We start from the raw sequence: 144,179 nt of genomic DNA on the forward strand, positions 1-144,179 counted from the left end.
GGTCATAGGAACCCAGGGAGGTGGGCTGGGTAAGGCTGATGTTCCTTATTTGTCAGATGAGGAACCTGAAGTCAGTGGAGGGGAAGTTGCTTAGCTGAGGACCCAGAGACCCAGGGTGATGGAGGCTTCACCTTGACATATACTTTTTAGTCACTGACTAAAGGAAGGAATGTGGTCAATCATGCCTGGGTTCTTACAGCCTCCAACCAGAACTGATGTCACTTCCTTTCCCATCTCTTTGGCCAAAGCTAGAAAGATATCCACACCTAATTTCAATTGGGGTAGAGAGCATATCCTAACCATTGTCTGAAAGGTGGAGAGTTAGGTGTTGATTAAACAGCTCTAGTGACTACCATAAATTAGCAACTTGGAAACAGGGCCTTCCAAATCTCCATTGCAATATAACTAAGAGACCCTTTGATATCTACGTGATATGAGGTGGGTCAGGGACAGTTTAAAGGAGATCTTGCTTTCTAGAATGAAACAATTAAGTCAAACACTGTGGCACACACCTATAGTTCCAGCTACTCAGAAGGTCAGGAATTTAAGGCCAGAGTGGACAATTTAGGAAGACTACTGTCTCAAAAGAAAGGAGAGAGAGGGAGGAGAGGAGGGGAGGGGAGGAGGTAAGGTAAGAGGGGAAGAAAGAAAAGAATAGTTAGACTTACAGGCATAAGTCTACACCTCTTACAAAACTGCCTGGGTCAAAACTTTAAAATTGTACTTTTTTTTCACCCTCATGGGGTTGCAAAGCCCATAGGGGTGAGAGGTTCTGCAAGAAGATCCTGTCTTCAGCACAGGGAGGTCCCCCTGAGATGGGGATGGAAATGACAGAAGATCTAATTCTTTGCACCTTCTCTGTCCTCTTAATTGTGTCCTGATGTTTGTAGACCTGCATCCTGCCTTTTGTTCTTGCCTTAAAAATATCTTCCTCTTCATTATACTCTAGATTTGGGTTTGCTAAACCATTTAATATCTGGCCTCAGGAAAGTCATTTCAGTCTCCTAATCCTCAATTTCTTCATTTATAAAATGATCATCAAGCCCGGCTTGGTGGTGCGTGCCTATAATCCCAGCAGCTCGGCAGGCTGAGGCAGGAGGATCACGTGTTCAAAGCCAGCCTCAGTGACCGTGAGGCTGCTAAGCAACTCAGTGAGACCCTGTCTGTAAATAAAATACAAAATAGGGCTGGGGATGTGGCTCAGTGGTTGAGTGTCCCTGAGTTCAATTCCTGGTGTCTGCCCCCGCCGCCAAAAAAAAAAGATCAAATTTTTCTGTTAGGATTGCTTGTGATGATTGAATAAAATAACGAACAGAAGATACCTGCAACATTAAGGGCTGATTACTTTCCCTTCCCCTGCCCTGGCCCCAATATGTAACCAAAGAGAACCCTCTGGGTCTTTGTTTCCCTTTTGAAACACCATGGTCAATGATGACCTCCAATCATTCTGGGTCAGAGGACTATTGGAAAGATGTCAGTTTTAGTCATCTAGTGATGTTCCTGTTAATTTCAATCTTGGAGTGTAATTTTTCAGGCTGGTCCACAGATTCTCTCAGGGCATCCTACTGCTGACTCTTCCCCTACTCCCACCCATTGCCTGTAGGTTCTTAAGAATCCTGAGTTCAAAATACTGGGCTACCTAGGGAGGGAAGTCCAGGGACTAGTTGAAAGCCACCTAGCTGTGAATAGTGAAGCCAACCTGGTTCTGGGCTAAGAGCTCAAGTGCAGTGCTCTCTCCAACAAGGAGCATGCAGACCCTAGGGTCCTGCCCTGAATGTGCCACGGTGGGCAGTAAGTAGGCCACTCAGGAGACATGCAGGAACGGTCTACACATCCGAAGAGGAGAATGTCACCGTATCCACCTCTTACTCCAGCAACTGTAACAGTGATTAGTTCTCCAGTTTCTCCAGAGGAAAATCTGTTCATTGTTAATGACCTTAAGCGGTCAACGGATTTTTCTTCCAAACCGCCCTTGGGAGCTGAGCCCAAACCAGGCGAAGAGGTGCCAATAAAAGAGACTTGTCTTTCCGAGGCTTTGCAGCAGAGGCGGTTTGAGGGAACCTCAGACAGGCGGTCGCAAGCTCATAAAGCATCCGCACACCTTACAGGAGGGATTGGGGCGACGCGTCCAGGCGCCTTCCCAGGCTTGGCGCTTCACCCTGCGGGCGGGCAGGGAGGAGCCCTTTCCTTCCCCGCACCTGGGCCCCTATTCCCGGCAACTGTGGCTGGCTGAGCCCGGAGCAGGGCTCTTATTGTGAAAGGAGCTTCCCCCTCCCTCACTTCAGGGGGGAATGGGGGTGCTGGGCCAGGACTTGCAGCGGTGACTTTGCAAACTCCGCAAGCGTCCCCAGCAGATCTAGGAGGCTCCAGGGTGCGGGAGGGCTCGGGCAGAACTGCAGAGATTGGCATCTGCACAAATCCCGCGTTAGCACCTGGCTCTTCACCCGTTGAACATCCCAGGACTCATTGCACGCCCGGGAGTTGGCGCCGGGCCACCTGGCCGCCAGAGAGGTGTGGACCTTCAGTACGCGAAACCCAAGCCGAGCGCAGCAGCCGCGTGTCCTGGGACGCCTGGAGAGCCACGGCGCCGGGGCCGCCCGGAGGTGGCGGGATGAGTTTGCAAGGCGGCTGATCGCGAAGGAACTGGCCCAGTCACCGCAGTGACATGGTAGGATGGCCCAAGGGGGTGCGCGCAGCGGGTAGGGCGGGCACCTGGACAGGTGGTTTCTAGGGCGCACACTGTCTCTGCGGCTAGCCCGCGCTGTCTTCTGGGGCCTGTTATTCCCCGAAAGTTGCAAGGGCCGCCGGCGGTTTTCTTTTCTGCCCAGAACTGGGAGAGGTCAGAGTTGCTGGTTCCCTTGCCGGGAGCACCTTGGTGGCTTTCATTGTTTTTGGACTCACACTTGTTGGTTGAACCATAACCCACACGAAGTGCTACTCAAATTGCATCCAATCCACAGAGAAGGGAAATGGAAATATTCTGTATGGCATCCGAGGCTTCTGACGATGGGCAAGAAGCCTTTGAAGTCACAACGGTTTCTCTGGAAAATGCATGTGAATTCTAAATATGGAATTATATTTCTACAGTTTAGCTGTGTGTCCATATTTAAAAAACAATGCCTTATTGTTTTTTTTTTCTTTTTTCCTTTTTTTACCACGTAGTTAAAGTTGCTCTACTAAGGTTCCTCGCCTGGCTCCCAGTGCCCCCACCTCCCTCTACCTGCTGGTCAGAGGACTGTTTAGGGCAGAGGTGGGAGACTGGTCAGTCTGAGATGTCACTGATGAAGCTGGATCTGTGGACTGATAAACCTCAGAGATACCAACAAAAGGAAAGATTAAAAACCCTTTGAGAATTTGGCCAGGCAGTTTAGCTAAAACACTTAGGTAAACCCAAGGAAGAGACTCCCCCTAGGACTGGCTCAGATTTGATCTACTTCCAGAAACCATTTGAGAATTTGGCCAGGCAGAAAACCAGTGGTTCCCACCTGGTTTTCTGAGTGCACTGAGCTCCCCTGTTTCTGTGTCCTCCCTCCTCCCTTCCCTTCCCCTTCAGGCTCACCGAGGACACATTAGAGCTCCACAGAGATGCTGTGGGCCTGGAATTTAGAAGGATATCTCAATACTGGATCTGAGATGCTTTATCCAGTAATTCCTTTATGCCGTCATATTACTGATCCAAGGTATACAAGGTGGGAAATGTGGGTTAGAAATATAAAGCTGAAAGTTTGGAAACCTTCAGTGTCTTTTAGAAAATGAACCTGAATTGCAAGACCTGTGGGGCATTTTTGATCATCTGGAGGTGGGTGTGGGTTTCTGCCAGGGCTGGGTGTGTATATTTCAAAAGCTAAGATTCAGACAGTTGCCATTTTCTTTCTTTGCACCAGTAGTGGGAGATTTGATGTATGCCAAGGGCTCTGAACTTGGATAAAAAAGACTGATAGAAATTAAGCTATTACTACTAGGGCTGGGGATGTGACTCGTGATAGAGCACTTTCCTATTATACATGAAGCCCCTAGGTTCAATCCCGAGCACCAGGAAAAAAAGAAATGTTTTCCTTCTGTATCTTTGAAAAAATATACAATATATACAACTTCTGCCGGTACCATGATTATCACTGGGCATATTTCCTACTTTTCTTTTTTTTTTTTTGGATTGGGTATTGAACTCAGAGGTGTTTAACCACTGAACTACATACATCCCCAGGCCTTTTTATTTTTTTATTTTGAGACAGTGTCTCGCTAAGTTGCTTAGGGCCTCATTAAGTAGCTGAGGCTGGCTTCCAGAACCTGCAATCCTCCTGCCTCAGTCTCCCATGCTGCTAGGATTACAGGTGTGTGCCACTGCTCTGGCTTTCTTACTCTTTTTGAATATTATTTTAAAGAGATGAGATTTTATCAAATGTGCAGTTTTGCATCTGCTTGGTATTTATTCATAGTAAAGCATGTTTCCATGTCTGGAAGATCTCTAAAGAAATCTTTATAACCCCACCTTTAATGTTTAGCATCATGATTTTGGTCACTAGCTCCTTGTTTGGGGGAAATATGAGTGGTTTCCAGTTTGGGATTGTTTTCAGTAGTGTGTGGCCAGCGTCCTGATTGTGGAAATGGGGATCTGAGTATCCAGCAAAGTGGAACTCAGGTGAATTCCATTGTAACCACCTTCCAGGACCCAGAGAGTGTGTTGTGGAAGTTTGTATGGCATTTTACTCTGTCATGTGGGCATGTGATCAGGTGGGCAGTCACAAGGATGGGATCCCAGGGGAGCCCATACATGGGCCAGTCTTTTTGAGAAGAGCCAAAGCCAAAAATCCCTGGAGATTAAGATTCAGAGGGGAAGGAGCTGAGCCCCCATCCCGTCTTAATCTCTTTGGGGTCACTCAGAGTTGGTGAGGACCCAGTCTCCTCCTCTACTCCTTTGAAGGCTCCGCAGACATCCCAGACTGCTTATATTAGTTGTGGGATTGGTGTAGTAAACAGTAGAGGAAAGGCCCAGGGTTTGTGCCAAGCAGGTCATAGCCTAGTTCTGGCAAAGCAGTCCATTATTCTGAACCTCAGTACTCATCTGTAAAATGGATTGTTATGGGGAGCAAATAGAATCATAGAAGCAAAAACACTTAGTGCCCCATAGATGATATGTGTTGGAGTCTTGTGGGACACATGCATTTTTTTTTGTCTGAACCTAAAAGAAGTAAAAAAAAAAAAAAAAAAAATGCCTTTTTCATTCAATGCCAGTCCATGCTTCTGGATGCTTCTCCAGGGTGGATCAAGTAGAACAGATTTAATCCCCCAATAGTTGTCTGGCTCCTTTCAGCCTCTCTTCTCGGTAGGCAGGAGAAACCCAGTCTACAGAGATGCTTGTCCTGCTGTGTCCCTGGGCCTCCTTGCTGAATGCTGCTTCCTGGGAGTGGACAGCCCACAGACCCAGCAGGCCCTGGGTCTGTCTGGGTGCCCCAGCAGTTGCCCGAGCTGAATAAGTCCTAGATGTTCTCAGAATCAACAGGAGAAGAGGTTAAATCAGTTTTGGAATCAAGAGTTGAGAACCTTGAAATCCAGCTGCTGAGCTTAGAGAATTTGATTCTCTCCCTCTCCCTCTCCCTCTCCCTCTCCCTCTCCCTCTCCCTCTCCCTCTCCCTCTCCCTCTCCTTTGAGCACTTCTTGCTGCATGCACTCAGCTCTGTGTAGGGCTGGGCTGGAGCAGAGGCTCTTTAACAATCTCCCACCCCCTAAGCAGACCACCAAACTGAGCAGGGGTTGGTCCACAAATCGGTGGCTGGGCAAGAGGGGTGGAAATAGGCCACACAAAGAAATTAGTTCCTTACTTATATCAGGAACCAGTGAGAGAAACATACTGTAATTAGGTCTCAAAGAAGATGATGAACCCTCAGGATAGGCCTGGAAGACCCAGTCCAACTCCCCACTGAACTACAAGTAGACACAGAGCATCAGTTTTCTTCAGGGCTTGAGTGCTGAGAGTGACAGGGGGCTATCTTTACTTGGGTCATTTTTTGAGTGACTGCTAAAATGTTCCCACCAGGAAAGTTTGGGATGCAATTCCTACGTTGTCCCTGCACGTGCACAGGCCTGCATGCAAAGGACCAGCTGGCCTGAAGTAAAGATGGAAACCTTGATTTGTGGATAATCCCCAGATGCCTTTCTGAGTGTGGAATCCATCCCCCAGCCATACACACCTACTCTTGGGGTCTGGCCTTATTTCCCAGGACTCTGCCTGGTGGCTCAGAGTTGCTTGCTGAGCAAAAGAAGAAATGGGCTTTAAGACAGCAGCTGTCGGGTCCTGGGGTTAAAAGTGGTAGGTAGGGAGGAGGGGGATGTGGAGATGTGGAAACACTGAAGGCCTCAGGCTGGTCCCAGGCCTCCACTGGATTTGAAGGAACAGGGGCTCCCTTGGGCAGGGGCTGGGTCTTACCCCCAAAAGGCTTTGGAATTCTTGCATGATGTGTTAAGAAGGCCACAAAAGGGGATTTATAATCCATGTGTAAATATACGTTAATGCTCCCTTCATTCCCAGCTGCCTTGCCATTCACTTACTCACTCACTCACTCATTCATGAAATGCCTACCTTGAACCTGATGTGGTGCTGGGGCAGAAAATAAAAAAATAAAAACACATGCCTTGCTCCCAGGGACTGCAGAATCTAATGAGGCTGCCTATGGGTACCTGTGGGTGCCTGGGGGTGTGGATGGGGATCAGGAGCTGGTGGTTGGTTTAGAGGAAAGGGAAGCACAAAATGTTTCAGTCCTGTGAACTAAATGTTCTGATGAGGACATAGAGGAAGGGTGGACCCAGACTGAGAGGAGTGGGGACACAGGGAGACCCCAGGACAGGGAGTATTTGAGGATGACCTGGATCTTTTCAAATGAAGAAAGGAAAAACCATTATACATCTATTATAATACGTAAAAAGCAAAACAAAACATCCTGGCAGTATCAAGAGCTGGTCAGGATGTGGAGCAACTGGAACTCTGTACACTAAGAATTGTTTCCTGGTGTGGCAATGATACGGCCACATGAGAAAACAGTTTGCCAGTTTTTTTTTTTTTTTTTTCTTTTTTCTTTCTGGTGCTGGTGATTGAACCCAGGGCCTTGTGCATGCTAACTACTCCAGAGTAGTTGGGATTATAGGCAGGCACCACTGCTATGCCCAGCCAACTCACTACCTCCCCCCCACACACCCATGACTGAGAATTAAACCACAGACTAGCACATGCAAAGTACTGCTGAGCTATAGTTTATTATAAAGTTTATTATGAAGTTAAGCATGCACTTATCAGATAACCCAGCAATCTTGTTCCTAGGCATTTATGCAAGAGGAATGAAAATATATGTCTACACAAAACCCTGGATGCAAATAGTTATCATGGCTTTACTCATAATTGCCCCAAATTAGAAACAACCCAAATCCCATATGCTCCTCTACTGTGGACTGGATAAATAAACGGTGGTAAACTTAAAAGCTTTTTCTGTGTGTTTCCATGTATACAGCATTGTAGACGAGGCAAAACTATAGAGATGCAGAACAGATTAGTGGTTGCAGGGGTTAGGGATGGGGAGGCTGTGATTGCAAAGGGCCAGTACAAAGATTTTTGGAGGGATGGAAATGTTGGGTTCTGATTGTGGTGGCGGATGCATGAATCAGTCTGTATATCGAAACTCAAAGAACCATACACACAGAAGTTTAGCCTTACTATATGTAGATTAAAAGACAATATAATCAAAAGAGGAGTGGAAAGCCCTCTAGCAGATGAAACAGCATATTCATTTTGCCCCGGAGAAAAAAAGTGAACTGTTAAAAGCTCGTCTGAAAGGGTGTACAACCAGAGATATGAAAAATTGTGCTCTCTGTGTAATATGAATTGTAATGCATTCTGCTGTCATATATAGCAAATTAAAAAAAAAAAAAAAAGTTGTCTGGAAGGGACTAGGGAAGACCACAAGGGAACCTCTGGGAGATGGGACTGTGGACAGAGCCTAGTTCTTGGATGTGGGAGGAGGTCTCTCCACTGAGTTAGGTATTTGTGTTATTGTCCTGAAGACAGAGCAGGCAGTGGAAAGGTTTTTGAGCTTGGAGAAATAAGACTGTGTTTGCATTTTGGAGAGTAGTTTTAGGACTGGGAGGAAGGATTACTGAAAGGAGTGGGGTGTCTGGGGAGTGACTCAGGTGGCCCATAGGCAAAAGGTAAGAGGGATATTTGGGCAGGAGAAGCTGCAGCCTTTGGTAATCTCAGCTTCTGAGTATGTGGCTTTCTGCCATCTTTCACCATCTTCATTTTTATTTATCTTTTGTTTTCTCTTAACTATCATACTTAGAAGTAATTATGATATAGCCAGGCACAGTGGCACACACCTGTAATCCCAGCAACCAGGAGGCTGAGGCAGGAGGATAGAAGTTTAAGGACAGCCTCAAGAACTTAGCATGATCTTGCCTCACAATTAAAGAGAAGTGCTGGGGATATAGCTCAGTGATAAAGTCCCCTCTCCTGCCCCGGGGTTCAATCCTCAGAACCACCCCCCAAAAATAATTATGATATAATATAGAAGTAGCTTCTTTTAAAAATAACTTATCATTTGAATTCTATGAAGTAGATTATTAGGTTATTCTTTTTTTTTTTTCAGTACTGGGATTTGAATCCAGGGGAGCTCTGCACCCCTCAGCTTTTTAAAAGCTTTTTTTTTTAAAAAATATTTTGAGACAGGATCTTGCTAAGTTACCAAGGCTGACCTTGAACTAGTGATCCTCCTGTTTCAGCCTCCCAAAACACTGTACCATTGCATCTGGCTATTATGTTATTCTTAAAAGGAAGTGGTATCTCTTCCTCAGTCCTCTGAATTGACTTTGTTCATATTGTCTTTATAATCAGAAGAGTAGGATGGAGACAATTCTAATAATAAGTGAGTACAGGGTTGCATATGTCACCTGCGTGGCCTTGCCTGTGATGTCTGATGCCTCCACTGGACCATACATCCAGCTGGTTCCCTACCTCCTGGCCTCCAGACCCTGCCAACCAGCCCTGCTAGAGGCCAGGCAGGGGCAGTGGCTGCTACTCCTCTTCTAACCCAACTTCTCTGATGCTTGGGTTTCTGCTAAGTGGCCGTGGGAAAGGACTGTGTCACATGCTATTTACTTGTGGGCACTTTTTGTTTGGCTTTGGAGGGTGTTTGCTTGCAATGAGCAAACAGCCTCTTCCAGAACCATCTGGAGAATTCAAATACTCCTATCTTGGCTGGGGCAGTAGGTTCGTGGTTCTGTGTTTAGGAGCCAAGTCGGGTAGCAATTTTTCTAGAAATGCCATCAGCCAAAGACTGGTCAAATACAGCAGAATGGCTAGGGCTAGATGACAGAGAGTGGTAAACAAAGAGAGGAGTCCCAGATGATGGATGTGTGATGAAAAGAGGGAGGCCCAGGACGAGACTGGCTCTGTGAAGGGCCTTTCACCTGGGGGCACCGTGGAAGCAGCAGGTGGCCTTTGCAGCCTGTGCGTGGGCCATGTGGCAGGGGCTCTGGGCTGTGCTGGGTATAGTGATCTGAGCTGGAGTTCGTCAGTGGTGTCAGCCTTTGGTGGAGCAGTGGTGTTTCTGCAGGTCTGGCTGGTGAGGGCTGCCTGTGCCGCCTCTCTTGTGCCCAGGAAGAGCCCTGTAGGCCTGCTGGGGAGGCATGATCAGCAGACAGTTCTGGCTCCTTCCAGTGGTGGTCTTGGCTCTGCCAGGCTGGTTTTGCTCCAATGCTGTGAGGTGACTTCTAATGCACTGGGCACTAGGAAATTCTCAAGTTATATGTGTAAGGATTTAAAAAGTTGCCTTAGTACCTATAAAAGCTCTTGATGCCTTTGAGGTGGAAAGGGAAGACTTAGATATATACAGTCAAATCGGCAACATCAGAGTCATAATTTCAAGAAGTGCAGAATCTATAATTGCCTTTGTCTTTTTCCCCAAAGGAGATGAATGAACACCAGGCCCAGGGCTCATGTGAGAACCTGTCACTGCCAGGTGGGGAGGGGGAGCACCTTGTGGAGGGAGCAAGGAATGTTTTGTGTAAAACTCAGAGGAGGTGTGTCCTGGGGAGGGGCCGGTCCTCCCACTTGCTGTGCTCTGGTCTGGGCCATCTTGTCCCTCTAGGCCTCCATTCTGTCTGTCCGGATTTCTCTTTCAGGGTTCATGTTGATACATTTGTGTGTGTGTGTGTGTGTGTGTGTGTGTGTGTGAGAGAATGTGTGTGAATATAGAGTTGTAGAATTTTAAAAACTTGTTTTTTGAATGTTACTGCTTCTCTAATTATAGAGGAACCCGTTTGAAACTTTTATTTATTTATTTACTCATTTTGGTACAGGGGATTGAACTCAGGGGTGCTTTTCCGCTGAGCTCCATCCGCAGCCCTTTTTATTTTGTCTTTTGAGCCAGGGCCTCATTAAGTTGCTGAGGCTGGCTTTGAACTCGCAATTCTCTTGCCTCAGGCTCCCAAGTCACTGGGATTACAGGCATGTACCAATGCACATGGCCATTTTTGAGACTTTTGAGACCTGATAGTATTTTGAAAATCTCTTGTTTTATCTTCTTTGCTGCTTTTTTTTTTTTTTTTTTTTTTTTTTTTTTTAGTGATAAGAGCAATCTCTGCTTGTTGTGGAAAGTCCCACCTGCTTTTGGGTCTCTTTGGAGGAGTCTCTGAGCGGTGTGTCCACAGTAGAGCCTGCTGGTGGGTCCCATGTGCTCTTGGAGGGAGCTCCCCACCAGCTTCTGAGAGTGCTGCTCTCTGGCTGCTCCTGGGTCAGTGGTTGCAGTTGTTTATAGTGGAGGGAGGGGGTATAAAGAGAATCCAAATTAACTAAGTTTACTTATGGGAGAGGCATATGCCTGCAAGTGCCCAGGTCATGTAAGAGCATTGAAAAGGGAATGAGGAGCCCCAGGTCTGGGTAGGGAAGGGACCAGGCATAGTCAGTGCCCTGACTGGGCCTCAGATGTGATGTTCTGTGTCTACCAGTGTTGCTCTGTGGTCCAGGCCCATTGTTCTGTGGGTCAGGGTCTTGTTCTGTTGACATGATTCTGCCTTTTTTGGGGGGTAGGGAATACCAGGGATTGAACTCAAGGGCACTTGATCACTGAGCCACATCCCCAGCCCTGCTTTGTATTTTATTTAGACAGGGTCTCACTGAGTTGCTTAGCGTCTCGCTTTTGCCGATGCTGGCTTTGAACTTGTGAGGGTGTCATGTGGGGTCTGGGGGCTTCTCTACCACCCATATATTTTTCTTGCTTGTATCTCAGCTTATTCACAGCCTCTACAGAGGCCTGCTCTCTCACACACTCACTCCACACCGTCACATACAACCACATGCTCACACTGACACACATACCCTCACACATACACTCACATAGCGGCTGCAGAGGTGCTGTGTGGGATCACAGTGGCCTGCTGTAAGGTGAGCTGTTCAGAAGGTTGGGAGGGTGGGACCCAGGCTCATGCTGTGCCTGGGCTGTGGTGGGGACTGTGGATCATACCACCTGGCTGCCTGGGACCAGAGGAGGTAGAGACTGCAGGCAATTGAGGGCTTGAGGCTGGGGTGGCCAGTGAATGGACCATTGGTTGTCTGTCCCTGTGCTGGGTGGAAGGTGGGCAGGACATGCACATCTCTTCCTCCAGGACAGAGCTGCTCTGTCATCTGTCCACACAGAGCTCAGTGTGTGCTCCTGGGGGCTTGGACCCCACTCAGGGACTGGCTACCAGCAGGACTCTCTCCTGGATGGCACAGTGCTCCCTCCAACCCCCACCTCCACATCCGGCCACTGGCTGCTGGCTTTGGTCCAAGTTGGCTGTAAGGTTAGCCATGACACTCACACCCCCGCAACCCCCACTTCTCCTGGTGGCCCATATCCTATTGCATCTACAAAGGTGCTGTTGTGTTCCTTTCTTTCAGAGCATTCTCCCTTGAAACTCTAGTTAGAATCTTCCCTCTCCTTGCAGAGAGAGTGCTGATGTCTGGCTGGGCAGCAACACCCTGTCTAGTCACTTCCTTGTGACTAGAGGCTTCTGGCTTCTCATTAACACATTGTTTCCCCCCAGGCAGTGGCCCAATATGACTAGGTTTAGACTAATTGTCACAGTACCTTAGTAGAGCGTGAAGGGCTCAGAAGGTGGGTTATAATCAGAACTGAATTCAAACCCTGCTTCCCACCTGGGGCAGGTCAGTGAATCTTTTGCCTCTCAGCCTCGGTTTCCTTTGCAGAACACTGCCTCCTTGTGGAGCCTTATGCTCCATGCCATCTGAGCGTGAAGGGCCTTGCACAGTATTTTGCAGCCTGGAGCACTGAGCTGTGGACATTGACCTTAGATGACAGACAGGGCTGGAGACACAGCAAGACCTGGGCCTCCAGGACTGCCCTTGGGTCCTTCAGTGCACCAGGGGGAGCAGGAGTGGGGAAGCCTGGGACTTTAGCTCCCACACAGAAGGCGTTTTGGTGGGGAGTATCTGCTATCAAGATCAGCACTGTGAACTAGAGAAAGATGGAATTGGAGCAAGGGGGAGAGCTCCAGGGCCTAGTACAATGGTTCATGACCTGGGGGTCCATGAATACTACTCAGGGGAACCCTAAACTTGATTGAAGAACAATTAACATCTTTATTCTCTCTATATACTAGATACTGAATTTCTCTAACTGAAATTCAGTATTTCTTCAATAATGAATGTGGGAACCTGTTTTGGTCATTGTATCATTATGGTGGAAATACAGACATTTTGAAATACAGTCTTCACACATCACTACCTTGAAAGTACATTTGTTACGAGATGTGCTGATCGACTGTGTTATTTAATGTTTTGGTAGAGGAGCACATATATGATCAGATCACAGATTTGTACTTTAGAAGATTTTAGTTGTCATATTTCAGTGTCAGTGATTACCTTTGTTATCCTGTCATTCATTTTATACATTTTAACATAGCATCCTGAGACGGGTCCACGGCTTTACCAAATGGTCAGAAGCATCTTTGGTATTAAAATCTAGAAGTCCTGCTTTTGTATGGTACCTATCAGTGTGATCCAGTTGTTGGGGATACCCAAAGTCCATTTTGCCTAAAAGTCTTTCCCCAGCCTCCACTCCAGGGTCATTAAAAATAATCTCCAGCAAAATTCTAGCATGTGTTGCTTATTAGAAGAGAATTTCCCCTCGATAGTGAGAACGACATACTGTGTATATAACTTGTATTATTCTAACAACATCAAAACAACCATATCATAAGCCCTGGGCTTTCTTGCTTTCTCTCTCACAATCCCATTGAATCCCCTCAAATATTCAGACTGGTAACATTAGAAATCAATAAATATAGGCCCAGTGAGGTTGAGTAATGGCCAAGTCATGCAGTCCACAAGTCTGAAGCCCTTCAACCACAAATGTGATGCTCTTCCCAATCAGTTCACCTCCAAATCCTCCCACTTGGATGGAGCCTTTTCATTAGAGATTATCTGTTAAATGTAAATATCTTTGGAATCAGTTTGTTGAGTAGAGGGTCTCCCAGAGGGTCTGGGTCCCAGGAGCATCTTGGGTAGATAGACAGGGAAGGGTAAGGCTGGAGCAGGGGGACCTGGAGTAGGGGCCTTATTCGGATATGGGGAAGCCTGGGAAGAGGACATTCCCACAGAGGAGGTTGGGGATGGGGAAGCCAGCGTTGGAAGGAGGCATTCCTAAGAAGGAGGAGCTCTGAAGCCGGACTTGACCCTGTGCACTGGCACATGTGGGGCTGAGCCCCTGTCATCTAAACACCTTCAGCCAGGTGCCGAGGGAGCTCCCATTTCTGGAGGCCTGACATAGTTTCTGTCTGGGACTGGGCCGTGAGGGCAGTGGCGGTAGAGAAACCGCGTTTTCTTTGTGTTATGGACACAGAAGCCTGCTTTTCTTCCCTGCCTTCAAGAGGGTCCACGTGATGCCCACAGGACACTTTCCAGAGCCTCTCGTCTTTAGTTATGGCTCTCTCCTTAATTCGGGAGTTCCTGGGAGGCAGCAGCCCCAGTGCATATCACTTCCCCCCACAGTGCCCAGCATAGTGTAGAAGGCCAAGGATGTGTGCAACCATTGTTCCGATTGCTTGGTAGCCTTCCATGTCTCACATTTAAATCTCTCCAGAGTTGACTGATATAACTTTCTCAGCTGATGAAATATTCTATCCTATGAGGTCAACAGAGTAGCTATGACTCACAGGTGGCCCTTGAGCTCTTGAAATGTGACTGGTGGGGCCAGATATGGAAGTGTTTAATTTCAAGGCATTCCTATGTAAATTGTGCCCTGTGGCTAGTGGCTCTCATGTTGGACGGGTGCAGCCCTGGAATAAGAGATGGAAATTGAGGTGCTAACGGAGCTCGGGCTGCTGGCAGAGGTGAATGAAGTAGACTGACCACAGTTTAAAACAATCCAAGTTTAACCGAACAGTGATCAGAGAAGTTTTCATCTTCTGTAAGAACAATAAAGCAAATGAGATGCCAAGGCACCTCGGTGCTGGGGGACAATATGGAGGGGTGGGGCCTGGGGTGAACTGCAGTGTTGTGTCATTGAGAGAGGAAGCCATGTTCTACTCCAGCCATGCAGGAAGCCATGCTCAAAACGTGGCTGAAGTTCCCCCTTTCCGAGGAAAGCTGGAAATCTGAATTTTTATGTAAAATATCCTAGATTTTATACATTAGCTCAAATATATTTACAACACTTTAGGTCAAATAAAACATACCTACAGGCCACATTTGGCCCATGGATCTGATTTACAAAGTCTCCTCTAGGTCTATAGCAGTCCATACACTTGTTGGAGACTGAGATAGACTTAAGGCAAAGAGAGAGGTGCATTCTGACCTGAGGCCTCTCTGATCGACTCTGCCTCCTCCCTTGTCATCAATTTGTTCAGAGGGGAGGGCGGATGAAAGATATAGAGCCCCCTCCTCCACTCGTCTCTGTATCTTGGCCTCAGAGCAGCCAGAGAGTAGAATCTCTGGAAGGTTGGAAAAGAGCAACCCAGAGAAAAACCTGTTTTATTTTTTTTTAGCCACAATCCCTATCCCCTCTGGCCTCAGTTCCACTTTCCGGCCTGAAAGCAAAATGTGTAGCTCTTAATACGAAGGCAGCCAGAGAAAATTTCCAACAAATGACAGGGTCTCCCAAATTCCATCTGGCCTGCATGTTCCCACACTGGTGCTCTTGTGAACTGGAACAAAATGCTAATTCAACTATGGATTGAGCCTCAAAGCCCCAACCTATAATCAACGTAGAGGCTGGAGCAGAGCAAGCAGCAATCAAGGCCCAGGAGATGAGGGACACTCCTCTAACTCCTCATCTCAGGAGCGGCAGAGGGTTAACATTCGCACCTATAGGGCATTGGTTCTCAGCCCAGGATCTCTGCCCCAGAGCCAATCCCATGGCATTGCTAGAAAATCCCCGTTATAGTAATGGTAACGAGGTTAGCAACAGCTAACATTGATGAAACTTAACCATGTAGCAGGCTCTCTTGTGAAGGCTTCATCTACAATAGCTCATATAACTCTCATGTACTTAGTTGAGTGACTTTATTTTTATGAGTGACAAATAACATTGTTATCCCATCAGAATTGCGCCACCATAAGGGGAGGACTTTGGTCTGTTTTGTTTGTAGTGCATCTCTCCTTCCTGGGAACAATATTTATCTCAGGGAACATCTGCTCAATGAATGGTCAAATAGACCCCCCTACAAGGTACTGTTATCATCCCCAGTGTACAGATGAAGACACCAAGACCCAAGGTCACACAGCAAGGGCGCAGGGGAGTTGGGATTGGTGCCCAGGCAGGCTGGCTCTCGTGTTATTAACAACTACATTCACTGTGAGCAGATCAGGGTTTCAGTGGGGCTCTCTGGGACATTTTAGATTCAGGGTTCTCATTTCCTGGCTCAGCCTGTACCCTGTGGGCCTTGGGCTGTCCATGCTGAGCCTGAGGACTTGTGGCCTCCCTGGAAAATGTGTACAAACCCTGAGAGACTGTTTGTCTTTCTGATGACAAGTAGGTCCCTCTGTTCCAGGAGCAGAGATCTGGCAGCATGTGTGAAGGGCCAGCGCAGCACATTCCATGTCCCCTCCCAGCTGAGCAGGCGGGCAGGACTGAGCTCAGGTTGGAATAATGTCCCTCTGTGTGGGGGCCCAGGGGCAATCCCATAGCTGGGGCTCCCTGGATTGGGTGGGAGATGGGGAGTTTTCCTTTCCTGCCCACCTCACCCTTCACCTTCTGCAACCCAGACTTGGGTAACATCTGCAAGTTCCTTTCAGAAACTCACAGAGAAATCATTTAGTGTGTGATGTGTCTGGGGATTGGCGAGGGGGGCCTGGGATCAAGTTGCCAGATCTGGGAGTGAGAAGGCCCTCAGCCAGTCTTGCTGGGCCCACCTCTGGCCTCTGCTCCCTGCTCTGTGGGGCTCCCTTTTGGCTTGAATTTGCAAGTGAGCGTCATTATGTGTACAAGCTTCTATGGCGGGGGTGGGGTGGGAGCAGGTGGGGTGGAGAGAAAGAAGGATAGATGTGGGATCCACAGAATTGGTGAGATTCTTCAGATTGCAAAACAATACATTCTTTTCCAGAATTGTACCTCCCAAGGGCCTTTTACCAAGGGCTGCTGTGACTCAGTGGACAGACTCTTCCCCACCTATGCCTCACATGACAGCTGCCCAGGGGAGGAATCCTCCTCTTCTTTCTGCTCTTTGTTGACATTTATTGAACATCTACTATGAGTGGAGAATTTTTAAGTGTTTGACAGTTATAATTCAATTAGCATCATTGCCATAAAGTTGTGTCCTCTTCTAAGGGCTTCCTCAGGGGGAGACCTTGAGACCACTATTTCAGTGTGAGTAGGTCTGTGGGAGACATCAGGAGGGAGGAAGTGAGACAGGAGAGGTAGCTGGGGCAGGCATGTGGGTGAGCAGGTGGTTGCTATGGACAGCTGGGGCAGGGTCTTGTGGAGACTTCTGGGAGACCATGTAGAATATGCCCCAGGTCGGAGTCATGCTCCACCAGGGGCCTACCAATTCCTGTCTGTCAGGGGCAGAGGGCTGCTCCTGGGGGTATTTACTTCCCAGCAAGCATACTGCTGCTAACTACTTCTGAAGAACGGGGAGGGTGCAGGAGAAGGGGTGGAGGAGGGAAGGGTCAAGGCCAGCAAAGGAGACCTGTCTCCAGTAAAGCTCAGTCCTGGTGCGCACGCGCGTGTGTGTGTTTGTGTGTGTGTGTGTGTATGTGTGTGTGTGCGCGTGCATGCGCCTAGTTTGCTCTTTGTCCTAGTTCATTCTCAGTGGCATGATGTTAATAATGGTAGCTGTCATATTTTGAATGGTTACAATGGTCCTGTGACTCTTACAGAGTTTTTACACATTAACTTATTATCATTTGGATATGAAGTATCCCTCCACCCAAAGCTCATGTGTTAGTCAATGTTCAGGAGTGAATGATTAGATTATGAGAGCTGTACCCTAATCAGTGGATTAATCAATTTGATGGATTAATAATTTGAAAGGACTGTCTGGTTGGAAACTATATATGCAGCTAGGCTGTGGTGTGAAGAAGTAGGTCACTAGGGGCATAACCTTGGACTCTATTTTGTCTCTAGTTTCTCTCTCTCTCTCTCTCTCTCTCTCTCTCTCTCTCTCTCTCTCTCTGTCTTTTCCTCTTTCTCTCTCTGCTTCCTGGCTGCCATGAGCTGACCAATTTTCCTCCCATGCCCTTATCCCATGATGTTCTGCGTCACCTCAAGCCCAGAGCAATGGAATCAGCTGACCATGCACTGAACCTGTGAAAACGTGAGCCCCAAACCAACCTTTCCTCTTCTAAGATATTCTTGTAGGGATATTGGTCACAGTGACAAAAAGCTGACTAACATGCTCATTAATCATTTGCATCAACCATAGGAGGTGGGTGCAATTATTTCCATCATTTTAGAAATAAATGAAGAGTTATAGCACCCATCTTGGGTGTCCTCCTTAGAAACAATGTGAGGGACAGTCTCTTCCTTCTGTCTTCTGGTATGATGGGCACAGTCTTGTGTGGGTGGCCCTCTTCCTGGTGGGTCTTCCTCCCCACTGCTCACCCCTCTTCCCTGTGACCTTGGTGCTAACCTGGGGTTTACCGGGGTGAGTTCACCTGATATCACCCCTGTCATCATAGCTGGTGCTGAGGTGGTCTCTATGCTCAGACTTGGGTGTGGGGACTTTCCATTCAGTGTCAGCTTTCTTAGAATACACAGGCTGGGCAAAACCTGTTTCTTGACTGTCACAACTGTGTCATTTCACCCATTAGCTTTGGCATTTTTTTTCTACTAATGTGCATAGAATGCATTTTACATTGTGACCTAGTGTGTGCATGAACACACTCACACACACACATGCTTGTGCATGTGCATAGATAAATGAAAGTAAAATTTCATGAAATAATGCTCCATGACATTTTTTCCCTCTTTTTCTTTCTTCCTTTTCCTACACTTAAAAAAAATTCAGGTAATGACCCAGACACCACTAATAAATCCTAACCACAATGTGACAACTTGTTTGAACTCTTCTCTCATTTTAATGTCTCCCTTCTGGAACTTGGCTCAGGTCCCATAATGAAGCAAGTTTAGAAGGCAAATGCATGCGTTTGCATTGTCAAGTCACCATGCCTCCCTGCCAATGTACAGTCCCTCTTTGGGACCCAGCTAGTGCACATGGTGCTTCCTCTCCAAGATGAGTGAGTACCCCAGAGTGAAGGTGCTCAGATGCCAGTCCTGGGCCCAGCTGTCAGCACCAACCCTGCTCTCCTCCCCACTCTTCCTTCTGGGCAGGTTTAGAGGGAGGGGGTGTCTATCGGTGTTCCAGTGGCTGCTTCCCAACTGCCCACACTAATGCAAAACTCAGGTTCCAAAAGTGGGGTGTGCCAGTTATGGACCTTATGGAACCCTGTGGCTTAAGAACTCCTGCAGTGGACAGATATCTTAAAGAAAGCCAGGTGGTTAGTCCACAGCAGCCAGGGTAGGAGGTTGTATTAGTATCCTATTGCTGCTGTAACAAATGAACACACATTTAGTGGCTCAAAACAATGTAAATTTGTTTTCTGATGGTTCTGGCTGGAAGTCCAAAATCAGAGTCACTGGGCTGAAGGTGTGAGAAGGTCTGACTCCTCCTGGTGGCACTAGGGGGTAATTCTTTTCCTTGCCTTTTCCAGCTTCCGGTAGCTGCCTATATGCCCGACTTGTGCCCCCTTCAGAGACCACTATTCTGATCTTGCTTCCATCACTAGATCGCCTTCTCCTCTTCTGTCATCCTTTTCCCTCTTCTAAGGATACTTGTCATTTTCACTTGGAGCCACCAGGTAGTCCAGGATGGTCTCTCCATCTCAAGATCCTTAATCGTATCATAGCTGCAAAATCTCTTTTTTTAGATGGAGTAACATAGGTCCAGGGATAAGGGACTGGATATCTTTTGGAGGCATTGTTCAGTTAATCGTGGGGGTCACCCAGCCTCTGCTTTGAGGATCATGAATTACTTACCCCTTCAACAGCTGGCCTGCCATTGAGATTGGGCTGGCGTCATGTGCTCCTAGGGGGCAGGTGAGACCAATGTGACTTCTTCATTGCTTTCTTACTTGCATCTACCAAAAATAAGGAAAATCACTAGTTATGAGATATTGAAGAAACAACTATGGTGTTCTTCCACTTCCAGGGCTAGATTTTCACTCTTCAGCCAAGTTCTTCTGTGGAAAGACAGGGAGCCCCGTCTTACAAGTGGAAGAAACTTAAAGATTGTGTAAGTCAGAGTCTCAAACTGGTGGCCCTGGGCAAAATAAATGAGATTCTCTAGGCTTGGCCCTTGATGCTGAAGAGAGAGAGATGAAAGAATCTGGAGAATTTTCCCTCAAGACAGCAGCCATGTGCACAAAGCCATGCATTTCCACATAATTCCATGTCACATGCCAGAAGATAAACGTGCTCTTGGCGGAACTCTTAACATGTCTTTGTCACAATCCTCTGTAACACTCCCAGGTGGATGGATAAGGTACTTGGAAGGCAAACAGGACAAGTCCATTAATACTTTGAAAATGCTATCCTTCTTAGATGAGTTGTTTTGGCATGGTGCTCCATGGAATTAACTGTGTAATCATTTAACCAGTGGCTGAGATTATGATCGATTTAATTTTAGGGATTTTTTGGGGTGGGGTAGGATGGGGCATGAAGGACAGTGACAATGAATTTCTCCCACCTGTTAGTTAAGTCTTTTTCCTGACCTTTCCCCCTCAACTAAATTGTACTTTTTTTTTGAGGACAGGGAGAATTTTATGGTTTTGGGGGCCCTCACAGCACTATCATGATCTGGTAGAGGGGCCTATGTACCTGTCATAGGAAGGAAGAGGGAGTTGTGCCCCCATGTGCCTAGGAAGAGTGCTCTTTCCTGGGGTCTTTTTGTCCTCTTCCACCTTTGCCCTGGCCCTGTCCACCAGATACACTGTTACGAGAGGCTCCAGTGCTGGGGATACCCAGGACCAGATCTTCACCTTGTCAGCACTCTGACCAGAGACCTTGTAGTGTGGGCTAGTTAGCCTGCCCAGGCATCGTAACAGGTTCTACTTCATGATGTGAGAAAGGAGCAACAGCCTTCCAGCTCCTGCTTTTCTTGGGAGAACTTTGCCATACGTAGTCCAGGAAGGGGATCATTCCTTCTAATACTGGATGCATTTAACCCAAACAGCATGTGGTTATATCAAGCCTGAAATGGACTTGGCCTCACCAGAACAGAGGAAGAAGAGCCAGATGTTAAGAAATATTGTTCTGTGCTCAGTGGGCTTGCACAGCCTTTAGCAAGTGTGTGGATGAGGTGGGGTACCTGCTTATTTATTTTCAAATACAGAGCTGAAGATAAGGGCTGGTGTTGATTGGCTTTGCCCCTTTCATAAGATAACTGAGCAGGGTGTGGTGGCGCATGCCTGTAATCCCAGGGATTTGGGAGGCTGAGGCAGGAGGATCCCAAGTTCAAAGGTAGCCTCAGCAACTTAGTGAGGCCCTTGTCCCGACCAGCAGGACACATCAACGAGGGCAGCGAACCTAGATGGGGAGGAATGAAGGGACAAGAGACACCAAGGATGACAGCAAAACAGGAATTCTGATCAAGCTGCAAACTTTTATTGTTCACACAGGGGTATTTATATGCTGGGGATGGGGAAGCTCTCTTATCAGCAGTTGCTGGATGTCTGCATAAGATGAGATAACCGCAGGATGTTTCAGGAAGATAGGTGGCCGCAGGATGTCTCAGGGAGATAGATGGCTGCAGGGTGTCTCCCAGGCAGGATGTCTCCCAGGGGGCTGTTTCTTGTAAATGTCAGGCTATTCTTTGAAGGAGAACTTCCTTCTAGCCCCTGACAGGCCCTAAGAAACTTAGTGAGGCCCTAAGAAACTTAGCAAGACTCTGTCTCAAAATAAAAACATAAAAAGGCTGGGGATGTGACTCAGTGGTTAAGTGCCCCTGGAATCAATCCACAGTACCAAAAAAAAAAAAAAAAAAAATACAAAAAACCCAAACAAAACAAAATACAAAAATCCTGAAATTCAAGGAGAGTTGGTAACTTCTAGAGCACTTAATTTCTCTAGGAGCTCAGTGAGAAACTATGGGTGGTGAAGAAGAAAAAGGTGAGGGTCAGAACAGGTGGACTTCTGAGGGCATGATCACAGTGCTGGCATTGGAGGCCTCTGGGGCTAAAGGTACTTTTTCTGTTTCTGTAGCCAATGAGAAGTGGGTCAAGCTTACTTTGGAGAAGGAATTTCTGAGAGCTGGGGAGGCTTCCTGTCATTTGGATCTTTGGTTTGCCCCTTCCTCTTATCCTGCAGATGCCAGGTATCTGGCTGCTGCCTCTCCTCACCTCCCCTCTCTCCCACCTGGGGTTCTGCCTCCCCATGGCTTCTTGGGCACATGAGGCATATTCCTGACCCCCTACCACATTCTACTCCTACCCTCCCTTCCCTTTTAGATGCTTTTTATTGCTAGAAACTACATAACATGGAAAACTTGTTGATTGGAAATCTGGTCAATTATGAATGGAACTAGGTAGATCTGCATTCAAATGTTCTTCTTCCCAGAATCCCTCATTAGATGATGTTGCTTATTTTACAAGACTACAATGTTGGAGACTGAGTCTACCATAAGAATTTTCCAAATCTAGTTTCATTTTGTTGCTATAGAAGATTCAGTATCTGTTCTAAGACTCAGGGGAAAATGGATGGGTTTACCAATCTCTTTTTTTTTTTTTTTTAAAGAGAGAGAGAGAGAGAGAGAGAGAATTCGTAATATTTATTTTTTAGTTTTCGGTGGACACAACAACATCTTCGTTTGTATGTGGTGCTGAGGATCGAACCCGGGCCGCACGCATGCCAGGCGAGCGCACTACCGCTTGAGCTACATCCCCAGCCCCACCAATCTCTTTTTTAAGGGTTATTTTCCAAGAGTAATTTGGCTCTACACTTAATTTTTGCCTAATTTGATATATTTAGAATCTGACTTTCCCAAAAGTTGTACTCAACTGTCATGAGTACCTGCTTGCCTTTTTGTTTGTGTTTATATTCGCACTAGTACAGTTTATCCTTTAAAACAGCATTTCTCCACACCCTCTGGGCTCCAAGGATCTCTGCCTTGGTGTGGAGCTGTGCTGTTCAATATGGTAGCCACCAGCCATATGCTAGTCTGCATTGAGATGTGCTGTATGTGTGAGATTCACACTGGACTTTGTTATGGTGTGAATCTGGAATGTCCCTCCAAAGCTCCTGTTTTGAAAGCATTGTCCCCAATGTAGCAAGATTCAGAGATGGGGCTTTTAGGCAATGGTTAGATCATGAGGGCTCTGATAAAAATCAGTGAATTAATTCACAGATGAATTAATCCATTGATAGCTGGATGGACTACTGAGAAGTGGCATGTAGTTGGAGGAATGCCATGGAAAGGTTTATCTTCTCTCCCTCCCTTTCTATTTCTCTTCACTTCCCTGGCTGCCATGAATTGAACAGCTTTCCTCTGCCACACCCTTCCACCATGAGGTTCTGCCTCATCTCAGACCCAGAGCCATGGGGTCAACTGACCATGCACTGAATCCTCTGAAACCATGAGCCAAAGTAGAATTTTTCTCTTCTGAGTTGTTCTTGTCAAGCATTTTGGTCACCGCATTGAAAAGCTGACTAACACACACTTCAAAGACTTATTATAAGCATTGCAAAATATGTAATTAAGAGGTTTTATGTTGGCAACATGTTGAAATGATAATGTTTTGGATATGTTGAGTTAGATAAAAGTATATATATTTAGATCAATTTCCTATGTTTTTTTTGTAATTTTAAAATGTGGCTACTAGAAAAATTTTAATATCAGATATGGTTTACATTATATTTCTGTTGAATGGGTCAGAGTTAGAGAATACTGGCTCATAGCTGAGCCTCGTTCCCCCAGTATTCTGACTTTCAGTCTCATAGAATAAACCCCCAGTTTTTGACGGGTATTGTCCAACTTGCCAATACAGAACAAGAGATCAGGGTGTCTAGCTTATTAGGTAGACTTCCAACCAATCCGCTGTTCGTTTGTTTTGATTCATCTTCACTACCCTCATCAGAGGCACCTTGATCAGTAGGTGGCTTCTGTGATGTAAGTCGTGGTGTCTTGATCTTCTGTCTTCCAGTTTAGGATTCACTTTTGTGGATCTGCTAAGGTTGTCCCCACTCATTCACCTCTTTCCAGCTTCCTAAATTTTTCTTGTTTGCCTTCTCTCTTTTCTCATTGTCCTTCAGGGTTTGTCACTTAGAATAAAAATGCTTGGGCTAGGTTATAGCTCAGTGGTAGAGTACATGAGGCCCTGGGATCAATTCCCAGCATCACAGGCGGGGAAAAAAAAAAAAAAGAATGCTTTGCTGCCATTTCACAAGACTTCAGGGGCAAGACAAGGAATAGCATGTGCTTAAATCACCAGTTTTGGCTGAACAACAGAATTTTTGTTTTAGCGTTGTGTCACTGTGACCAAAAGACCTGACAAGAACATTTTATAAGAGGAAAATTTTATTTTGGCTCGCGGTTTCGGAGATTCAGACCATGGTTGGCCAATTCCATAGCTCTGGGCCCAAGGTGATAAACAACATCATGGCAGGAGGGCCTGCTACAGGAAAGCGGCTCAGGACATGGAAACCAGGAAGAAAAGAGAGAGCTCCACTCATCAGAGACAAAATATAAACCCCAAAGGCACGTCCCCAGTGACCTACTTCCTCCAGCCACACCCTTACCTTCCTACAATTACCACCTAGTTAATCCATCAGTGGATTAATCCACTGATGAGGTTAAAGCTATCATAACCTAATCATTTCACCTCTTGCATTGTCTCACATGTGAACTTTTTTTGGGGGGGGCCTCATATTTAGACCATAACAACAGCATTGCTTCTCTGAGTCCAGTATCTGCCTCTGAGCCTGTCCTCCTCTACGTGACCCAGGATCAGTTAGATGACCCAGCTCAATTTGTCTCCAGAACTTGTTTGGCTTTTGAAGGCAAAGTCCTCCCCACCCCTTTTTTTTTTCCTCCTGGGACAGGAAGAACTATGTGTCAGCTCTGCAGGTTTGCTTACTCGTTGGGGGGAGAAGGGAGGGAGAGGGGAAACAACTTTTGTTCTTTGAGTCTTTTATAATAGTAGGGACAAAAATCCAGTTAGTATGCAGATGGAAGAAGCCAGATTGGAGCTTGAGTCCAGCTTCTAGACTTAGATATAAGGCCATGAGAAAGTGACTGAAACTGTCTGTGCCTCAGTTTCCTCAGTTGCCAAAGTGAGTGATGACTCTTTCCTCATTAGAAAGCCTTAGCTCATATAATCATGAAGAGACAGATCCAATTATTTCTAGGTCTTCTAACACCTGTGCCAGCAATAGAGGAATTGAGCTTGGCAATGCTAGCTACAGGCAATGTCCTAGAGTCTCCTGAGGGGGGTTACTTTCATGTCTCCAAGATGGTGACATGTGTTCCCAGACATGACTGCTTATACTTCCTCCCTAATCAACTTCAGCCTGAAGCCATCTGTCTGGAATGAGCTCTATATAGTTGTCAGGAAATACCCACAAACCTACTCACTGCAGGGTCCCTTGATCCCACTGAGTCTACGACCACCTATCTGTAGGAAAAGGTAAGGATTTATTTTTTTCATCTCAGGTTCCAAGCACAGTTTATTTAGTCTGAATCTTCCTGAAGGACAGTCTTCCAGGGGTGCCATGGCTCTCCTATGGTGGCCATCCTCCCAGGAGTTCTTTAACCCTCCTCAGGGCTCTGCAAGAGTCCACAGAGCAGCTGGTTGCAGAAGTCTTCCTCATTGGACTACAAAGAAAGGGGGTTCAGAAGCTGCTCTTTTAGTCACCCAAGCAAGTGGTGCTCCCAAGGAGGGATCTCGACATCAGTTCCTAATACTGTTGTCAATCTTTCTTCCCTTTCTTTTTCAACCATGGATTATCAATTCTCAGAATGCAGGGACACTGTTTTCAGCCCATTCATAGATGGAAAGAATGAGGCCCAGAGTAGTATATTAAAACTTATTGACTTCTCACTACAGCACTTTAAGGTAGGAACTGTCATTATAGCCATTTTTCAGATGGGGAAGCTGATGTTAAGTTACTGGTTGTCAGTGGCAGAGCTGAGATCTGGCCCTAGATATACCAGCTTCTACATATCCTTCTCCAAATCCTTCCAGATACTGCCTTTAAAGTGTGTGTAATTGCAGCCAGCCCTCACTGTCTGAAGGTCACATTTCATGGATTTAACCAATATCTGGGTTGAAAATATTCAGAAAAAAATGTGTCTGTACTGAATTTGTGCAGAATTTCCTTCTTGCCATTATCCCCTAAACAATATAGTATGACAACAATTTCCATAGCACTTACATTGTATTGGGTAGTGTAAGTCATTTAGAGATCATTTAGAGATCATTTAAAGTAAAGACTATTTAAAGGAGGTGCCTAGGTTAAATGCAAATACTACATCAGTTTATATAAAAGACTTGAACATCTGTGAAATTTGGTATCCTCAGGTGTCTTAGAACCAATCTTCCTCTAATTCTGAAGAACAACTGTGTTTGTCCATTGTCTCAGTCAGTATCCCTCTAGCTCCGTCTGCTGGGAAGGGCTTGGTTTCTGGAGGCTGAAGACCTCAATGGAAATCCCAGCTCTTCCACTTAGTTGCCATGTCACCTTAAGCAAATTACTAGGTCTTTCTGAGTCTTGAGTTCCTCATCTGTAAAATGGGCATGATGAGAATTCCTTCTTATCATCCAGAGTCATTGTGAGATATACGGAAACAATATCTTTCTACTTATAATAGTGAAAATGCTAAACAAACATTATTATCAGTCAGTGGAGTCCATAGGAGGTGGCACCCAGCTCTGCTCCCTGGTCTTCTATTCTTTGCCAGCTCTGCCCCAAGCTTGAACAGATACATGGCCTGAATGTAGACAAGGCCAGTTTTGTGGAAGAATTTGAGGTTAGGCAACACTGGAGCGGGGGGGGGGGGGGGGGGGGGGGGAATGATTATCATTCACGTTTTTACTATGAGACAGTGAGTTGATTGAGGGCAGGGGCCACACCTTCTTGACACTGGTGTCCCTATTTCCTGGTCTAGTGCTTGGCATTGGGGTGATCAGAATATAAGGATAAAATTTTGATGTAGCAGAATTGTCCCTTTGGAGGCAACTGCTTCATCGTATCTCTGGATACCTAGGATTCCCACACTTGTACCCCAAGGGTCTCAGAAGTGCCTGTTGTCACATGGTTTTCCCAGTGTCCTCTATTCTGTGGCACCACCCAGACATGTGTTGGGTTCAGGCAGTTGTAGATAACAGCTCAGCTACCAATAACAGAAGCCACTCTGGTGAAGGAGGGAGAGTGAAAAGGTGAACCCCCTTCAGGTTACCCTGCAAGAGCCTCCTTCCTGCTAGACAGTGGGATCCTAATGTTTTCAATGGCTGCTTCTTGAGTCTTTCTCAAATCCCCAAATTTGAGAAATACTATTATATTAAATACCATTATAGCGCGTATGTATAAAAATACAATAAAGTGGGCTGAGAGAGTTAAATTTCAATTTTTATTGTTGTTCTTGAAATATGATTTTTATTTTGGCAAAAGATCTACATGAAACAATTTCTTGAATTGCTTTTTCATTTCATGAGGGCATGGAAATTCGTTTGGATTGCAGATTTCTGCCGTCTCTAAATTTGACATTCCTTTCTTTATTATTTTTAAAACTAGTATTTTCTGTGGCTTGTCTCCTTGTTTCTTTTTTTTCCCTCTTGACAGGAAATAGTCACTTTCTAAACTTATTTGGGTCTTCATTTCCATCCCAGCACTAGCTATTGTTATTAGCTCACCAGGGGAGTTTCCATTCCATCACAGGGATACTGTGTCCCTGATGTCATTTGTGGACACTAGCAGCAGAATCTGGTGGAGAGTGTGGGCTCGTTCCACCATGTTTGCTTGGGGAAAATGAGACCAGATCTGAGCTTCAGAGGTATTTCAAATGCCATGGACCTTCACCCCATCCAATCTCCAATAAATCCCCTAAGTTGAGACATCTATAGTCACTTTGCCTGTTCAAAATACTTTTTTTCCCCCCAAATATACCAAGGACATTTACTTGGGAAGATTAAGGAAAAGGATAAGGAGGAGATCAAAAAAGATGTTTGTTTTCAGTAGGAACTTTTTTTCTGTCCTGAAGAATCTACTTTGTGGGCTGCCATCATCGATGAGGCTGGACTGGCTCCTTTGACTCAACACCCACTGAATTACTGCATGTCAGGGACACCTGAAGTCATTGGAAGGGGCTGGAGTTTACCCTCATCATTCTGATGTGAAGTAACAAGTATATGAAGTTTGGGGAACATTTAAGTCCTGCCAGCCACTTGCTAGTTGTGTGACCTTGAGAAAGGTACTTTACTTCTTTAAATTGGAATGTTTGCAATATAGTCACTCCATTAGTGCATGGTGGTAGGGTTTTGAGAGAGCCTTGTGCGTGGTGGGCACCCAGAGTGGTTACTGTTTTTAAGGATTACTATATTTACCCCATAAGTCAGCTGTTTTCAATTTCCTTGCCTGTAGTTGAGAATGCTTGGGCTGGAAGGAACTGGGCCACCACCTGGTTCTGGAACAAGCAAGAGGCCTAGAATCTGCCTGATCGTGAGATCAAGCCTCAGTCTCAATTAGGGGATAACAAGTTATTAGGAAGCTGATTCTGAGGCTGCCTTTCAAATATGCCCAGATTTGAGCGGGTCAAATGGTGGCATTTCTCATTGATATCCTTCTATTTATAGGAGTAAAGTAAGGCAAGAGACACAAATTAATTTTTGTTTTGAATGGAAAACATGAAGCCCACAAACATTTTTAATTTCCCTCAATTAATTTGCCCTGATGCAGAAAGGTGGCCACCTACCTTTGGTCTCATTCAAGTCTTATTTTACAGATGAACAGATCACTCCCAAACAGAGAGGACTCCTTTGAGAGAGGGGCCTCTACAACCAAGCGTGTAGTCTTTTGGAGTTAGGGCTGGAGCAGGGGCTGTGGGTGGCAGCCCCTTCTCAGGGCAGCACAGCAATCAAGCCAGGGGCTCAGGCCAAGCTGCTTGGGTTCACCTCCTAATGCTGCCCTCGCTAGCTGTGAGCCTTGTTTTCCTCACCTATAAAATTGGGATATTTGTATTAGTACCTGCCCCATAACTCCAGTCTGAGGATTAAATGAGGCTTCTTCCCCAGTTTCAGGCACAGTGAACACTGAATAAATGTTAGTTATCATTCCTTTGGTTTTGTTTCTTTTTTCCCCTCTAAATTGGCTGGGTCAGAAATTACAGGGGCAAAAGTCCTTTCTTGCCTTGAAGTAGCTGATGTGGAAGGAAAATCACAGCCCTCTAATGGAGCTAAGCAAGGGAGCCTGGCCCGGAGGTGGCTTTGGAGACAGGCAGCCTGGGATTCTGCCTGCAGTGGAAGGAGTGACTCCAGTACCCCAGCACCCGGAAGATCTGATCAGGAGGGGGCTGCGGGGGTGCTTGGTGGCTCTAAGGGCTGGGCCCATCCCCTTTTTGCCCCTGGGGGCTTATGTCAGTCCAGCTTTCTCTGCCTGGGGCCTAGCTCTGGGAAGCTAAGGGCAGCAGAGTCCCACCAGGGCCTGTAGACTTGCTCCGAGGACTCTGACATGTGGTTTTAATCCAGGCTCTGAAAATCTGCTCATGCATTCTCTCTCACCCCAGGCATAGTTTTGCTGTGACAGTTATTCAGCTAAACTTTAAAAAAAGAAAAAAATGGCACAGAAACTCCGATTTCTCAAGTCACTGCCAGTTTCAGCCAGAGTCTGAATAGTGATAAATCAGTGATCAATTAGTTGATGGGGAGGTGTTGTTTAGAAGAGGGCAAAAGCTGGGGACGATGCAAAGGGCTGCCAGCCCCTTAGTGATGACCCCAGAGTCAGAGTAAAACTCGGCTTCTACTAAACACACACACACACACACACACACACACACATCACTAGGCTTCCCACATCCCTTCTCTTACTCAGAAAGCTCCTAAGAAATGCTTGGTGAGTGCTCTGCAGCGCTATCTGTGGGGTGGGGACAGGAGTGTGTGGTCTCTGCCCTCCACAGATTATGACTTCAACTTGAAAACATATTCTTTTTTTTTTTTTTTTTAATAAGAAGGAGGAACCCAAACAAGCATTTCATGGTCATCCTGCCATCCTACGATCCCACTCTCCATGACAGTTTGGTTGAGGACCAGGTTCCTGCCATCTTTTTCTGGTCTCTAGTAGCTGAGAAGAGATGACTTTGCCTCTGTCTCTGCCAGGTCATCCCTGTGCTGCCAACTGGCTGGAATCATGTTTGTTAAGCTCCGGGGCTGTCGGGGGGTAGAGGCAGTGTCAGCAAGGGAGAGCTGGTGCCAAAATGTGAGCCAAATCCAACTGGGTTTTCCAGCAGTAGAAGAGCTTCCTTTTCCCTGTGACCCTATAGAAATGAGAAAAGTCTTCTGTTGGCATCATAGTAGAAACTATCATGAAGCTCAGCATTCCTGTTTCTCAAACTGTCTGTTCAAAGGTCACTAGCTTGGGTTAGAATTTTTTTTTTTTTTTTAAATCCTTCTTGAGAGCACTCCCTGGTTTCCATTTAACCGGAGGCTCCTTCCAGGTCATCTTCCCATTTCATGGTAAAAAGCAATTTTCCTGTTAGTCCTTCCACACCCTTCTGTGTCTGTGGTCAGGTGAGACCATCAGCCTCATCACAGCCTAAACCCTATCTGTAGTGACAGCACCACACCCTTCTTAGTCCAGGGAGGGTGTTGTGCTTCATTACTAAACTGCCTTGATGTTACCTGACCAAGTGCACACATTGAGCCCAAGAGAGACTTTTGAAGCCAGAAGTCTATAGAGTTGGGTTTTGCTGAGATAATGCTGCCTAGCAAGAGACCCATAATCTCAATGGCTCAGAACAACATATACCTGTATCTTGGCTCCAGGGCTCTGGGTAAACTGAGCCCCAGAGGAGTGGCTGGGTTGACCCCAGGCAGAGGTTGGGATCAGGTCTGCTTCAAATGCCTCCCCTGGAGTTCACTCTTCCCACAGGACAGGTTTGCAAGGAAGTAAGCAAACCATGCAAGCAAGTTTAAAGTCCACTTGTTGGATCCACTCATGTTCTAATGACAACGTTAAGTCACATGGCCAAGGTCAGAGAGAGTAGGCAGGTAAGGATTCTCCATCTGCAGCAAAACCACCACAAGGAGGAGAGGAAGAATTGTGAACAGATACCACCATCAGTGACATTGTCCTTCACTTCCTGTTGAGAGCTGTCTTCCATCCTATGGAGGTTGTGGTGGGGTGTGCTCAGTACAGCCTCAGCTTCCCAGTGGGCTGGGGCCTTTTGATTACCATTCTCCTGGCCTCCCTTTGAATCATCCCTGGGGAGCTTCAACCCCACACCTGTCTGAATGTGTCTTTTCCTGTTAGTCCCTCCACCCACTTCCCTCCTGGCTCCCACTCTGTTAACTGCATCTTTCCATATGCTTCTAAGCCAAGCGCTTCCTCCCCATCACATCCTGGTTGTCTCTGGACAGAGCCTCTGCAGAACATTGAGATCCTCCTTATTGCCAGGTGGCCTCCTACTGGCTTACTCTGTAGGTTTAGGATCAAAGACCTTTTTTTCTCCCTCTTTCTTGGGTTGGGCTCCAAAATGTCCCCATTTTTACCCTGACATTACAATGTGCCAATACCTGGGAAGAGGAGTGGGTATTTTACATACCCCAGAAAAATAATGTCTAAAAAATGGGGAGAGAATAACTCGGACACCACCACTCATGCAAATGGACCAAGGGCCACATCCACCCACAGCCCCTTGATGGGCCCTTTACACATTTTGACTCATTTACATAGTTACATATTTCTTCCTTGGAGGGAGAAATGGTCTCATTTCCCTATTCTATAACTCAGGCCATGGAGCAGAGGCAGTGTGTGATTTGCATATGGTACGCAACTTAGAAGGGCAGGCATAGAACTCGGTGGAGTCTTCCCTAAGCCTGTGCTGTTGGTTCTTCTGGCTGATTCCTTTTCTCACTCCTCCTCCACAGCTGTGGGTGGAAGTGGCCCTTGGGCCAGTGGGCATCTTCTCTGAGGAATTAATGGGGAGTCCTGCCAAAGGGGTAGATGGTAGGGAATTGAGAGGGAAGAAGCAATAGAGCAGCTGTAGGAGAAGACAGAGAAGGACACACCATTTCACTGCAGGGCAGAGGACAGTGGGAGTGTTTGGATGGTGAGAATCGGGGGGAGCAGGAAGCCTCACCCAGCCCGTGTGCAGCCGGGGTCAGCCGGGGTCCCACCAACAAACGTTCCAGCATATTAGGCATCAATCCCTGCTCTTTTCTTTTTTTCTAATGCATTTTTTATTATTCAGCTGAATATTTCTCTACAGAGGATTTTTTTTTTTTCTTTTCAGTTTGATCAAAGCTGCCTTTCATTTCTCAAAGCTTTACTTGGGTGGCCCTACCAGGGACATCTGCTCATGGCGGTTCAGAACCTCTCTCCCTGCAACTGCCAACTTTCCCCAGGTTGTCCGAAGCCAAGTAAGGCCGAGAGCAGGATCAAAACAGCCTGTCTCCTTGGAACATCTTTAGAAGATGATTTATTTCTCCCAGTGGTATCTAGTAGTTCGAGAATACAGATTATGACTTCAACTTGAAAACACATTTTTTTTTTTTAAAGAAGAAGAAGGAACCCAAACAAGCATTCCATGGCCATTTTCCCCTGCAGTATTGATTTAGAATATTGGTATTCCTGCCAACTCTGTGACCCTAGGCAAACATTAGCTCTCTGGACTTTTTTGTTTTCTCAGCTGCAAAATAGGAATTAAATAATTCCAATTTCCATAGGTGGTTGTGCAGATTAAAGGAGATAATAACTGCCATACAGTGGAACGGGACCCAACAACTTCCTTTCTTAGTGTCTCCTCTATGGAAATAATCAGGATTTTCCCTGGAGAGATGTGTAACAGATATTCCATGCAGCATTATTTGTTATGAAAAAAAAAAAAAAAGGGAATTGCCAACACCTTGGTTTTGACTATGAAACTGATGTGAAACTTGGCTTCCAGAACTGTGAGGATATACACTTCTGTTGTCTTAAGTGGTCAGATCTGTATAATTTGTTACAGCAGCTACAGGAAACTGATACACTGTGATGGAGGCCTATATTGTAACGCAGGGAAAAGAAAGGCCTGGAGAGATGTATCCTCAAATGGCTAACTGTGGCTCCTTCTGGGTAGGGGAAGCAGATGTTCACTCTTGGCTCCAATTTCATAGTATTATTTGGATTTGTCATAGGCAATTTTTTCTATATGCATGCTTTACTTGTGTGTGTTTTTAAAATGGTAAGAAAACCAAATTAAAAAGATATCTGACCTGGACAAAACTTTGGACTCTGACTTCAAAATGGTTATCAGATAAAGGCATCTTAGGGATGATATTCATTGCTTGATCAGGTTTGGTTCCACTGAGGACCCGGGGTTATACCATACAGAGTGCCTCTCAGAATTGTCTCTCTGAAGGATGGAGGCCGACTTTTGTCTCCTAGTGACTTAAAGTTTTCACAAAAGGCATTTCTTTCTTTCTTTCTTTTTTTTTTTTTTAAGAGAGAGAGAGAGAGAGAATTTTAATATTTATTTTTTAGTTTTCGGCGGACACAACATCTTTGTTTGTATGTGGTGCTGAGGATCGAACCCGGGCCGCACGCATGCCAGGCGAGCGCGCTACCGCTTGAGCCACATCCCCAGCCCAAAAGGCATTAATTTCTCCTGCAAGAAGGCAGAGAGTGATTCAGGCCTTGAGGTGGCATCTGATGTTGTGCAGGAGGATTGTCTGCTGGGGATGTAACATGAGTATGATAACTTTGATTTCCTCTTTTCTATATTCTTGATGCTCTGCTCTCCAAGGCCTTGCTGCTCAGGAAGGTCCTGTTTTTGTAGTGTTAGGTAATTCCTAGATATAGTAGTATACAGACTTGCCTCTGAGTGTGACTTCATACGTGAACCAACCAATCCTGGGTCCATATCCTCACCTGCTCCTTCTATCAGGCGTCTGCAGTCTGGGACACTATTCCCATCCCTCAACTCCCCCAGGATCAAGGGGAACCACACACCTGTAGCCCAAAGCCAGAGGAAATTAGTCATGCAGCCCTGAACCTGCTCAGCTTCCTTCCTTTCTTTCCCTATTCTTCCAGGGGCCACCCGTCTCTCTCTCTGCCTGTTTTTCTCCCTGTCTGTGCTTCACCTTGTAGCCCTTTGTGGCATGCCATGCCTCCTGTTTCTAGGGGACCTTGAGTTTAATAAAAACTTCTTTCATCCCAATCATTTTTATGTCTGTGTGTCAAACCACATCTGTTTGAAACGAATCTGAGTACCTTAGGATTGGAGGAGTCCCCTTGGCCATCAGGTTAGCCAGGGAACAGTGTTTGCATCTCCCTGATAACCCCTCTTATCTGAAGCTCATTTCATAGAGAGCTTCCTGTGTCCCAGGCACTGTGCCAGTCCTGAGATGCAATGACAAGTGGGTCAGGGTCTTGTCGACCTGAATCAACCCATCCATTGGGAGAGATGACTGTTAAATGATAAAATACCGAACAAAGAGTGAAAAGTGTTGTGCCTGGGAGGAGCAATGAATTACGGGAGCACACAGAGAGGGTGTCCAACCCGTGGAGGGGCCTCCAGGGAAGACTTCCAGGGGACGGGTCTAAGCTGAGACCTGAAGAATAGCAGGCAGGAGAGGAATGTCCTGGATTAAAGGAACAGTAGGTGTGAAGGTGTGGAGACAGGATGCCTCTGTCCAGAATTAGAAGAAGCTCAAGATGGCTGGAGCACTGAGGCATGCACACTTTCTCTAAAGAGCTCTGAGGGTGTAACCCAGCTGCAGAGAGTGGATCACAGAAGAGCGGGAGTTTGGCACAGAGACCAATCAGGGGGCTGTTGGCTGTTGCCAGTGTCCTTGATTCAGTCAAGTCAGCACAGTGAGAAATGGACTGACTGAAGAGATGTGTAGAAGGAAAAAGTGTGCTTGGGTATATGGGGCAGAAGAAGGTGTGGAATGAAGGTCAGGCTTCTGGTTTAGGTATCTGAGTGGACAATGCTACCTTTTAGCCTGGTAAGAAACAGAAGCTATTTTGGTAAAATGTGTGTGTGTGTGTGTGTGTCGGGGGGATGAGTGCACAGCACACAGAGTCCTCTCTTAAACTCCTGCTTCGAGGTCGACCATGATGCAACTCCCTTAGTAAGTTTGAAAACCATTTTTCTAATGCATCTCCAGTAAGAAGGAAAAGATTCTGGTGAAATCCAGGTTTGGGGAGCACAGTTTTTTTAGGACCACACATTTTCAAGGAAAATCTCCAGGCTCCTTCTCCCCTCAAGGTATCCCTCAAGGACCCAAATTGCCTTAGGGGGTGTTGGTGTTGGGGTTCCTCATGTCTAGCTTTGCTCTGCTGTAGATGCTTATCAGGGGTGGGTGGGTCAGGGGAAGGTCCATGAGGGCCCACATGTGGGTCAGTCCACTTCCAGTGTCCACCTGAATTGGAATCACTGGCTATTGTGGGGAAGGAGCCCTTAGGGTCATTCCATCCAAGCTGGCCCTTTGTAGTGAGGGAGGCTGGTCCAGAGAGTGAGGTCAGGCAGCCAACACACACTGCCTCTGCTGACTCCTTTTCTCCCTAACACTATACACTGGCTCCCTGCAGCCAAGGTATCCGGCATGAAGAGGGTCCACAAGACATTAATGCACCAGCCCTGGGGTGGTGAGAGGGAGATGTTGGCCTCATTTCCAAAAGACAGGAAGACCTGGGACAGGGAAGGCATGAGTGTGGAGGAACTGGAGGCAGGAGGGGGCCGTGGGATATTCTGAGGCTTTCCCACTTCCTTTTGCTCATCTTCTGATGTTCAGGGTGCTGAGAAGAGAATGTATTTCGTTCCTGTAGAAACTGCCACTGGCTCAGAAAGAGACTGAAAACAGACAAAAAGGAAAACGCATCCGGGGGCCATTCCTCCAGGTCACATGGTTGAAGGGAAGTGGAGGGCCTAATGGTGACTCAGGGAGGCTGGGGATGCTCTTCATTGCACAGGGAAGGGACCTCTGAGATGATCTTATGAGGCCTTTTTGGTTGCCTGTAGCAGGAGTGCTACAGGTCCATGGCTCCAGTACAGAGAGGATGGGTTACATTGGATTTGCTGAGTCCCATGGAGTCCAGGCAGTAAGTGCAGCTCCCAAGGGCCAGGCTCAGGACTGGGCCTGCAGCTCCAGGAAGCTGGCCAGGCTCCCTTCTGTTTCTGTCACTGGTTGTCTGTAGAAGTCCTCCCTTCTCTCTCCCTGCAGTCTGGCTCTCGACAGAACAGACCAACTGCTGTCATACTTGCTGGGTGGCCACGGGCCCCTACTTTCATTTGATGAGCAGAGCAAGTCAACCTTACCACAATTCCAAGTTCCCAGGGCTGAGGACAGGGGCGAGGATTTGTTGGCCCAGAACTGGTCAGGGTCCAGGACCACCCCATCAGCTTTGGTCCGGGGTCAGGGGGCCTGGACAAATGTTGCTGCTGGGGTGGATTGTGGGGGACAGAACTGGCACTTTTGAGAGAAACTGGGAGTCTATTGATGCTGGACATTCACTGCAGAACTGATCCCGAACAATCCCCTTTTGTCACCCACAAAGGGACTTTTCAGAACAGTGAGCACATACATGAGAAAAATGGAGCAGGGTTTGTTCTGTTGGCCTGGTTTCCTCTTTAAGGGAGATTTTTTTAATAATTTTTTTTAAAGAGAGAGAGAATTTTAATATTTATTTTTTCTAGTTTTCGGCGGGCACAACATTTTTGTTTGTATGTGGTGCTGAGGATTGAACCTGGGCCGCACGCATGCCAGGCGAGCGTGCTACCACTTGAGCCACATCCCCAGCCCTAAGGGAGATTTTTAAATTCTGTCTACTTTGTGCCTAGTTTTCTATGCATTCCAGAAACTTGTCCCATATTTCACGTAGTATCAAAACTCTCTGAGAAGAATCTGGCAAATGCAATAAGTATATTTAATCTGGGGAGAGTTTTTGTGATGTGGGCTACATTTTTTTTTTTTTTTATTCATTCAGTCACCACATAGTCATTGATTCTCACTATATATGAGTGCTCTGCTGGCAGGTGTCATTAAAAGAAATACTCATGGGAATAGAGACCTCACAGTAGATGCCTCAGACAGCTCCTGGCAGCTCTGCTCCTACTTGGCCTTGCAGGAACCCATATTCCTTCCCTTTCCAGTGGCTCTACGCTGCCTTAGAGCTGTGGTGCTCAGACCTGAGCTGGCATCTGTCATAGGGGGAAGTTGGGAAAACCCAGGATGCTGGGCCCACTTCTGGTTCAGTGCTTTTGGAGTAGGGTTGTAATGCCAGATTCGTGGGACCCCAGTAGAACCCCAGGAGCCGAATCCAATGCAATCACACAAGAGTCTTTATTGCAAGCTGGAGCCTGGACTCACAACCGTTTCTGACGCAGCGGTCCCGAGGAGTGAGTCCTGGCCCTTAGTTCAGTGAGGATTTATAGGTTTTTTGGGGATACTCTATGCGTCACAACATCACACAGCAAATCATTTCACACCATGGGGAAATCAAACAACTCTTAACATTGATTAACATATTCACTTGGCGGGAACAAGTTGGGTAGGGGTGATTGGTGATTTCAAGAGGTGGATAAATTTGAACTGATGGGTGTACACGCTAAAATACACGGTTTCCTAATGTGTTATCAATCACCGAAACTACTGGGAGGGTCACCTGGCATTTCAGGTATTTTCCCTGTCTCATGCCGATTGGTGGTTGCTAGGGGGTTGCTATGGGTTCTCACCTAGTCTAACTGAGTCAGGGACACCTGGCTCTGCAGATCTCTCCTGTTATTTACAGACAAACAACTCAGCAGGGTGGGTATGTGCCTAGGGGCAGTCTATGGGTTTTTCTAAGGACAAGGGTCACGCCCTCTCCCTCTGGACAGGCCTTGAGGTAGAAGCTGGTTTCTCAAAAATGGAGTCACCTCAGTTTCTCAGGGCCTGAGAATCCACATTTCTGATCAGTTCCCAGGAGATACTGAGGCTGCTGGTCTAGGAAACATGTGCTGGTCACTGCCCCTGGGTGTGCACTTGCTAAAGTGTACAGAGTTGATACTGCCACATTCAAGTGCCAGTAGGCCAGAAAAGGGACAGAGAAAGGCCACGGCAGCCAACTTCCTTTGAAACAGGTGGCACAGGCAGAGTGGTTGGCGCTCATGCCAAAGGTAAGGACTTTGTCACATGGCCATGGCAACTGGCCACGGAGGTGGGGCAAAGTCATCTTTCACTGGATGGCCATGTGCCCTGGAAAGGAGGATGAGCATACTAGTGGGGGACACTTAGAAGTCTCTCGAGAGGGCCCATGGAATCACATGGAGATGGGAGCAGAGGGGCTCCCAGCACTTAGTGGAGGACACAGATGTGGAAAATTCCCTTGTGGGGCATGATGGCCAGCGTTGTACGGTGGCTAACCCAGAGGGGAGGCTGAGGAGAAGCCCAAGCCTGTGTGCAGGTGTTTTCTGCAAAGGCCTGCGGAAGGTAAGGGCAAGCCAAGCTGCCCGGACTTTGCTCTCTCTCGAGAGCAGCTAGCTGTCCCTCCACCTGGGCTACTATTTCTTCACTCTTCCCTGCACCTAGGATGCTCCTTTGTTCACTGTCGCCGTGGTTTTGTGGGTTGGGGCTGATGTCTTTCCCAGTCTTAAACTATCTTTTCCCACCCCATCCCCCAGGCATCTTGGCTCTGGAGAAGGCTGCGTGGCAAGAGGCGCTCAGCGATGGCATTCTGCCTCTTGATGATCCTGTCTGTGGTGGCTGTTAACCGCTTCCCCCCAGAGCATCTAGCTGCCGGCCCAGACCCTGGTCCTATGGATCCCCAGGGGGAGACTGGCACCCCTGGGCCCCACATTCGCCAAGCTCTGAGCTCCAGCCGGAGACAGCGAGCAAGGAACATGGGATTCTGGAGAGGCCGGGCTTCGCCAAGGAATTCCATCTTGGCCTGTGCTGAGAAGCAAGGCCACAGAGGGCAAATGGACAGAAGGACGCAGTCCCCAGAAGGGGACACCAGGCATTTGGGGAGGGCCAAGAGGGCCATTGCTTTGGCAAGAGATCTGAGAGTCAGTACCCAGCATCTTATGCTTCTGGGGGAGCATGAAGTCAGAGATGTAGGAATCAAAGCCCTGGGACACCCCTGGCACAGCAGCCCCAACAAGGAGACATGGAGAGAGATGGGTTTCCTGGTCAATCCACTCACAGGGAGCAACGGGGCAGCTCTTCCAGCCTGGAGACCTACTGCTGCACTGACCCTCCCATCCGCTCCAGCGGCAGGCAGGGATCAGCTGCTGGGAACTGAAGACAGAATCTCAACTGGTGGGGGACAAACAGAGGACAACACCCCAGGCTTGGGGGCTCATCAGTGGCCTAACTCTGTTGGGGAGCTGCAGATGTCCATATGGTGTGATGCGAAGACTCCTGGGCTCTTGGCCAGCCCAAAGACTGCTGGGCAGGTTCCCCCATGGCTCACAGAACATGATGTGCAGACCCTTCGGATGTTGGCCCAGGGAGAGGTGGTGGGCAAAGCCAGGGTCCCCGCCCATGGGCAGGTGCTGCAGGTTGGCTTCTCTGCCCGGGGTACCCTTCAGGACATGTCTCCTCCCAGCTTCAGCCAACTCTGCTCCCAGGGGCTCTGTGGTCTGATCAAGAGGCCTGGGGACCTGTTCGAAGTCCTTTCCTTCCACGTGGACCGTGTGCTGGGTCTTCGCCGGAGCCTGCCTGCTGTGGCCCGGCGCTTCCACAGTCCCCTGCTGCCCTATCGCTATACGGACGGTGGCACAAGGCCTGTCATTTGGTGGGCACCTGATGTGCAGCACCTGGGTGACCCAGATGAAGACCAGAACTCTCTGGCTTTGGGCTGGCTGCAGTATCAGGCCCTGCTGGCACGTGGCTGCAACTGGCCAGGCCAGGCCTCGTGCCTGGGCATCCACCGTGGGGAGTGGGCACGCCTGGCACTCTTTGACTTCCTTCTGCAGGTAGGTAACTCTTCCCCTGGTCCTGGTTTGTCAGTGTATGAATATGTACACCACAGAAATTAACCAATGCTACAGATCAGACTATCTTTTACTCCTAGAGAATGGGTTGTTAACTGTTTACCAGCATGCCACTGTTTATAACTGCATATCTTTGAATCAACAATGATTCAAGATGGTTTTGTATAGTTTAATAAAAGAAAGAGGAAGAAACAAGAGAGACAGAGGCAAAGAGAATAGGAGGAGAGAGATAAAGGGTAATAGCAGTTCAGTGTGGGCACAAGAGTGCCTGTGGTCCCTGCCATGCCCTGGTGTTGTTGTGTTGAAGGGAAGAATGGGGATCCTAGGGAAGGTTGGGCTCTTAGGGCATGGGATCTAACTGGGGAGTCTGTCTGTCTGTCTATCTATCTATCTATGGTACCAGGGATTGAACCCAGGGGTACTTAACCACTGAGCCACATCCCCAGCCCTTTTTATTTTTTATTTTGAGACAGGGTCTCACTAATTGCTTAGGGCCTCCCTAAGTTGCTGAGGGCTTCAGCTCTTTATTAACTGGCCTGTTACCATTGTGGCTGGTCTCAGTTTTTGTAAGCTGGGAGTCAGTTGTGGACTCACACATGCAGAGACACAGCTGGAAAGAAACATAGACAAAAATCAAATAAAGCTCAGCAAAGGTGGACATGTGCAGTACATGCACACTGGGTCAAGTCCCTATTTCTGTAGAGACCTTTATTGAAGATAAAGGTCAACACTAGCTCTTAGGTTCACCTATGGAGATGAGTAGACTGGCCATAGGACAAGATTCAGGGTCACAGCCAGGTAGCCAGGGACAAATATGCCATATTTGGTTGGTTAGAAAATTCTTAGATGAGGACTGGGGATATATCTCAGTTGGTAGAGTGCTTGCCTCGCATGCACAAGGCCCTGGATTCAATCCCCAGCAACACACAGACACACACACACACACACACACACACACACAAATATTCTTAGATGACACATAATACTTTGGAGATTTCCCATAAAAATCTAGCTTTCTTTAAAATTCAGGGTTGTTTACTTACACTGGGCCTCCATTTCCATAGGTCAGGATCAGCCCGAGCTGAGTAGCTGGAGGCTGCTATACTGTCCTTTTGGCCACGGGCCCCACCTCCTCATGGTCTAACATCCAGCTCCTCCTGCCTCTGTGGCCCCTTGAATATAGCAGACCTGTAGATGCTTCTAGTCACAGATTGGCCAATTCCCTGTAGTCCTTCCTGTTCCTCCAGTCTGTGTTCCACAGCTGTTTTGTGGAGGAGGAGTCATGGAGCCTGACAATCAGGAGCACGGGCTTCAGTATCGCATAGACTTGGGCTAAACCCCTGTGCCCAAGGCCACTTGCCACCATGTGAACTGAGCAGATTACTTCACCTCTCCCAACCTCATTGTTCTCACCTCCACGATGGGATTGGGTATCCCATCCTCATCCTCTCAGGCCTGGCCATTTTAGTACATAGTATCTCCTACATGTCAGCAGTTCTATCTTCTGACTTGCTCTGGGCCCTGCAGCCGGCTCTGGCCAGTGTGTGACACCCTGGAAGTGCTGGGAAATTAGTGCTCTCCAGGGGATGTGACCATCCATCCAGGTTGGGGTGGGTTTCCCGGGTCATAGGACTCTCCATGCTGGAACTGGGACATTCCCAGGTAAATAGGGGAAAAAGCTGGCCATGCCACCTCCTGAGGCAGCCCTCAACCATGACTGATGGGAGTTGGTGTAAATGCCCCATGTGCATGTTCTGCACATCTCAGAGTCTCCAACAGGATTGAAGCCCAATTATCACTAGGGGTAAGGCTGGCTTTCCCTATCTTGTCTTATCTTATCTTGTCTATCTTATCTTGTATAAGTTTTCTACTTATGTGTCTTAGAGTTAGCTCACAAATAAATTGCTTTCAGTTGAATCTTTGTCTCAAGCTCTGTCTCTGGGGGAGCCCAGCCTAAGTCAGATGGTAACACAGACATTATACAGTTTCTGCACGTGAAATCCTTTCTGTAACATACTTTAATGCACTTAATGCAGTACCTGGAGGGTACACACTCAACCATCAGCAGGCAGCGAGCCCAACACTTGTCAGGGATTAAGTCACTTGCAAATGAGATACTACATTTATCTCTATTTTAAAGTTGAGAAATTGAGCCCAGATAGGGTCAGTTACTTGCCTAGGGTCACAGCTGCTGGACTGAGGTGCAGCCTGGATGATGGAACTCAAGAGCTCTCTTCATTGCAGGGTCCCTATTCAGCTGGCCATGCATGAGGGCAGGAAAAGGGGACACTTGCAGGGAGTCCCTGGGGCCTCGGATCTGAGGCACAGCTCCATGCAGAGGCCCAGTCCCAATCATGTGTTTGAGGCTGCTTTCTGCTCCACACAGAGTCCCTCTGTTCATCTCCCAGGTTGCAGCATGAGCGTCTTCCTTGCTGCCAAGCCCTGCTGTGGGGACAGAAGTCTCTGCAGCCAAGGCACACACAGGTTGGTTGTGTGGTCAGACACAACCCAGCTGGGCTTGTGCCACCTCTTCCCGGGTTTGCTGGACAACAGTCAAGTCAAACACCCCTGTCTGGCTGACACCACTTTCCTAGAAGCCACTGGCAGGGCTGCAGATTGTGGGCTTCTCTGCCAGGAACCTGAGATACCTTCTGACCCCGAGCTGGGTATGAACCTACATGCAGCCCACTCTGGGGTGGGTATACATACTCATTGGTTTGGTTTTATTCTATATAATCCTTATTTTTTCTGTTTCTGTGTGTCACAACATACCATTTGCCTGGACATGGAATATACATGCACCACACTCACACATCTCCACATGCCCACGATCCATAACGTATGCTTCACAAATCCCACATAGCACTTTGTAATTATCAGTGACTGCTGAAATAATGCTTGATAACAAAGTTCCCCAAAATCCAAAGGCTTAAAACACCAGCTTCTTTTTTTTTTTTCTTACTCCAGGGTCTGTGGGTCACTTGGGCTCAACTGAGGTTGGCTCCCAGCTGCGGGTTGGTTTGAGGTTTGTTCTTTATTTCTCCATTCTGGGGCCAGGTAGAAGGAATGACACTACCACAAGCAAACTCTTCTCATGAGAACTGAAGTTCAAGAGCTCAACCAGACTGCAAAAGCACTGTCAGTGTCACATCTGTTAATAGACTTTTGGCCAAAGCAAGTGAATGGCCAAGCCCAATATCAGAGAAGAGAAGTACACTCTGCCCAGAACAGAAGGAGGAGTGAATATTTATTGGACAGTCATCAGATCAATCACACACACTCCTCCCCAAAGCGCATATTGTACACTTATGCACAAACTTTATGCGCCCACAGGCACACATATGTGTACACCATTCACCCCCTGCACTCCCTACGGCAGTCAGACATGGCCCCACTGGGGCTCAATCCTCCTGGGTCCTCAGAGGAAGTACGCAGAAGGTGCTTCAGAGTTGTCCCATCAAAGGCCAAGGAATCTGGGCTATTTGTCCTCTAATATTTAACTGTCATTGGTTGAAACCACTCCTGGGGGCATTGACTTCCCAGGACTGGCAGCATGTACAAGCACACACTAAGAGATCATGCTCCTGCAGGCAGAGGATGGTCAAGGCAGAAAACTGCAGGTGTTTATCATAGAAAGCACTGGAGCCTGCCTGGGGAACGGTGAGTGCCCAGGGTGTATGCGTGGGGCACTAATAGCTTCTGCTACTCGTGATGAATAAGTCAAAGATATGTTTCAACTGGCCAACATGACCAGGACTGTGCTCTCAATTAAGCAACTAGTTTCTTTGGGAAAGATAAAGCACTCATAGGGAGTGGAATATCCTCCCACCTTACCCCATGCTATTTCGAAGGAAGAGGTTTGACTAAGAGAAAACCCATTACGTCTAAATGGATCAGCGAGAAATCAGTTGTACTTTAATTGTTAGAAATACCCAGGTGCCGCAAGAAATCAAACACGTGCTCTAAAGTGGATAGGCAAGGCAAGTTTTTGCCCTCTTGCTGGCTATTAAAACCTGGTCAGCAAACGCACCTAACAGGCAGTCCCTAACCCAGCGCTGCCCTTCACCCTGATTGGAGGAGCTCAGGTCATAATCTACTCGATTGGCTAATTTAAAATTGGGGCAGGCAAAGGGAAGGGGGATAATTAAAATGGCTACAATTGGATCCAATTAAGGCTATATTTTGAAAATGAGCCGCAGGGCTTTTCTATTTCTCACATAATGAACAAAGTGGGCGTGGAGTGTGTGTGCATGTGTGCTGTGCTTATAAGGAGGAGGTGGCTCAACGAGTTCTGGCCATCTACAGCCACAGTTGCAGTCTCTCTGGTGGAAGGTGGAGTCCTTGTCTTAGAGTCTTGGAAAAGTTAAGATGGTGACTGCACAGCCAAGCTATGGCTGGGAGGAGCCGTGACCTTCATTCTGCTACACTAACAGATCTATCTTCAGGGGAGCCAAGGGGCTCTCTACTCAGGCCAGGAAGGAGGACTTGGGACTTGCTGGGGGATTTGACATTATCTATCCTTTTTCTTTCTTTCTTCCTTTCCTTTCCTCTTTCTTTCTTTCTTTCTCTTTCTTTCTTTCTTTCTTTCTTTCTTTCTTTCTTTCTTTCTTTCTTTCTTTCTTTCTTTCTTTCTTTCTTTCTTTCTTCTCTCTCTCTCTTTCTTTCTTTCTCTCTCTCTTTCTTTCTTTCTCTCTCTCTCTCTCTCTTTTTATTTCTTTCTTCTCCTCCAAGAGGACACATGATGGCTGGACTGGGTGGGTGAGCGGGAGAATTCTGGCAGGCTGTGAGCTGGTAATGTTAAAGCATAGAAGTCATTCTGCACCTCTGCCTGTGGGACAGATGGTCTGGGCTGCCACCATCCCAGTGCAGGTGGTAAAATCCCCTGTCTGCAGTTGAGGGCTGCTCCTGGGGGGGGGGGGGTCATTAGCTCCCTGGCAGGGCAGGCATGGGAAAGAGCCCTGTGGAAGCCACATGGCACTAGAAGTTAGAGGGAAAACTTGGAAGTTTGACCACGTGGTTGGGCTCAGAGAGCACAGCTCTTCCACAACCTAGTCAGATGGTGTAATTCCCTGCCAAGACCAGATAAGGTCTTCTCAGTGTCTTAGTTATCAGTACTTCAAGTCCTCATGGCCTCAAGGACCTGCACACCCTATCTGCTTCTGTCCTCTCCAGCTCCATCCCTCGGCTCCTGGCCTTGGTCAGTTTCTAAACGCACAGCTCAGGCCAGGCACAGAGCCTCTACATGAGTTACAAGCTGCTCTCCTCCTGGCCTGGAGCCTCCTTGCTCTGACTGGCTTGTAACTCCTCCTCCCCCATTGTTCGCTCTCTTTCACAGATCCTATTCACAGCTTTCTTTCTGATCCTATTTACAAATAATCATTTGTTAACACATTCTCTTTCTCTCTCTCTGTTTAGTTCAATACCATACCCCAGCACCGAGCACAGAGTCAAGCCCTCTGCTGGTCTTAGATTAGCACTTTCTAAATGAAGGAAAGAACAAGTGAACTTACAGGGTCTTTGTATGATTTTCTAAGTGTTGCTATGCTCTGCTTCTCAAATATCACTTCTTTATACCCCAAAAGAATTCCAGGGCTTTCTACAATTCTCTTAGTCCGCCGTACAATCATAGAGGTTGAAAACAAGACAATCATGACCCTGGCCTTCTGACCGCTAGTTAACCTAGACTCCAGAACAGAAGATGGTGCCTGACAGTGCCTAACACCGTCCCCGCACCTGCAGGAGCCACCCTACAGAGGGGGAAACAGGCTTAGGAGGTGTTTTAGTAGGCTTTTTTTTTTTTTTTTTTGCTGCTGTGATTAAATGACCTGACAAAGACAACTAGAGGAGGAAAAGTTTATTTAGGGGCTCACGGTTTCAGTAGTGTCAGTTCATAGCTCCATTCCTTGGGGCTCAAAGTGAGACAGAATATCATGGCAGAGGAATGTGGTGGAGGGAAGCAGCTCAGGACAGGGCCAGGAAGTAGAGACTCCACTCACCAGACACAAAATATATACCCAAAAGCCACGCCCCCAGTGACCTACCTCTACCAGCCATACCCTACCGGCCTTTAGTTACCACTCAGCTAAGCCCCATCAGGGGATTAATTCACAGATTAGGTCAACACTCATAACAATTATTTCCATCAGTGTTCTTGCACTGTCTCACACAGGAGCTTTTGGGAGACATATCATATCCAAACCACAAGAGAAGGGCTGAGAAGCCTGCCCACTGTCTCACAGCCTTTGGTGTTGGAGCTGGGATCTAACCCAATGCAGTTTGGCCACAGGACATCAGATGTTCTGTCAGACAGGAGTCCAGATTGGTGAACCCTGCCAATCTGGGAAACATGATGGTAGCTAATATTCATAAAGTACTTACGCCTGTCTGGCAATACCTGTTGCAAGCCACACATACTCATGGGTGTCCTCCGGCCTAAGATGGGGGATGCCATGCTTGCTCCTCCCCGTTTTACAGATGGTAACAGTCAAGTACAGTGAGACAAGCTGCCTGGTCACGGATGCTGGAAGGTGCCATTAAGCATCTTATCATATATTTAAAAGCAGGATCTAGATTAGGGTGAAGTGTGATAGGCAATTCTATCATGGCTCCCGATATTCCCACCCACCTAGCAATAACCCCCCTCCCTGAAGTGTGAGACCTGTGAACAAGAGGGAGTATCACTCCAGGGATCAGGTTACTGATCAGTTAACTTTGAGTTAATCAAAAGGGAGGTGACTCTAGATGGCCCTGACCAAATCAGGTGAGTTTTTCAAAGAAAGCAAAAAATCTCATAGTCTCTTGCTGACCTTAAGAAAGAAAGTGAACAGCCTGTGTTGAGTTGCTATGGGGAGGGGTTGCTATGCAACAATAGAAAACTAATTATCGAGGCAAGGGAGGTACCCCAGGAATTTAAAGGGCTGGCCCTCTCAGCTCTGTGGTTAACTCTACCTTTGCACAAACCTGAAAGTTAATGATTTCTTTGGTTTTTGTTTTATCTCTAATCCTGCCTTCATCTAAAAAGACTTTAAAAACAACAACAAAGTGGTTCATATTCTTTGCCCCATTTTCTTTTTTATTGGGGGTAGGTACTGGGAATTGAACCCAGAGGTGCTTAACCACTGAGCAACATCCCCAGCCCATTTTATGTTGAGACAGGGTCTCACCGAGTTGCTTAGGGCCTTGCTAAGTTGCTGAGGCTGGCTTTGAACTCATGATCCCCTGCCTTAGCCTCCAGAGGCTCTGGGATGACAGGTGTGCACCACCATGCCCAGCTACCCCATTTTCTGTTGGGTTCTTGGTCTTTTTTCCTAACGATTTAAAGAGATTTTTGTAGATTATGGAAAGTGGTCTTTTCTTTCATTGTAGTGTAAATCTTAAATTCAATTGTCAATAGCTTTGTGTATATTTTTTTGCTGGGCAGAAATTTTAAAAACTTTACATTGTTGAAATGATCAAGCTTTTATCTTTTGACTTCTAGGTTTGTGTGTTGTCTTAAAAGGCCGTTTTTGCTTCAGAGTTATTTTAAAAATTCTCTCCTGCTTTTCATAAATTTTGGATCCATCTGGAAGTTATTTTGGAGTAAGGATAAGGTGTGAAATGACTTTTTTTTCTTTTCAGATGGCAGCCCAAATGTCCCAGCACCATTTGTTGAAGATTCAGTACCCCACCCCCTCCGCCCATCTGAAATACTACCGGATAGCATTTCCTTATGTATACAGATACTACCAGTTAGCCAATTTCCTTATGTATATACACTTCTATTTCCCAGCCCTTTTCAGTTCCAGGAAAGGGTCTAATTATATGCCAGAATCACACTGTTTTAATTACTGAACTTTATACTTTATGTTAATAACCAGTAGGGCTTGGTCTTTCTCATTGCTCTTTTTTAGAATTTTCTTGATATTCTTGTATATTTTTTTATGTGAAATTTACAGTCAGCTGTTACTTCCATCCCCTTCCTAAATCCTTTTGAGATTTTATTGGAGCCAAATTAAATTTTTTGTGGACTGATTAAAAAAATTACATCTTAAAATAGAGTAATTCTATCCAAGAACAGGATATGTATTTGTCTGTGTTTCTCCGAAGCGTCTTGATGTTTCTTCAGCTGATCTTCATTTTTATGTTGGGTTATTCCTGGGTACCTCATCTTCTTGTGGTTACCACAAGTAGGATCTTCCCTTGCAGTATATGTCCAGGTGGATCACCGGATTAAATAAGCCTATTACTATATCTTAATTTCATTACCATTGCCTACTAACATGGTCTTCTAGTGGTTGTTCACTTTACCCTCTGGGGTTTTCCATCTGTTATGAAAGGAATTCTGTCTTCTCATTTCCTCTTCTTTCTAGTGTTTCAACCATGACTTTTTTTTTTTTTAAATACTGGAAACTGAACTCAGGGTGCTTAACCACTGAGCCACATCCTCAGCCACTTTGATTTTATTTTGATTGCTAAGTTGCTTAGGTTCTGGCTGTTGCTGAGTTGGTCTTGAACTTTTTTTTTTTTTTTTCAGGGACACTCGACCACTGAGCCACATCCCTAGCCCCCCACCCCACCTTTTTTTGTATTTTATTTAGAGACAGGGTCTCTTTGAGTTGCTTAATGCCTCACTTTCGCTGAGGTTGGCTTTGAACTTGCAATCCTCCTCCCTCAGCCTCCCAAGCAGCTGGAATTACAGGCTTGTGCCACCTGCACCCTGGTAGACTTGAACTTTTGATCCTCATTCCTTAGCCTCCTGAGTTGCTGGGAATACAGGTGTGCGCCACCACACCTGGCTCTCATGCTGGCTTTGACTGGAGATAGGAGAAAGCATTCCTTATTCCTGCTTTGTTAAGAATTGTCAGGGATGGGTGAATAGTCGAATGCCTTTTGGGGATTTGTGGAGGTCAGTGTTTCCCCTCACCGTGTTTCACTGGGCCCTTTCTGTGAAAGCTGTTTAGACGACAATTCACTCTAGCTTTCCCAGTCGGAACCTACCTTGCTCTGGTGGATTTTCCTTTTCGTGGCTGCTGGTTTTGTGTTTAGAGTTTAGACTGATGTACAGATGGCTTTTTAGGTAAGCAGTAGTTCTTAATATAGCTCTCAAATCCCATCACCTGATTCCTAACCTGGTACTGAGAATGTGGCGTTGGGCATGGGGCTGATGAGCTGAGGTGGATCAGTTTTTCCTTCCCTGGACCTGTCGGGGAAGATGCTGTGTTGCTCATGGAGGGAGCATGGCAAGGTGGGTCTTTAGAGGACAGTGAGAGAGTCAAAGCAGCACTGCCAGCTGGTCAGTCACTGTGGTCCCAGCCTGCTGCCTCCATGGAGAGAGACATAGAGGTTGGAAAGGGAGCCCCACATCCAGCCACGATGCAGCCCTCTGACCCCAGGTAGTGAGCCTGTCCAGCCAAGAGCCACCCTTTCCATCCTGTGGATCCTGTGACTGCCCCAGGTTGGGGAAAGATCCCTACCAGGGTCAGTAGGTATCCCTCTGGAATCTATCAGACCTGGATTGGCACTGGCTGAGGAACCCCAGAGTTGGCTGGGGAGCCTGGTGGGTCTTGTTATAGGATTAGGGCCATACCCATCCCCTGGGCGGAGCTTCCCCCTGGACCTTCCTTTCCACCACAGCTGGATCTGATGTCCCTCCTTGGCAGACTGCAGTGCCTTGTCCCATTCAGAGATCCTCTTTGGGAGGTGACCACGCTAGGCCACCCCTGAAGCCTGGGTGGGGAGGTCGGATGCAGTGGGTAGGTTGTGAGTACCATCCTCTTGGGAAGAGTCCACTGTGCCCTGTTCTGCACTTCATTTGTTCCCAAATTCAGAGTGCCTCAACTATGTCCTGGTTAGCCTAAGCACCTGTTGGGATCAGATTGAACCAAGTTCATTTTTGACACTCAAGAGCTTGTGATGCTGATGCTAGAGAACAACGTTCCTGCCACACTGTCTGACTCAGTGGTCAGATCCAGACAACCCAGGGTTCCAATCCAGGCACCACCACTTCCTAGTTGTGTGAACTTAGGCATAGTCAGTCCTGTGACTCAGTTTCCCCTCTTGAAATGGGGATACTAACAGTGTCTATTTCTTGGTTGCTGGGAGAGATCAAACAAGTTGTTCTGGGTAAATCGCTCAGAACGGTACCTTGGAACAGCGTAAAAGCTTTGGGATGTCTTAACTAAAATTAAACAAAACTTCAATTCACATCATGATTTTGCAACACTGCTAGTTTGGTTCAGCAGAAGAAAACTGCAAAGGGTGGTTATCATTTCTTTAAGTAATGCCTCATTTTTTTTTTTTTTTTAAAAAGGGGGCAAAGGATCATATCCTGAAAGAATGTGGGAATGAAATTTCGGCTCCATCCTGTTTGGCTGCTGATCTGCTGTCTCAACCTAATTTCTCCTAGTGGAAAAAAATAACCAGACTGCGTGGCAAAGTAATCAAGCTGGCAGTTCTGCCGGCTAAGCTCCTCCTGTCAAACATTCAAATGGGAGTAGATTTGGGGAAGCCAAAGCTGTACATATGATAGGGGCCCACATTCCTTATAGCTTCCTCTGGAAATGAATGCTGCTGCAAGTTAATTTCCTGCATGGAATGGCCTGGAGATAGGTCAGGGAGGGTTGGCAGGACCAGAGGGCCTTGTCTGGCCTTGTATCACAGGGCATGAAGCAAAAACCAGAGCAGTTACTGTATCCTAGTCTGACTGGAGTTGCCCTAACATTTCCTCTCCCAGCATAAGAGAACTCGGGTATTTTTGACTCACGAATACATTTGTCCTCAAAACAGTAGTCCTGCTCTTGCTGGGCCTGATGTCTCTCCTTGGCAGACTGCAGTGCCTTGTCCCATTCAGATATCCTGTTTGGGAGGTGACCATGCTAGGCCACCCCTGAAGCCTGGGTGGGGAGGTGGGATGCAGTGGGCATGTTGTGAGTACCATCCTCTTGGGAAGACTCCACTGTGTCCTGTTCTGCACTTCATTTGTTCTCAAATTCAGAGTGCCTCAACTATGTCCTGGTTAGGCTAAGCACCTGTTGAAGAAGGAACGTGGGAATGTGTCACACTCTGGCTCTCAGGTCTGCAGCTCTGTGTCAGCTAGGGGAGGCTTGCCCTTCCTGGGAGCCCAGAGACAACTGAGAACTCTCCATCAACAGTCCCCTACTCTATGCATCTATCGTCATAGATGTGTGTGTGGCTGTGTGGCTCTCAGAGAAGTCCCTGGGAGTGTCACTGCTCCTTCTTGTTGATGAGATAACTGAGGTGTAGCAAGGCCAATACTTCTTTGGCTTAGTGGAGATAGTGAAGATACAGTGGAACCAGGATTTATCCCTAGAATGAACAGACTAAGAATTGTTTTAGCACTTTTAAATGGCTAAAAAAATTAGAATTTTGTACAGGGTACTGGGGATTTAACCCAGGGGTGCTTTACCACTGAGCCACATCCCCAACTTTTTTTTTTCTTTTTATTGTAAGATGGTCTTGCTAAGTTGCTGAGCCTGGCCTCAAACTTGTGATCCTTTTGTCTCCCAAGTCACTAGGATTACAGGCATGAACCACTGCACCTGACTCAGAATAGTATTTTTTTGATATAACAAATTATTGTGAAATTCAAAATTTAGTATACATAAAATTTTATTGGAACACGGGCATGTCCATATGTATCCATGGTACATACAATAAGCACACCAGTGGCAGAGTTGAGCGGTGGTGACAGACTATACAGCTTCCAAAGTCTTTAAGTATTTGCTCTCTGGTCCTTTATGGAGCAGTTTGCCAAACTATACTCAACCCCATTGGCAGCCCTTGGAGTGACCCTTGCTATGTAAGGACAAGTATGAATGAAAGCATGGAATACAATCTGTAAACAAAAATAACCAAAATGGGAACCTCAGACAGATCAGAAAGCTTTCTCTATTAAGCAGTGGCAGAATGGCACATTTTCAGGAGAGAAAATGGCAACTGGTTACAAGATGGGTCTTTTTTTTATATATATAGGTTTTAATGATAATCATAGCAGAATGTTTAGGGTGTCTTAATCACTAGAGACTTAGAACATGCCAGCTGGGTAGTCAGGAAACTAGCTGTGCAGGTTCAAAGTCTAAATTGAGAAAACTTAGACAATACGAAAATGTGAAACCCACTGTTACTGGGATGAAAGTCCACAGCCCAGAGCCCATTGTTTGCCTTCCCCTCCTCCCCTCCTGGATCACACTGTCCTCCTTTCTCCCTGGGGGCTGTCATTCCCCTTTTCTTGGGGGATGTTATTTTCCATATCCTTCAGAATCTCCCTTGCTAAGTTCAAGGACAATATGGAGACATATGGTGATATGAGACTAGCTTTAGTGGACTTGGAATGAATGGGAGGGATGGGAGGCTTGCTGCAGGGCCCTATCCTCAGGCTTGTCCTGGCCGGTCTTTTAGTTGTCTGAATGAGGACTTCCTCACTGCAGGAGACCCAGCTGTCTGCTCTATGCTCCTTCCTCTGTTCCAACTTGACTCACTTTCCACCCACTCCTAGATTGGGAGAAGATGGGTTCAGGGATCAGTACATCACCACTGACTGTTGTTGGACTAGGATGAATATATGTCAGCTGCTCCCTTTGGCAGAAGGGAGGAATTTCTATGCTGTGGCTGTTGGTGGGACAGGTCCTTTATCTCTCTCCCATTCTCTCCTACTGGCCACCAACAGGAAAGTGGACCCACAGCAGGCCCCTGCAGGCTTCCTAAGGCAATATGGGGACGTTGGTAACATTGTGGGTGGAAAAGTAGAGAGCAGCAAGAAATCTGAGTCCTGATCTTAATTCTCCCACTGGGCTTGGGAGACCTTTGGTCTCTACCTAGCCGAAAGCAAGGATGTGAGAATATCTGAATCCTGTAAAAGATTTCCCCACCTTGCTAAAGACAGCATCTGAGTCCTGGAGAAGGGATTCCCCTGCCTCTTTATAGTCCATCTGCTTGGTGACACCACCTACTTTCTTTTGTGACTATAAAAGCTCCTGTAACTTCTTCCACAGAGGGAAGAGCTATATCATTCCATATCTCTTCAAACTGTGTTCCTGGGTTATGGTCACTGATTTGGCTCAGAATAAACTATTGTTTTCTTAATCTCCTCAAAGCAGAGTTATTTTAATTGCAATTGAAGACCTGGTTGGATGGCCACAAATGAGAGTCTTGGACTTGGATATGTTCACTTGGGGCATGCTCCGTAGGTATCAGCAATGTGAGCAGACTAGCAAGGATGCTACCCAGACTCAGCATCTGGAATCTGTTTCCACCCGGCTCTAATCTGACCTTCCATGGAGCATCGTGTCCTGTGCTAGATGCTAAAGTTTAATTAAAACATTAATCAAGAAGTGCCTGGACACATGGCAGCAAATGGAGACTGTGAGGGGCTTCTGCCTAAATTTGGGGTCTTCCAAAAACAGACCTCGAAACTAGGATCTGTGTACCAGAAGTTCATTTTGGAGATGGTTCTAGGAAGCCTGGCGAACAAATGGGGAGGAGAAAGAAGAAAGGAAGAAAAGTCCACCAAGGATGCAGTAATGAACGAGCGACCACTGTGGGCGAGTGAGGCTCAACGCAGGTGGGGACCCGTGACAGACTGTGTAGTACACTCCTGTAGAGTATTATCCTCTAGGAGGGAGGTGCCATGGTATTTGTCACCAACTCCCATAAGACATTGGTTGATGGTAGAAAGATATTAATTTTATGGCATTTTTAGTTTGCTGAGTTGGGAGGCCATATCTGTCCAGGGGCCAGAGGGCTTCCCTAGACTAGGGAGCTATATGATGGGGACCTTTCCAGGTTCATGGGTGGGTACCAAGATATCTGCTATAGTCTTAGAAACTAAGCATGTTTCATCCAAAAGAGAAAACTCAAGCCACAGACTTCAGCAATGTGAGAATTTGTTTTTGGTAAGACTTAAGAACTGGGGCTGGGGTTGTAGCTCAGTGGCAGAGCACTTGCCTAGCATGTGTGAGGCACTGGGTTTGATTCTCAGCACCACATACAAATAAATAAAGGTCCATCCACAACTAAAAATTTAAAAATTATTAAAAAAAAAAAAGACTTAAGAACTTCAGAGAATGGAAGAAAAAAGCCCTGGGAAGCCTTGGGAAGCCAGGAACAGGGGTGAAGGTGAGTGGCCAGGGGAACTTGGCCCCTTTCTACCTTGTGATTGGGAATGCGGGGGACTTTGATGCCAACAGACAATATTCAGCAGGGAAGACAAGTTCTCCCACAGGAAAACCAGGTCCTCTAATGAGTGTGTGCTTGCCCAAGCAGCCCCAGCTCTCCTGTTATCCTGCCCCGCCTTGAAGCACAGGAAAGCCTGAGCCACTTGCAGAGGTCAAAGGAGGTCTCCGTTGTCACTCATCATGGAATTAATTAATTAATCTGGTCTCAGCCTTACTAATTAAGGCTGGAGAAAAGAATTCAAAATTCTGAAGGAGGAAGAAGACCCAGAGCCTTCTACCTTCCATGACAGCTGAGGCAGCAGCAGGCCTGGGTGGTGTCTCAAGGGTCCAATCTATCTTCTGTGGTCTAACCTGAGTCAGACCTGGTTGGGCTTTAGCCAGCACCACCATCTTGTTTCCCTGGGCCCATCTGCAGCCCACCCTGCACAAATAGGGGAACCCAGCCCATCACCTCCAGGATGAAGCACTCACTCATCAAATTCAAATCCCAGCTGTACCCATCTTGCATTTATGACCTTGGGCATGTTTGAGCTCTGGGACCTCAAGGGTAGAGTGAGGATAATAATGCCTTCCCTGCAAGGCTGCGAAGAGGAAGAAGCAAGCTAGAGGTGACAGCGGTGGTGGTAATGGTCACCTGATGATGGTTTTTTTCCTGATCCAATCAACTCTGCAACACCAATTTGGTGTCAAGACTGTCTACCCAAAGTCAGTTATCTAATCCTGCAAGTCAGTCTCCATTCAGATGCTAGTTACAGTGTACTTCTGAGCAACCAGCTATGAAGTAAGGGATCCTCCTCGATGTGCAAAAAATGTGCAAAAAAAAAAATGACTCTGAGAACTCAGAAAAACACTTTACTTTTATCGGTTTATTGTAAAGGGTACAAGTAAACATCCAGATGAAGAGGTGGACAGGGGGAGGTCGGGAAGGGCCCTAAGTGTAGCCTATGTCCCTGAGGATTTGGGGAGTGCCACCCTGCCACCGAGAAGTGATAGATGTGTTCACCATTCTGGAAGTTTTTGGAATTTGAAGCTCTCTGCATTGTTCAGAAGTTTTTATAATCCCATCTGCAGCCCGCATGACCCGCTTGGCTGGAGTCATGGGCTTCGTGAAAGTTCCCACCCCTATTCACCCTGAGCAGCCACATTGGCAAAAACACAGATGTGACCCAAAGGGCCTCGTTGTGGGTAATAAAATATTGCTATCACTTGAAAAATTCCAAAGCTTTTAGGAGCCTTTTGCCAGGAATTGGCAACAAAGACCAAATGTATTTTCTACCATACTATAGCATCACTGCTGAGGGATGCTCCATCATCGCTTCACTGGATGAAAATGGCTGCCATTTCTGTGGAGGGGAAGCCTGGGCCTGTTCTGTGCCATCAGCACTAGGGTTGGGAATGAGTCTGGCTGCAAGGAACTGGAGCCTCCTGACTGTTAAGGGAGGAAGTTTGCCAGCTTTGCCTGGGCTCTCCTCCCCTTCCTCCCAGCGTGGGGCCACCTGGCTTCCTGTACCTGCCCCCCTCGGCTGTCTTTCCCCCACCTCTGCCCAGACTCTTTCCTCTCTTACTGGGTGGCCCCAGCCCCAGGCATGTTCACTGGAGCTGGTTTGTAGGGCCGTTGCTGGTGTCTTTCTCCCCAGTGGTGTTCCCAGGCTTTTTAGTGTAGACCAGCCATTCTGCAAAGATGGGATCATAGTCTTCCCCATGCAGTGCTCTTTCAGGAACTTGGTACACTTTGTGGCCGGAGAATTAGGCACCTATGTGACTTATCCAGTGCCCAGAACTCAAATCCTTCCTCCCTACTGCTGCCACCTCCTGGAGACTTAAGGAAATGACCCAGAAAAATCCCAGAGAGCTGGCTCTTCCTTTTTTTTGTGTATTTCCTGTGCCTCATGCCCTAATTCCCCCCCCCCCCCCAATACCAACTGGAATTCAAAGCTCAGCCCCATTACCAGCACCCACTAAATAATTTACAGGGATGACAGCTTTGCTCCAAGATGGAGTGACCGAAAGGCACATCTCACCCCTCTGCCCCCTGTGGCTCCCTACCGCACCTAACCCCTCTCCATTCCTCTCTCCCTTTCTACAGCAACAAACTGAATTTTCCTCCTGTCTCATGCAAAGCAAGTCCTTCCACACCCAGACCTCTTGAGAGCTCTCCTTCTACCTTAAGTGCTCAACAAGGTCATGTGTTAAATCAAGATCCTTTCCTAAGAGGGGGAAAAAGTGCGAGTCTTCCCTACTAGTGAATCCTGTAAGTGATGGTGATTCTCCCTGGACACTCATCCTGAATTCATCTCTCATCCAATCCCAAGCTTTCTAAAATTGCCTCCCCTTTTTACTATGGTTCTTCTCCTGTCTTTCTCTCCCTAGCAGAACCTTCTTCTCTATCTCCAGAGGATTCTACCACCTCTATTTAGGCCTCTCTCTTGGTTCTTGAGGCTCATAGCAGACAATATCTTCCTGTAGGTCAGGGCGAGGGGCTGACCCACAATCTTGTTGGTTCCTGACCCATAGGCATGACTCCTGCCTTCTAAAGGGAGGATAATACCAAGTGTTCTTATGGAACCCTTCTGGCCCACTCTAAAATGCCCGGTGTGTCCTCAAGGCCAGGGTTCAGGAGCAGTGGGCATCGGGTGCAATCCATACCGAGCCATGAACAAACAGCTCCTGTTGGACGGAGCAAGCTGACCAGAGCAGCAAATTGGAGGCTCCATTCCTAGCTGGAGGTCAGCCATGGAGCTGACCAGCACAGAGAGCCACTGAGGATGGGCCCCAGAGAGGCCCCGGTGTTGTGAGGGCACGGCAGGCCAGGTGGCCTCAGAGCTGGGCCTGCTAGAGGCAGGCACTGTGCCACCCCTTCAGAGACTGGCTATCCCTGCAGGTTCATGACCGCCTGGATCGCTACTGCTGTGGCTTCGAGCCTGAGCCCTCAGACCCCTGTGTGGAAGAAAGACTCCGAGAGAAATGCCGGAACCCCGCAGAGCTGCGACTGGTCCACATCCTGGTATGTCTCCTCCACACAATAGCTCCTTGTCACTCCAGACCTGGGTCTTCCTGTCTCTTGCGGAAGGCACTGTTGGCGAGTCTCAGAGGATCAGACACTACTGTTTCCCAATCCTGTTCTTCTTAGCAGCAGAACCCTTTGCCTGTATATTTCCTGGAATCTGCAATGAATGCATAAAACTGACCAAATGGAGCTTTGAGAGTGTGGCTGAGGTGGGGTGGGGGTGGAACTCCACCACCCCAGAGAAACTCCAGAGAACCCTGGGGGCTCCTGGAAGCAGAGTTTGAGAACAAGTTCTTTGAGTGGACTGGAGAAGAGGCAGAGAGCGGGGAAACAGGGGTCCTGAAAACAAAATCTCCTGACTTAAGCTTAGGTTGCTAGAGAGGATTGTGGGGAATTAGCATGGAATTTTGGAGAATGCAGGGGATGGAGTGTGTGCATGGGAGTAGGAGCCAGAAAAGATGGCTTCCAGTCCTAACCACACCTTATTTTTTTTAAGGTACTAAAGAATTCTGTTGCTGGTTGTACTTTGGAAAAGGGTTTGGAGACACTAAGCTCTCCTCCTCTGGAAATAGTCTGATCAGTGCTTTCTGAGGATAAATGGTGTGAGTCACTTGTGCTTTTAATGATGCTCAGGGAATGCCAGGTGCTCGGGTGCAGGTGGCAAAGTAGGTGTGTAGGTGTACACACGTGTGTAGTGTGAGCATGCACGTGTGCAATTTCTTGTGATGACCTGAGGAGTAGAACCCTTTTGCACCTCCCAGCTCCCACTCATGCCCCCGCAAACAGGAAGCGGTTCCTTGTCTTGTTCGTTAGCAGGTGGTGCAGGGGCTTAACTCTCTAGGTCCAGGTGTGAACCAGCCAGGCTACTTATAAGCTGTGATCTTGTGCAAATTGCTTTTTTATTGCTTCTGTTAAATGAGGCTAATCCTAGTGTGTTCCTCCTAGGGTTGCTAGGAGGATTGAGATCATGTTTGAAAAACACTTAGCATAGTACCCCTTATAGAGTAAGCACTCGGTCACGGGGACCATTTGGACAAGTAGGATGGATTGTGGGGACTGACAGCTCAGGGTCCCAGTCCCTTAAGACTGACAGTCCATAGGTGCCAGCTATCCTGCACCCTTACCCACCCCTCTCTGTCCATCCTCTCCCCCTTCCTCCCACCCCAGGTTCGGAGCAGCAATCCGTCTCATCTGGTCTACATCGATAATGCCGGCAACCTTCAGCACCCTGAGGACAAGCTGAACTTTCGGCTGCTAGAAGGCATTGACGGGTGAGGATCTGAGGGGTTGGGTGGACGCTCACGGAATGAGGTTCGATGGCCCTGCTGCAGACTGTGGGACCATGGATACTGAGAAAGCCACAGTCCATCAGACCAAAGTTGTTGGATCTGAGCTTTAGGAGAAGTGGGGAGCCCTGGGAAAGCTGACAGGGGTACACCCTGATATCCTCCTGTTTCTGAAGAACCAGCAGTCCTACTGGGGTCTGGGAAGGCTAGTTCTTCCCCTGCTGTGGATATGAGAGCTAGCCTGGGGACTGAGATTCCCTGCTCACCCTTTGCAGGCAGTTGGGTCCTCCCAGGGCTTATTCTGGTTCTGCCTTTGCCAAACAGAGCAGAGGAGAGCAGACTTGATCCACCAGGCTTCTCTGTGGGATGGGCCCCATCTAGAAGATCTGCCCTCTGCTTTCACAGCACAGCAGGTCAAAAAATCCCCTGAGGACAAGATGGCAGAAGCGGGCCTGGGAACTTTGCCTGGTTTCTCCAGCTGTGCAACTTGGACAGTCTGCCTTCGCCTTTCACTGGAACTTTCTGAGATCACTTTTGCTTTCCCTTTCTATTGTGGGGTTCTGGGGACTTTGCTGCAGGTTTCCCGAGTCTGCTGTGCAGGTTCTTGCATCAGGCTGCCTACAGAATCTGCTGCTCAAGTCGTTGCAGATGGACCCAGTGTTCTGGGAGAGCCAAGGTGGAGCCCAGGGGCTGAAGCAGGTCCTGCAGACCCTGGAGCGGCGGGGGCAAGTCCTGCTGGGACACATCCGGAAGCACAACCTCACACTCTTCAGGGACAAGGACCCGTGAGCCCACGGCTGCTCAGACAGGGCCCGGTTGCTGGTGGACTCCTCACAGCACAACCCTCGGCCAAGGAGCATCCGTCTGATGGCCATATTTCCTTGGGCTCACCCATCACGAGGACAAGCAGGAAAAGCCATAAACCAGAGGGTCACATGGACGCCATGGACTGTTCCACCTGGCTGGGCCAGGGGATGTGTGTTGAATTTTCAATCTCTCCACATTTTTTCCCTGCCTTCTGGGCTCTGGCTGTTAACTCTGTCGCACAAATAAACGAGGTTGATTCTGACCTGAGATTTTAAAGCCTATAAAGACAAATGCTTAGGTTTAATTCCTACCAGTTATGGGTTTTTTTGTTTGTTTGTTTCTTTAAAAGTGATAAAAGTAATCATGCTCACCAAAATCAAATCCATGAATAATAGAAGCAAAGAGGACAATAATTGAAAGTACCAGAACCTCCCTTGAGGATGTTTGTGTGTATATGTTCTTTAAATACACACTACGTGCAAATAAAGAATTGGAATTGTGCTTTGCTTTTCAGTCACACTTTTTACTTTTTACTAAATTCTATATTCATCTGAACTGACTTCATTTTTATTGGTGGGTACATGGAATTCCAAGGCAGGAATGTGTCATTTTATTTAGACATTCCCATAACAATGAACATTAAATGGCTCGAATTTTTTTTTCTTTTACAACAATTACAAACAATGGTGCTGTGAACATCACTGCATGACATGAAATATTTGCCAGCTAGATTCCCAGAAGTGGGTTTCTGGGTCCAAGTTATGGGCATTACTGATTTTAAAAGAAATTGCTGTCTAAAATGTGCTATCAATCTAAGAGGGCAGAGAACTGATTATTTCCCTACACCCTAATACTTGATATTCTCAGAGTTGGTTTTTTATCACTTGAAGAAATAAATTTATTCATTATAAACACCAATTTATTGTATTCAATTTTCCAATATCTTTGTATTTTTGTTTTGTTTTGTGGTGCTGGGGATTGAACCCAGAGCCTTGTGCATGTGAGGCAAATAAGCACTCTACCAACTGAGCTATATCCCAGCCCCGATATCCTTGTATTACATTTTTAAAAAGTTTTTGTTCAAATTGGTTAAACATGAACATAGAATGCATTTTGACACATCATACATAAATGGAGTATAACTTCTCATTCTTCTGGTTGTACATGATGTAGAGTTACACTGGATGTGTAGCACACAGGATAATAATGTCTGATTCATTCTATTATCCTTCCTCCCCTCCACACCCCCTCCCTTCACTCCCCTCTATCTAATCCAAAGTACCTATATTCTTTCCTAGCTACGCCCCCTTATTGTGAATTAGCATCTACATATCAGAGAAAACATTTAGCCTTGGATCTGTAGGATTGGCTTACTTCACTTAGCATAATATTCTCCAGTTCCATCCACTTACCAGCAAATGCCATAATTTCATTCTTTGAGGCTGAGTAATATGTCCATTGTGTATGTATACCACATTTTCTTTATCCATTCATTGGACTTGGTTTTTATCTAAGATGGAGACCTATTTTAAAATCTGCATTTTCTTTTCTTTTTTTGTCCTGGGGTTGAATCCAGGCATGCTCTACCACTGAGCTCCATCCCCAGGATTTTTTTGAGATGGGGTCTCACTAAGTTGCTTCAAACTTGCAACCCCTCCCGCCTCACCTCCTGAGTTGCTGGGATTACCATGCTCAGCTGCACTTCTCTTATTACTAATGAAATGATCTTTCCATTTTTAGGCTTGTCATTTGCATTTTCTGTGGGTTGTCTTGTCTTCTGAAGGTATTTATCATTTCCTTGTTAATCTGGTAGAGATCTTCCAGTCTAATTAGTGCAATCAATCTTTCCTGTTAAACATGTTATAAATGCTTTCTTCAAGTATGCCATTTGTATCTGTTAATGGAGTCTTTGGCCAATTGGAAAATTTTAATTTTCATGTGTGTTGCGTTCCAGGACTAAAACACTCAGGGTCACTCCAGGTGAACTGGGCTGCACGAAATAACCACACAAGAGACAGAGATACCTTTCTCTTTGGGGTCCTTTGACAGCTCCTCTGACCTTAAGGGTCCACAAAAAGAGAGCAAGTGAGTGAGCAGGTGCTGAACCCTTTTATTGAGGAGAAGCCATTCAAATGAGGCCAGGGGTCAGGTTTCAGGGGGTTGAGTCTAGCTTCCTGATGTCTGCTATCAGCTGGTTGACTGTGGCAAGGAGGAAGGCCACACACAAAGGCAGAGCAAAAGAAGGGGACTCACAAAGGGAGTTTCCATGGAACATTCTATCCCAAACAGGGCAAAGGGGTAAGATTATAAAAGAACAGGTGAGTGTAGCTCTTTCCGATCCCCGTGGTGCATCAGGACTGGAAGTTGTGGTAACTCAATGTGGCTCCCCACACATGTGATCAAATTTGCTTCTTTTCCTTTGAGTCTCCTACATTTCATGTCCTCTTAGGCTGTCACTATTCTGAGGATTATTTAAATACTCATATAGTACTTATTTTATATTCATTTTCAGTCCGAATGAAATTTATACTTGAAAATGGTGTGAGTTAGAGATCTTTCATTTTCCCTCCAGTGGAGAGTCAGTTGTTTCAACATCAAGAGTCTATTCTTCACTGATCTGGAAGTTGTACCTTAGCAGATACGAAATACATGTCCACCACGGTCCATTTGTGATTTCTGTTCCACTGATTTTTTTTTTTTAATTCCTGCATCAATATGACCCTTTTAATTTAAAGTTTGATTTCTTCCTATCTAGTAGGGCAAGCTCCCTTCTTTTTGTTCTACTTTAATTTTTTCTTTGCTATTTTTGTGCATTTGTCTTTAATATGATCTCATTTCCCTGAAGTATGCCACTCTTCTCCCACAGTTCTCAAAATCCCATTGGTGTTTTCATTGGGATTCTGTCAAATTATAGATTAATTAGCATCAATCTGACTCATTTATTGAGTGCTCAGCATTCAGGGACTTGGTTTATCAGTTCACTTATTCTTTTTTTAAATATTAGTTGTAGTTGGACACAACACCTTTATTTTATTTATTTTTATGTGACATTCTGAGGGGCTGAGGATCAAACTCACACTTGCTACTGCTGAGCCACAACCCCAGCCCCCCACTTATTCTTTAATAAAATTTTAAAGTTTTCTTCCACAAATAAGCTCACTGTAAATATATAATTTTTAGTAATTGAGAATGCTTTTCTATTTAGATCTTTAAAGTAAATATTTAGATGCATGTCTTAGGGGGTTTTTAGTAGAAAATAATATTTTCACAGAAGGATAAAAATTACCTTTCTAAATTTTTTTGTGTATGAATGTATACCTGTCAATTATTTCTGTTGTCTTATTACTTGGGTTGGGATCTCTCTGGAAGAAAGTTGAATAATAGCAATAAGAGCAACATCTGCATCTTATTCCTAACTTTAATGAGAGAACACTACGGTTTCACCACTGACTATTATCAGACTTACATCATCCACTGACTATTATCAGACTTACATCATTTCTGAAATATGTCTTTCCCCAAGTCAAGGAAGGCCAAATTTATTCTTATTCTTTAAGAATTTTCCAAAAAATCAAGATTTTAGGGGATCGAAGATCAAGATTGTAGGCATTTTATGAAAGGTCTCTTCAGTGTCTATTGAACATACTGTTTTTCTCCTTTATTTTCTAATACTAAATAACTTTTATGTTATCAGAATAAACCTGTTGGGCTGAGGTATTTTAGTCTTCTAGGAACTGAAGCATTGATTTACTAATATTTTATTTCGAATCTTTGCATATATATTCATGGATGGTCTAAAGTTTCCTTCAGTACTCTATGGCCATCTTGTTGAATCTAAGCAAGTCTCATAAAATGAATACAGAATCTTGTCCTTTTTTTTGACTAATTTAAATATGAATCATTTATTCAAAGGTTTTACAGAACTCTCCCATAAAACCTTCTGGTCCCTGTGCCTTTTATCGGATTTTTTTACAACCTTTTCAAGGAGCTTCCAACCCAGTGTGCGAGGTGGTGTGAGGGCTACAGTCAACCAGCACACCTGCTCCGTGGGCATGGAAAGGCAAGGCCCTTGGAAGAGGGATTTTGGCTTCAGGTCGCTCAGGGGTTTATCTGATGGTCACCAAGACGTGTTTCTTTGACTTCTTGTCTTTTCTCCCTTTGCTCTAAGTTCTTTCCAAGGATACCCAGGCCAAGCTTTCCGTCTGGACCCAGCCAGTTTCTATTTACTAGACACTGCTCTGCCTTCTGCCTAACGAACCGACTCTTAGCCAGAGGTGGGAGTGACACACTGACCACTCTGGGAAAATGGCAAGGAGAGAGGAATACAAAGAGACATTTCATTGCCAAAGCAGAGTTGGGGCTGTCCCATCAGGTGAGACTCATTCTACTTAGAAAAAAATAACCTAGCCGACACTGTCTGACACAGAGGGACTGAATATACAAACAGTCAATAGCCAGACCACACCTGACAATAGAACTACGACACGCAACCTCGACACAACCAGCCCAGGAAACCAAACCACAGCATCTCAGCATCAGCCCAGTAGGGTGAGGACTTGGCCGATGGCTGTCAAGCTTCTCCACTTTTTTTTTTTTTGGTCTCCTTCTCCTTCTCTCTCAGGACCAACCAGAGAAAGCCACCCCTAACCTGGCTCATAGGCACTCCAGTTCTAGGTAACCCACCTTCAGAATCCCCATGTCAATAGCATCCACTCAGGGACACCTGACACCCTCCTTTTCCTCCAGTGTAAACTCTCCCATTCCTCTGCCTGTCTTGGAGTCTCTGCCAGACACAAGTGATCCCTGACTCCCTAGTGAGAGCAAGCCTGTTCTCGTGTGGGAAGTCTTTGTTGATTCCACACCATGGCTCTGAGAGTTGAACAGAGATGGTAATCTGGGTGACGGGCAGCTATCTGGCCTCTATGGGGCAGCAGAGTCACATTCTGAGAACAGGTTCCCTTACATCTAACTGGGTCTGGTTCCCTTACATCTAACCTGGGAAAGGAGGGGTATTCTGCTGGCAGGTGGGATGGCTGGGGAGGGTGGGAAGCTTTCCTGAAAACACCAAGCCAGACTCTTCTTGTCTGTGGGTGATTTAAGCCCTTTGTGTCCTGGACATGAAGAAAATTCTGTTCAGCACAGAAAGGGGAATGTGTGGACAGACCCTGAGCAACCCCCTGCTAGCCTGTCCAGTGCATATCAACCACATATGTGTGAGGCATTGGGCTCGATCCTCAGCATTGCATAAAAATAAATTAAAAAAACAAATAAATATAAATAGCATAGGGAAAATACTCTTAATGTTAAATTAGCTCTTATGACTCCTATAATAAATTATTGCATAATTTCTAGTTAAACAATTGTGACTATGGGGCTGATGGAAATGATCTGTGGGACAGGGCCCAGGTCTCCCTGCCCAGCCCACCCAATGAAGATACCATTTCTGGATGCTTCTCTCAACTGGCTTCTTCCTCCCTCTGATGGGGTGGGCTCACCATGAAAGGTAGCTTACATGGATAAAGCATTTCATGGTGGGCTCACCATGAAAGGTAGCTTACATGGATAGACATGATTATTATTATCTTCATATTATTGATGATGCACAGAGCGGGGTAACTTACCTGAGGTTACACAGCTTGTAGTTGGAAGGGTGAGACTTCAAACCCAGGCAGGAAGTGTGCTAGCAATTCTCACTCCCAAGTCCACCACTGAGTGATGCTCTCATTGCCCTCCCAGCCACGGACAGCTCCTCTCCTGGCTGTTCCTTTGGATGCATCTCTTTCTCTTTTCTGTTTTTATTTATTTTTTTGGTACTGGGGATTTTGGATCCAGGGGGTGCTCAAACACTGAACTATATCCTCAGCCCTTTTCAATTTTTGAGACAGGGTGTTGCTAGGTGGCCCAGGCTGGGCTTGAACTTGTGATCCTCCTGCCTCAATCTTCCCAGTGGCTGGGATCCTAGGTGTATACCATCGTGTCTGGCAGGGCCATTTACCCTGAATGGGGGAGCAGCAATGCAACTCTTGGCCAATCACATTGATAAGCATTTGGCTGTTGCTGGTTAAAGTCTGCTCAGTCTATTAACTGCATCCTCCCTGCAAACTGGAAACTTCATCCACTTTTCACTTAAAAAAAAAAAAAAACACTCAGTTTGAGTACTTGCTACTTAACCTCCCTAAGACATCACTTTTGGAATGAGAATGCTCTGCCATGCTGAGGAGCCCGCACAGGGAATCAGGACATTCCCATCAACCTGAAGAGGCTGCCGGGAGAGGCCCTGCAAGGTGTCTGCAGTGTGGTGGTGGGGAATGGGGGAGAGACTGGGGTTCTGCTCAGTTTTAGGCAAATCAGCCTTGAGAAAGGCCAGCTGAGGGGCCACAACTGCTAGCCTCCGTGCGGCCCCAACTGGCTTCGTCCCAGGCCCAACTCTGTCCCTCCTGCACCCAAAGGGCTGCTCCAAGGAAAATGATGCAGTCTCCAAGCTGGAGGAGCTGACTATAGTAACACAGGTTCACAATCCTCTATATGTGATTCTAGAAATCCTCAAAGCTCTGAAAATCAATAGGTTAGTGCCCAAACCCATGTTACCCTCAGTGTGAATTCCCTACAGAAATCTGAGTATGTTTGGTTTTTAGGTCTAACCTCAGACCCAGCCAAGGGTATTGCATGCTGCATAGTCTGTGTGCCACGTCACCTTTCTAAATCTAAAAAAATTCAGAATTCCAAGTCACACAAGGCCCCAGGGGTTGAATATGTAATAATTAATACTAAGGGCTTGTACCAGGTTTTGAGGAACTTCCTGTGCACCCCAAAGCCCAGTTCTCAAATTCTCCTGGTTCTTTGATGGGGCAGAGTGTTAAGATACAGGGTTAAAATAGCAGGGACTGCGGTTATAGCTCAGGGGGAGAGTTCTTGCCTAGCACCTACGTGTGAGGCACTGGGTTTGATCATCAGCACTGCATAAAAATAAATTTAAAAAATAAAATAAATATAAAATAAATAGCATAGATAAAATACTCTTAATGTTAAATTAGCTCTTATAATGTTAAATTAGCTCTTATAACTCCTATAATAAATTTTTTGCATAATTTCTAGTTAAACAATTGTGACTATGGGGCTGATGGAAATGATCTATTTGTTAGGCGTCCAGGTTACACGGATATGTAAACTTTTCAAAAACTGTGAAACACTAAAGAGCTGTGCATTTCACTATAAATACACATAATAAAACATGTTTTAAAAACATCAAAAAGCAGCAGCAGCACAGGGGGAGCGGGTACTGCTCAGCACTGACAAAGGTGGCCTGGGCTCCTGCCCATGAAGGCCCCACTCCTGCTATGCACAACAGTGTGACTTGGGAAAAGATGCTAGCTTCCAGTGAGTCCACGCAATGTTCTGTAGACACCCAGAGTCCGTTTTCAAATAATGCTCAGTGACATGACAGAGTGTCCATATTATTATATTAAAGAACAAAACAAAGCTTCATTCTTCCACAGGAGGCCTATATGCCGCCGCCGCCATGTCTCTAGCAATCCCTGAGAAGTTCTAGCACATTCTGCAAGTATTTGACACTAACATTGATGGATGGCAGAAGTTAGCCTTTGCCATCCCTGCTGTGAAGGCTGAGGGGCAAAGATGTCCTCATGTGGTGTCAGGAGAGTGGATGTGGACCTCACCAAGAGAGCTGGGAGGTCCCTGAGGATGAGGTGGAATGTGTCATCACTGCTATGCAGAAGCCACACCAGTATGAATCCCACACCAGCCCTGAGCAGACAGGAGGATGTAAAGACGGAAAATACAGCCAGGTTCTGCCCAACAGTCTGGACGACAAGTTCTGTGAAGACCTGGAGTGACTAAAGATTAGGACCACGGACAGCTGTGGTTCTAATTTTTCTGGGCCTTCGTGTCCAAGGCCAGCACACCAAGACCACTGGCCCCCATGACCATGTTGTGTAGTGTCCAAGAAGGAATGAGTCTGTAGACCTTTTCTGTTAATTGTTTATATACAAATAAATAAAAGAAACAATGCCATCAAGTCTCACATAAAGCAGTATCCCAAACTTATAAAAACAGTTTTAGACTTAGGCAGAAATCCCTTCACTCATTGAACCAATGAACATTCGCTGAGCTCCCAGCCAAGGAGCAAGCCTTTGTGGGCACCAAGAAGCCTCCTGGGAGGCTGTGGTTGGGTTGCAGGGTTGGAGGTCAATTGCATGAAAGGCTGAGTTATCTGGGGAGCTGGAGGAGACACAGATGGGGGTTTTCAGGAGAGCTGGCCCTAAGCTGAGAGGTTTTCTTTTTAATCAAGGTATAAAACCTATGTGGTGCAGGAAGTGCGTATAGGGCACTAATCTTAAGCTCAAAGAGAGCTTCCGTGCGTGGACTCTCACGGTGCAACCACCACTTGGATCAAGATGCTTCCAGCCTCCCGTTTCCTGTGTCCATTCCTAGTCTTTACCCTCTTCCTGGAAACCACAATTCTGACTTCTCTGGCCATGGTTCCCTTCCTAAGGACTTCATAGGAATAGTCACACAGTACATGCTTTGGGGGAGGTTTCTGGTTTCTTCCGCTCGACATCATGTCTGTGAGACCCAAGTTCTTGCGTTCACCCACATTTCATTCTTTTATTTTCAAACTGCTGTGTCCATTTGATGAATATACCTGTGATGGTTTCTTGGGTCACTTAGTGGCTGACTGTCAAGAGTGGAGCTGTGAGCATTTTGTACGTATCTTTTGAGTGTCATAAGCTGTCATTCCTTTTGGGTTTCTGCCTAGAAATAAAACAGCTGAGACCTGGGGTAGCTAAGTGCTCAGCAGTTGTAGAAGTGGCCAAATGGTTTTCCAGGTGGTTGTTCCCCCCACCCCCTCGCAGGATCTGAGACTTCCGGTTTGGGGTTGAGTCATGATGTGTAGACTCACATGGCAATTTATGGTGGTGGCAGATGGGGGCTATAGTTAGGGAGAAAGATGTGCAGGGTGAAGGGAATGTTATGAAGGCACATGGCAACCATGAAAATACGCCCCTTGGATCTCCTGCTGTGGAGGTGACAGGTGGACAGCCTGGCTGCTGCTGTACTGGCACCGAAGCCAGCCTTCCCACAGCACCTCTCAGCCGGGGACTAGTGTGGCAGGGATGCCCAGCTAATGGACAGCTTTGGCTCGGGGGCTCCTGACCAGCCTGGGAGACACTGAGCTACCGCCTGGGGGGGGATCCACTTCCTTGCCCACCACCCTTTCCTTCCCCCACTGCTTTCATGAAAGTCTGACCTACAGCAGGGGCTCCTCGCCAATAAAGGACTAAAGTGTCTTCTCTCAAGTGGAATCTGATCTTGGGTTGGTGGTCCAGTCGGTTCCCATGGAAGCCAGAGGAATATCGGGTGCAGTGTTGGGCGAAACTACTGATGGGGGAAAGGGGATTAAAAACCACAGCTGGACTGGAAAGATGAGAAGCTGGTATCTGGTGGGCCACTGTTGCATGAGGCTTCCCTCAGGGCGATCACACTCAGAACCGAGAACGTCCACTGAGGAACCCTGGGATCTACGGCTGTCGGTTGTGGACACTGTACTGGCTCCTACGGGGCTTCTGGGGTGGACCTGGTATCCTCACACTTGAGTGGTCACCTGGGGCACAGTGGACTAAGGTGAGGATACTCCACAGGAAGAAAACTGCTTGCCACACCCTGATGAGTGAACTGACCTCCATCCTAACAGAACTGACGCCAGCTCCGTCTACCCAGGTCTTGAGTCTAAGACAAACTCCTGGTGGCCATGCTCGTCCTCATCGCCGTCCTCTCCCACCTACTTCTGGGCTTTATCCCACATACACAATACAGGTGGCATGAATCCAGCTAGGCAGATGAGCTCTCTCCAGCCTGCTCACTGCTCAGATGTGCCCACTGCCACATCTCCTTGGTTGACAATCAGGATTGAAGGACTACCAACCCCCTTCCTACTACTCAATGAAAAGACGTGACCAAGATGTTTATAATCATTTAATGACTATTCCAAACACCCTTCACTGGGCTGCAGGTGAATTTCATGGCAATGAAGCTGATGGACCACCCAACCTACAACTCGGTGGTTACTCAGTTCCCAGAAGGCTGGACATAACCCAAAGGACCTAGAAGATCACTTAGCCAAAGCGGTTCCCTAGGATTCTTACTGTCCTTCCTCCTTCCCCTCCTGCCCACTAAGGAATTCTCCAGGGTATGGATGATCAGGCCAGCAGAAGGGGGTGGGGGCCCACCTCTCTAGCACAAAGAGGAGCCCTGGGAACACCACACCCAGGTGCGATAAGACGACACAGGGACACAGGCCTGCCCAATAAATAAACAAGTCAACCCTAGACGTTGCCACAGCAGGATCAGCGGGCTCAGGGCACAGAGCTGGAGAAGCCACCCTCCCTGGGGCCTGGCGGTGGCCTGCTTGCTACGTGCTGCACACCAGGACGTCTGCAAAAGGTCCGAGGAGGATCTTGTTGAAGATGCAGCGGACCCACACCAGGTAGGTCGTGAAGGGCTTGATGTTCTCGGTGAAGGTGTGGTTCTGCAGGGCCAGGATGTAAGGCACGTAGGTGTTCTCCCCCTGCTCCTGCAGCCACACCTCGTACTTCACCTCCCTCACCTTCAGGTACTTGAGGTTCCAGGGGATCTGCCAGGAAACAGTGAGGCGAGCCTCGGAGGCGCCCTGCACCGATGCCTGGCATCGCGCCTCCCGCACCTTGCCCGGGTACAGGCCCACTGTCCACTTCTGCTTTCGTGGCCCTGGCTGGCCCTTCACCACACGCCGTATGGTCTGCATGAGGGAAGAGACATCCACCTTGGTGTCCTGGTAGATTCGGAAGAGCCACTCAGGGTTCCGGCAACAGAGATGCCGGGGGACCTCACGGCTCTGCAGGATACGGGCCTGCTCGGCCCGGTCCAGGTGGGTGATGCCCCCCTGGTCCCAGGGCCGCTCAGGGTGTGTGACTGTATTCTCTGGCATCACGTTCCGCCAGGCGACATACTGGAGGTCCATGCCGGGCAGCGTGGCCAGCGTCTTATAGGGGGTGTAGTGTTCAGGATTGACAGCATATGGGAAGAGCTCAACCACAGTGGCCCCCCGGGGCAGGAAGAGGGCGGTGACCAGCTGGGCTCCATGCATGCTGACCAGCATGGAGGCGTTGCTGACCAGCCGCACAACATCTGCAAAGGTGTGGTCCTCCAGGGACACTGTCACCGTCTTCATCTGGAACTCCTGTGCCAGCGCCAGCAGCAGCTCTGCTTCGTTCAGGATGAGTCTGTTCTGGGTGCGGCTGAAGACCAGGATGTACTCCTCTCCCAGGGCGGCCCCGGCATGGCTCACATTCAGCTTCTCCATCATGAACTGTGCAAACTGGCGGATCTCGTTGCCAGAGACGAGGATGTTGGCCTTTGGGCCCTGGGGCTGGACAAAGCCATACTGGTACCAGGTAGTGATCTTGGAAAGGCCCACAAAAGCATGGGAGAAGCACAGCAGCCGGCCCAGGGTCTTCAGCTGGGTCCGCAGGAGTGGCTGCTTGGGGCTGAGGAGCTTGTACAGGTCAAAGTGTGCCCCCTCGCCCCAGCCCTCCATGAAGAAGAGCCGGGCCTCCTGGGCCAGGCCGGGGAACTGCTGCAGGGTGTAGAAGAGGGGCAGCAGGTCATCGTGGAAGACATGCATGAGGTTGTCGGGGTTGAAGCGGTTGGCAATGAGGGCCACGTCGGGCACAAACACCGGTTTGGGCATGAAGCGCAGGGCGGCGGCGGGCAGCTCCACGAAGTTGAAGTACTGGGTGTTGTGGTCCTCCACGGTGGACAGGTCCAGCAGGGCGGGCTGGAAGCGCCGAGAGCCCAGGTTGGGCAGCATGACGGAGGTGTTGCCGTGGAAGAAGATGAACTCCTCGGCCTCGTTGGAGTAGCAGAGCCACTTGAAGCGGCAGATGCGGTCGGTGTGTGTGCGGCCCGTGCACACCATGTGGGTGCCGCCCTCCATCAGGATCTGCAGAGCCTTTGGGTAGTCGATCCTCAGGGCCAGCATTGGCTCTGGGTCCTGCTGGCCCAGGGCCAGCTCCTCTTCCAGAGTAGCCGCATGCTCACGTAGCCGCACGTGCTTCCAGAGGACTGCGGCCAGCACGGACACCAGGAGGGCATTGAACACCGCTGAGAGGTGCATCCTAATGCCACTGTGGGGCCCTAGTGAGATGATGGCTGCTGGGAGGTGTCACAGGTCAGGTGGGCCTCACCCATCCCTGTGGGTGCCCCAAGGATCAGGAAAGCCTATAGGGTAGAGAAAGGAAAAGGAGTTGACGCAGTCAGTCCAGAGTCATGACAAGCTCCCACTATGTGCCAGGCACTGCACTAGGCTTTGTATGCCTGCTATAGCACTGGGTCTTTGTAATCACTGTGAACATGGGTAGCTGCAACAATAGACTGTTGTTCAAGAGCCACTCCAGCCCATGGCTCCCGCGGGTACAATAGGCGTGTTTGCACCTGATCTTGGACCTGGCCAGTGAGATGTTAGTAGGCAGAATCTAATGAAAGGTTGCAGAAGGTGCTGGGGCTGCCTTGGCCTCTTTATACTTGGCCTCTTTACACTGCTGTGTGTTCAGGCTAACTTAATGGCCCCAAAGGAATAAGAAGTGTGTAGCAGAGCTACTCTACTCATGCCTGGACCTGCTCAGTAGGCCCCCAGAGGCCTGAGTGAGCCCAGCCAAGATCAGCAGCGCCATCAGCCGAATCCAATCAGGCAACATGTGGACATCAGGGCAAGCAGTACTTATTATCATGTCATTGAAATTCTGGGACTGTTTACAAAACACTGCTGTGGCCAAAGTTAACCAAGGTCTGTGTGATTGGCAGGCCATAGAGAAAATGCCCTGGAGTGGCCTGACACTCCTAGATGTCAGGTAATAATGCTCCTCACCAGGGGAACAAATGGCACTGAAGCCCCGTGAGCACTGTTCCTAGGCTGCACACCAAAACCCCTTCTGAGAGACACGTGCGTGGACACACAGGGAAAAGATCAGGCAATGTCTGCTCCTGCTTAAAGCTCCCTTAGAAATCACTCCTGCTGGTTTTCAGAATTCTGGAGAATGGGTAGAAACTCACCCTCCTCTGTGGTCTGACAAAAGAATATATCTGGGTGTCACCACTGACTAATGTTTTGCATAATGAGGTCCCCACACCTATAGAGAAGCTTGGCTGGGGTGGGCATTCACTCTCCTTTTTTTGTGACACTGAAAGAGTATTACACCTGTCCTGGGGATCAGGACTATTCAGACGGTTGAAGCAGCTCACCCTCAGCAACACAGGAACAGCATGGGTGGTATGCACTGCCACTTCCCTGGGGAGGCTCTATCCGCCCCTTAATTCCCTTGCAGCTACCTTCTGATGCAATGTCTACCTTGTGACATCCAAAAGAATCAAAGCGCAATCTTACCCAGAAAGAAAAAGTGTCTTTGGTTAGGTTCCCTAAGAGGCAGAGGCAGAGGCAGAGAAGGATTTGAATCCAAATAGTTTGAGAAATTATCCTGAGAAATACTTGTAGGTGAGTAGGAAGTGAGACAGAGAAAGGCGGTGAACCAACACAGGGTACGCTGATGAGCTGGCCACTGCTTGGGGAAAGCTGAGATGTGTGTCTATCAGCTCCTGTCCAGCACTGATTGAAGGACATTCCTGAGGGACGATCTCTTCTGACCTACCCTCATTCAAGGATTGAGCACACACACAAATCTGTTATAGAATGCCCCCCACCTGCACCCCCACCAATCTCAAGTGTAATGCACTCCAGTATTTTTTTCTTATTCTTAAAAAAAAAAAAAAAAGGCTGGCCATGATCATCTTAATTGATTTTACAACGTACTAATAGGTTTGGCCACTTACTGTTTAAAAAATACTAGTCTACACCAGAGGTTCTCAAACTGCTAATTACCAGGATCCCAGGGACATATGCTAAAATCCATAATCGTGGCACCAACCTAGAAGTCCCGATTCAGTAGGTCTGGCGTGTGGTTTAGGCAACCACATTGTTGTTCTCTTTTCCTACCTTCTTATGCACTAATTGGATTCCATTTTGACTTGTCTACCATCTACCGTGTTTCTGAGGATACCTCTTGGTATAATTTGTGGTGCTTTCTCCAAGGTCTTACATTTTACATACGAATTTGCCAATCTGCTAGTTCCACATTTTGCCTTTTGAGTGAATACAGAAATGCTATCTCCATCCAGTTTATTCTCCCCTCTTTATCATGTAACGACAGTAAGGATTCCTCTACACACATCTGAACCCATACAATGTAACAATGTAACAATTTTTGTTAAATATAATTTCCTCAAGAGGAATAGAATAGTCTGTTACATTTATCATTTTTACTTTTGCGTTTCTTTCTTCATTTCTGACGTTCTCGTTCTCCTTCGGTCACTATATTCTCTCTTTTGAACTTTCGCTAGCCATTCTCTTCAGGCAGATCTGGCCACAAGTTCCTTTGGTTTTTCCTTCAAATGAAAATGTCTTTCACCTTCCTCCTAAGACATTTTCTCTGGGTATAAATTTGGGAGGGGGCGGATGGGAGGGTGACAAATCTTTTCTTGCAACATTTGAAAAGTGATAAACAACTTCCTCTGGTCTCCTTGATTGCGGGTTAAGTGGCTGTCATTTGAGTTGCTTTTCCTCTAGAGGTCAAGTACTATTTGCCTCTTGCTGCTCTTCAGATTTTTTTTTTCTCTGTCTTCAGAATTTTGATTATGGAGCATCAGCATGTCTTTCCTTGGGTTTATTCTGTTTGGGGTTCACCAGATTCTTGAATCTGTAGGTTTCTGTCAACAAATTTGGGGAATTTTCAGCTATGATTTCTTTGGATACTTTTTTTTCAGTCTCACACTGCTCTTCTAGGTCTCCAATCACACTGACAGATTACAAAATTTATGGTCCCATAGACCTTTGAGGCTCAGTATGTTTTCTCTGTTCCTCTGAATGAATTACTTTGTTTGTTTTTTTATGATTTTTTTAGTTGTAATTGAAATAACACCTTTATTTCACTTGCTTATTTTTTTATTTTTTTGTATGTGGTGCTGAGGATCGAACCCAGGGTCTCGCACTTGCGAGGCAAGTGCTCTACTGCTGAGCCACAACACCAGCCCTGTCTGAATTCTTGAATTCCTTTTTTTTTTTTTTTTTTTTTTTTGCAGTACTGGGTATTGAACCCCGGGGGTGCTCTACCACTGAGCTACAACCCAGGCTTGGTAAGATTTTTCTTAAAGTAGAAAATACAAAGTTGCTGAGGTTGGCTTTGAAATTGTGATCCTCTTCCTCCGGCTTCCCATTTGCTGGGATTCCAGGTGTGTGGACCACCATGTGTGGCTTGACTGGGTATTTTGTCGTTCTGCCTTTGATGTTCACTGATTCTTTTCTGTCATTGCCATGCCTCACTGAGTCCACCCAATAATTTAAAATGTTTAGTTGCTGTATATTTTAGTTTTCAAATATGCATTTAGTTTTTTATATCTTATTTCTTTTCTGAGACTTATTTGGACATTGGAAGTCTCATGTGATGATACTCTGGAGCTTATTTAAGTATTCCATTTTAGCAGGCTTCTGCTAAAGCTATGCTGCTGGAGGAAGGGTGACATGGACTCTTCTTTGAATGGGGACTGAAGTCCAGGATCCCTACCTGGCCTCTGCCAACCCTAGCCAGGTGGATGTGAAGCGTGTCATGACTTTTGAGTTTCCTCAGCTGGCTTCCACTGACCTCTGACTGGAGGGAGGTGTCATCACCATTGGGGCGGGGGCCTAGGGTCCATGACACCTCAAGGGGATTACAGTGAGGAGGAACACCTGTTGCCACTAGGCAGTGGCACAAATCCAGGCCTCCAGCCCAGCCCCATGCCACAAGGAGGAGGTGGGCACTGGGTCCTCTGAACAGTCTTGGGCACCTCTCCGCCATGGACAGCAGGTCTGCTCCAGTCCCTGAAGCTTGCTCTGAGATTCCTCTGGAGTCCTCCCCTTGCCAGCACTGTGCCATCTCTTCCACCCTGGCTTGGCCAGGGACCATCAGAACATGTCTCAAGGAGCCGACTCCACAAATTAGTTTAACAGACAGCCGAGTCTCTGAAAGAGCAAACCTAAAGGCCCACTAATCAATCAGTTATCACATGGGGTCCCAAACCAGCAGACTGACCTCCTGGTGCACTCCTGGTGGCAGGCAGCCCCCAGAAGAGGGTGTGTGCTGTCTGGGGAAGCTTGAAGATAAAAAGCCATATGACTCGTTCAAACTCCAGCTCCCTGACCTACTGGGTGGCCTTTTCCTCTGATCTCTGGTTTCTTGACAGTAAAAATAAGTGGAACAGCACCCTCCTCCCAGGGCTGTGGAGGAGGTCAGGATTCATATACAGGTTGAAACATGAATGCATGAATACTTGGGCCAATTTTGATGTGCAAAAATAGCAATTTCATTCAGTTAGGTTCCACCTAACAAATGAAGTATATAACAGGGAGGGGAGAGAGAGGTTTTGAGGCACCTTCATGGTTAATAAAGGGCTGCAGAGAATTTGGCACTTCGAAATAGTTTGGACACACTTGGCTGCCTTCATCTGATTTCGAGCAAAAGCTGATCAGTGCTGAGGCAGAAACTGTCACTTTGCATCACCATCATTGGAAACAAAGGATTTAAACCCTAAGAAGATTCTTTCCAAAGAAGACGGAGGCAGAGAGCAGACAGCAAATGTCACTGGCTGTGCTGACTGTAGCACGTTGGGTGCAGGTCAGAGGTGACCCTCTGCCTCTTGGGCACCCAGGTCAAGGACACTAATCAGCAACCTTGAAGACACTGCTGATCCACCCAGCATCCACTCCATATCCTCCCTTTCCTAACACAACCCTGTGTTTGCAGACAGCCACCCCTCCCTCGCTCCCCACGAGACTCAGAGAATCCACGACTTTGTAGCTCCAGACATGGCTCCAGCACAGGGCATGCTCCCGGAGCCAGATGTGGACCCCAGTGTGGTACACTGCCAGACTAGGACCAAGGGGAAGGAGTCATGGTCCATATTCCCACCCATGAAAAGAACAAAGAAGGTATTGTCCCATGGCTGTTGACAGCCACCTGCTGACCATATGGAAACTGACTTGGGGACAAAGAATGCCCAGAATGGAACAGCAGGAGAGACACAGTGGACCCTGGGGACATCCCCAGCCCCACCTCTGGCCTTCCTGCTGTGAGAGGTAACTCTTCTTACTGTTCTTAAAGCCAGGCTGCGATGGGGCTTTGGCATCTCACAGAAAAGAGCATTGTGACTGGTACCAAGGGAGCATCTCTGCAAATGTAGTGTACAGCGTGCAGCAAATGCAAGGGGGAATTATTTGGCATGGGTTTCCCTGTGATCCTTCTAAAGTGGGTAAATGAAGCCCTCTCCCTAAGAAACTTTTGCATGAGAAATGAAAATGAATGGTGGGCCAGAGAGGAGCTGTAGTTTCCCACCAGGGTGCCGTCTGCTGGTAGGGAAGACTAGGGCAACTTGAGTGTCATGGTGCAGGTAGCAGGTGGTTCCAGGGAACCCTACAGGCAGCAAGTGCCTGACTCCTTGAGTAAGAGTCCTGGTTTGGCAGTTTCCTGGAGCTCTCAGGAGGAACACAGGAATATGATCTCAAGGGTGAAAAGGAAGAGGGAGACCAACAGTCCAATCAGGATTGGAGCAGATCACAATGAAGCAGTGGACAGAAGCTTAGAAGAGTCATCTAAGAGCAATGTCAAAGGCTGGGTCCCAGCTCAAGGCACTTGAACTTGGCAATAGGAAGCTATTATATATCTTCGAGCAGAGCAGTCTAGAGGCAGAGAAGCTAATTAGTAGCTTACGGGCTCAGTGTGTCTCCCTCTTGGCAAGGGAGAAGATGGCCTGGGAGTTAGGCTGTGGACACAGAAGAGGGAGCAGAGGGCCTGGTGGGTCCCACTCTGCATGGAGGGGATGCAGGGCAGGGAACTTCTGGTCCAGCCAGGAGGTGGGAGGCTAGGGTGCCACAGGAACCCTCTTGGAAGAGTTTTGACCTTTTGGTCAGCCCTGTTCATCTTCAGGGGAGGGTTTCTACAAGCCCAGGTACCCTGAGGGTGAGAAATTGACTTAAACTTCAGTATTTCCTAATCTTTTCAAACCCATGTACCCACTGGTTAAACACACACACACACACACACACACATACACACACACACACACACTTCATGCCTCAAATTGGTCTACATCTTTCCCTGAGAGACTCAGTAACAAGGGAGTCTCTTCTTTAACATCTGCCCCTGAGGATGAGGGGATTTTATCAAGCTGATGTTGGTATTTTCTATCTGTACCTATACCTGTTTATCTGTTTCCTGATGTAAAATCATGCCACTGCCTGTGCCTTTTCAAATATACACATCCTCATCTGCAAATTCTCCATCCAGTCCCACTAGCCAAGAACTATTACTATGGATCTGAACCACATTAAACTGCTCATGTATGACCAGTTTTGATCAGTATCCATGGTCCTGCCACAAGAACCAGCTCTCCTTACTGCCACCACAACCTGGAGAGTATCAAGCCTGCTCAGAAGAGAGAGACTCTGTACTAAGATGTGATCTCAGCTGGACAGCCAGGAACCGGCACTGGACACAAGGAAAGAGCTCATCCACCCTTAAGCTCAGGAGAGGAAAACAGAAAATAAGAGAAGGTACAAAAAAAGGGGTAAGCAGGGAAATGCAAAGTCAGGGAAGAGAAAGTCTCACCAGGATGTGAGAGAGCACTTTGAAGTCCTTAGCTCAAATATGGTCCAGGGAATTGAAGACTCGGACAGAATGACAAGGAAGAAAATGAGCAGGAAGGACAGCTAGGACACATGTGATCACATACTATCCTACGGACAGTCCCTAGTTCTGTCCCCTGGGAGAGCCTGAAAGCAAGAACACCAAAGTAGTAATGAGCACAACCATATCCAGTGTCTATCTCGAAACACCTTTTTCTGCTACAAGGAACCAGGGCCCCTTGAGGAAGTGGCTGATTCCAAGGGAGGGAAAGGGAGGTACAGATGAGCTTGGAAAAGCAAACTCATTAATAGAGATTAGTCCATGTGTAGATTCATAGTTGAATGGACTGTTAGGGAGGTAGTGAAAACTGTAGGAGTAGGGCCACTTGAAGGAAGTGGCTCTTTAGGGATGGGCCTTTGGGAACTATATCTTGACCCCAGCCCCTTCCTTTTTCTATTCCTCTGCTTTTGGCCACCATCAGGTGAGCAACTTTGACTTTGCTTTACCACACAGCTACCCCCAACTGCCATGATGTTCTGCCTTACCAGGGATCCAGAAACCATGGAGCCAAGTAACCAGACTAAAACCCCTGGAACCATGAGTCAAAATAAATCTTTCCTCCTTAAAGTTGTTTTTCTGAGGTATTTTGTCACAGTGACAAAAAGCTGACTTAACATACACATAGTGCCAGAATCTAAGAAAGTGCTCCAAACAGTGGGGACACAGCAAAAGATACAGGAGCCAACCTAAAAGAATTCCCAGTAGAGAAATCTGAGTAACAAAATTAAAAAGTAATAGTAATGAGTTATAACCCGTGGAATACTATAAATATCCATGAGTCAATATTGATATGAATAATTGAATGAAAAGAAGGGACAGATCTTCCTTTTAGGATTCTAATTAATAAATGTAAAAGCAATGATAGAAATAGAAAAGTCACCATTTGGCAGATAGCACAGTAATGACTGTTGCCGAAAAGATCTGCTGATAGATGCTAAAATTAGTGGGTGAAAGTATAAAGAGAAATAGGATATTTGCATAGTCTCAAAGTATCCCCCCACGAGAGACATGTTACTTACAAAGGTAAAAATGGAGACTACAGGAGCAAGGCCTGGCAGACATCCCCGGAACCAAGCAATCAAAGTCAATATCGCCAGCCAGAACACACTGACATCATAAGCCCCAACATGATGCAGTGAAAAGGGGACCTCACTTCTGCAGTTTTCTGCCCAAACTACCCACTTCAATCTGTATTTCCCAGTGTGGAACCTTGGCCAGTTCACAGAGAAAATATTAAACACAAATCAAGGGAAGGTCTACTGAATAACTAACTGCTCAGTTCTTTCAACAGCAGTAAGGTCATGAAAAATAAGGGAAGACCTCGAGGAGCTGTCCCAGGGAGCAGACCAAGGAGACTGAGCCACAAAAATCAATGTGGGATCCTAGTTTGCATCCTGGACCATGAAACAGGACCTGAGGGGGACAACGGGCAGAATATGAATAAGGTCTGTGGTTTAGTTACCACGTTGTGTGAATGTCTTGTTTCTGATCATTCTACTGATGACCATGTAACAGGTTCACCTGGGGGAAGCTGGGTGACTGGTTTTTATAACTTTTCTGCAAGTCTAAAATTGTTGCAAAATAAAAAGTTATAAAAACGGTCAGATGACTAAAGAAACCCAAGAACGTGGGTCTCTTTACCTGAAGTGATATGTATGTGTTTTAAAATACTCCAGCACAAAAAGAAGACATGGGCAGAAACTGGCAGGAGGATACTCACTGTGGAAAACGATAATGGGGTTTTTTACATGGCCCCCTTCTGTATGTAAGAGATGGGTTAACATAAGAGAGAGGTTAAAAGGAAGCAATCCTTAAATGAATCATTATTAAAAATGATGAGGATTCTGGTGGTGAGACAAGAAATTAATATTTAGAAAAAATAAAATCCTACCTAGAAAGATAAGAGGCAGTTGCATGTAGCCCAAGCTGACACATATTTTGCTCTGATTAGAGACAAGAACGGCTTCCAACAGAAGCTAAAGCTAAAACGGCCACACTCATGGAATATCAGAAAGCAAGACCCTCAGGAAAACGAGGAAAGTAGAAAGGGAAGACCCACCTCCAGCCTGAACGGACCCCCCAGGCCCTGGGTACTCCCGACCTCTCTGTACTTGTTCTGCCCATCTGCCCCTCTCCTGGGTATCCCTATGGTCCAGGGTAGGCTTGGGAGCAGATGGAAATGTGGGGCAGGGGCCTCCTCTGAACCTGGCTGGCTGTGTGTGCTGTGGCCAAGCCCAGCCAATAACTGAGCTCAGGGCCATGGGGCGAAGCTCACGGCATCTGGAAACCTGGGGTGGGGTAGCAAAGACCAGTCTCTGAGTCACGGCTGGACAGTGGAAGAGGTTTTTACATTAGATGCTAAGTCCCCTACCCCACCCTCAGGCTCCACCAGCATGGTGTTGTCAGAAGGCAGGACAGATCAAGACTGGGCACTTGAGGTTCCTGAGTTACCCATTCCAAGGGCAGGAGGTGAGGAACAGGAAGAAAGCTTTCCTGGTGATGGAGAAATGAACATTTTGCTAGAAACAGAGTGGGCTCTGAGGGTTGGATTGCCTGGGCTTCAACCAACTTCACAATTTGCGAAGCAGGCAGCCTGTGCTGCTGTGTGACGATGGGACTTGGGGCACAAACACCCCACGCCCCTCCTCCCCAGGTGGGACAGCTTGAGGCTGTTCTCCATTGGTTCCCAGGCTTCACCAACACAGGGAAGCTCCAGTTGTCCCAATCCACACATTCCGACTGCTTCCCTTCCTTATCTCACTTCCCCATGCTCCTGTTGCTTATTGGGACCTAGTAAAAAATCCACCTGCATTTGAATCCTTGTTTGAGGATCAGTTTTGAAATCCTAAATAGCACAGATGTGCTTGTATTTCAGCACTGCGGGGACACATGGACCTGCTGTAACATAGCCAAGGTATAATCAGGAAGGCAACAAGCACTTGGGCAGTCAATGGTCACCAGAAGGTCCTTCCAGTCTTTCCCACACCCCTGAGTGTCCCTACCCCCATCAAGTCACTGCAGCCTATGTAAGCCAGCAGAACTGAAGGATCAGGCAAAAGATAACAGATGGAAGCAAACAGTACAGTAATCAGATCCCCAGCCCTAAAGAAGATAAACGGGCCTCTCCCCATCACTGCATCAAAGTGCTCCTGGATAATAAGTACAGAGTTCTCTAGGAAGAAAATTCAAAATGGTGAAAATAACTGGGCCAAGCTGCTTACTGGGCAACAGGCCCAATGATGTTCCCTTTCTCCAGGCCAGTTTTCACTGCTCCTGAGGTTACCAGAGCCTGGAGAGGCTGCTAGACTCGGTGACAACAGGGCAGGGAGGCAAGGACCTTGAGAGAGAACTTAGATTGCCATCCTCGGCCTTGGAGACTGAGAGGGACCTGGGGCCAAGCAGCTGCCTTCTGCAGGACTGGAGTGTGGTTGGGCTGATCCAACAGATGCTATTTGGTCCTGCTGTTTGACTAATCATTCAAGGCAACTCCAGGAGCCAAGAGCCAGGAGCCTCCCCATGGCAACAGTGACAGAGTGCAAGAACTCGTTGACTGAAGGCCTTCATGCCCACTTTTTCATCTGGTTCTGCTGTAACAGGTGCAGGGGCCAGATCACAAAGAACCTTGCTCTGCAGTGACAAGGACCTCCCTCCCACTCCAAAAAAAGAAGCTCATTTTTCTTCACATGCTTCCTCTGAACCCTCGAAAGCTCAAAAGCAGAGCCTGCCCCTCACCTGCTGCCTTTCATCCCCTCTCCCAATGAAATCACTTCTGAGCAGTGGGGCCGTATCCACCCTATACAGTAGCTGCCACATCTGACTGTAGATATGCCAGCTACTGTATATGTAAGGAGCTTAGTGCACACCTGGGGAGAAACACACACACACACACACACACACACACACACACGCCTCACCACACTGCTGCTCAGCAGGGCAGTTCACTTTATCTCCATTTCTCACCCAGAGGGAGGCTTGAGGCTGGGCTGCATGTCCACAGTCCAGGACCCAACTCCACACATTTACCAGTGCTACCTGTTAGAGCTGAGGGCTGTAGAGAGGAATCCAGTCATGGTCAGTCATGAGGCTCCTTCTGAAAACCTATGTTGGTTCTTTTTTTCCTGGTGGTACTGGGGATTGAAACACTGAACCCAGGGATGCTCTCCCCCTGGCAATCTACTGAGCTACATCCCTAGCACTTTTTTTTTTTTTTTAATTTTAAGACAGAGTCTTGCTAAACTGCCCAGGCTGGCCTTGAACTTGTGATTCTCCTTAGCCTCCTGAGTAGCTGGGATTATAGGTGTGTGCCACCACACCTACCCCTGATCTGTAGATGAGCATAAAGGTCTGGTAGCCTGTTAGGAGCAAAAGACACAATTGCTTCTGGGCTTCAAAAATCCATCCCAGGGCTGCAGTGGGACGGGATCTGGATGGGATGGAGTTGTCTTTGACATGGGCCGTTCCATGCAGAGGAAAAGAAAAGTCTGACAGTCCCTTTCCTGTTTAGGCAAGGCCATGAAAGGTGCTATAACAAAGTTTGCCAACCTTGCCCTGGCCAGGACAGCTGAACATAAAAGTGAACACCAAGCTGGGTGCAGTGGCGCATACCTGTAATCCCAGCAGCTTGAGAGGCTGAGGCAGGAGGACTCCAAGTTCAAAGCCAGCCTCAGCAACTTGGCAAGGCCCTGAGCAATTTGGCAAGATCCTGTCTAAAAATAAAATATAAAGAAAGGGCTGGGGATATGGCTCAGTAATTACTATCCCTGGGCTTAATCCCCAGTAAACACACCTCCCCAGCAAAAAAAGTCAAAACATACAAAAAAAAAAAAAAAATCTGCCTATGCAAAATGGACTCCACATCCATTTTTTTTTTTTTTTAACTGTTCAGGACTTAAAAAAATAACTCAAATTTCCCATTTTACCCTACATGCAAGAGATGTAATTGTTTTGCCCAAGGATTCTCCTTAGTCCTGTCTGCTGGCTGAGGGGACTTGTCTTTACCAGGCAGGAGGTACAAAGTGAGAAAAGGAGGTCAGGGGTCCCTGCTGCCTTTCCCAATGACGTCTCACGTTGGAGGCTATTTCAAAGCAAGCCTGGCTGGGGGTGAAGAGATGCTCAAAAGGACAAACGCAAATCTTGATTCTATTCCTGAAATACTTAATAGATACTTAAATAAAGTCAAATATGGATTCCATTCTTCACTAGAAATGGCCTCAGTGGTACCTTCTCTGCTTGGGGGTAAGAATGTAAAACTGTCTTCTTTGGAAATAGACTCGTTACATGGCAAAGATCTCCCCCACTGGACTTGGGAGATACATCAACAGCTTCAACTGTGTTGTTTTCAGAAAACCTCTCCCACCCCTGATGGGGGACCTAGGAGGGTAGGAGTCTGAAAATCACAGCCAGACCTCCCTTGTCTCATGTTTCCTGCTGTGTTACTTTGTTCCAGACAAAGCCTGGTCTATTGCAGTGGCACCTCCTTCCAGGAGAGGTAAGGAGCAGGGGAAGGACTCGATGCCTATGGCTGAGTCAGAGCACAAATTCCCTTTAAGGATATCAGGACACCAAACAGGCATGTGCCTGAGTTCCCATCTTCCATCTTCCAGCAAGGAGCCAAGCTCTGAAGAGGTCCCCAAAAGAAATCTCTTCTGAAAACATCTGCTGGGGCCTGGATCTGTGGCACGTGGTGGAAAGCCGTGCCCATGAGTCTCACATGGCAAAGGTTTTTAGATTGCTTCCTTCATCGTCCTGACAACAGGCATCAGTCAGTGTGGATATGCATGACTCTGAACTTATTTAATAACCAGCATGGCACAGCTACCAGCCAAGCAGAATGATGTCAGCCAGCATGGCTGTACCTGCCCCAACGGGCAGCACAGTGTGAGGGCCAGGGTAAGCCATCCCGATTCCCACTGATGAGAAGCTAAGGGGGCAGAGTAAACAGTATATATTTTTCTGCGAAACTGAGCCCAGAGACTTAGGAAGACAAGAACAGAATGGAGGAATGAGGTTCTGTACTGGCCTAAATTAGAGTATGTGCCCAAAATACGAAAACAAACAATGACATCCCTGTCCTCAAGGTTCTCACTGTGACAGAGGAGATGCAAGGCCACTGTTAACACCTGATATGACCCAGCTGTCAGATAGGAAAGGAATATGTGCTGTGGAGCAGTAATGAAGAGAGCACCTGAGCTGCTGGGGCTAAGGTGGGCCACAGACATCAGGAGAGCCCTCTATCACGCAGGCTATGGTGTTCCATCTTCAGTGGGGCCAGCCCAACTCCTCATCTGACGACCCCTCCCCTGCTTCGATGTACCACAGTGCTTCCATAATGCTCCCTTGAGGAGGACCACCGTCAGGTGGGTATAGACAGTCTGCTTAGGCAGCTGGAAAACCCAGCAGATCTCCAACACCTCAGTGCACTTTGGTCTGGGCTAAGAGCAGGCACCAGGGCACACAGAAGGCTACATGCAGATTCAAGTTCTACCCCCAAAGGTGGCAGGCAGGGGGTTCTTCCCTGGCCACAGACCTTACACACAGCTGCCTGCCTTCAGACTCAGGGGTAAAGTGGCCTTATGATCTGGGCTGGTTCCTTCACTTCCTCATCTGTACAATGGGAATAATCACCTCCTTAGGGTGTTCCAAGGACTAAATGAGGTTAAGGAATGGAAAGACTTTAACGCAGGTCTCAGCACTCATTAACTGCCAAAATTGTTTTGCCATTAGTGTTTCTAAAATTAATAATAAAAGGAAAATAAGAACCAAACCAGCCATATAGCTTCAAATCAATTCCTAAAGGGACTGGACCCCCAATTGCTTTGTGGATGAGGGCACACTATCATAGACTTCCAGGTTTGCTCAGTCTCTCAATGACTTCTTGACCTTTTCCTGTTAAGATGGTGCAGAAAAAACTCCTCCCAGCCTGAGCAGTTTGCAACATAAAGTAATCAGAACCACCACCTCTAATATATTATGTCCCAGACAGTATACTAAAAACAATATATTCATTTCCTCATTTAATCCTCAAAACAATATTAAAAGACAGACACTATTTCTATTACCCCATTTGACAGAGGCTGGGAGAAGCTAAATAAACTTGTCCAGATTCCTTAGTCTGTATGGACTGAAATCAGGATTTGGATATGGATCCTAAGTATTGTGCAAAACTTGACAGCCCAGGCACCACTTGGGACCTCATCTTCTCAATGCTCCATGGTAAAAGCAGTGCAGGGTACTCTAATGGTCACCATTCTTACCATTCCCAGCCTCCTCCACCTCAGGCACCAGATTTAGGATCCAAGTGGCATGAGGAACAAAGAGCTTAGTGGCTTAGCCAGGATACAGCATAACACAGCAAGGATTGTTTTCCTTTCTCTTGGGGGAAAAAACACAAGAAATAAACAAGATCTTAAAATCATGCTTTAAAAAGCTGCTTAGAAACTGAGGCAGAAAGAGGATACTGCCAACTCACCCCTACCCCATAACCCACTGTACTCAGCTCCTAGAGCAGCTGAATATTATCAGATTCCCCTAGACTAAGTGAATCCTCCTTTCTAGGACCCATCTGTCCTAAGACGTGCTGCAGCACAGTGCCAATAATGCTGCCACATCTGTCAGACACAATGCAAGCTGGACAGTGGGGTGGGGCTGCTTGCCTGCAGGGGCTCACCAGCTGAGGCTGGTCAACCAGCACTGGGTGCAGAGTCCACTTCTGGAGTGCTCTGGCCAGACCCAGGCACAGAAAAGCCCACATGGGCCTCAACTTTTGATCCAGGGTAAAAGCCCCTGGAATCCCTGGCTAGAAGAGGGGTTGTAAACTCATGCTTCTTACTAGGGTCAGGAGCCAACAGGGAAAGAAAAGCTGAGTGGTCATGTGACCTTGAGACTGGGCACCTAGGTTAAAGAGCAGGTTGATGCAGGCCTGGTAGGAAAGCAGCCTGGTGGGACCTACTTGTATCAGTGGGCTTGGGTGGCCATAATGAAACACCACAGGTTGGGTGGCTTAAATAACAACAGTTTATTCTCTCATAGTGCTGGAGGCTGGAAGTCTAAGATCAAGGTGCTGGCAGGGTTGCTTTCTGGTAAGGCTTTTCCTCCTTGTTCTGTGGATACCTAAGCTGTTCTGCTGTGACTTCACATCACCCCTTCTGTGTGTGTGCATGGAAAAGAGATCTCTCTGGAGCCTTTCCCTCTTTCTTCTAAGGACACCAGTTCAACCACACTGGGGCTCTGGCCTTATGACCTCCTTAAAGGGCTCACATCCAAATACAATAACTTGGGCTTAGGGGTTCAACATATGAATTTTTATGGGGGTATCATATTTTAGTCTATAATAATACTGTCCAGATTTTCCCAGAGAAGCCAGAAATCCATTTAAAATGTGAAATATCCTAATCTGTAACTTCCAACAAGTATACAAATGGAGTGGAGACCTTCAGGCCCAAGGACTGGGCTGCAGGCCTCACTGCTGCTGGTAAAAACAGGTGTGTTGTCTGTGAGCGCTAGTCTAAGGCAAACCCACTCCTGCTGGCCCTGCATCCTGCACCTGGTCCCCAGCTGCTTGTCTGACAGGAACAGCTGTTCACTGGTCACTCATGCAGGCACAGGGACTAAGGCGAGAGAATGGTTCTGCCAGCACCTGTCAGACCCAGGCTTGCAGACAACCCAGTAGGTCCAGTCCAGACAGGGAACTGGCATGGTTTTATTAATATTATAGCAATTAGACTTTAAAGGGCTTATAATTGAAAATGACAGAATCTTATTTTGTCACTGCAAAGTGATTTTATCCTAAATGCAGCCTGAATATACAAGTACTAAACTACGGAAGCTTTGGGTTCTGCATGGATGTGTCTCATACGCTGAGTTCATAAGGAGCCAATGACTTTCACTAATTTGGGTCTGCCCTTAGGATGGTCTCTCACACCTTCCCCTCATTCTGTTACCAGAAGTTGGGTAACAGAACTGAAACCATGAGCCCTCAAATAAACTGCATACATGGAAGATGTAGTAACAACACGTGTACCACAATTAAACATTAATCGGATGCTGTTGATAAACTTGCACATGTACCAGAGATCAGATTTTTTAGCAAATGTATTTATCCTTTGGCAAAATGTCGACAGCTTCTGAGTGGTACCTGTAAACCTTAACAAGGATAATACCTCCTTGCTTTAGTTTACTTAGTTGTTTTTCTTCAGTGCTAGGGATAGAACCCAGGGCCTCACACATGCTAGGCAAGTACTCTACCACTGAGCTACATCTCCAGCCCTCCTTGCTTTAGATTAAAGAGCAAAGCAAACTCCAAGCTGGAGACAGAATGGGTTTGGAATGCCTTTCAAGGGGAAAGCCCTAGTGGAATTCAGGCCCATGACTCTGCTGAAGGGTGATGTCAGTCTTCCTGAGGATAAGCCCAGGCTTGCGCAGGAGGCAGGAGGCTCTGCTGAGCTGGAGGTGAGCCCAGCCTCCCTGCTGTGGTCTTTGTCCCTCTCACCAGTGTTCCACTTTGGAATGATGCGAACTTCTGCTCACCACACAGTCTGTCGTATCATCTAGCTTTTACTTGACACATGTGGGTCAACTGGAAGCTAAATCTGTCTGTATTGTCCTCTCTGGAGTCACAGGGCAGCACTACAGGTCACACAAAGAGACGTAGATGGGAAGAGAAAGAAGACAGCCTATCATGGGGTTCACCTAGGTGTCATAGAACCCATTGTGCCAAGTCTTCAAAGCAAAACTACAAGTTAAAACAACACAAAACAGAAAACAATTTTGTACAGGGAAAGCTCAGACCCTAACCCTATGCACACAGAATGCAAGGGCCTTGTGCAAGAGGGAGAACTGAAGAAGACACCCTCTATAAGAAGGCATAAGGCAGCCACAAAGAAATTTAAAGAAGTACATAATACACAGAGTTCTAGCACAAAACTGTCCAGAGAGGCTACCTGGCGAGAGGGTGCATGAGCTTTGAGCAATGTTTTGAAGGTGTCTGGTTGGAAATGACTATATAAATCTGTCCTTTGTGGTCACTGCTGTGCCTAGTTCTCCTATCTGCCCAGTAAGTCATGAGGCCTCCATGCCATGGGGGTCCTTCTCCACCCTAGATAGTGACAGCCAGGCCCAAAGCTATGTGCAGTTCAATGAGCAGACAGGTAGAACCTGGGAGCCCAGGCTGGGAGACAGGCCTGGGCAGGACCATGGACAGCAAGAGATGAAGCTGCCTGGAGACCTGGGTTTCTCCAATGGAGCCTGATGGGCTCACCTGATCACTTGAAGCCCCCTGTAGGGTAAAGCTTTGTTGTGGCCAGATGACCAATAGTCCCTGCCAGATGATCAGGGAGCCTGGAGCCCAGCAATGTTGAGTGGAGGGAGGTGACAGGCCTCAGTTTGGGATTTCCATTGGTCTCATCACCATGGTGTCACCCTTGACTCCTCCCTTTCCTAACAATGATGATACAATCATAGCTAGTGGCTAGTATCCACTGGCCAGGCTCGAGAAGCAGGGTTCTGTGTTTTACAATGACAATCTTTACCGTATGGTTGGTAAAACCAAGGCTCAGAGAGGTCAGAAAGCTGTTCAAGTTTACACAAGAACCCAAGCAGGCTGGCTAGAGTGTCTGCAATCTTTTCTTCCTTTCCATTTGGAAAGAATTTCAAACATACCAAAAAGTTGCACGTACAGTGCCAAAAAAAACCCTCCTACACTCTTACCCACATTCACCAACTGCTAATTTGACACACTGTTCTAGTAGTCTCTCTCTACAAACTCTCTGAACCATTAAATAAGTTGGAGACATCTTGCCTCTTTAGCCCTTAATACTCTGCGCACTTCTAAAGAACAAGAATATTCAGGAAATTAATATTGTCATACTATTATTAATCTGTGGTCTCTATTTTGTGGTACAGAATCCAATCAAGGACGAAGCATGACATCCACAATGTCTTTCTGGTCCCCTCTAATCTGGGGCAGGTGTCTCAGTCTTTCTGTGACTTTTATGACCTTGGCAATTTTTAAGTCAAAGATGGTTATTTTCTAGTATGTTCCTCAATTTGGGTTTGCCTTGATGTTTCCTTATGATCGAATTCAGAGTATGCATTTTTGTCAGGAATCAGCCTACCCACTTAACCATTCAGACAACCTGCTCTATGTGGCTCTTTCTGAGAGACTCACCTTGGGGCAGCCAGGATGAGGAAAGATCAAGAAACCTGCACTATATAGACTGTTCAGAGGAGGAGGGAAGATTCCCTGGAGAAAGGAAGCCTCTAGACCCACAGCATTCTTCAAGCCTCTGAGGGGCTGGGTGACAAGAGTGAGGCTGCTCCAAAGGGATGGGGTACAACCCTTTCTATCTGTGAGGACTTGCATGTGCTTGAGGGTGACACATGTGATATGGGCATCTAAGCATAAGCATGGAATGCAGGTTCACTAACTCCCATACCCTGCCCTGCTCCAGCATAGCCATGAGGGCTGCTCCAGCAACTACAGAGAGAAGCCATGGGCAGGCAGCACAACTCCAAGGTTAGGGCTGTTTGAGCAGGGCAGGGCCAGTGATCCCCTGCTTGGAAATGGCCCAGCAAAACAAGATCAAACTGCCAGGGCTTCTGCACAGGGGAGAGAAGTGCTGGTCATGGGATCCTCCTAAACAAGACTGGCAGTATCTGCATGACCCGGGATATTAGAAATATGGACCTACTGAATCAGAGTCTCTCTGAGAGTAGGTCCCAGGAACATTTTAATAAAACTTCCAGGTAATTCTTATTGTGTTCAATAGAGGAAGGGACCTCTTCTATGTTTTGCAAGATGGAGAAAAGAAACAAACTCTTGGTATATATTATGGTTCGGATAGGAAATGTCCTCCAAAAGCTTACATGAGAGACAATGCAAGAAAATTTTGGAGGAGAAATGATTGGGTTACAGCCTTAGCCTTAACCTGAGTTAATCCCTGATGGGATTAACTGAAGTGGTAGGGTAAGGACTGGGGCATAGCTTTGGGTATATATTTGTATCTGGAGAGTAGAGTTTCTCTGTTTCCTGATGTGAGCTGCTTCCCCTTGCCACCTTCTCCTGCCATGATGTTCAGCCTCACCTCGAGCCCCGAGGAATGAAACTGGCCTTCTATGTACTAAGACCTCTGAAACCATGAGCCCTCAAACTTTTCTTCCTTACAGTTGTTCTGGTCAGATCCTTCAGTCACAGAAGCAAAAAAAAAAAAAAAAAAGACCAAAACAGCATAAGACTGTACCAACAGTCCCAAGTGGCAGAGTGAAAAATCTGACTTTTAGATGCTGGGCACTAGCTAGGCACCAGTGAAGATATGGGAAGCCAGAAAAAAAATGGAAAGCTTGTTCCCTGTCTAGGAGAGCTAAGGAAAAGAAACTGCTGGCCTCTGTGGCAGGGAGGAATATCAATTCTACCACTATTTAATTTTATTGAGCATCTAGTATGTTTGAGACACTATCCTAGGCCCTCTTCATGCCCTATTTCATTTAAGCCTCACAAAAGCCTTCCAATGCAGGTACAAATATTTCTCCCCCACTTTCTTTTTCTCTTTTTAAATTTTAAATTAGTTAATTTATTTATTTTGGAGGGTGCTGGGGACCAAACCCAGGATCTTGCACATTCTAGCCAAGAGCTTTATCACTGAACTATCTCACCAGCCCTCTATTTTCTTTTGATAATAGAAAACTGAGGCTTAGTAGGGTTAAGTACTTGCTTAAGGTCTCAGAGGCACCAGGATTAGGACCTGCCTCTGACTTTAGGCATCTTCGCCTTGTTCTTCAGAAGTGTGTTCATCTGTCCTTCGGACTTGAAGGAACAATCAGTGGCTGAGAAGCAGGACAGACCTCAGAGCAGTAAGCTTTTATTACTCAAGGGCAGAGTAGGTGTGGATGGCTCTGGAAACACAGATCCACAGGCCATAGATGGTAGCTTAGCAACCCAAGGCTTCTTGCTGTAATTACTCCCCATCCAGCCAGGCAGCGAGAGTACCAGGCTGTGGCAGGTGGCTTAAGGAGCTGTGGCCATTCTCTCACCCCAAGGAGAGTCTAGGCAACACACCGGGGTGATAATTGTCCCAGCTGCTGTGCCCTGGTGCTGTGCTGAGATGGTTACAGCATCAATATACAATTACAAAACCACCGCTTTTTAGAGCTAAAAGAGCCCTTAGAAATGATTTTCTCCAACTCTTTTATTTCACCAAAGAGGTTTTGAGAGGTAGTGTGAGGTCTTACAGGCAGCGAGAATGAAAATGATGGCCAGCTGGCTCTTGAGTCCTTCTCTCATACCCAATGCTCAAGAGCTGCCTTCTTCTCAAAACAGAGATCAGCCCAGAGACAAACCATGCAGCTCTGACATGTCCCAGCAGCAAAACAAGGGTATTCTTCTCATAACCAAGCCTTCCAGGTCCCAGCCAGACTGCAGCCACACCCACCCTGTGTCTCTGTGATGAGAGGCCACAGGGTTTGCCTCCTCCTAACCCCTCCTCCTGAACTCACCGAGGGGATGCCCTCCTTGGCTGTCGCCACTCATCCATCAGCAGGAGGAAACACAGGAGCAGCCAGGCTGCAGGGCTCTGCAAGTGGTGCCAGGAGACCCCTGCTGCAGCACTGGAGGCTGCCCTGGATCAGATTGGCTTCAAGAATGGCAAAAAACACAGGCAGAGGAACAGAAGGATTAAATGGTACCAGTTCTGGGACTGGAGATGCCAGCTTCTGAGTTCCTCACCTGTCACTTAGCTACGTGACAGGCCAAACCTCAAACCCTCCAAGGCCTCCACTTCCTGCTCTGGAAAACAGACCCAATTATACTCACTTCACAAGGAGGTTCTGGCTTTGTGAATTCAAAGAGACAACACAAGCAAAGCACAGTACCTGACAATTATTCTCATCATATTAACAATAATAGTAATATAACAATTCCTATTTACTGGCTCTTACTCTATGCCAAGCTAAGCACTTTACATGGAAGATCTCAATGACCCCCTACTACACACCACCTAAAGGAGGTGTTATTAATTCCATTTCACACTCAAGGAAGGATGTTCCTATTAAGGGGGGGGGGGCTTGGGATTTGAATCCAAGTCTGCTTCCAAAGCCCAGGATGATATCTCTGGATTCTTCCTTTCACAACATTATGTCATCCAATTTGAAAAACCCTGGGAATTATATGATCAGCAGATCCTGGAGGAGAGTATACCCTCTGACAAGCAAGCTGAGATAGATGAGGCCTCTTGGGGAATGAGGCATTTTGTAATTTAATTTCCTGGTAAGCTTAACATTCAGTAGAACATACCTCCAGTCCCTTTTAAAATTTTATTTGGAGACAGGGTCTCACTAAGTTGCAGACACTGGCCTTGAACTTGTCTGTGATCCTCCTGCCTCAGCCTTCTGAGTTGCTGGGATTACAGATGTGAGTCACTGCACCCAGCCTATTACTGCTATTTTCTGAAGCAAGGCTCAAAGCAAGCACTTGCCAAGCAGAAGGCCAGTTAGAAACACACGAAGCTGCCCTGATATCCCAACACACTGAGATGATCAGGATGCTCATATGGCCACCATGACCCAGTAACAAGTACTCTTCCTTTTCTCTGCTGAGGATCTCCACTCTTCCCTCCTCTCCTCCCACAGGGACTCAACACTCAAGCTCTGACATGCTAGCCTCTCTAAGGATGCAGGGAGGGAACTTAAGTTCTTTCCTGACTCTGCCACCACCTGGGATTCAGAGCCCTCATCTGTAATGTGAAAAGATGAATTGGAAAACTTCCAAGATCCATGGCAACTAGTTCCAGTAAAAACATACCTGGGTCCCAATCTCACCTCTAACACTCTATCGTTAGCAAACATGGCTGCTGACATTGGCTGTGCACTCACACTATTCCAGATCCAGGGCTGAAAACTTGCTTGAGGATTCATTTAATCCTCACAGCAACCTTGTGATGAAGGTATTCCATCCCAATTTTACAGAGGAAAAAAAAAACAGGATCAGACAGGATAAATGAGTTGGTAAAGGGCACACAGCTAGTAAATGAGCCAACTTTTTAATGTTCAGCACATGTAACCATAAACATTTGGTGAACGAACCCTGGTCTGTCTGTGCTCTTAGCTACTGAACTCTAATCAAGCTCACTCCATAAAGCTTAAGTCCTCTTTTCCCATGCGGGGCCATTTCTCCTAAGAGTAAGCTCTGAGAGCTGGCTGGCATAAAGTAAGTGGACACTGGTTGCTCACCACCTGCTGCAGGGCTCCGGATGAGGGTCCCATACTTTAATAGCAATGAAGTCTGGTCAGTGACCAGGAGACGGGTTTCTACACAGGAGCCCACTGGGGTGCCTCCATCATGGCTACACTGGCACTGTCAGTCAGGCCACAGCAGGCTCTTACCACTGATTTCTCGGTTGGTGTCCTATTGAGCCCAAGGGACTCGGGGTCAGCTGCAGGCCTGCCCAGGTATTGCCTTTAAAGGCAGCTCCGGCGGCCCAGGGTCGCTACAGGCACCTCGCCTGGCTCCGCGCCACCCGCATTAAATGCGCACCATCCTTCCCAAAGGAAAAGGGCGTGAGGACCGGCTGCCAGGGCACGCCACGAGCTAAGGGCTTAGGCAGGACAGTCCCTGCCCGACCCACGGCCCCCGGGCCCCGGAGGACCCTCCCCCGCCCCGCCCACCGCCCGCGCCTCCTCCAGTCCGCACACACGTCACTTCTCCGTTCTGCAAACTCTCGGGCTCCTGAAGGCGTCTAACGCTTCGCCTTCACTCCAGGGCCCGGCACCCCGCGAGTCCCTTCCTCAGGAGGTCGTGGGGCCGAACCCTCCACTCCAAACCTCAGCCGGGTCGCGGAGTCCGCGCCCGCCCCGACCGTGCGCCTCACCTGAAGCCCGGCCTGCGCGTCCGGGCGGCCCCTCTGCTGCACTGGCTTTCCCACGCCGCCGCCGCCGCCCATCCAACTCGGGGCGGCCCAGGCAGTGAACGAGGATCGTCCACCCGGTCCCGTCAGCCGCCAGCTGCCGGCTCACAGGTACCGGCGTGCGCCTGCCCGGCTGGCCAGCCCAGCGCGGGAGCCTGTACGCGTGCGCAGGCGCGGACTCCTCTGTCCAAGCCTCGGCCGGGACCACCCCTAGGCTCGTGGAGTCCTGGGAGTTGTAGTTTGCTGGGAGGACAACCCGACCTGTCAGCCTACACAGTCTTGGGAGTTAGTCAATGCCCCAAGCTTACACTTGGCGTTAGGCATACAGGATTATAGAAGTTGATAATAAATTTAAGTGAAAATTACAACAATAACCAAATGTCACTTGTAAAGGCAAAATGACTAATACCTTGACATAATTTTTAAAAATGTGCTACAGGGAACTTGAATACAAAAACGCCATTCCTTTCCAAGTGTTCCAATCATCCACCCCATCCTATCCCACCCGGGCCGTCCAGCTCCTAAGGGCAACTACTCCCAGTTCTTATGGATGTTGCAACTGGTATTTGCTGCTCTCAGAATATGCATATGTCTCTATGTTTGATTTATGAATTTAAGTCATTTAGAGATCCACTAACCAGGACCTCCAACTCCACAAAGTTATTTCTGTATTTTCTAACATCAAGTTAGGAAAACCTGTCATTAATTTATAATTGTTCATTTATAATTATAACTTTATAATTGTAATTTATATCTTCAGATGATAATGTCCAAGTGTTGAGGCAGTAAATTTATTCAGGGCAATTTTTCAATAGTCCGAAGCTTTTAAAAACAAGTAGTCAAAAGCCTCTAACCAAGAAATTATAATAATTGTGGATGACTGCAAAGACAGAACAGTGTTGTTTATAATGATAATAAATCAAAAGACTAATTACAGATAGAGTGGAATCAAGAGCAAGGAAAATTACTAGGGATAAAAAAGAGATAATTATAAAAAATTACTAGGGAAAAAAGAGAGACAATTGATTAAAAAGGTCAAGAAAACATCATAAACCAATATGCCAATGTATCTAACAACTGACCTTTAAAGTAAATGAATCAAATACTAGTAGAACTAAAGGTACAAATATACAAATCTGCAATTATAATTGGAAACTTCAACATCCTTCTCTCAACAATTGAAAGAACAACTAGACAGGTCAGCAAGAATATAGAAAAGCCCAACTTGGTCTAATAGATATTTACAAAATATTTCTCTGAACAACAGAATACACATAATTTTAAAGTATCTTGGTGTGTGTGTGTGTGTGTGTGTGTGTGTGTGTGTAAAGATAAACTGTATCCTGGGCCATAAATTTTTAAATAGGCAAAAGAAGTGAATAGATATTTTACCAAAGTGGATATCCAGATGGCAAAAAAAGCACATGTGAAGATGTTCATCACTATCCATTAAGGAAGTACAAATTAAGACCACAGTGGAATATCATCATACATCTATTAGAACAGCTACACTTTTAAAAAAAATGATGCCAATTCCAAATGCTGGTGAGTGTGGGCTCTCATACATTGCTGGTGGGAATTGTTCGGTAATTTCTTTTTTTAAAATGAGCTGAGTGCAGTGGTTTGGGAGGCTGAGCCAGAAGGGTTGCAAGTTTGAGGCCAGCCTCACAATTTAATTTAGCAAGGCCCTGAGCAAGTTAGCAAGACCCTGTCTCAGAATAAAAAGGGTTAGAGATGTGGCTCAGTGGTTAAGTGTTCCCTGTGTTTAATCCCTGCTTCTCTGCCCCCTCCCATCGAAAAAAAGAAAAAACAAACATACGCTTATATGATTCATATCCCTGGGAATTTATCCCAGATAAATGGAAACTTGTGTTCACACAAAAATCTGGTACGCGATTTGTTCATGACTTCCTTATTTACAACCTCCCAATAATAAATAAGCTGTGCTTCTGTCGGTGACTGGAAAGACAAACTGATACATCTATACCACAGAATATCACTTAGCAATAAAAAGATAACAAAAACAATTGAGACATATAACAATTAAGCACTGTGCTAGGTGAAAAAAAAAGTCATTCTCAAAAGGTTATATAATGTATGGTTCCATTTATGTAGCATTCTTAAGAGTAGAGGGATGGAGAAAATATCAGTGGTTGTCAGGGTTTGGGGGGTGTAAGTAGTAGATGTGATAATGTAGGGGGTAGCAGGAGGGACATTTTTGTGGTGATAGAGTTGTTTTATATCTTGATTATGGTGCTGGTTACACAAATCTACACATGTAATAAAATGACATATAACTAGACAAACTTAATACAAGCATCAAATTTCTGAATTTGGTAATGTACAAAACTTATGTAAGATGGAATCACTGGGGGAAACTAGACAGAGGTTCTATGAAGCCTCTCTATACTATTTTTGAGACTTCTTATGAATATATAATTCCTTCAAAATTTAAAGAAGGAAAAAAACCCTTGGAAACAGTTTGATTCCTCAAATAGAATTGATTATATAAAATTATGGCCAGTCTAAGAAATCATTAAAATTATGTTGTAAAATAATATTTGCTTAATGTTGTGAGACATTTCAAATTGCATCAAATGTAATAAAACCAACATGAAGCATTCAATATTGTACCTTTTTTTTTTTTTTGGTACCAGGGATTGAACTCAGGGGCACTCAACCACTGAGCCATACCCCCAGCACTATTTTTTATTTTAGAGACAGGGTTTCACTGAGTTGCTAAGTGCCTTGTCATTGCTGAGGATGGCTTTGAACTCAAGATCCTCCTATCTTAGCCTCCCAAGCTGCTAGGATTACAGGCATGAGCCACCACACCTGGCCTCAATATAGCACCTTTTAATAAAAGAGTATGCTTATGGAAAAGAGCTCAGCAGGATGTCAGCAAGGTGTGGAGGATGGATTACCTGGAGTGTTGAGATTACACGTGCTTACATTTTCATCTGTGTATATTTATCTCCGCAATGAGCATTTATTGTTCTGTGATTTTTAGATATAAATTGTTCTTAGTTTTTAAAAGCTCCTATGTTGAGTTCATGGTTCTCTACAAGAAAGCCAGCCATGGCCAGCTGATGATGATTCTCTCCTCCCTCCTCATTGTTTTTGGAACACACACACACACACACACACACACACAGAGGACATGCTTGACTATGTTAGTTTGCTAGGGCTTATGTACCAAAATACCACAGTCTGTGTGGCTTAGACAACAGAAACTCATTTTCTCAGTTCTAGAGTCCGGAAGTCCAAGATCAAGGTGTTGATTTCTTCTGAGGTCTCTCTCCATGGCTTGTAGATTGCTGCCTTCTCCTCATTGTGTCTCTACGTGGTCTTTTCTCTGAGCACATCCTTGGTGTCTTTTAGGTCCTAGTCTCCTTATAAGACCACCAGTCAGATTGAATCAGGGCTTACCCCTAACACAAACCTAACCACTTCTTTTTAATTTAATTACTACTTAAAGACTTTATCTTCACATACAGTCACATTCTGAGGTACTGGGGGTTAGGGCTTCCACATATGAATCTGGTGGGGGACGCCATTCAGCCTATAATAATGGGTGCAACAGGCCCTCAGCTTTCCTCCCATATCAACTACTAGATATTCAAGTGAATGAGCCCTCAGAGGATTCCAGACCCAGCTTTCAAGTGTCACTTGATCCCCAGGACATCATAAAACAAAGATAAGCCAGTCCTGTTGTGCCTTACCTGATTTTCTGACCTAAGGAAACTGCTATCAATAAATGATTTCTGTTATTTTCAAGTCACTGAGTTTTAGAACATGGTTGTGTAGCATTCATTAATATCACCCTCCTGGATGAGTTACTCGTTGCTGCAGAACAACAAACCTTAGTGTCATAAAACAACAATATTGATTCATCCCATCTAACAGTTTCTTTGGGATGGGAATCAGTTGTCTCTGCTAAGGGCCGCTCATGAAGTTGCAGTCAGATGTTGGCTGAGGAGACAGTCATCTGAAGGTCTGGCTGGGACTGAAGGACCAACTTCAAAGACAGCGAGCTCAAAAGGTTAGAAGAGTTGTACCCTGAGGCTGCTGGAGTGTGCAGGGTGAGGTAGTTTGTTTCATCCAAAGCAAGTGATCTGAGATACTAGGGCAGAAGCTGCTAGACCTTTTGTGAAGCCTCAGAGCTTCACATTCGGTCACTTTTGGGGTTCTCTGCTGGTCACATAGGCCAGCACTGCATTGTTGGAGGGGACTGCGCAAGGCTGTGAGTACCCAGAGTCAAGAAGCACAGTGAGGGGCTGGGGATGTGGCTCAAGCGTTAGCGCGCTCGCCTGGCATGCGTGCGGCCCGGGTTCGATCCTCAGCACCACATACGAATAAAGATGTTGTGTTAAAAATAAAGATGTATTTATTTTTAATATTTATTTAAAAATAAATATTAAAATTCTCTCTCTCTCTCTCTCTCTCTCTCTCTCTCTCTCTCTCTCTTTAAAAAAAAAAGCACAGTGACCTTCTTGGAAGCTGCCTGCAAGAATGTTAATAAGAGAGACCACCTACTTAGTACCCATTATGTGCTCGGTTTTATAGAGGAAGGATCCCGTTTATCTTTACCAGAACCTTAGCAGCAGATAGTTTTCATACTGAGTTTACAGATGAGAAAACTGAGACTCAGAGTTATTAAATCTCTTGCCCCAGGCCACATACAGAGCAAAGGGAGGAGCGCAGGTGGAGCCTAGCTGGCTGAGACTCCACCCTAGCCTCTCCTGTCTATGTTCTATTCCTTTCCATCTTCCCACTGCCAATTTTCACCTCTGTATCCTGTTTCCTCCCCATTCCCCAGGTGTATGGATCCCTTTGAGGACTGTCTTCCTGCTCACCTTCTTCTAGGCTTGATTCCACTGTTCTGGTTCAGGGTGGGCCTGTACATATTAACTATTTCAAAAATCATGACAAAAAAGGACTTGTCTGTTAAACGAATGTCTACTGTAACCCTATACAATTTGAAACCCATGCATCTATTTGGATCTTTCAAAGGAATCCTCAAATTCAAGGCAAATGGAAAATCAAGAAGGCAGATAATCACAATGGAATCTGTGCCCAAATCAGAAAAATGGGGCCAGGGCAAGGTCTGGGATAGCTGAACTGATTGAAAAGGCAGAACTGGATTCCTCCTGCATCCATCAATCTAGGGCTAGTTTCTCCAGATATAGCCCTAGAATGAAGATTGGAAGGGCTTTAACGTACTTTTTAAAATAGGACAATTTCATTGGAGAAAAAGTAAGTTTTGTAAATATTCCCTGTCATATGTTTTTAATTCAAGGTTCTATTCAGCCAGTTTGCAGATGGTGTGATGGGCCGTTCTGTTGTCATCGGGCTTACGAAGCCGGTTGGCCATGGGCACACTTCACTTCCCCTCCCACAGTGGGCACTCACTGCCCTGCAGGAGCAGAAGATGGAATCAGGGCATTGTCAAGGTCTCTGCTGTGCAATGCATTGGATAAATAATTAAATGTGACCTGGGGGGAGAATAATTATAAAAAAACTTAACTGATTGGGTGCCTTTAATAAATGCTAAGCTGTGGAGGAAGATGTGCACCGTTTGCCTAATTCCCAATCACCCCAGTCTTTTATCTCCTTACCCCGACAGGGCCCCTTTGCTCCTTTTGCTCCCGTTAATGGCTGACATTTGAACTGTCCAGCCCACGCAGCCTGTGGAAGATTTTATTCCAAACTTGAGAGGGAAGGAAGACACCCCTGTTTTTGTAAATGCCATCAACATCACATTGAAAAGAGGTGCAGTTGGTCTACACATCTGAGGAACAACGCAACTGAGGACCCCAGGAACTGGCCACACCACACCTACAAGACTGTCTTGGGTCACTTCCTTGTCTCTCTCTGGGGGTTTATTTTGTCAAATAGATGCAGCTACCCCCTGAATTTGGCTACTTCTGAATTCTCCAACTCAGTGTCTTCACTTCCCCCATATCTTCAATTTCTTGGAGGATAGTTCCACTGGAAATTTAATTGTCAATAGATGAATAGATAAAGAAACTGTGGTATATATACACAATGGAATATTACTCAGCATTAAAAGAGAATAAAATCATGGCATTTGCAGGTAAATGGATGGAGTTGGAGAACATCACGCTAAGCATAATAAGCAAATCTCAGAAAACCAGGGACCAAATGTTTTCTCTGATAAGTGGATGCTAATCCATAATGGGGGTGGGGCATGGGATGAGTGGAGGAACTTTGGATGGGGCAAAAGTCAGGGGAAAGGGAGGGGACACGGGGGTAGGAAAGATGATGGAATGAGATGGACATCATTACCCTAGGTATGTGTATGATTGCACAAATGGTGTGATCCTACTTCGTGTACAACCAGAGAAGTGAAAAATTCTGCTCCATTTGTGTACAATGAAAGGAAGAGCTTTCTACTGTCCTGTATAAGTGATTAGAACTAATAAAATAATGCAGAGTGCACTGGAATGCCTAATATTGGTGAGGGTATATAGGGAAAGACACTCTCATTTACTACTGGTGAGAATAAAAACCAGTGTGAATCAGTTAGGGACTGCTTCAGGCTCTTAGCAACTGAGTCCTGCCTGAAATAGGTTAGAATAATCATGTCTTTGTTATTTATAAGAAATAGCCCAGAACTATTTGATGGCTCTAAGATCCTAGACTTATTTTTTTTCTTTACTTTCCCATCCTAAGAGTACACAGCTTCCATCCTTGAAGTTATGACATGGTAGTTGTAGCTCCTGCCATCACCACAGAGATCCACAAAGGAAGTGGAGGAAAGGCTAGAAGCAAAGGAGCTCACTCAAAACATTTCCCTATATTTTATCTGCCATCCCTACCTGCAAGGGAAGCCCAGCCTTTTGATTACTAAGGGAGAATGGATTTGGGGTAGATTACTAGCACTCTCCCCCAGGAAGTCTTTTTGGAGGAAAAGTCAGAGATTTAAAAATTTCAATGCATTGACTATTGACTCAGAAATCCCACTGCTAGCCAGGCACTGTGGAGCACGCCTGTAATCCCAGTGGCTCGGGAGGCTGAGGCAGGAGGATCACGAGTCCAAAACCAGCCTCAGCAAAAGCAAGGCACTAAGCAACTCAGTGAGACCCTGTCTCTAAATAAAATACAAAATAGGGCTGGGGATGCGGCTCAGTGGTCAAGTGCCCCTGAGTTAAATTTCTGGTACCAAAGTTGGGGGGGAAAAATCCCACTGCTAAGAATGTATCCTGGAGATATGTTCTCACAGGTGTGGATGCACTTGCAAGCTGCCCCCTGTTACTGGCTCAGGAAAGGACTCATGGAAATGCATTTGTCACTAAATCTAAGTCCCAGCACATGCCAGGCTCTGATCCACTGAACAGTCAGTGCCTCTTCCTAAGAAGGAGGTGGGTAGAGACTGGGAGCTGAAGTGCAGAGGTAGGGGCCCCTCTCTGAGCCAAAGCAGGACAGGAGGGAAGGATGCATAAGTGTGTCTCCTGCAGTCCCCCAAGCACCCACTCCACAGGAAGGCAGAGGGCAGGCCAGGCATCTCATGATTGCTGAGGGATGCTCCAGTGTCAAGGGTGAACCCTGAAACCTGGGCCTGTGTGCCAGGGCCCTGCCTGACCAGCCACAAAGACACAGCACTAGTAGCTCAGAGCAAACAGCTCTCTGGGCCCCTGGTGGTGCCCTTCACTCACTGCTCCTTCTAACTGAGAGCCTGAGAGCCTGAGAGGACCCCTGGAAGGGAAGTCTTGGAGATTCGTGTGGAAACAGCCCCATCTGTGGGGAGGAATGAGGCCTGAGTCAGTCGGCAACTATGCTTTCTTTCTCCAAATTCATGAGGTTTTTGGAAAAAAGAGGACTGAGTTGTGACATGGCTCATGTGAGCAAGCATAACTGGTCCCTCTTGCCTCCTCCCCTCTCCCCACGGAATTCTCAAAGGTCTCAGCAGGCAGGGGACAGCATTGTCACCTGCTCAGGACATCTTTCCTATCTACCTGAATCTTAAGCAGCACCTTCCTTATTGGAGAATAAAAGAAACAGAGTAAAGAAATGGAGGCGGAAGTGAAGGAGAGTAAAAGAGACAGACTAGCTGAGCCCCTGGATCAGGTGAGGACCTGAAGCTAAACCCTGGGCATTTTAGAAATGCATGCCAATCATTTCTCTCCTCCCTGTTTTTTCCTCCCTTTCCTTGATCCAATTTAACTAAGGTTTGCACCACAGCTGGGGTTGAGTCAAACTGATAAAGAGAGGGAATTGAGAAAGAAAGGACAGAAAATTTCTTTCTCTTTCTCATCCTTCAAGTTCTCCAGGCTGCCTTGGGAGGGGGAGAAGAACACACCAAAGGGATGTGACTGGGGCCACAGTGTGCTGTTGGTCTCCGAGAGAGGCACTACCGCTGAAACCCAAGGGAAGGGGAGTGGAGATTTGGAGACTCACAGCAGAGAGTGCAGCACAGGTGAGGGAAAGCCAGCTCTGAGAGGTTGGTTGCTCAACCCTTCAAGGCCCATGAGGAGATCAAGGCACCCCCAGATTGGGACTGACAAGCACCAGGAGTGTCCCCTGTTCATACACTGCTCACATGTTCTCTCCTGATGCTTTAATTTATCTTTTTAGCCAGACTTGTTGGGAAACAACACTGGACTTCAGGTTTGAAATCAGACCTGACTGTGAACGCTCCGAGTGGCTGTGTGAACTTTCTAAGCCTCAGAATGTTGGCTCAGAAAATGGGTGTCATGACACTGCAGGCATGATGGCACAGATGTCACCTGGAAGCTTCTTGCTCCCTTGAGAATCAGGAAAAATTACCTGACTCGTCCCCACTCCTAGAGTCTCAGGTCCTGGCTGTTCTCAAGGCCACCCAGGGACTTCAGTGGACTTGCGTCCCCAGGGCTGCTGTAATGAATGAGTTTAGGCTAGAAGCTTTGCACCTTCACAAGCTTCCAACAAAACTCCTCATCACAAGAAGAATTTGTGAAAGGAGCCGAACAATAGACTTTGCTAGAAAACGGACATTAAGAATTGGGAGGTACTGTTCACCACACCCAAACAGCATCCACATTAGACATTCTTGATCTGAAGCCACGAATGGGGCTTTTCTGTTGCCTCTTCCTTCCCTCCAAGCTCTGTGTGCACCGTCTGCCTTCCCCACTCTCCTCTCTTTTCCCCTTCCTTCCTTCTTCCCTTTCCTCCCCCCTGCTCTTGGCTTCTCCAAAACAATAATTCTTTCTCTTTGCCTTATATGGAACAGCCACTGCTTACTTCTGAGACCCCAATAACAACTAACACCCAGGACCACGAGGCCTCAGCTTGTGTCTTGCATCAAAAGGGTCCTTAGTTGCAGACAGCACAATCCACGCTGGCTGGCTTACGCATAACAGGGGTGATCGGGGGATATTAAATAACAGCTCTGTTGGGATAAAGAAGGATCAGAGGGGACTGGGCTTCTAGGAATAATTCCCACAACCACAGTGTCCCAAAAAACTACCAAAGGATTTGCAGCCACAGTGGTCCCAGAATCTGGGTCCCCCGCCAATCCTAGAGAAGCCACATTTCTCTGCCATCCTTTCCCCAGGAGGGATACCAGCACACACAGTTCCCTTCCTTCTTCCAAGTTAGAGGGCACATCTGCCTGGGAGAGCCTCTGTCTCAGGTGGACCCTTAGCTACAGGGAGATGGAGTTCGTAGCTCTCTGTGTCCAGAGTAGATGGTCAGTAGACGGTGCCTGGAGTGACAGCTGAGCAAACCCGGCTGTGGCGTGTGCTTCATGTTTTAAAAGGCAATTCCTTGCATAGGAGGAATTCTATCACCAGATTTTAAGGCTCCCCCCCCGCCTTTTACCTTACTCTATGGCTGGGTAAAAATCAAATAAGTCTGTGAAGTTATTGGCACATTACAGGTGTTCAGTGCCTATTAATTAGGGAGGATCCTCTCCAGGTTGGAGAGGATTTTCTAAACCAAGATGCTTAAGGAGAAGGAAGAGAGAGGAGGAGACGGGAAAAAAAAAAAGGGAATAAAGGGAACAAGAGTTGATTTTTAGGATTCCTCCCCCCCGCCCCTTTTGATTTTGTTCAAATGCTTTTTTGTTCTACTCTAATGACCAGCTTCACTCAGTATCAACGCAGCCCCATGAAGCTGAGGAATGAGTCTGTCCTTCTGTGTTTAGTCCTTGACTTGGTGTCCACTGTGTGTCTTCTCTAGTCCCTTGTCCAGAGGCATCATGACTGGAGAACCTGTGATGCCCAGGCGAAACCTCTGAGGTTAAGCAAGATGGACGACGTCCACTCCTTGGATGGTGCCCTGAAAAGCCTGGAGATCCTCGTGAAGCCTCAGTTGTTGAGTTTCCCACGCAGACTGCATTTTCTTTACAAACCACCTAAGCAGTCTGCTGAGCATCACATGCAAACCGAGAGGCATCTGTCAATTAGGACGGCACCTCGTTAGTGGGGTCCCAGCTATGGGCCAAGTTGATTTCTATCTGATGCCACGTGGAACACCATTGCCTACTCAGGAAAGCTCCCACAAATGAAGAGGGAGGCTAAGGTCTCCTCTTCTGCATGAAGCACACCATTCTTCAACAATTGCCTTCCTGCTGTATTCTATCATTTGGGGCATTTATTGATTTATTGGGGGCGGGGTTTGCAATGCACATTTTCAGACCACATGACCTCAGGAAAGACATCTGGTTGTTACATCCATCAAAGAGAAGGTGGAAGGCTCGCTGGCTTTGCTTCTTTTATTTTTTGAAAAATTCTTCAAGTCTGATTGAATCTACTTGGTTCACAGCCAAGCTGGATGGGGGCAATCATCTGACATTCTTAATAATTCTGGGGGCGGGAGGGGAAGAAACCCTCTGTTTGCCCTACTCTAATCAGATGGCCATCACTATGCCCCATTTAGCTCAGAGGGAAAATTGCCAGCCCTTGGCTTGACTTTGGGGGATGCAGAGACCGGGCTCTTTAATTTGCTCTGTCCTATATTTTGTTCTTCTGTCAAGTACTTGATCCTGGATTGTGAATGAGACATTTTGTAAAAGCAAAAAATAGTAATAAGGCTGATTTGCCAATGTGACCTAAAGAGCAAATGATCTCACCCGTGCATTAAGATTCACCAGTTCAGTAAAGGAAAATTGTTCCCGAAGATGAGGGAGGAGAATTCTTATCGGACCAAAGACGGCTTGCTAGAGCAGTAAAAGTCATTCCTTCCCTGGGACAGGGAAGGAAATTCAACACGAGCTGCTCATTTTCCCACACTTCTTTGAAGCGTTGCACCTAGGGCTCCCTCCCCAATTCCAGGATTTCAAAACCCAATTAGCCTTATAGATATGCCTGAAACCAGATCTTTCCCACCTGTAGGTAGTGCTCTCCCCTCTGTGACTTCCATTTGGTGTGCTGCTCTTTTAAGTTGGGTTTATTTGAGAGGTGGTACCAGAAAGCTCTGACCAGGGAGAGAGAAGGGAGATAAGAAGGGAAGGAAACTGGGGCAGGTGAGTGACACTAGCCCTGAGGGGATCTGGCTTGGTGCCAGTGGGGAGGCTACATAGACCATTCCTCAGAAGCATTCTACCCAGCAGGCAGGAGTAGCAGAAGCTATTTTTGGGAGCATCAGCAACTCTTTCTTCCCCACACCAGAGACAGGCTCAGGTGAAGAACCCCTGGTGTCTGCCTTAGGAAGCCTTGAGCATACAGAAGGCTGAGGGGGTGGGGTCAGAAACCAACAGCATCTGCTCTACTCTGTCTCCTCCGTGAATGCATCACCTTGAATGAAGCCCTGTGACAGATACTGTAGCTGCCAAGGAGAATGATATAGATGCTCTCTGGGATCTTCTGGAGCTTAGAATGTAGGAGGTAAGACCGATACATTCACATAAGCACACGAGTATATAATGAAATCAGGGACAGCAAGAACTGAGTGCTTTGGGAAAGGATGGCAGGAAATCATATTCTAGTTGGAGGTATCAGAGTGCTTCTTTGAGGAAGACATGGCAGTTACACCAGTAGAGATGGGAGAGAGATGGAAAGCATATTTCAGGAAGCAGATACAGTATTTGCAAAGGCTCTGAGGCACATGGGGTCACAGTGATGAAGCTGGAGATGATCAGGGAGCAAGAGGGAGTGTTAGCTTAAATGAGACTAAAGAGGTGAACGTGGGACCGAGTGCAAAGAGCCACGTAAGTGGTGCTTAAGGTTTGGGGCTCTGTTGTTAAAGCAATGGAAGTTGCTGAAGGGTGTTAAGCTAGGAACTCATATAATTCAATTTTACTCCTCCAATTTAATATTGTGGTAAGTTACACATAACAAAGTTTACCATCTCAATAACTGGTAAGTTCAATGGATTAAGTGCATTCATAATGTGCAACCATCCTTCTCCAGTGAAATTCTGTACCCATTAGACACGAATTTCCCATCATGCCCTGCTTCCAACTCAGCCCCTGGCAACCAGTCTTCCTGTGTCTAGGACTTTGACTACTCTAAGTGCCTCATATAAGTGGCTCTTATATCTGGCACTTATATCTGTCTTTTTGTGATTGATTTATTTCACTTAGCACAATGTCCTCAAGGTTCGATATGATGAGATTTTTTGAGTTTTAAAAGATAGATGTCTATATGATAGCTGTTGGACAGAGGATGAATCAGCGTGGGAAAGAGACACGTGAGCAGGAAGTTGTAGATGACCATGTTTTAATTAAACTTTTTTTGTGGGGTGCTGGGGATTGAACCCAGGGCCTCACACATGCTAAGCATGCACTCTACACCTGAGCTACCTTCCAAGGCCCCAGATGACCATGTTTGGAACTCAGAGGAAAGGTCTAAGCTGGAAAGATGTCCTTGAAAACCTCTGGTGCTGACTGACCATGAGATGACCTTACACATTTTGGGTGTGTGCACTTTATCTTTCCATCTAGGCTATAAGCTCCATGGGCTCAGGGTCTTCAACTTGTCCTTCTATCCATGTCACATGCATCTCATTCCAGTTACTTTAGCAGAAGCATCATGATGAATAGAATTTACAATAAGAAGAGCCTGGCTTCAATGCCAGACTCACCACAGACTAATTGCATGAACTCGGGCAAGTTACTTGCTGTAATATGGCAACAATAATAATAATGGGACCAATTTCACAGATGACGCTGGAGGGGGGCACTTAATATGATAACATAAACTTTATGCTTAGAAAAGTGCCTGTTGAAAAGGAAGTGGGCAACAGAGATTGGCTATCAATTTGTCAGAACTAAGTCTCAGTTTCTCCTCTATAAAACATACAAAATGAAAACTTCCTATCAGTTAGTCATTGCTACATCACAAACCATCCCAACATTCAGGGGCTTAAAATATCAGTCACTTATTATTATCATGATTTGTGCATCTGTGTCAGCAGGGGCTGCTCCTCTGATCCCTGTGTGTGCTTGTGTGTCCCCAGGTGCAGTGCAGCTGGCAGCCCTGCTCTACCCTCTCACCCTCCTCCTGGGTCCAGCAGGTTTGGAGTGGCATCCATTTTTCATGGACATGGCAAACTGCAAGAGCACAGGCCCCTGAACACTTTTACACACCTTTGTTCATATCATGTCGGCTAGCAATTCCACTGGCCAAAGAAAGTCACATAGTTGAGTGCAGGATCAAGGCACAGGGTGCCGTAATAATAAAAGCTGGAAAAAGTCTCCCTCCCCCACACCTAATCAAAGTCTCCATATACACAGAAACCTGAAAACAGGAAAATAATCCCTCTACTCTCCCATGGGCAGTGTGGACAGATGCCATACTGAGCAGGCAACCACAACCTGGGCACAGATTCCCAGGGAACCCAGGCTGCAGCATCAGAGATTGCTGGGTGTCTGCTGATAGGATGGCATCTGTGACACAGTCCCTTCCTGAAAGGCTTATTATACTTACTCAGGAAGTGGAAGTTTGGAAAGAAGAGGTGTTTTGAAAAGGCTTTTGTGGTTTTCTTATTGAAGCAGTAATAATATGCTTTTCATTGTGGACAAAAGTAAAAATGTAATTGAGATCTCCCTTCATTTCACCCTCTAGAGTCTTGCAGGTAGCCTTCTGGTCTACCTCCGCCAGGAGGTTTTCTCTGTGTGGGCGAATCAGCACGCAAAGCGAGGTCACACTGTGCGCTTTCTTTTGTAATCTGTCTTTTCCTCTTTTCAATAGGTAGCTGTGTAGGCAAGAGGGTCTTTTGGGGGTGACAGCAGTTCTCATGGGAATCACAGGTGGGTGGGAGTGGGGGGCATTGACTCACCTATGCGGCCAAAACCCTTTTACTTTAAGTGCCTTAGAAATGAGCACAGACATTTAAAAATTATCGTTTTCTATTTTTAATAAGCCCATAATTTTCTTTGTTGCCATGGGTGCATGTTTTCACTTTGTTCATGATTACTGTATTTTGTTCCATTGAGGTGAGTCTCTAATTATACCAGTGAAGTGAGCTAATTGCTCACTCTTGGGGATCGTAGAGAAATTATTTATTTTACAGAGGTTAAAGGAACCTTGACAATGATTTGGTCCAATCCCCCTAGTTCATGGATCAGAGAATTAAAGTCTAAGTTAGGTGACAAAACTGGATGAGGGTCATAAACCTAGCAAATGACAACATCTTCTGACCTCGGGAAAACTTTGCATGTTTTCCAAATGCTTCCAACTTGTGGGAAGATGTGAGAATGTTGTAGCACTGTGATGAGAGAGGGGGGCCTTGGTTGAACATCCTGTTCATGTCTACCTTAGCTGTGACCTTGCTTTTGCAGAAACCCACACAACCAGGTGGGAACTCTGGCCATGGGGGCTGACGGCAGAGAGGAAGAGGGAGCAGGGCAGTTAAGAGTCATGCGCAGGAGGGTATGTTGAGGGTGAGACTGGAGCAACCAATGATCAGGAGCCTGTGACCACTGAAACAGGAAGAAAGGCACCAGGCAAGGCCAGGGATGAGGTATGGAGGAAGGGGTAGAAATGCCTCTCTACATCAGTGATTTTCAGTGGGTTTCCCTCTGGCTAGGAGCCTCGGCACTACCTGGGAACCTGGGCTCCCTCCCAGAGCTACTGAACCAGATGCTTTGGAAAACAACAGCCTGTTTTTCTAACAAGCCCATCAAGTGATTCTGTTGGGATACAAGTTTGAGAAGCACTGGTCCAGCTCAATGTTCTCCACCCAGGATGGCACATTGTAAAATATCTGTTATCTGGGGCTCACCCCCAAATATTCTGATTTCACTGGTCAGGGGAAGGATCACATCTATCATTTCTACTCCCAAATTCCACGGGTGATTCCAATGTGCTACCAGGTGTAAGACCCATTGAGGTGGAGTAATGGGCAGGGCTGGACGGTGTGTATGTGTGTGGGGGTCAATGTTGTGCTCATCAGAGGCTCTTGCCTGAGGTCCCCAGCCTTTCCTAGGACATCTCTCTTCCAGTTTCCCTCTATGGTAGGGGAGACTAAAGGGGATCACTTCTCTTTATAACCAAGAGAATAAATAACACAGTGATTTCCAAGTGTCTCATTTTTCTCATGTCTCTTCCTTACCTCTTCCTGGCTCATTACTTTCCACTTCCTTCCAGCCAGGTGGGTTTTCCTTTGACGAAACCTATGGGATTTATGGGTATCACAGGGAGAGAGCAAGAGGTATCCAAGGTGTGAGTGTGTGAGGAGCGACATCCTAGCAGGCAAACACAGCTCCGAATGAATGATAGTCACGTAAAACGTATATGATATTAACCATGTAAGTTATAGATCGTAACTTATGGAGGTATGTCATCTACAACAATGTGCAAGATCACAAAGATTTCATCAAGGTAGAAACTATCAGCTGAAGGAAACCCAGACTCTGGCATGGCTGAGTGTCAAGGACATGGGGTGTCACCAGCTCTGAGCTGATGCTTGCTATACTTGTTCCTTCTCATCAACAGGCACGTCTCATGGGCACATTCTCGGGACACAGGTATCTCGCTCACCTTCAGCATTTTCACTTCCAGTAGTGGTTGGTGGGAGCTTGCATTTCTTACAATTATTTGAAAATTCTGTGAAAACAGAGGTCCACCTTTCTTCTCCACCTCCCACCCCCAGCAATCTCTTAGCAGATCTACATCTTCAGCAGCTCCTCTGACTACCTATTTCATTTTCTTTCTTTTTCTTGATCTCTCTGGATATCACTCCTGTCTTCTTTCTACCAGGCTCAGAACCTCTGAAGGGGTTCAGGAGGAGGCCCCTGGAGATGCACAGTCAGGCTAAAGGACAGCAGCTACATGGTCTGTGGCAGATCCCTCCAACCCCTCACATTTGACCATGACAATCTGGCTAAGTTTCCTCTCCCTCCTGGGGGTCCATGGAAAGCAATCCCCTTCCCTATGCAAATAGAGAGCAGTTTTAACTGCTCTAGTGACAGCTAAATCTCCTCAACTCCTATCTTATGAGGTCTACCTACAGTCATATACTAAGCTGTTTCCTTTGCTGCTTTTAGGGGCTAATTACCCCAGCTGTCAACCAGTCCTTCTTTCTTTACAGTCCTCTTTTCCTGGTTCTCAAGAATGTTTGACAAATATTTATTGACTATTTGCTATATACCAGGCTCTGTGCATGCTTCAGGGAACACAGTGAACAAGACAGAATGGTTCCCACCATCCTAGAGAGCACTGCCCATGGGGGGTTGATTGACAGACAATTTGCTAAACAAATACAACAGGATGTAATGGGCACTAAACCAGACCTTGGGGGTCAAAAAGGGCTTCCCCAGCTGGGTGCGGTGGCACACACCTGTAATCCCAGCAGCTCCAGAGGCTGAGGCAGGAGGATTGCAAGTTCAAAGCCAACCTCAGCAACTGTGAGACACTAAGCAACTCAGTGAGACCCTGTCTCTAAATAAAATTCAAAATAGAGCTGGCAATGTGGCTCAGTGGTAGAGTGCCCCTGAGTTCAATCCCCAGTGCCAAAAAAATGTGTGGGGGGGAGACGGTTTCCCCAGGGAATTGACATTTAAACTGCAGTTAAAAAATCTGTAGGAATTGAACAGTTGAAGGATGGTGGTGGAGGAGAGTGTGTCAGGAACAAGGAACAGAGTAGGCAAAAGCTTGTCAATGAATCACAGCAATGAGCTGTTAGGAAATGGTAAAAAAAATGGTCATGGCTGGAGCACAGGATAAATGTTCTGTACTATGAGCCTGAGAAGCAGGCAGAACTGTCTTGGCCTTCACATCACCATTTGTATTAGTTATCTGTGTTATAACTAATCACCCCCAAATTGAGCAGTTAAACATAATGCACATCTATCATCTCTCGTGTCTGTGGACAGGAATCTGGATGCAGCTTGGTGGCTCTGACTCCGGGGTGTTGAACCAGGGTTTACTCTTTGATCTGAAGTCTTGACTGAGGATTCACTTCCCTGCTCACCAGGTGGCTGCTGGGATGTCTTGGATCCTCTAGCTGTGGTCCTAAGACATCAGTTCTCTGCCTCCTGGGACTACATAAGGCAGCTAGCATCTGGCATCCAGGGAAAGGGCTCTGAGAGAATCCTTGTAACCTAATTTAGAAAGTGACATCCCATAACTTTTGTTTTATTTAACTTGTTTAGGAGTGAGTCACCAGGTCGGAGACACTGGAGGGGAAGGGATTACACAAGGCTATGAATCCCAGGAGACAGACTACCACACTGTTCTTTCATATAATTAGTTCCCATAGATAGCCCAGACCTCAGGGAAAGGTGAGCTTGTTGGCTCATCCATTTTACATGCCATTCCCTTGTACTGCTTTCCTCCTTATAGCACAAGAGCTTTTAAACCTCGTATCTGTATTCATTCATTGTCTGGGGTCAAAATAAAAGAATTCGGCGAAGAAAGATTTTTTTCAACGTAATTGCATCGTGTGATTTATCAGGTTGTCCCTCATGTCTTATGCCTTCTGTGTTTTGGTTCCAGAGCTGCAGTATTGCGAGTTGTTCTAACTTCTCACTTGGACGTGGTACTGTGACTTGGCACCCGTAGCCTCTTCACATAAATAGTTTCTCTTTGTGTGTTTACAAAGATTCTCAAGCTCTTTCATGAAATCCTATTGTTTTAACCTATGAAAACTTGACGAGCTTTTTAAAAAAATAAATAAAGCTCAGGAGTTTACAGGAACATGGAAGCAGGCACATGGGTGGGCAGTGGGTGCTAGGAGCAGGAGGCTGAGTCACAGCCAGAGTCCTTGCTGTCCTGAGAAGCTTCCGACATTCTGAGATTGCCGCACAGGCCTCTGGTCCAGAAACTCTGTCTTGCTCATGCCCCAGAGAAGAGCAACTAGACAGAGGCTGACTGACCAATTTTACCTATAAATGACTTGTTATGTCTACAAGCCATGGATCAGCTTTATAACGTACATGGAGAAATATAAATGCTGGAGCCTGGACACTTGTGCCCTTTGGCCAATGTCATTTCCCCATAGGGACAGCATCCAAATGAATGGGAACCAGGTGAGCTGGTTTGGTGACCTGAGTAGCTAAGAACTTTGTATTCTAATGGCTTGAGATACCACCTGCATGACTGGGATGGCCGCTCCTGTTGGGTTATCCAGTAACGACAAAAGTCTAGAGCATCCTCCCCTGTTCAGCCTGGACAGCAATCTCAGAATCTGTGGCACAGGGATGAGGCTCACCAGCCAGCCACACAGGAACTCCATAGGTTGGGGAATTTAGACACTCGTCTATGGACCATCCCTTTGAGTAGTAGAGCCTTAGATCCCTTTTGTCCATCATAGGAGTCACCAGCCACATATGGCCAGTGAACCCTTAGAGTGTGACTAGTGAGATGGAAGACCAAGATTTTAAATGTTATTTGTTTCAACTCATTTACAATTTAAAACATACTCAGGCCAGGCATGGTGATGCACGCCTGTAATGCCAGCGGCTCAGGAGGTTGAGGCAGGAAGATCGCGAGTTCAGAGCCAGCCTCACCAAAAGTGAGGCCCTGTCTCTAAGTAAAATTCAAAATAGGGCTGGGAATGTGGCTCAGTGGTCAACTGCCCCTGAGTTCAATCCCCACTACCTGAAATTAAAAAATACCCAGTTAGTTGTTTCACATGAGTTTGATTAACTTGGGCATTTGAATCAACTTTTTCAACTGTAAATTTTATGAAGTCTCCATTCAGACCAAGTATTTTCATATCATATATCATATGAGTGTGATTTAAGTGCAAAGGAAACACTTAGAATTTAAATAATTGAAAAAAGAATGTGAGATATCTCATATTTATTCCATGTTGAAATATCATTTTGGATATGTTGGGTTAAACATAAACTATTTAAGTAAATTTGGCCTGTTTATTTTAACCTTTTTAAATATGGGCACTAAGAAATGTAAAATTATGTTTGTGGCTCCGTAACATTTACAGCCCTGTTGTTCTAGGGGAGAGGTAGGTTGCCAAGAGACCCAGGAAGACTCCTGGACATGGGTATGAGATAAAAGTTTATTAAGAAATGCTTCTGGTGGAGCTCTGGCGACAACTAGCTGGACAGGTGCTTCTCCAGAAAGTCCAGTGGCAGTGGGCTGCACCGTGCATCTCTGCTCCTTGCTGTGCTTTGGATACCTCACCGGAAAGTAGCCCCTTCTATTCCTCTCCCTGCTTTACCCCAGACAGCCGCCAGGAGGAGCACTTCCCTCTCCTTGTTGCTGTAATCCACCAGTTATAAATCAGGGTTTTATAAATCAGGCTCCAGAAGCAGTGACATCATTAATCTGCTTAGTTTGCTTTATTCCTTATGTAAACAGCATCCCAAGAAGCAGCTATCCTGGCACGTGTACAAGAAAGAAGCTTTCTATAACTTGAGCTTACCCTAAGTCCCAGCACACCTGAGAGAAAGCCAGTGTCCATCAAGATAATGTATACCTGGGCATGGCAGTCCAGTCCAGCTTTCATTATTCCCTAAAGTTGGCCAGGTTTTGGGGAACAGAAAATGGCACTCGGGGACATGTTGCTTTGCTATCTTCCTTTTCTTTAAATATGACACATGCTAGCACTGCTGGCTCACACTCAGTTTCTTCTATTGGATAACACTGCCACAGATGAGAAGGAGCTATTTTCTGATGGTCATCTAAAGAGAATTTCTGGGAGTGGCTGATGGTGTATCCACTTGCAGAGTTGCTAGTTCATGGTGATTCCTCCCCACCCCATTCCCCAAATGTGGGCAGATTGAAGACGTGAGGAAATTGATGTATTCTGGGATGGTGCCCTGGAAAACATTTATTTAAAGATGCCTGTGCCTCTATCCTTTCCTGTCCTGCATCCTTTCACAACCTAATATTATTGGGAAATGCTGCTAATTCTCATTACTTTTCTAGCCAGGACAAGAAGACAAACGGATGCATCTTACATGCAGCCCAGGGAACTCAGTGCCCAGCCTGTCACAGCTCACTTTCTGGTACACCTGTAACCATGACAACTCTATTGGCGCAAGTTGCCATGGAGCATAATTTAACCCGGACCAGATTTAAAAAAAAAAAATGAATGTGAAAAAACTCAATTTTGTCTTCTCAGGGGACCATCAGAGATGGGCTCTCTGGTGATATGCTCTTAACTATCCTGCTCATTTAATTACTTTTTCTTGTGATTTCCCTGGGGAGGAGTTTCTGCCAGGAGTGATTTCCTGGGAAAGCTAGAGATGCTTATATGGAAATGATGGGTGTGATGAGGTCCAGTGGCTCACAAGACCTTGGGCTAGTCTGTGATAGAAGATTTTTACCATGTCCTCTTAATTTCATCTTATTTCGGCTGCATTAGTTCTCAGGAGGGGAATAACCAGACTCTTATTACAATTCAGAGCTAGAAGGAGTTCAGGTGAGAAAACGGGGAAGGGAATAAGAGATGGAGTTAAACCCACTGGATTTAGGTCTAGGGCCATCTATCAAATCCAGGAAGGCTGAACAAACTGGAAAAGGGTAAGAAGGAAAAGGTGGGACTCAAATAATGGTAAAACCCCATAATCTTAACTTTAAATAGGAAATATCAGTACCTCATTATTACTTTTGTTTCTTAAAAGAAATATGCGTTTCTTAGAACTCTTTATAGCAATGAGCAGCTTTCATGGCTGAATTAAAGTCTCTAAATACTGTTTCTCAGAGATTCTTAACAAATGGCTGATTCTACACCTGAGGCAGGAAATGTACAAGGTGGTCCTGGGAGACCTGGCTGTGCAGAAGAGGAAGAAGCTCTCAAACATTAATGGGGTGATATCAGAGGCACCCCAGGAGATCAGTATGAATAGTCCCCTACTGCTTAAAATAGAACAACTTGGACATAAAAAATTAATGCAATTGACCAAATTGGAATCCTTAAGTTTCTACTGATACTTAAAGGAAAAAAAAGTTCAGTGGTTGATTTTTTTTTTTGGATATTGTTAGGGATCTTGATAAAGAAAGGGAAAAAAATCAAGTATCTGTCCTGTCTCTTTTGTATAGCAACTTTTCATGGTAACCAACTAGTTGATCCAAGTTCTTTGTAGACAATTCCTACTAATAAATGCAGATGGAAGGATACTCTTATTCTTTCAGAGCAATGCATTTAGGTAACAATCAGCAATGGATGCTGAAACCCCTGAGTGAAATGTTGTTGAGGAACTTCATAAGGCTAGATCAGCTAAATCCACTGATGGAACTTAGCTAGACTAAGATTGAAACAATAAGACCTCTTGTGCTTACTGATGTGGTACAGCAGGAACTATACAGCATCATCTCGGAGGCATTCTGGTTTAAAAAATTAACTAGAATCTAGCCAAACATTTGCCTTAAAATTTTTTGAATTAATTTTATTAGGTAGGATCATGGCATGATGTTCATATATTTTTTAAAAATGTCCTTATCCATTAGAAATGCACTCTGAAGTAATTTGGAGTGATGTGGCATAATACCTAGCATTTTCACTAAGTTACTCTTGCAAATAAATAAACACCCAAAAAGATGTGTAGATAAAACAGGGCTGACAAAATGCTGATAACTGCGAAAATTGGGTAGTTAGGGACTTGCGTTATCCTCTCTATTTTTATGAGTGTTTGAAGATTTGCATAATGAAATATGGGCTACACAGTTCTAGGAGACGGGAAGCAATTATTTTTTGCTCCAAAAGGAATAAAAAGCAGCTGCATTTTATGTTGGTTATGAGAGCTGTCCAGAGTCTTCACGCCGATGCTCTAGTTTAGCAAAAAGTGAGCCACCAGCAGGTTCTCATCACAGTCATTCCTCGGAATTTACCTTTCATCAAGCATGTAATTAGCACCTGAAGTCTGAGAGCTTTTCTTAGTTGTTCCTGCCTCTCTCATTTTTCACTTTTTTCTCTTTTCTCCATCTAGTCTCTGATTGCATGTGTACACTCGGAGCTAGGGCTCATTAAAAGACTGTTGGCTGATATTAGAGAATATGTCTGATTCTGAATAAGCAAAACATTTAAGGATACATCATTTTCAAGTAATTTATTTAATTACTTAATTTAATTTTTTTTTCTGATAACCTGGTTAGTATTAAATATCTGAAAGGGCAACAATCAGCTAGTATTGACTACTAATCCCAACGAATACTAGAGTCATACAAGACTATCGTGCATCTATGCCATGACGTGGCAACGTTCAAAGAAAATCAAAACAAATAATTAGAGCAATGCTTAATTTCCTTTTTCAATTTCCATCTATTTTGAAAGTAATAGTCCAAAATAGTCTCCTTTAATTCCTCTACCCTAAAGCTACTAATTTTACTCTGTTTGCCCCTCGTGAACATATGCTGTAATAGTTGTAGTGAATTTGAAGCTTTGGATCTATTTTTTTAAGCTTATATTACAGGGATATTTGCCTTCTGTTGGAACTTAATATTTTTTAAAATTTTTATTGATATACAACTCATATACAATAAAACTCATGCTTTAAAAATATATCAAACAGTGGCTTTAATATATTCACTGCACTAATTCCAGAACATTGTCATCAAAAATAAACCCTGTACCTATTAGCAATCATTCCTCATTTCCTCCACCCCAGCTTTGGTAACCATAACCTACTTTAAGAAATGAATTTACCTATTCTGAATGTTTTGTATAAGTGGAATCATTCAATACATGAACTTAGGTGTCTGGCTTCTTTCAATTAACATAACATTTTCAGGTTTCATCCATGTAACAGAGTGCATTTGTGCTTGATTCTTTTTGTGGCTGAATGCTATTCTATTTATGGTTCTACCACATTTCATTTATTCATTCATTAGTTGATAGACATTCAAATTATTTCTACATGTGGCTATTATGAATAATGATACTATAAGCAATGTCTACAGGTTTTTGTGTGGATCTATGTTAATTCTCTTAGGTATATAGGAATGAAATGACTGGAGCACATAGAAACTCTGTATAATTTTCTGAGACATTATCAAACTGTTTTTCTATGGTGCTGCATCATTTTACATTCCCACCAGCTGTGTAAACATTCCAATTTTCCCACACCTTCATCAACACGTAGTATCTTCCATCTCTTTCATTAGAGCTATCCAAGTGGGTATGAAGCTCATTATGGTTTGATTTGCATTTCCCTAATGACTAATGATGTTGAGCATATTTTTGTGTGTTTATTGGCTATATGCATATCTTCTTTGGAGAAGTGTGTGTGTGTGTGTGTATGTGTGTATGTGTGTGTGTGTGTGTATTTTTGGTCATGTATATACATATTTTTTGTCATTACATATATATATACATATATATATCATTTATACATCATTTGTCTTTTTATCATTCAGTTGTAAGAATTCTTTATACATTCTGGCTACTAGACCCTTTTCAGGTATGATTATTTGTAAATAATTTTCTCCTATTCTGTGGGTTATCTTTTTATTTTCTTGGTGGTGATTCTTCATTGTTGGCTTTTGACAGTTTGATTACAGCATGTGTAGGTGTGAATTTCCTTGAGTTTATCCTTCTTGGAGTTTGCTGAGCTTTTTGGATGTATAGATGGCCTTTCATCAAATTTAAGGAATTTTAACTTATCATTTCCTCAAATATTTTTAGGACCCTTTTTCTTTGTCTTTGTGACTCTCATTATGCATATATTGATATACTTCATGGTGTCTGTCTTAGTTCATTGGGGCTGCTATAACGAAAATATCAGACTGGGTGGCTTTAACAACAAACATTTATTTCTCACAGTTCTGGAGTCTGGGAAGTCCAAAATCAAGGTACTGACAAATGATATAGATGTCTGGTGAAGATCTACTTTGTGGTTTATAGATGCTTGTCTAATTGCTAAAGTCCTCACATGGCAGAACAGAGAGAGGAAATAAACTCCCTCATAACTCTTAGAAGGACACTGTGTTAGTTTTTCATCACTGTGATCAAAGCACCTGATAATAACAACTTGCAAGAGGAAAGTTTTATTTTGGCTCATGGTTTCAGAGGTTTCAGTTCATGGTCAACTGACTCCCTTGCTCTGAGCCCAAGGTGAGGCAGAACATCATGGTGAAAGGGTGTAGTGGAGAAAGGTGTTCAGTGAAGCAGAGAGTGCACTCAGCATGTGAAGAGCAAGAAAGAAATCATATAATCCCCAAGGTTTGCCTCAGTGACCCACTTACTGCAGTCATGCCCCACTCACCTACAGTTATCACCCAGTAATCCATTCAAATTATTAATTCATCAAATGGATTAACCCACTGATTAGGGTATAACTCTCATAATCTAATTGTTTCACCTCCTGCATCAACACAGTTTTTGAGGGGATACCTCATATCTGAACCATAATAGACACTAATCCTACTTTTTAGAACTCAACCCTCATGATCTCATTCAATCCTAAGTATCTCCCAACTTTGTTTAGCAACAGAACTAGGAATGGATGTCCTGCATGCCACTGGAGCCTCTGTGAGGTACAACCTCGCATTTTACTGACAGCCAGCATTTGTGCAACCCAGGTGAGGCCTTTCCAAGCATAGCTATGTTAATGACATCTAAATCCAAGTCACTAAATCCTGAGTCACTGTCATATCCTACTGTGATTTTTTTTTTTTTGAGCCATCAAAGCATGTTTTCTTATGGTTGGTATGGCTGTACAGTTTGGGATTTGCCATCTAACTTTCTGAAAATTCTACAAAAGTCACTTGCCCTGATTGACCTGGGGCAGCCTGTGTCATGGGCACTCTGATGAAGAACCATTTGATTCTTAAGGTCCACTTCTCAGGTGCGGAAACTAATATCTGTGTTCACTCTATGACATCACCAAGCAAGACAAATTGTATAGTCCTTAGAGTTCCAAGAATGTCCTTGCTTTTTCTCCAACACTGGGCCAATGGAATGATTGTGAATAAGAAATTTAAAAAAAGAAAAACAATGGTTGTCAAGTGGACTGAAAAATATCATAGCATGATATTTTAAAATATCATAGCATGATATTTTAAAATATCCCCATGGGATAATAGTGGGTATTAGGCAAAAAATTAAAAAGTAATTTCTAGTTAAATAAGTTTGTAAAACATTGGGTTAAACAAAGGCAGACAGTTTTCTTTAAGGCTTGTTCTGTCTCCTAATATGTTATATCTATCCATTTATTTAAAATTTTAGTTAACTCTTAATATGTGCTAGGCCATCTTTTGGGTACTTGGGATATGTCAGTGAACCAGACATAAAATTCTTTGAGTTTATACTTCTTTAGGGTGTGGAGGAGGCAATAAGCACAATAAACAGATCAATGATGTCATATGTTAGAAGGTGATAAAAACTATGTGAAACAAGTAGAGCAGAATAAGGGAATAAAGAATGTTCAAGGAGTGGTGGGGTGGAATTGAAATTTTAAATGTGGAAACTGTTTCATTGAGAAAGTGATATTAGGTTGAAAACTTAAAGGGACTGAGAGAACTATCCATGCAGGTATCTAGGGAAGAACATTTCAAGCAAAGGAATTAGTTAGTGCAAAGGCCCCAAGGCAGGAACATGCCTGGTGTGCTTCAAGGAATCGTAAAGAAGCTAGTGTGGCTGGAGTAAGGAAAAGGAGGCTGAGGGATTAGGAAAGGAGGTCTGAGAGATATTATAAACCATGATCAGGACTTTGGATATTACTCTGGGTAAAGTGGGGGCCACTGAAGGACTTTAAGCAGAAAAGTCCCCAAGAGAAAAGCCTTGGGCAGACAATTAGACATGCTTCTAAGACTGTGGGAGATTCACCCAGCACAGAAAATCAGGAGTGCATCTATATATTCCAGCAACAAACTCTTACAAATGTAATATAAAAAAGAAATTAGTTAAGTAGGAAAAACAACAACAACAAAACAGAAGTAAAACCAAAAGAAGAAAGATAAGACTTATGAATAATATTCCAAAGATTATTGAAAGATATTGGGGGGAAAAATTGAGTAAACAGAAAACTATACCATGTTCATGAACAGGAAAATATAAAGATGTCATTTCTCCCCTGATAAAGATGTAAGACAAACTTTCTCAACAGAGTTTCTTTTTGAGACAATTTAACATATTCTATATAGAGAACAAATATTTTTAAAATAGTAGATAAAGTTTGATGGAGACAAACACATATTTTAAAGTTAAAACTCATGTTTTAAAAGCCCATGTGGAGCAAAGATGAATTGATTTCAGGGTAATGTTCCCTTTTGGAGACAGGGTAGGAAAGGAATCAGCAAAGAAGGCAATGCTGCTTCAACTCTGTCTACAGTGTTTTGTTTTGACATGGTAGTGTATCCCATAATCCCAGCAACTCGGGAGGCTGAGGCAGGACAATTCCAAGTTTGAGGCCAGCCTCAGCAATTAGAGAGGTCCTCAGTAACTTACTGAGACCCTGTCTCAAAATAAAAAATAAAAAAAAGGACTGGGGGGTATGGTGCAATGGTAAATCACTTCTGGGTTCAATTCCCAGTACCAAAAATAAATAAAAATAGTAATGAAGGAAAAGTGAACCTGTCTGCCAAAATAAAAAAATTCACTATCTGGACTAAATAGAAGAAAGGACAAAGCTGAAGGGAAAATTAGAGAATTAGAAGATCAGACCAACTGCAGCATAGCAGAAATGTCAGTGGTATTACTGTGGCTGAAGACCCTCTGTCACACTGTCCCAAGATTCCTAAGATGGCACAATGGCACAACCAAAAACATTTCCTATGACCCCAAGAGGAGGCATGAAATTGCTAGCAGGGAGAAAATTTTGCTTCCAATAAAAGGTGGTCTTAATAATTTTAAAAAAGGTGGTCTTCAAGATGCTTTGAAAAGAAGCCCAAGGAGAAGTAGTAGCAGAGGTCAATGTGGAGAGATGACTCAGAAGGTCCCATGTGAAGAGATGGAAACTCTCTGAGGGTGATGGGATATTGCAAATTCAGCAAAGTCAGCACAGGAAGGATCCAGTGCCAACTTCCCCAAACCACAATGCCTTGATGTTGCATGACTCCTCAGTGGGATACTGGCCAGGGGAGAAAATGAGACACTTAAATATTGAATGGAAAGAAAAAAAATCACGAATTGAATGGAAAAAAACTGAATTGACTAAGGTTGACCTCAATTAAGCAAAAGCCATATCAGTAAGTGGTACAGGGGCATAAGACAGAAATTCACTTTAGTTATAAGGAAAACAATCACATTTAATCAAGAGAAAGGAGAAAACAATAAAAACAAAAGAAAGAAGGAAAGAATGAGGGAAAGGAAGGGAGACCATAACACGTTAGCAGGTTCTGAGGATTCACCTACATTCAGCAACTTGGACCTTCCTCCACTCTGAGTATCACTGAATGCCTGCCAACAGCAGAGGCCAATGTTGATCCTTCAATACCTCCAGTTCCCTGGGGGGTTGATCAGCCTCTTTATAGCATGTTGAGCTCATGGGTCTCTTTCATCATATAGGATGCAAAAGTTTGTCCTCACTTGAAATAGATATAAGTCTGGGTATGGATTTGCCTTCCCTATCCACAAAACTTCTGCTAGCAATCCCATCCACAGACTTACAATATACCTTACTCACTATTATGGTATCACTTATTTTTCCAATAAAAGAATTCATTTTATTGGGAAGTGTAGCAATGGGCTCATACCATGGACTTTCCTATTCTAGTCATCTACCCATAATCTAGGAGCATATACTCCATGCCTGACTGAACAGTGGTATGGCCTCCTGAAGACCAAATTATGGCCCCAGCTGAGAGACTATGTGCAGATGGGGTGCTGTCCCATAGGATATGATACATGTTCTAAACCAGCAACCAACATATATGCTGTACTTCCCAGAGCCAGGGTGGACAGATGCAGGAGTCCAAGGACGCAGAATCTTCTAACTTGACAGCCCAAGTTGTGCAGAAGACAATGGTGGTGACACTTCTCCTTAGTGTACCTAATAACACAGAGATAATTTTTTTTTGTTCCTTTATCCACATCCTTGGGTTCTGTTGGTATGGATCTTGATGCCTAAGAGAAGAGAGCCTTTATGGCACTGAACACTGCATTTATTAAGTTGGAGATTGGAGATTGGGTTCTTATGCCATCAAAGCAAAACAGAGGCAAGATTCACTTCTCCTCGATCCTCTAGTTGAGTACTACTACAGACTCTGAAAATAACCCAAGAGCCAATCAAAGAAGAACTCCAAATGATAGAAAGAGGGAGGTTGACTGGGACCTTGTGATTGAAGGAACAACATGGTGGCCGGGCAACTTCAATCCCTCCACGCAACAGAAGAAGATGACCCAGTTCCAGTGTTTCCCAATCCCTGTGTTAGCAGCAGAAGCTTATTCAGATAGGTTTTCTCAGTGTTCCCTGAATTGAAGGGATCCAGGGAGACCCAATAACAATAAGCAGCCAGGGATAGTGCTTTCCTTTCCCACTGGGCCTGAGATTGGCCTCCCCTGCTAAGAGCTATTTGGAAAGACAGGTGCTCCAGATAGGAATTCTACTGTAATAGGTGTCCCAGCCCACAAAGCATCTTTCTCTCCAGCAGTTAGAGACTCCCCTTCTCCACCTGGGTGATTGGGTGGCCATGGAAGGTGTATCCTACCACAAGTGCCCTTCCCAGAAAGCAATTTTTTGTCCCTGTGGGCCAGAGACCCCTTTTCTCCAACTAGAGGCACCAGGCAGTTGACCTGGGAAATCTTTGGCCCATAGGCAGCATCAGTAGGGATCAAGGGAAGCCTCAGTGTACCAGACATACCACAGGCCAAATTACATTGCAAAGACTGAAAATTAAACTGATATTGGAACTACATCCCACTAAAGTAGGCCAAGACCTGCATGCTGAACCTAAATAAGTAATAGTTTGCTACAATGAATGAACTAAACAGGAGCCAGAATCTTATAGCATGACAGCCAAGTTGTTCAGAAGACGATAAAAAGTCACTCATACCAAGAACTAGAAACATCGCAGATAAGAAAAGACCATCAATCAACATCAACACTGAGTTGAATCAGATGTTGGAATTATCTAGCAAAGATTGGAAAGCAGCCACCATAAAGATGCTTGAACAATCATTAAAAATTCTCTTGAAGCAAATGAAAAAAAAATAGAAAATCTCAGCAAGGAAACATAAGTTATTTTAAAAAGAAACCAAATGGAAATTATAGAACTAAAAATATAATTTCAGAAATAAGAAACTCTGGAGATGAGAAAGGGTACAATAAATGGACTTGAAGGACAGATCTATAGAGGTTGCCCATTCTGAACAATGGAGAAAAAGTAGACTGAGAGTGAACGAGGAGAGGTCTTTGATGGCAAAGGTTAAACAAACTGGTTTATCTGAACCACGTGACACTACTTGGTGGTAAAAATTATTGATACATGCAACAACTTGAGTGAATCTCAAGGGCATTATACTGCCTGAAAAAAGCCAATCCCAAAGGTTACAGACCATACAATTCCTTTTATATAACGTTCCCCCAATGACAAATTATAGAAATAGGTAACATTTTGGTGATTGTCAGAGGTTCAGGAGCAAATGGAGCATGGAGGAGGGAGATGATGTGGTTATAGAAGGTAACACCAGAGGTCCTTTGATGGGAGAACTGTTCTGTGTCTTGACAGGTGGCAGATGTACAAAATCTACAAATGGCATAAAATTCCATAAAATGAAATACACATACTCAAATGAATACCAGTAAAATGGGAAATCAGGCAATAGCTCCTGGTATCCTGGTGTGGTAACACGCTATAGTTCCCTCCATGGGGGATATGGGGTGAATGGCACATGGAATCTTTCCACATTATTTCTTATAGCTGCATGTGAATCTATGATTTTCTCAAAATAAAAAAGCAGAGGGGTTTGTTTGGTGTCCCGGCTGGTAATTGTGCTGGCATTTGGTCTGCTTGTCCTCACCGCTCCCCCTTCCCTCTCTCTGTATCACAGGGACAGGGATCAGCCCAGTAGGCTCCCTTGCTCTCAGGCTTCTGACTGAGGAACATTGGTGGAAGACGAAAGGGCAGGCAAAGGGCAAGAGCCTCCCTTTCAAGTTTTCTCTCCCCTCCTTCACCATCTCAGGTGGCCTTTCCAGCAATGACTGACACTTCTACAGCTCCAGCTCCTGGCAGATAGGTTTTCTGGGAGTAACTCCAAGCCCCTGGGCTCCAGTACTCTTCCAGCCTGGGAGTGGCATGGCTCTCTGCTCTTAACCTCTCAATTGCCTTACCATCCCCACTGGCCTCTCATTCTTTTTTCTTTTCTTTTTTTTCCCATAGCTTTATGGATGTAAAATTGAGTACAATAGAATGCACATATTTTGAGGGCTGAGGTCGTGGCTCAGAGGTGGAGTGCGTGCTCAGAGGTGGAGTGCTTGCTCAGAAGTGGAGCGCTTGCCTAGCATGCGTGAGGCTTTGGGTTCAATCTTCAGCACCGCATACAACTGAAAAATAAATGTTAAAAAAATGCACGTATTTGAAGCATGCAATTTGATCAGTTTTGACACATATGTAACCAATACAATCAATGTAAAAATATTTTCATTACTTTTTTTTTAAAATTTGAAATCATGCAGACTGTGTTTCCTGCATAATTTATTATATTAGAAATCGCCTTCAGATATATAGAACCCCATCTCCATGTCAACCATTTCAAAATTAAATGGTGCACTTATAAATATTTCAAAGGTCAAGGAAGAAAGCTCAAGAAAAGTAAATAAAAAGTGCTTTGAACTAAGTGGTGATAAAAGCTTAAAATATCAGGATCTTGTGGGATTAAACAGTACTTGGAAGAACACTTATAACTTAAAGTACTTGTATCAGAAAGAAGCTAGAATAACAATCAAATAATTTTCGAATTATGTAGTAGGAAGGAAAAAATAAGAGTAGGAGCAGAAATATATGAAATAGAGGAAAAAATAATACAGCTGAAATTTGACAAAAATCAAACAAGTCTAATCAAGAAAAAAGCAAGAAAACAAAAATTAATGTCAATGGAAAGGGAGCTACCAAAATGACCCTACAGATGCTAAAATATATTAATATATTTTTATTACAATTGTATGCATACCTATGTGATAGCTTACATAACATGGTGTATATTGGAGAAGGATCCTTGTGCTACTGTGGCCTCTCATTATTGATTCATTCTCCTGTCATATTTGTAGCAAATCTCATATATTTTAAATACTTGAGTGCTTTCTGTTTTCCTGTGGATCCTGACTGATATGGCTAGCAGCAGTCATGGTGCCTACCTAAGGTGGTAACAGACCACAGTTTATTGTTCTATTTCTCATACCGGCTTGACCATAAATAGGACTGTGACGATCATTAACACTGGGGTGGGGGATTGTGGTTGTGTGTCTCATAAATCCCCAAAGGACAGTGTATATGCTACCAAAGATGAAGAAAGCAGAGTGTGTCACTGGGCCTTTCCCAAGAAAGGAGAATCTGGGCATTGTGCTGAATCTGAGAAGGGCTCTCTAACTCTTGCAATAGTAGCAAGGACACGGTGGGGTACCCTGCCCATTTCCCTTCAATACACCCTAAACACCCCCTGATGCTTCCATGGACAGTTATTGGGCATACTGACAGTGTCCCACCACAGTTCCTGCGAACTATTGCCCGGGCTGTTCTCTGGTTGTAGAACTGTACTCAACCTATATGGGGGGGGGGGGCAGGCCAGAAATCCCCATGACTCCCCAAGAGCAATCTTCAACTAATAAGGGGAAAGAGTTGGTGGATTAATACCTCAGCTTCCTGGTTGGTCCTATATCCTGCCCAGTGCATCCCTGTCTGCATTCTGAAGCAATGACAGACAGGTTTGGGAGAATCTGGGGACAGAGAGCATATGGACCCCTATTCTTGAGTAAAGCCCAGGAAATGGCAAAATTCCAAAGCAAGGAGGTGGAGAAGTAGGACAGGAAAGGAGAAAACACAAGGGAGACTATTTCAATGAGTAGGTTTCCTGTGTGGGCAACAAGAGCTCATTTCTATTGTGGGTCCCTGAGAAACCTTAAAGATCACATTTGTCCCATAGGAAGATGCTGAAGCTAGGGCATTTGTCCACTGATCCTGTCCCTTCTTGGGAAAGACTAGCCCCAGGAGATTAACTCCTTTGTGTTCCACGATAGAGCAAGCTCCTACGGTGATGGAGAAAAACCTTCCTCCCATCACTGAATAAAAGAGCAGAGAGCACAGGTGCTTGGGGAGGAAGGCCAACATCATACAAGCATGCAGAATCCCAGCTGCAGGCAACTGAGTTCTATAAATCCTGATTGTGCTTGTCTGTTTTCTCCATCCAGGGGAATCGCTAATTTCAGAGTCAGAATGGTTTGCTTTTATGTTACCATGTATTCTTCCAAATCTATTATTTTTGTCATATTCTTGTGAAGTCCTATCGGTCCTAAAATGTTCAAAGTAAGGAATTTTTTTCCTTTTTCCCAAATCTACATCCCTTCCTCAAATCAATGAAGCCTAATCAAGCCTGGCTGATTAAATGAGTGGGGGTGAGGAAGAGTCCAAATACAGATAAATATGGTAAGAAAAAACAGTCCAAAATATTTCATAGAGACAAGAGAAGTGAGGTTTGCAAAGGGATTAAATGTCATGCTCAAAGCTCACACAGTTAATTAACAGAGGAGCTGGGACCAGAGCCCACATTGAGCCAAAAGAGTGGCTCCCAAAATGTGTGTTGAAATTCAGCATCCCTCATAGAATCAGCCTCCCTGAAGAGCAAGGCCTCTAGTGCCTGATGCATTCAATCAAATTCTACCTTGCAGAAATTAACACTGGCAGGGATCCAAGAAAACCTCTGCCTTCCAGAATCATTCATTGTAAAGAACTGCAACTACAATCAGCAAGTCACTGTCCTTTAATTTGGGGATGTTTTCCTTGTGTGCCTGTATTATATAATCACAGTATGTTCCATGCACAGAAAGAAGCACCTGAAGATTAACCCACTTGCTAGGCAATTTCAGGAACAGGTCCAGGATGGTCTCCAGCTTCAGCTCGCCTTGATTCTGCCTGCAGGGTTTGTGCTCTGCCCCTGAACCAGCCTTGGAAATAAAACCTATTCAGTCTGAATGCATATGGCCCGTGGGATTGGTTTTTGGCTTGCTAATGCATTCAGATTAGGAATAAATAATGATGCTATGCACCAAGGTTACCAGTCCCTCCGACCTCTTGGAGGGTTATTTTTGTTCTCCACTCACAGAGACAGCGTGGAGAGAGTAGGTTCAGAGGAAATAACCTTACCCCACCCTCCCTGGTGTGCTCTAGTGTTCTGCCTTTCAGCCTGCCCCTCTCTAGGTGTCAGATGTCAGTGTTTACTGCAGCCCTAAGCAGCTGCAGAGCAACACCAAAGGGACTTGCAAAAAAAATCCATGATGCAGAAATCCATACACAAAGCGCAGTGTTCAATTTATGTGCTGTTTTTTTTTGTACTTGGGTTATTTAAAGCCACTACAGTTTTTTCATACTACGCTCCCTGATGTGGCGCTTATGCCCCCTGACATAACCCTTCTATTATAGTTTTTCTTCTAAGAAAAAGAGAAATAACAGATGATGCTAACAAGCAGCAAGTGAATCACTGGGTGACCTTGGGGAGTCACATCAGGCTTGGAGTATCTTAGTGCCCCAGGATAAGGCCAACCATGTGGATGATCATAGGATGGAGGGGGTGTCAAGGCACGCCTCCCTTCTGGCATGACAGATTTCTTCTCTGTGAAAGCCTGACAGGGTTGCCCTACAAAGACTCCTGGGCTCTAGATGGTTGTTCAGATCCCTGCCACTCTCCCAGCTTGGCCAACTGAGACCTTTGGAATGGACCAGCCCAGTTTTTGCTGTGGGTTTCTAAGAGGAGCTAGGAAGATATCACAGTTTTGTAAGGAGAGCTGCTTCTGATGGTCAGTGAGGGACATATTTGCATCTGAGAAATCAAAGAGGGCAGGCCCTCTGCTGTCAGAGACGGATTGTTCTCCAAAGACGACATCTCATACCCCATGCAGCTCCCAGCTGACCGATGAGAATGGAGGGCACCGTTTGGGTTCACAGGCACTGTCAAATGAGCTTGTCAGCTAACATTGCTTATTTTTTACTTTGAAATCCATTAGGTGACAGAAGGATTATTTCTTTCATGGTCTTTATTTTAGAAATATTGGAATGTATTCGAAATCTCTGATAACATAGCAACAGAAGTGTGGGAAGCAGCTCTGAGACCTGACAGAGATCTTTGTGTCAGTCAGGTAGAGCTGTGGATGCTGGATGTACCCACTGCCCAGGTCCCCTTCAGGAAGAAAGAACTCCTCACTGTTGCTGGACAGGGAACAGTGTCAGCAACTCCCCCTGGGAAGCACTTCATCTCAAGAAAACCCGGTCTTGCTCCTACTTGGCACAACTCCAGGACTGAGGGTTTGTGGGACAGCACCACAGTTCAGCTCAACTTCTTCTTGTGTTCAGTCCTGCTTGTATTCTCTCCCTTCCACAATTGTTACTCCCAAGAAACTTCCTGCTGTGTTTTGGCTATAGTCTCAGCATGTCCCCCCAAATTCCATGTGTTGAAAGCTATGTCTTCAGTGTGGCAATGTTGGGAAGTGTAATCATAAGAGGTGGGGAGCGGGAGGTCTTTAGGTGCAGCTTATACTCAGAAGGAATTGCAGAGGCCCAGTCTGTCTTCCTGCTTTTCAGTATAATCTCTCGTTCTTGCGTGTGCTGCCACCATTGCCAATGGCAGTTAGGGGAGGCCCTTACCAAAACCTGCACCATGCTATTAGGACTTAAAGCTTCCAAAACTGTGAGCTAAACAAACTTCTAATAGACTGCCTTAGATATTCCTTTTTAGTAGTGAAAAACAAATTCACTTCTCTAATAAAAATCCTGCACATGATTCTTGGTCTTGGTGTCTGCTTCCCAGAGAACTTGACCTGAGACAGTATTGCCATAATAATCCTGTCCAACACCCCTCCAGCTTAGTGGCTTCCAACAACAAGGTCATAGGTCTGTGAATCAGCAGAGGAGGCTCTCCTCCAGGTGCTGGTCATCTGAACTTGGCTTCAGGCCTGGAGTTTGGTTCAGGACTGCTCCCTAAATGCCTTACTCATTTTCCTTGGACTAGAACTACTGGCTCTTTTCAGGTTGGATCACAGGAGTGCAGGATGATGAGCAGAAGCACAGAGCAGAGCTGGCTCTGACTCTTCTGTTTTCATGTCCCTAATCAAGTCCAACATCAACAGGGCAGAGGAATAAGAAGAGACTCTGCTCCCCACGGTGCATTGTGAGGTCACGCAGCAGGTGGGGAGCAAGAACTGAGAACAAGACTCCAATCTATGCCAATCATTTATTTGTTCATGCAAGATTTGCTAAGCATGAATCATGTGCCAGGCATGGTCATGGGTGCTGAGCTAAAATATGGGCAGGAAAGCCCTCCCTGCCTTCAGGATGCTCACAGATCAGTGGTGAGAAGAGCCAATAAATAGTTCCTGACTGTCCAGTGTAGTAATTGCTGAGAACAGAGTAGGCAAGGTGCCACAGGACCATGGGCAAACCTATGTTGAACTGGGTTGCTGTCTGTCCCTACAGCATTCAATCCTCTTGCCCATTAACACCCTGGTCCTCTTTGAGAATTGCTTGTCCCACATTCTGAAAACCTACAAGGGACCGTAAACGTGGGGCTGGTCCACAGTCAGCGCAGGACCAACTACATAGTCTGAGCCAGCCATACTTTCTTTAGGCCTTTGGTTGAGTGACATGAGATGATGAATGGAGAGTACCCATATTCATACCTGGTGAGCGAGAGGCCTGACCATGAGGAAGTGCAGCAGAGGAAGAGGAAAAGTGATCAACCTGATGCCCAGAGTCTGGGAAATACCAGAACACAAGGTATGGGAGGAACACAGTATTCAGTGAGGGAAGCCAGCCGTAAACAGCAGGAGCTGCTGGAATTCTGGTATCTAGAATGTCCCTTTTGAGTCTCCAGAAATGACACATCAGGAATAGACAGTGGGGTCCAGCTCTGGCCCTTCCTCCTTGGAGGCTGTGGCTGTGATTTGTCCCTTTGTTTGGAAAGCATGGTCATCTGTGTTCCTGGACCCCTGGGGTGCCAGTGTGGGGAGGTGGAGAAGGCAAAGCTGGAACGGAGAGGATGAGGTGATGTAGTAGGAAGAAGTAGAGGTGAAAAAAATCCAGGGAAGGCACGGGGATGGCAGCTAGGGGACACATGGTCTTCAGGGTTAAAACAGGGAAGGGGCCTGAAATCCAGGTCTTCCTGTAGGAGACAAGGACGGAGGAATCTTCAAGGATAGAGGACCACTGGGTACAAGAGGGCAAGGGATGGGGATGCCCCGCTCACCTTATCATGAAATCAATCAGAGGAACTGTGGTGGCCACCGGCCTACTTCTTATTCCCCTAAAATTCTTCCCTGAGTCAATGTCCTCACGGGAACTCCAGCAGCTCCTGCTGTTTACTGCCGGCTTCCCCCTGGTGGCATCTCATGGAACTGCACCATGGCGACCACAGGCTGATTCTTCAAAGGTTGAATCAGCCGTGCGCAGGCATTGGATGGAAGGGTGTGGGAGCTGGGAGGGAACTCAGGGGTAATTTTGTTCAGCCGTATTTTACAGATTTTGCCAAGACTCACAAAGGGAAATTACATATTCCAGGTCTTTGGCCATATTAGTGGACTCAAGTTTCCTAAAGTCAGAGATGATCTCCATGTCCCAGAATTATTTCCAAACAGGGGAAACAGGGGCTGCCTCTGGGAACACACCCTGGAAAGCATGGACAGAAACTTGGCCACAGCCATGAAATTTTGGCTATCTTTCATGTAGGTGCATATCATCCTAAACATGTTGAATTCCAAAGAATATGAGCCCAGAAAGAATTAAAACCCAAGTAGAGACCTGGTTCCCTATGTCTCCGGAAAAACTTCTGAATATGGATACTTCTAGATTCAAGATATGCCGGGAGACGAGATGGGACAGAAGTTCTGGCAGACTGTGTAGTTGATCAGTTCCACACACTTCAGGTGGCCAAGTTAGTGTCCTCAAGGATGAAACCCAAAGGTCTTCTCTTGATCTGAGCTGCTGTAATTCTGCTCTAGTTGTAGCTCCGTGCTCAGCCCCTTTCCTTTGAAATCCAGCCACACAGGCACATCTCTGACTCTCAGGAAGTACCTGTCTTGTCTTGTAGATAAAAATGAAATATTCATAGTCTCTGGGATGTGAAGGTGAAGGGAGATCCTATTTCTGGCCGTCCTCTTATCTTGGAAGTGTCAAGTATTGGGAATGCATCAGGCCAAGTAAGAATATACCTGCTGTCTGAAATGGTGATTATAGACCATGGTCAACAGCAACTCCAGAAGTTGGCAGGAGTAAAAAGGGGTATAGGCAGAGAGAAACTTCTAGGCTTAAATGCTGAGTTGGAGGCTCTGGGTATAACCTATAGGTTGTAAAAGATTAAAATAGCAGCTTTAAAACTGCAAATATACATCCTTTTTCTAGGTTAAAATAAAGTAGGTGCCCAGGGACTGGCCCATAAGCCGTGGGTAGTGTAAGGGTGCAAAGGAACAGTGTCCACAGAGAGCCGGGCCAGGGCAGCAAGAGGGGGTGAGGCACAGGCAAAACCTGTGAAAGCATGATCCACCCAGTGCGCAGTTTCACATTGCCAGGTTGACAACTGTAAAATTCAGGGGTGAGGCAAGTCTGCTTGCTTATCACCAAAACTTTTTCCTTTTCTTCCTGGGTACACAAAATGATTACAATTCCAGGTTCCCTTGCAGATAGATGTGGTCATGTGACCAACTTCCAGCCAATGGGACATGAGCAGAATTCCCAGTGAAAGTCATTTCTGTCAGCTCCTTGTCAGTGACCAAGTCAAGCTACCAGAAAAAAATGGAAAAACCTCAGTCAGCTTGGACCCTGAATGACTGTCAAGATGACATCTCCTTGTTTTCCTGCCACATCCTAAAAACACTTATTTTATACCATTATGTGTAAAGTCACAAAGAGTGGGGGTTTTGTTTATTACTGCACATAATGATGCATTTTTATACAAAGAGCCAGCCTCAGAATCTCCTAAACTTGCTTTGAGTACTAACAGAGAACCATCATGGAAATACCACTCCCACTTTGTGCAACCCTTTACAGCAAGTCAGGACATCCTGACCCTGTAGGGATGCAGAGAGGCGATGTCACTCTCTCTGATTTCACTATTGATTATGTTGGGACTCAAAGACATATGGGAACTTGCATGGACTGGCACACCTAGTAAGTCCCTGGTTGGGACTCAAATGCACATTTCTAGAAGGTCTGTAGAGTACTGTGCAGGAAAGGACCCTCTTACATATCACATAAGAGGCCATGTCGGATCTCCACCCATATGGCCTTGCTCTCTTTACCATCCTCACTTCCAAAAGGCAGCAACTCCATCTTTCCCCGAGGGCTGCCCACAGACTGCCGAGTCCACTTTGCCTCTGCAAGAGGGGAGCTGGAGGAACCTGGAATTTGCACCTCTGCAGGGGTGTCCTTGGCCAAGGGGTATACATTCTCCAGTCTCTCAACTCTGACCAAGATACTCTGGGGTGTGACCTTCACTGTCCCTGGGGTCTCCCATGGGTTGCAGTCAAGTGGGACTCTTTGGGGAACATTGTCTGATACTGCACCCTTATGTGTCTTCCTTTCTTATTGCCCTATTTCCTTACTAATAAACAATTTTCTTGGTGATGCTTTTCGTGGACTAGGAATCTACCTTAAGGTATTTGGAGTCGAAGGGGAGAAGCTGAGGGGTAGAAAGGGGAAGGGACTTGGGTGGCGGTCACACAAGGGACAAGGCACCAGAGCTCAGTCCCTGAGCATTATCCTCTGCTGCCCAGCTAGCTGTCTGGTGAAGAACTCCTCATTCTTAAAATCTGAGCTGTCAACTGCAATGACTGCCACAGGAATAAGGATTCTAACTGATTCAGTAACTGAGAGAATCACCCAGACAGCTCTTGCCTGGAATCCTGACCCTCTGATATGCACTTGTCCTACTGTAAAGACAGATGGACAATTCACCTAACAGGTATTAACTGTTGGTACCAGACAGTGTTCTAGAGGTTGAAGATCAAGGTGAACAAGATGATCCAAGAGAGAGGGATGGGTGGGAAAATCTGTAACACTAGGAAGTGTTTAAATACTTAGAAGAAAAGCATCAGGGACTGGGGGTATTTAAAAGTGATTAGGGGCTGCTATGTTCTAAGGGGATCAGGGAGGGTATCATGAAGAGGTAATAGAAGATGCCTGACCATCTTTGCTCTCTAGGTCCCCTCTCCTGGGGCAGGACAGTGTGGCTGTTATTGATGGGTGCTGACTCTGCCTGGCAGGGGTTCTCCAGGGTCCACAGATTGTCCAGGGTTTCTGCAGAGCCCAGAGGACAAGCTAGCTCTTGCTATGAGAGGGCAAAGGAGGTGGACTGAAACCAGGGGACTGTGGCTTGTGACTGTGTGCAGAGCTTGGATCCCCCGAAGAGGTCTTCCAGCCACCAAAGGACAGAATGGGAGTTGTCCACAGCCCATTTGGACCAGTAATTGTCCTAAAGAGAACATCTGAGTTAGACATTGCATGTTCTCCTCCATGACTTCAGAGAGCACAGGACTTCATATGTCAGACTCAGGGCAGGAATTTCCTCTTTTCAAACTGTAACTCTCTGAACATCCTATACAAGCTCAAACCTTGTGCTTGTGGTATTATTGGGTCCACCCCAGTGCTGGATCCTCACAGACTCTCTGAGCTCAGACCTGAAGGATGGGCCCAGACTGAGGGCACAGCCAGGCCAAAGCCTCTAGAGAAGAATATTCAGGGATCCTTTGCGAAAGGGGGTGTTAATGGCAACTCCCTTCTAGGGTTGCTTTGAGGTCATTTCCACCAACTACCCCTCAAGCTTCTCTCAGAGACACTCATGACCCCTGTATCTGTGGACCATGGAGGCCATGATGCCCTGAGCAAGCCCAGTGCTTCTTTGGTGGGAGAGAGGTAAGGGACTCCTCTCCAACCCCAGGGCCATGTCACCTCCCAGGCAAGGCCCTCACAAGACACAGTGTCCCCCTACTCTGCTTTAAGCCCTACTGTAACTGACTTTGTGGGGGGAGAGAGAGGGTGCTTTTAAAAATACTTATCTTTATGCTTCGCTTTTATAATAACAAAGAAGAAGGTTAGTCAACTTTGGGACCATCTTTCCAATTTTTGGATGTATTTCATTCTCATCTTTTGTGATATTGATCTTTTTTTCCAAGTTGAGAAATCATCATATATCATTTTCTTACTTCTTTCCACCAGTTCGTTTATTTTCTTAGCCTGACACTCCCTATAAAAAGTACAACAGCTGGCAGAGAAATTTTCCTCCACCTGGGGTTTTGGGAATAATTCAAAATGATTCTTGGGTCTTTGTTGATTGAAATGTGTTTTATTTTATGATATCCACTTCTTAGAACCAGGGGTCATAAAGCTGAACACACCCAGGGAGCCCAGACTGACTCCTGTCACAATAAAGGGTCCTTCACACAAAGGAAAGGCACAACATGGATATGTGCTAGGTCAGAACCCAAAGTGTTCATAGGGATTGTGTTTCAAAGAGTTTTCTTCTCTTTTTTCTTATTTGTCTACAATAAGCATATAATATTTGTATAATAAAAATGATTTAAAAATACCTTTCAATTCACTAAAGCAAGGGGGAAAATAAATACAAGGCAAATCACTTTGTGCAAAGTATAACCTAGTGTATTATAGAATAATAGCTATTCCATGAGGACATGGGATATCCATGTGACATTCCATGGAATGATATTCTCATGGAATATCCATGTGTCCAGTGATGAGATGAATCAGGAAACACTGAGTTAGAGTTAATTGGATTTCTTCCTTGTAGGGCTTCTCAGAGTTTAGTTTGTTTATTCGTTTATTTTGGTACAAGAGATTGAACCCAGGGGCACTTAACCATCGAGCTATATCCCCAGTCCTTTTTCTACTTTTTTAAAATTTGAGACAGGGCCTCACTAAGTTGCTAAAGCTGGCTTTGAACTTAAGATCCTCCTGCCTCAGCCTCCTGAGCCTCTGAGATTACAGGATGTGCCATTGCACCCAGTTCAAAACTTATTTTTTTTTTAATTTTTAAAAATTCATATTGGTACATTGTAATTGTTCATAATACTGGGAATCATTATATCTGAACATGCACATAAGATAATTTGATTAATTTCCTTCCCCAGTAGCCTTTCCTTCCCTGCCCTCTCCCTCAGAGCTTTTTGAATGCTGGTGGGCATTATGACCTTTAGGAGGGGGTTATGCCTGGCAATGTTGCCAACCTTGTCTGACCTCTGAACCTTTCTTCTGAGAAGCACTCCTAGGCTGTTTGTCTGTAGCACGCACTTGGAAAACTGTTATAAAGCTCTGACTGTGTGCAGAATCTGGGAAGTGATTGAGTCCCACTAACATGGGACAGAAGAAAATTAAAAAGAGTTAGAAAGGAGGCAAAATGAGGCTAAAATTTTAATCTGAAAGTCTTGTGCTGATATTCTTTAAGCCATTTTTTCCCTCTTAAGCCTGTCACTCCCTAGACCAGTTTTTCTCCCAGTCCTGTCTCTCCCAAATTTCGGAGAAATCTGCAAGTCTGAGAGTTACTGTAAATTCACTCACTTATGAAAATTGCCTGGTGCACTTCTAATGACCCACCCAATGCACTAACACATAATTTTAAAATAGATTGAGCAAAGGAAGATATGATATTTTAAGAAACCTATAATATAGAGTGTGTTCCAAATGTTATCCATTCATCAGATAATGGAAACATCATCAACCTAAAGATCCTGAGCACTGTTAGACCGCCCCCTAAGTCATCTTGTGATCACCCGACTGATGTCATCCCCATATAACTTCCCTTGCCCCCCACTCACAAAGTTTCCTTTAAAAGGAGAGCCCCAGCCAGGGATGGTGGCAAACTCCTGTAATCCCCAGCGGCTTGGGAGGTTGAGCCGAGAGGATCATGAGTTCAAAGCCAGCCTCAGCAAAAGCAAGATGCTAAGCAACTTGGTCAGACCCTGTCTCTAAATAAAAAAATACAAAATAGGGCTGGGAATGTGGTTCAGTGATCAAGTGCCCCTGAGTTCAATCCCCAGTAACTTCCCCCACCAAAGAGAAGGCTCTTCCTCTCTTTGCTAAAACCTGACATGGCCTTAATCCTTTTCTGTGATATGTCAGGATCCTGGAAGTTCTGAGTAGAGGACTCCTATGCCCCTGGAGAGACCTCCTTGAACTAGTGCCACCATTAGGTCTTGTTCTGTACAGTCAAATGAAGCGCTGTTAGGTTGGGAAATCTGAGACGACAACCACTCTCAGACCAAGAGCAATCGTGGAGATCCTGTAGCAATGGTCCCTTCACCTTCTGAATATAGCCCTCATTGCTGTAAGGTTTATTTTATTTTTTATCATTTTATTTTTGGTACTGGGGATTGAACTCAGGGGGACTCAACCACTGAGCCACATCCCCAGCCCAATTTTGTATTTTATTTAGAGAGAGAGTCTCACTGAGTTGCTTAGCGCCTTGTAGTTGCAGAGGTTGGCTCTGAATTTGCAATCCCCCTGTCTCAGCCTCTAGAGCTGCTAGGATTACAGTCTTGCACCACCACGCCCACCAAGGTTAACTTTAAAAAAAAATTATTATTTTTTTTAATCTTTCTTCTCTCCTTTCCTCCTCTGTAACAAGATTAGGGAGACAGTATTTCTTTTCTTCCCCTAATTAATTGCCCTTGAACACACGCCTACAGGAAGGAGATGCCTGCTGAGGATCTGAGAAGTGAATATCTCCCAAATTAACAAGTGAATCCTAAGGACATGGCACCAGCCCTGGGACCCCGCTACCAGAGCACACCTGGAATGAAACCCTTGAAGAGTTCTGTTAAAATCCCCCTCTCCGTCCTGATGGGGAGAGTTACAGCTTTTTGGATAGAAGTCCCCTTTGTGTCTCTTTTGTTAGCAAAGCAATAAACCTCCTTTTTCCTGTTTTTCAAAACCATGTCGTCATTATTAAATTGGCATTGATTGGCATTGGAGTCAGGAACCAAGCTTTCAGTTACAATCTCACTGATAGATTAAGACATGATCATATTCACTATGGTTTTCCAATTAAAAGATTTACCAAAGTTGAAAAACATTCTCAGGCATATGGTTAGTAGGGTTCCTTTTTTGGTTCAGCTGAGACTATAGGAATTGGATAAACAGAGTGATTAACGACCTGAATTCCAGGGTATAAAATATACTGTAAATAAAACAGTCCAAAGGAGAATAAAAGAGACAATAGAGAGCAGGTGCATCACACAGGTGAGCTGTTGCCCACACCCACTCAGGCCTCAGTATTACTGGGCTGGACCTCAACCCCAAGATCTTCATCTCTGTGCCTAACAGTTTCTTCCAGCCTTCAACCTACAGCAGCCCAGAAATGCATAAGACTTGATGTGGAGCTGAAACCAAGGACTGGTGGGAGTTGGTGCATAAATACCTCAGTTCCTGGGCAAGACACTTTCAGCTATCTTGTCTATACCCCCCTCCCAGAATTCCTCAAAGGGATAAATCTCCAGTTGCTCATAATAATTTGTTTTGACAACACACCCTTAAATATCTGCCTTTCCTTCCCACCTTATTTTCCTTAGGAAACTAGGGAAGATGCTCAGGATTTTCTTTCCAGGGAAGATTTTTTAGTAAGAAAGCCCAATTTCCTGGGTTTCCCAAATTCCTCAAACCAAAATTTGCACCATTCCAGTGAGTTAAGAACAGTTACATCTTATTCCTGACAGAGGGCAGCATTTAGTTTTCTATCACAGAGAGATGTATTCCTGGGCTTGCAAATGACTCCAGCTCAAAATAAAGAAAAACAAATTGAAATGAGGATTTTAATCACTGGGAAGGGAATGAAAGGCTGTGTGTCCGCGTTTCCATGGTGAGTGCTGTCTTTCAGGGATTTATCATCCCAGCTATAAAAATATGCTTTATGCTAGGATTTGGCAACACTAAACCTTCCGTCACTTAAAATCTATATATTATTAAAGATTCTACTTTCAATCAAGTCGGAAATGTGACTCAGTAAAAATGGCACAGAAGGGCCCCTCTGTCCCTCTCGGCTGGCAACTGCCGTCTGCCATGCTCCCTGCCAAACCAGCTCAGCACTGAGAAGTGGCAGCTGGATCTTTCCAGAGGCTTCTTTGTGTTCTGGGATGGTTACAGTGAGGAAGAGAGCCTGATTCTTGGTGTGGACAAAATGGAAGCCCTAGTGGGGTCCATCCTGTGCGCCTGAAGGTGGCTCCTCTCTGAATACTAGCTCACCTCACATGTTCTCCTACATTCCAGGGCCACTGAAGAGAGGGGTGCATCAGCAGAACCACACAGCATGCTTAGCCCCTCGGCTCGTGATGCTGAGGGCACCGCTGATGTCACCAGGGGAAGAAACCCAGAGCTAGTTGACTTCTCCTGTTTTCATCTTGTGACATGAGCTCCTGTGGTATGAGGGGAATAAAGGCAATGATATCACATCAGCCAAAACTGAAAGCAAAAATGGGACCCAATTTAAAACTTTGTGTCACATCCCACCAAAGCCACCTCTGCTTGGCTTTGAGTAAGATGAAATTTGCAGGAACTTTGGTGTGTCCTTTATTTTAAATAGTGTGTTGAGGATGGAGGGAGATTCTGGACAATAAAAAAAGGAACTGTAAGAGCAGAATATCAATTTTTTGTGAGCTGTGACTATGAGTCCTTAGGTTGGGCTCCTGGTTTCTCAAAAAGTCCCATCCAGCTGGGCACGGTGGCACATGCCTATAATCCCAGCAGCTTGGGAGGCTGAAACAGGAGGATAATGAGTTCAAAGCCAGCCTCAGCAAAGCCAAGGTGCTAAGCAACTCAGGGAGACTCTGTCTCTAATAAAATATAAAATTGGGCTGGGGATGTGGCTCGGTGGTTGAGTGCCCCTGAGTTCAATCCCTGGTACCCCTCCAACCCGCCATAAAAAAAAAGTCCCATCCAAGAGCCTTGACACTAAAAAATCTGGCCCCAAATCTAAAAGATTTAGGGAATGGGTGTCAATAGGAAACTTTGAAAGGCTTTGGGGTATTCCTGGGAACCTCGAAAGCAATATGCATATCCAGGACTGTGCACATGCCTGGGGGTGGGGAATGAGAAAGAGGGCGGGAGAGAACCCCATCTCTCCCTTCTGGCTCACTTGAGCCCTGCACAAGCAGGAATGGGAGCAAAGACAGACAGGAGGACTGCTTAGCATTGAGGGCATGTCTCAGCACACACACAGCTCCCTGGGCAAGTGTGGAAGATTCCAAGTAATCGCTGTGCACACATTAGCTAGTAACTAAGCTACTGGAGCTGTCTCTTGAGTGGCCACACACTCAAGTGTCTGCTTAAGTACAGAGTGTGCATAAGTAATCCAAGAAAATCACCAACTGGTAGGAACAAAAGCAATGGCCGCAACAACAATCCCCAGTGTGGGAGGAATCTGATTTTCATATCTGTTACATATTCTCTAAAATATTCAGTGTTTAGTAAAAAAAAAATTGTGAGACATGGAAAGAAACAGTACAGGGAGAAAGAAAACAATCAATAGAAACTTTCCATAAAGAAGGCTACACATTGGATTATTAAATAAGACTTTAAACCAGATATTATAAATATGTTCAAATAATTAAACGAAAACATGTCTAAAGGATTAAAGGCAAATATTATGACAGCATCTTACCAAATAGATTTCTTTTTTTTAATTAGAAAAGATTTTATTAGTATTAGAAAGATCTGTTGAAACAGGTTTTGTGGGGGGTGGCGCAGGTACTGGAGATTGAATTCAGGAGCACTCTACCACTAAGCCACATCCTCAGCCCTATTTTGTATTTTATTTAGAGACAGAGTCTCATTGAGTTGCTTTTTAAAAAATTATTTATTTATTTATATATGATAGCAGAATGCGTTACAATTCTTATTACACATATAGAACACATTTTTTCATATTTCTGGTTGTATACACAGTATATTCACACCAATTCATGCCAAATAGATAATTTCAATCAAGAAATAGAAATTACAAAAAATAAGTAAACTTTAAAATAAATTCATTGCAATTATCCATTTTGGTAAAGATAGAAAAAAGGATGAAGAGGTAAAAACAGAGTTCAGAAACCCATAGGATTTCATCAAGTCTACCAACATGCATAACACAGGCCCAGAAAGAGAGGAAAATGAGAAAGTCTCAGAATATTTGAAAAAAAAATAGTGTCTAACATCTTCTCAAATTTGATGAAAAACATTAAATTTACACACCCAAGAAGGCCCATAAAATCCAAGTAAGATAAACATAAGTCAATGTACACCAAGACATATCACCATCAAAATGTTGAAAGTCAAAAGATAGAGAAACTCTTGAAAACAGCAAAAGAAAAAAGTACTGGCCACATTCAAAGGGTTCATAATAAGATTCATAATGGACTTATCAGAAGTGGAGGTCAGAAGGCAGTGCAATGATATAATCAGAGTGCTAAAACAGAAAGACGGTCAAGTAAGCATTTTATTATCAGCAACATTATCCTTCAAAAATGAAAGAGAAACCAAGCTATTTCAGATTAACAAGAGCAGAGAGAATTTGCTGTTAGCACATCTGCCTTACAAGAAATACTGAAAGAAGTCCTTTGGGCCAGAATGAACATGATGTGGCCATTAATGGTAATCCAAATAAAGAAAGAGCACTACTAAAGGTCACTACTTAGGTAAATATAACAGACAGTAAGTTCTAATTTGCTAACTCTTCCTTCTTTCTGATTTAAAAGACAACCACATAAAGAGTGTCAATGTACCTCATGTACAAAGATATGACAATAATAGCCAAAGGAGCTGGGAGATAATGGAGCTATATTTGAGCAAGATTTACTATTGACTTCAAGTTGATATTAATTCAAGCTAGATTGTTCTAAATTAAGATTCTCTTTTCTTCAATTTTTCCCATTTTTTTATTGTGCATTATAGTTGTACATACCAAATGGGATTTGTTGTTCCATATTCATACATATATATGATACACAAAGTAACAATATAATTTGGTCAATATCACTGTCCAGCACTTTCTCCCCCACTTCCCCATCCTCATTTTCCTCTGTTGACCTTCTTTTGATTTTCATGTGATCTGCTCCATCTTTTTTATTCCCTTTTCCTCTCTAGCTTCTGCATATGTGGGAAAACATATGACCCTTAACCTTCTGAGTTTTACTTATTTTGCTTAACATAATGGTCTCTAGTTCCATCCATTTTTCTGCAAATGCTGTAATTTCATTTTTCATCATAGCTGAATAAAATGCCATTGTGCACATATGCATTTTCTTTATCCATTCATCTGGGATAGGTACCTAGGCAGGTTCCATAATTTAATTATTGTGAATTGTGCTGCTATAAACATGGGTATGCATGTGTTACTGTAGTATGTTGACTTTAATTCTTCAGGATAAATACCAAGGAGTGGTATAGTTGGGTCATATGGTGGTTCCATGCCTAGCCTTTTGAGGAACCTTCATACTGATTTCTGTAGTGGTTGTACTAATTTGCAGTCCAACCAACAATGTAAGAGTGTTCCTTTTTCTCCACATCTTCTCCAGCATTTATTATTTATATTCTTGATGACTATCATTCTGTATGGTATGAGATGAAATCTTAGTATAGTTTTGATTTGCATTTCCTTAATTGCTAATGATATTGAACATTTTTTTCATTTATTTATAGGCGATTTTTATTTCTTCTTTTGAGAAATGTCTGTTTAATTCATTTGCCCATTTATTAATTGGGTTATTTAATTTTTTTGGTAGGAAGTTTTTTGAGTTCTTTATATATTCTAGACATTAATCCCCTGTCAGAAGAGTAGCTAGCAAAAATTTTCTCTTATTCACGTTCCTAATTGTTTCATTTGCTGTTCAGAAACTTTTTAATTTAATGCCATCCCATTTCTTAACTCTTGGCTAGATTTCCTGAGCTTTAGGGGTCTTATTGAGAATGTCATTGCCTGTCCTACATCCTGGAGTGTTGACCTGATGCTTTTTTTTCCTAGGAGTTGCATAGTTTCTGATCTAATACCTAAGTCTTTGATCCATTTTGAGTTGATATTTGTTTGGGGTGAGAGATAGGGTCTAGTTTCATTGATCTACATATGGAAAATCAATTTTCTTAGTACCATTTGTTAAATAGGCTGTCTGTTCTCCAATGTGTGTTTTTGTTCTAAATTAATATTTTAATATTAATTTCAATAGCAATCCATAGGACAACCACTAAGAAAATTAATTTCAAAATATAGTAAAAGAAACGATAAATTAAAATGGTACACAAGAAAACACCTATTTAACACTAAAAAAATTAGTAACAAAAGGAGAAGACTATAGAAGTCATTTAGACAACAAATAGAAAAATTATCAATAAAAAGTGTCCTTTGTCAATAATTACATTAAATGTAAATGAATCAATACTTCAATTAAAAGGCAGAAATTGGCAGAGTGGAGTTTTTAAAATGTGCTTCAGCATTTCAGATTCATAGACACAAATAGGTTGGAAGTAAATGGGTAGTGAATGATGTACCCCATCATCATGAACAGGGAGATGGACTGCCTATGCAAACATTGGATGGAATAGACATTAAGGCAAAACTTGTTACTAAAGGCAAAATGTTCAATCCATCAGAAAACTATAACAAGTATAAACATATGTGCATCAAGTAACAGCACACTAAAATACTTGAAGCAAAAAGTGACAAAGTTGAAAAGAAAAAAACTCAGAATTAATAGTTAGAGACACCAACATGGCTCTTTTAATAAAGGTAAGGACAACTAGGCAGATATCACCAAGAAAATAGAAGACTTGATCTACACTATAAATCAAGTAACTTCAGAAAGAGCTGTAGAACATCCACCAAACAACTGCAGAGTGCACATTCTTTTCAAGGATACATGCAACATTCTCAAAGACAGAACATTGGTAAGCCGTAAGACAAACCTTAGAAAATAGAAACAGATTGAAAGGAACATATTCTACAGCCACAATGGAATTACATTTGAATAAATAGAAGTGAATTTGTTTAATTTCCACATATTTATGAATTTGTCAATGTACTACTCTTAGATAACCAATGGTTCAAAAAAGAAAACCATACAAAAATTTAAAAAATACATTGATAAATGTTAGCATGCTGTTTTCATTTTTATTTATTAGACAAAGCTAAAGCAGTGCTTAGAGGAAGTTTTACATCTGTAAACTAGTACATTAAAAGAAAGAACATAAATCTATAAACTAACATTGTACCTTAGGTTCCTAGATAAAGAACAGCAATATAAACTTAATGCAAGCATCAAAAATACATAATATGGAGAAAAGGCCCAGTGGCCCGCGGCGGGACAGAGCTTCCAATCACTCCTGCAAGGTAGGCGGGCCTGCGACCCACTGGCAGAAGAGGAGCAGCGGCCTGCTGAGAGGCAGAGCCGCCCCCTCCCCCCGCGCCTGCAAGGTAGACGGAACTGTGACCACCATCAGAACAGGCCTGACCTGCAACCGACAGACAGAACAGGCCCAGTGGCCTGAGGAAGGATAGAGCCGCCCCGCCCCCCGCGCCTGCAAGGTAGGCGGACCTGCGACCCACTGGCAGAACAGCCCCAGAGGCCTGCAGAGGGGCAGTGACGCTGCCTGCGCCTGCAAAGTAGGCAGAACTGCGACCACCGACAGAACAAGCCTAGCGGCCCGCAGAGGGACAGAGCCGCCGCCTGCGCCTGCAAGGTAGGCGGACCTGCTACCGACCGGCAGAGCAGGCCCAGCGGCCTGCCGGCGTGGTAGGCACATTGCCCCAATTGGAGGAGGGGCAGAGCCGCCGCCCGCGCCTGCGAGGGACACTTTGCAACTATACAAGACCAATATAAATATATAGGGGGAAAATTCAATAGCACAACAGTTTCACCAAGTAGAAAGGAACGCGAACAGTATGAAGAGACAAGGAAAGAAAGGACCACAAGCAATGCAGGTCAACTCAACGTTAGAAGAGGTAATAGCTGCAGCAGATGGAATGTCAGATAAAGAATTCAGGATATACATGCTTCAGATGATCTGGAGTCTCAAGGAAGACATCAGACAGCAAAATCAGACAATGAAAGATCACTTCAACAATGAATTACATAAACAAATCCAAGA

The 144,179-nt window shown here is 45.6% G+C and overlaps 2 protein-coding genes and 1 pseudogene across 3 annotated transcripts; 2 read left to right on the plus strand and 1 right to left on the minus strand.

Annotated features, from left to right (window-relative positions):
* The first annotated feature begins 2,354 nt into the window (after nucleotides 1-2,354).
* Gask1a (golgi associated kinase 1A) lies at nucleotides 2,355-59,747 on the plus strand. The gene is made up of 5 exons (XM_027932088.2): nucleotides 2,355-2,668; nucleotides 38,329-39,624; nucleotides 56,695-56,817; nucleotides 57,988-58,091; nucleotides 58,685-59,747. Exons 1-5 carry the CDS (start codon nucleotides 2,666-2,668, stop codon nucleotides 58,893-58,895), a joined length of 1,737 nt encoding a protein of 578 aa, XP_027787889.2. The 5' UTR covers nucleotides 2,355-2,665; the 3' UTR covers nucleotides 58,896-59,747.
* Nucleotides 59,748-66,432: 6,685 nt separating this feature from the next.
* Nucleotides 66,433-66,869, plus strand: LOC114090136 (small ribosomal subunit protein uS13-like; annotated as a pseudogene).
* A 130-nt stretch (nucleotides 66,870-66,999) lies between these two features.
* Nucleotides 67,000-93,761, minus strand: Pomgnt2 (protein O-linked mannose N-acetylglucosaminyltransferase 2 (beta 1,4-)). Of its 2 annotated transcripts, none has more exons than XM_027932520.2 (2): nucleotides 93,595-93,761; nucleotides 67,000-71,189 (listed from the first exon to the last, which is right to left on the minus strand). In XM_027932520.2, the coding sequence occupies exon 2, from the start codon at nucleotides 71,083-71,085 to the stop codon at nucleotides 69,343-69,345; it is 1,743 nt and encodes a 580-aa protein (XP_027788321.1). In that variant the 5' UTR covers nucleotides 71,086-71,189; nucleotides 93,595-93,761; the 3' UTR covers nucleotides 67,000-69,342. The 2 variants fall into 2 exon arrangements, with proteins under 2 accessions (XP_027788321.1, XP_071456388.1); XM_071600287.1 differs by lacking the exon at nucleotides 93,595-93,761 and adding an exon at nucleotides 84,991-85,019.
* Between the last annotated feature and the right edge of the window lie 50,418 nt (nucleotides 93,762-144,179).

This window comes from Marmota flaviventris, chromosome 1 (assembly GCF_047511675.1).
Source record: "Marmota flaviventris isolate mMarFla1 chromosome 1, mMarFla1.hap1, whole genome shotgun sequence".
NCBI classification, from domain to species: domain Eukaryota; kingdom Metazoa; phylum Chordata; class Mammalia; order Rodentia; family Sciuridae; genus Marmota; species Marmota flaviventris.

Bases quoted from the DNA above. Each gene is read 5' to 3' on its own strand.
- Gask1a (XM_027932088.2), top strand. The intron at 39,625-56,694 runs GTAGGTAACTCT...CTATCCCTGCAG, and splicing joins TCTTTGACTTCCTTCTGCAG to GTTCATGACCGCCTGGATCG. The intron at 58,092-58,684 runs GTGAGGATCTGA...ACTTTGCTGCAG, and splicing joins CTGCTAGAAGGCATTGACGG to GTTTCCCGAGTCTGCTGTGC.
- Pomgnt2 (XM_027932520.2), bottom strand. From the start codon at position 71,085: ATGCACCTCTCAGCGGTGTTCAATGCCCTCCTGGTGTCCGTGCTGGCC.